Consider the following 129486-nt stretch of genomic DNA (forward strand, 5'->3'; position numbering starts at 1 on the left):
CTTGTTCCCTTCAATAACACTTACTAAGCAGCCATGGGAAACTCCATGGGGCCACACTGGAGCAAGGTGCAAGTCCCTGCCACAGGGGTACAAATGTTCTGCTAATGATGAAATGTTCTCCACTGCAGGAGCAACTGGCTGTTTTGAAAGACAGCGGGATGAGGGGATTGCTCCCCTTAAAAGACAGCTCTGATAGTATCCATGTAAGTGAGCAGAAACAAGTCCACTTTGTCTGCAAGGTGATCAATCATGCAAACAAAGGCTCAGCTATGGATCTGGGTCTGCCACAAAGGTTCAGTGTCCTCTCTGGGGTCTGGACACCCTGATGGCGGTGGATCCTCTTGGACACCTCCATTGCTGCTACCAGAGTCATGGAATCACAGAACTGCCTGCGCCAAAGAGACTAAAATGACAGCCAGGAGCACTGGTGCGCAGCTCCTGAGCTGAAGAGACTTCACCTACGCAGCTGCTGCTCACGAAGCTCCAGAACTGAACAAGGCCACAGGGCTGCTTGCTCACAGAACTGGGATTTAAACCTGGGTCTTCTAACCCCTAGTCAGGCTCTTGTGATGTGACACTGTCACTTCTGTCTTTGCCCCTTTGAGGCTAAAAGCCATATTTAGCCAGAGAAATCTAATGGGCCACACAACAAGTTAAGTCTTATAAATTTCAATGGAAAAGTGAACTGGTGGGAAGCATCTTAGAAAGCAGTATTTCTTCTGGCCCTCTTCTACACTTCCATAAGTCAGGTCAGCCTGCTAGTGAGAAAAATGATGGTTTGGGTGTCAGGCATCCCCAGTACTATAGCATTTGAGGGCCCAGGGTGGAATTCCGGTCCAAAAATGGTACTGTGACCTCCCATCACATACTGACCGCCTTCAAGGATCAGGATCTAGATGGCCTATAAGGCAGTCACTGCCGGCCCTATCTCACACAAGCTCTCCTGGGAGACTATCCCGGGTCCAGCCCACTGGGAACATAATAAGTCAAGTATATGAGAGTCAAGAGGCACTGTCAGATTGGCAAAGATGAAAGTTGAGGTCAAAAGACACCCCAGAAATTGCCCAGGCTCCAGCTGCTGGTGGTGGGCAATAAGCCAGTGTAGACAGCATTTCCATGTACACATATGCATTGAGCGCCTCTGTGTGAGGCACTGTGTTAGAAGTCGTAGGACCTCAAAGTGAGTAAGAAAGACCCAGTCCTGCCTCACTGATTCTAAGGGCTTTGGCTCTGCATGCTCCTGTGAAGTATGGGTCTGGGCAGCACCTGCTTTTCATGCACTGTCATCGGTCTTCCTTATGTGGTTGTATCACTAGGTCTCGGGTCTCCCAGCCAGTGGTCCCTCCTGGGCTTTTCATCAACCCACATGTAGGATGAGTTAGGGACTACAGGGTGGACAAGACACTTCTGCTTAAGGTGGTTTGGCCCAAGCACATCCATCCATCTCAGTCTCCCTAGCTGGTTCCTCCTAACATTCCAGCTCTAGAACAAGGAATCCTCAGGACATGACTTGGAAGCTTGCTGGGAAGAATGCCTTGAACCTCTATGTCATGACCTTAGCACCTGCATATGCAAAGCACACCACAGGATGTAAGCACCAGTAAATTTTTCTGCTTTTAAGTGACCATGGAGAAGTGATCCTTTGTCCCTGGATCTCATATATTTGGTTCATTTTTAAAGGGAAAAGACTGTGCTATTAGAAGTCCTCAACATCTCTTTCCAGTGCTCATAACCTGCATTACCTCATCACGGTCCTTGGGTAGATCTTGCCGACTGTAGAGAACGATAGCTCTTCTAAAGATGCCTTGGACAACACCACTTCCACCTCACTTGTCTTACTGCTTCTCGTATCTAGAAACAGAACTGAACATAGTACAATGAAACCCTTCTGGACCTTGATTTATATAGCGCCTTGGAAATCAAAATCAGGAGCACCCAGGACCCATGTCAAAGGGAAAAGGAGATGGTGCTTTATAACAGGTATGAAATGGCTCTGAGAAGAAGAGGAAAAGCCACCTCTTGTTGGGTGTAGAGGTCAAGAAGACATGGAAGAGCATAGAGAAACGGAGGAGGAACCCAGCAAGAAGCATGCTTGTGGGTCAATGAGTTTCAGTGGAGAGAACCAAGAAACAAGGCTGTATGCAGGTAAGTTTGGAGGCCTTACAGCAAGCAGAAGCAAGGAAAAGTTTCCAGCAGGGGATGGTTATGATGAAACTGAGTTTTACAACAATCTGGCAGCAGTGGGCAGGATGGAATGAAAGGGAGAGTCTGAGAGGAAGCACCTTAGTGCACATACAGGATCAAGTTCATACAGATTGCCTACAAAGAAAGTTCTGGATGCGGCTCTGGAAATGGGTCAGTGCGAGGGAGAAGACAGACTCCCAGCCTTGCAGAACTCACCTTCTACATGGGGAGATATGAGTTTTAAGCGATACATGACCCATTTTCTTCTAAACAGAACTGAGTAAATTTACAAAAACACATCCAATCTCAAATGGATAAGCACTTTTATCTCCTGTTTTGATGATACAGAAGTTTTTGACATCCTTTCTCAGATAAAACTGCTTCATGAGATGGACCTAGTAAGGTCACTTTGCGTCACACATACAAAAACAAACAGTTGCAGAAAGAGCACAAAGCATAAGCTCCACTGCTGGGACAGGAGAGGAATGTGGCTAGGAAGGGAAAGGGGAAGAGTACAATAAAAATACCAAGAGTAAAGCTGAGAGACTGGAGTTGGGGAGGGGCTCAGAGGACGCAGGCAGATGTCACGGGGAGTGATGGTGGGACATCTAAGTGGTGCGGTGCACTAGGCAGTAGGGGCTAGAGCTGGAGAGGAGAGAGTCAAAGATGGCATGGAGGAGGTGCCAGGAGAGAGCTCAGGCGGAGAGAGCGATGAGTCCCGAAAAGGACTATGAAGCACAGAGTCCATGTGCTTGGGCTGGAGAGATGATTGTGTTTGGGGCCTGGGAGCTTGAAAGAGGAGTAAGATCAGGGACAGGAAAATACAAAGAAATGCTGGGATAAATGGAAAAGCTTGTCACAAGAGCTACAGGACCTCAGATACAAGAAGGAGGACCTGGCTACTGGGCCCAATGCCATGGAGTGAAATCATGAAAGAATGCAGTGGAGCCTGGGATTTAGCTCAGTGGTTCTGCCCCCTGCCTCCCAAGCACAAGGTCCCAAGTTCGATCCCCAGTACCAAAAAAAAAGCCACGTAATCTCTTGGGCTGGAGATTTAGCTCAGTGGTTCCACCACCTGCCTTGCAAGTTCAAAGTCCCAAGTTTGATCCCTGGTACCAAAAAAAGAAGGAATGCAGTGGGGAAAAGGTACAGATGTGGGAGTAGAAAGTCATGCATCACCTCTGAGAGACGTGTGCCATTGTCATGCTGAGGCAGAAACCAGACCATAAAATGATATGGGTCAAAAGAAAAGGGAAGCAGTGAAAATACACATTATTTGGATAAAGCAAACAAGAAGTAACCTGCCGAGAAGAGGGGGAGAGGTCACAGATGTACATGGTATGATAAGAACAAAAAGTATGGTGAATGTCCACATTGAAAAATTACGATTACATACAGCAAAAGACACACTGCCATTAATCCCCTTTACAATCCTCCCCCTCGCTTCAAGCACAGTTATCCCATCAATCTAGGCACTTTATGAAGCAGTTCTGGAGTTCTCTTTCCTGAGTGTCTTCGGCTGTGCTGTCCTGGCTGGGTCAGTGTCCTGTCTTGCTTCAAAACGTATCCCTTTCATGGTCATTTTGGCTTTTGGAAGAGCCAGAAAGTGTATGGTGCCATTTCCGGTGAATAAGGTGGATGAGGACACATGTGTCGTATTTTTCACAGAAGTTGCCATAACAGTTGTTCGATGCAGTACGATTAGAAAACAGGGTGAATGTTTACATGTAAAATAACTTAAATAAAAGACATATTGCTGTTAATCCTTTTCAAAATGCTCCAAGTATTCCCCATTCTTACACACACTCATCCCACCATTCTTGGGATGTGTTTTGGAGTGTAATTTAAAAACAAAAATTGAAACATCCACTATAAGAGGCTGGTACTGCAGAAGCCAGTGAAGGAAACAAGCAGGAGGTGAGACGCATTAGTAAGAGTGGCTTGGGATGATCTTCAAGTGAGCACTTTTGGCTGCGTGCTTTGCATTAATCTCATCCACATGGAGGTATGGCATCAGGTTATCCTACAAGGTAATTGTGATGCGGAGCTGTAATACATGCAGAGCACTCTGTGGACTTTCCAGGGAGGTGGAACTGATGCCCTAGTCAACATGTCCTGTCTGTCTTCCTGCAACTAGCGATAGTATCCACACTGTTTGCACGGCTTCTAAAACGACAGCAACGACTGCTGTGACCTTTAAAACATAGCTTTTTGGAGATTCATGCCTTTTACTCACACACCAACTTCCCCATTCCTAACTCCTGTCATTGCTGTAACATCTCAACCATCCCTCCTTGTTCATCAAGGATGCTGGCAGTTGGTACAGTCCACTTCCTCTGAGCTCCATTTATCACTGGGCCCTGCCTCCCTTCTCCACAAACTCATCTTTTCCCCAGGTTTACCCTCCACTATGCCATCGTTAAATTGTGGTGTCCCTCCAGACACCCTTCTCAGGCTGTACACCTTCCTTGGGTAATGTCTTGCATTGCCCAAGGCTTCATTTCTACCCACCTGTCAATGACTCAGACTTGCACACTCCCTCATAGGCTGTGAATCCCGTAGCCTACTAGACATCACCATTCGGATGTTTTCACAGTTCTCTGCTCCAAACTTCCGGATGCTGAGGTTCTCACACACAAAACTGGCCTAGGTAGAGAAGGGCACCACCTTTCCTCCTGGTGCACAGTCTGGAAACTTAGCTGTCATCTTCAACGCTCTCCTCTCCCCTGTGTCAGGGATTTAAATCACGATCCCTCACATCACTTCAAACTCCAAAAGTCTCCTCACCTTTCCACCCATCTCTGTTTCCTCCTCTATCCACCGCCTGTGGCCTCAGCATCACCTCTCCTCTCTGCTGAACTATGGAGGTCTTCCCAACTCATCTCTTTTCACCCACTCCCACATGCACCAGCACCATCATATTCTTCCCATGGCAGTCACAGTGATTTCAACTTCCATAATGCAAATATCTGACCGACCTCTGCTTAACGCCATTCAGTGGCTTATCATTTCACTCAGGACAAATTCCGACATCGTTACTGTATCCCGTAAGTCTTTACCAAAGAGGCTCATCCCTCTGTCCCCAGTCCATGTATCCCACACAGTCACAGTCACCTGTTTTCTGAGTCTCGGGTCTCCAGCCATCTCTCTGCTCCGGACTGATATTTCTTTCAGCTCATCATCATCATGCCCACCAATCCCCTGCCCCACTCAGTATCATTCAGCAGCCCCTCACTGCCTGGGAAGAGCATTCTCCAGCCACAAGGCTTTCTCCCCCAACTGCAAGCTCTCACTCACTTGGAAAACCATTCTGTAAGGGCTGATACTTCCCTAAGACTGTGTCTGCTCCAGGTGGACAAAGTCACATCTGTCTTGCTTCTAGTGGAAGCCCTGAGTCAGCCTCCTGGGGGAAACCAAAGAAAAGAATGTAGCAGAGGAGAACCAAGGTAGCTGGGTTGCATTTCTCCAGAAACTGGGGTGTAAAAGAGGGACCACCCAGGAATGCTGGAGAGAAGGACAGCGTCTTACCCTGAGATTCAGGGTGCCTGCATCGTCTCTGTGTTAAACTACCAGGCCCATGCATTATGTAGGGAGCAGGAGGGTCTAGCCAGGAAACAGAGTACTTCTGGAAGGCCTTCTCCCTGCAGGGGCTGTACTAGGGTATCTGGGAGTCCCTACTACACTCTGTCCTTGGGACACATAGGCTGTGCTGCTCCCCTCAGGCTGTGCTGTGACCCTGACTGAGGACTCTGGGTGTAGGTATTGTATTTACTAACACTGAGCTGGGCAAGGCATTAAGTGAAGATGGATGCCCTAGGCCAGGCTGTCCAATCTCTCTGTGTCTCTGGGGTTTTTTTCACATGTAAAATGAGCATAATCTTTTGTAGCTCACAGGCTTGTGGTGAGGATGAAGGGCTTAATATCAGCAACTTCCCAGAACAATGTCTGATAGATAACAAATGTCTTGTAAGTGTTAGAAATATTCTCATGCTCTTGGGTCTTTACATGGTGCTCTCATGGAGGGTCTTCATGATATACTTTTGAGGGAGATAATGCGCCAGGCTTCTTAGTCCTATTAGACAGTTTAGACACATGCAGTCTGTTCTTTGCATGCTAGTGCAATGCTGTAAAAATGGCATATGCTGAAAGTGTGCAAAGCCGTCTTAAAACTAAGAGAAAATTACAACTGTTCCACTACTTTTAACATTTTCTGTTGAAACATCAGGGCTCTTTAACAAACACCTTATAAATATACAGGGAATCAAAATAGAAAAACAAATATTTTATGACACAGTAATTCACATTAGAAAGAGTAAGAACTTTAAGTGTTTTCTTTGTTAACTAAATGTTATCAAGAATAGTTAAACAGGACCGGGGATTTAGTTCAGTGGTTCCACTGCCTGCTTCGCAAGCGCAAGGTCTCAAGTTCAATCCCCAGTACCAAAAAAAAAAAGAATAAACACTGCTTTCTTCCATTTTGCATGTGCTCTCTCTCTCTCTCTCTCTCTCTCTCTCTCTCTCTCTCTCTCTCTCTCTCTCTTCTGGTATGGAGGATTGAACTCAGGACCTTGCACTTGCCAGGCAGGTGTGGCGCCAGTGAGCTAAATCCCCAGCCCTTCCTTCCACCTCTTTATGCTGAAGGAGCATCTCTTTCTCTGCCCTGGTGAACTGCCCTACTCCCTTTAAACTGGCACCAGCTCCCGGGATCTTTGCACATTTAATGCCCTGAAACATCGCTGGGAGTTCCTTTCTTGGGAAGTTTTCTGCTGGCATCACTTCCTCTGGGATACCTTCATCCTTTTTATTGGGATCACTTTCTGCATTTATGCTTTTAACAGCAGTCTCAAGTTTCACCCATATACATAGATATCTCAATGGTCCTGCCCATCATAGAATCATTTAGTGCCTACTCAGAACCATGTAAAAATTCTACTCAGGGACTTGAGAACCTAAAATACCCTAACCCTCAAACTGTCCAACCAGCTACTCATTCACAGAGGAAGCAGAAGAAAACAGTGCAATGCTGACTGTTCAGTCTCAGCAGCACAACAAAATGGCCCAACATAAGCATGCATTTTTAAAGCCTGGCACTTAAAAGCTAATGGTTATTTAAATGGTGGAATAATAGAATGAATAAACAAAATAAAGAAACAACTGAACCGATCCCAGGCTCCTAGGGCAGAGAAACTCAGCGGGTCCCAGCACCTGGAAGGAAGCTTCCCCGCTGCCATCCCAGGCTCCTAGGGCAGAGAAGGTGAGCTGTGTGGGCTCCAGAAGCACCCCACCCCATGGAAAATAGAAAACACATAAACAAGCCTCAAAAACAGAGTTCCAGATCACCTACAGGAACCCCAAAGGGAAATGAGATGGAACAATCTGATATTCAACCACCTGGACTCTCTGAACTAGCAACAAAAGAGGATCTGGGAAAAATGAAATCAGAAATAATTACTCAGATAACAGCAAAGATCTTGCTCATGGTGCAAGACATGATTAATAAATCTAGAGAGGACACAGATTAAAAAATAGAGGATCTGAGGAACATGATGGAACCCCAACATAGGAAACAAATAGAATCCATAAAACAGATACAAACAGATTTCCAAGAGATTAAAAACTCCATCGAAAGTCTGCGCAGCAGAATGAACCAATGTGAGGATAGAATTTCTCATACAGAAGATAAGATCGCAATTAGTGAGGAGGAAAAGAAAAATTGCTTTAAAATTGTAAGGGAACACGAGAAATCAATCCAGCAGCTGCTAGACAGTGCAAAGAAGAACATAAGACTGACTGGAGTCAATGAAGAAAGAGGAGAGAGTGCAGATGACATAAAAAAACTGTTCACAGAAATGATGGCAGAAGACTTCCCAAGGAGGGGAAAAGAACTTGACATACAGATAAGTGAGGCATATAGGACTCCAGCTAGCCTTAATAAAAAAAAATCTACACATAGGCATATAATAGTTAGGATTCCAGGAATCCAACAGAAGAACAAAATTCTACAAGCAGTGAGAGAAAAGAAACAAATCACATACAAAGGAAAGCCCATCAGAATCACAGCAGACTTCTCAATGCAAACCCTCAAGGCAAGAAGAGCTTAGAGTGGTGTATTTCAAGCCCTAAAGGAAAACAGCCTCCAGCCCAGATTGATGTACCCTGCAAAACTATCTTTCAAAATTGATGGAGAAATAAGATACTTTCATGATAAAGAGCACCTCAGGAACTTCATGAATACCAAACTGGCACTCCAAAAAATTTTAGATAATACCCTAGGAAAAGACAATGAGGATCACAACCCCAGGAAACCCAGCAGAATGAATCCATTGGGTGTGACAAATTAAATGCAAAGGGGGAGAATCCAACAAAAAGAAAAAGTCATGACAAGGCTTTTAAAACTTTGAACTTCATCTCCCTAATGAGTGTATAATTCAATTTTATTATTGTACTGATTAGTATTTTTCTGATTCTAGAGTTGCACATCATTCCTTGTACTATACTGGCTATTTATCATCTTCTTATGTCTACATTTTAATTGGGTTGTCTATTAATGAGCTGTAAGAGTTGTTTATATATTCTGGTCATAGGTTATATGCATTGTAAATATGGTCTGTTTAAGGACTACTTTTCATTTTAATGATGTCATTTAAAGTTCTAAATTTTGATGGAATCTCATTTATCAATTTTTTCTTTTATACATCATGTTTTTTGTATCCTAGGTAGTTCTTGCCTACCCTAAATTCATAAATATTTTCCCTTATAATTTCTTCTTAAAGTTTTATACTTTTAGGCTTTCTTATTTAGGTTCATAGATCCCTTCAAGTTATTTTTATGTATGGCAAAAAAGGGTTGAGGTTAATTTTTTATATACAGATACCAGGTGTTCTAGTGCCATTTGCTGAAAACACTATCTCTTCCTCGGCTCTTGAGTTGAGTTTATATTCTATAAAATGCTAATGTTAAATAATCTTTCAAAACTCAGTAGACCATATATGTGTAGTTCTATTTCTAGATTCTCTGTTTTATTCAAATGATCTATATGTCTTTCCTTACACCAACACTCCCTTGATTACTGTAGCTTTAGAAGAAGTCTTAAAATTAGGTTCTAAACATCTTCCAACACTGTTTTTGTTTTTATTTTTAACTCTTCTTGGTCCTTTGTACTCCTACATAACTTTTAAATTTCAATATCCAATTCTTCATTTATAGCAAGTATACACAGACCTGAATTTTTATATATACCTTGTGCTTTCTAATCCTGCTAAATTCAAGAATAAGTTCTAGGGGCTCCTAGAGATTTCTTAGTATTTTCTCTGTAGATGATCATTTCATCTACATATAAAGATTTTGTTTCTGTTGTGCCAATGCTATCCTAGTTGTGTCATTTTATTGCCAGACTATTTTGGTGGGGCCTAGGTTTCAAAGTTTAATGGACAGATAAAGAGTAAGCATATCTGCCCTTGTTCCCCACCTTAAGGAGAAAGCATTGTATCTTCTCCATTCATATAAGGCATTCTCACTGGAAGTATGAAGTACATGTCTTTAATCTGTTGAGAAGTTTCTGTTCTACTTCTAGGCTCCTGAGAGCTTTTACCATGAACAGCTGTAGAATTCGGTCCACTACTTTTTCTCCAACTAGTGACAGGATCATATGGCTTTTTCCTTTCCTCTGTTAAAATGATGACTTTTGGGGGTGGATCTTCCAATGCTGAACCAACACTGCCATCCCTATAACAAAACCACTTTCTATATCCTGCCAGATCTGACTTCTTTTTTTAAAAATTTTATTAAAAAAATTTTTTTTTGATTTTATTAAACGTTTTATTTAAAGATTTTTAACATGAAAAAGAAGGTACACAAATACACATTACATTATGATGACCAAGGCAGTATTCTACACGAAAAAAATCAAAACAAAACAAATTTATAAAGTAAATGTCCTGTCACTGAACAAGATGCTTGAAATTAATCCAGGCTTCATATGCATAAAATGATCCGACCACAGGCTTATGCAAAATAAATTTTTTCTGAGAACACCAAAATGCCAACCATTCTGTCTGTAAACTGCCTTACTCCTGGTGAATGTTTTGAAAGACCTACTATATAATATGAAAAGAACTAGCATGACACCTAAAGATGGCAAAAAACAAGAATATAGTTAAAAACATATTTGTAGTGCAGTTCTGTGTAAAATATGCAAGTCAATCTTACTACTTAAAAATCTATACTTTAAATTAAAAACAAAAGGGCTGGGGATTTAGCTCAGTGGTTCCGGCGCCTGCCTCGCAAGCTCAAGGTCCTGATTTCGATCCCTGGTACAAAAAAAAAAAAAAGAAAAAAAGAAAAAAAAAATTAAAAAAACATAAACATATTTCTTATATGTTACAATTCTCTATAATTTTATGTTGTGGATAATGCTTTTTGCTTTAAAACAAGTTCCAGACATTAAGAGAAATATATATGGCTCACAAATGAATAAGCAAATGTCTATAAACATTTTCCTTTATGTTTTTATTACTTTCAAACTTGAAAATTGAAGAAAAGGTAATAAATCTAAAAGCTTTGGAAAAGTTACATTTCTAATGAAATGGGGAACCTCAAAAAAGATAAAAAGGTAATTTATTATATGCCTACAAATTTTAAATCATTCTAAATTTAAACCTAGTGTACCTAAAATTAAATTTTGCTCAGATTGTATCATTATAACCTATTTAGAAAATGATGGTTACTTTTCAAGTCCTTTGCATAAATATAGGACTAGCACAGGAATGCTATAGATCTGGTAACTCTTTAAATAATAAATTACTGACCAGTAATTTCGATAAAAATATTTTGAAGAACTTTGCCCCTGAAATGAATTCTACTATGTATTTCATGTGTTATCCTACTAAATAAAAAAACTTAACTAAGGAGATAGAACTATAATATGTATGTGTTTTATGCAGATTAATTTAAAAGTGTTATAATTTTTTGGATTCCCTGAAGACTACATAAACTGGGGTCCAAAAGGTATAGGTAATATGGTTTGAGATCAACAAGCATAGGTAAGTCATTCTACTTAAAAGACAAATTATTTTCCTGTATAGTACGTAACTAGAAAAAGTATTATACTTTCTGTCTCCACTCAACAAATGGAATGTTTTCATTTATCAACAAAAGCATTCAATATTCCCTATTACAGACTGTAAGAATCAAGTATTAATCTAAATATAACTACAAAAAATAAATTAAAATTAGCTTCTAGACAATTATGAAATGGTTCATTGAATCCAGGCTGGTAACCGGTTTTTCCAAGCATTAAATAGTAATAAGCAGAATGCATAGTTGACAAATGAGGATCAGACCCACTCTTCTTCATACATTGAAAGATGACTGATATACTCAAAACCTGCAAATTTGTATCCTTCCATTTTGCTCAAGATGTCATTATCAACTGGGGTGAGCTGGACAGGTTCCTCAGTAAACTGAGAATCAAAGTTGTCCAACCTGAATCCCTCAGACATATTTGGTTTGAAGGGAGGCATTACTTGCTTTCGCTCCATCATGTTTCAGTCGACATTTTGAAAGAATGGATGCTCCTGAACATCAGCAAAGCCCCTCTGAGGATGGCAACCCTATCGTTCCTTTGGGTCCCTGCTCAGAAAACTCTTCAGGACACTTGCAGTTTCTACAGACAGACATGGAGGTATGCGAATTTCTCTTTCCAAAATGACTTGATAGAGATTATTGTTTGAGTTTTGCTCAGGGTTATCCGAGCTCTCATCAAGATGAAAAGGAGACTCTCCAATCAACATCTCATACATCAGTACTCTGAGAGTCCACTAGTCCACACTGAAACCATAATCTTCCCCCCTTACAATTTCTGGAGCCAGGTAATTAGGAGTGCCACAGAAAGTGCTGGTCACATCTCCAGGCTGTAAGCCTTCCTTACATATGCAATAGTCAGTGAGTCTAATGTGCCCTTCTGAGTCTAGTAGAATATTGTCCAATTTCAAATTTCTATACAGTATCCCTCGCTGATGAAGATGGTTGAAGGCTAAACTGATTTCTGCAGAGTAAAACCTGGTATGTTCTTCAGGAAAGATTCTTTGTTGCTGCAGATGAAACATCAGATCTCCACCATTTACACAGTTTAGTACAAAGAACAGTCTGCTTTCTGACTGGAAGCAAGAATGCAGTCCTACAAGAAAAGGATGATTAGTGGCCTGCTGTAAAACATGCTTTTCTGTCTGTACCCGATCAGTGTTGACAAGATCTTTTTTCACTGCTTTCATTGCATACACACGACCTGATTTTTTCAGTTGGACTAACAGTACTTTCCCATAACTCCCTCTGCCTATCACACGAAGCAAATCAAAGTCCTGAAGACCTAAACTAGGTGAAGCTTTGCCACTTTCCCTGTTGTTCCCTGCCTCATTCTCCTCATCAACTTGTTCTAAAGCCTCATGAGTTGCAAGGTTCTGTGGTGTCGCTGTCTGTGCAGGGTCTGAAGCCATGGATGATGGATCGACTGGCATCAGGGTGTCTGATGGTAAAGAATGCTGTCCACATTCAACTATGATAAGTGTGTGGCACTTCTTGTGAACCGAGAGTTTACATTTGGTGCACTTATATACCTGGCGGCCAAGTCCCCCTACATGGTCTGTGCAGACAGCACAGTGAGCCTGCCTGCTGAAGCGTTTGGCTTGAAAAGTGTGGCCATTAGCACAACACAGCTTTCTCCAGTGGCCTGCAGCTCTGTGGTGGATGGATTTCTCTTCTCCAGGACAAGGCATTTTAGGATGTTCTGGTATACAAGGCGGTACATGAACTAAGAGTTCATTTTGAGAACATGAGTTTTTTAGTCCAGAAAGCCTAAAGGCCTCTTCTAACCTCACCTGAGGTGACACAGTGTATGAGTCTCCTTCCTCATCTACCCAGTCTGTGGTGAAAAGCTGTTTATTGTCCAAACACCACATATCTCGATCTTTATCACAAAGGCCTGCAAGGGAGATGGAATTCTCAAAAGATGTTGTCAAGATACCTCTTCCCAAAATCAGGGCTGATTGGGTAGAGGTGTGGGTCATGGAGGTGCCCAGGAAGAAGGGACCACAGACGGGTTGGCTGCCCAGGAAAATGGGCAGGAAGGGCTCAGAGAATGAGTGCGGCCTGACTTCCTGCAGGTACCACAACTGGCCTGAACTCTGCAAGGCTCTCTGTGAAGTTGTTTCTGATAGTGGCAGCCAGGCCTGGGTGGATGTACATCGGGCTTCTCAGTGTCTCTTGGGGGGCCGCTGGCTGTGATTTCAGTCTCCCCCACTGGACTTTGACTCTCTAGGTTTTTTGTGCCTGGGTCTGGGAAGACCTGCCCAGAGCTACGGGGTGTTTCTGGGCCTAGTGATAGTTCCCCTGGGTTCTTTCCAGTTTCTGTGCCTTGGTATTTGGGCTTAGGGAGACTTCACAGAGGTACCTTGATTTTGATAGGTCACTGGTGGTCACTCCCCTGGACACCATCCCTGGGGTGTCTGTGACAGTCGTGTGGCTGCTGCAGTGTGGCCTGCAGCCTCTGGATGGAGTCAGCCATCTTCTCAATCTTTCACAGATACTTTCTCTGCCTGGAGTCCTGAGGCTGCAGCCTCACGAAGTGGAGAAGCAGCTCAGCATGTTCGCTGTTGACCGTCTCCGGCCAAGTGAGCTTGGGAGACGGTTGGTACTAAATTGTGGTGCCCATTAGAAGGGTTCCAAGTTCTGTTTGAAGATGTTGCCAAGGAAGTGAGGTCATGTTTTGGGGTTCCACAACTGAAGTTCCCCCGGTGATGTGAAAATCCTATGGCCCATCTTTTTCTTCACACTAAATAAATCAGTGCCTATTTATTTATTTATTTATTTATTTAAAAAGAATGGGGCTGATCACCACAAGGTCAGTTAGCCTTAGATTAGAAGTTTGAGACTTTCAGGGCCATCTCCGATCCCCTCACAGAGATTTTATAATTACACAAGGTGCACACTTACATGCAAAATAACAATTCACATTCTTAGGGTAAATGGTGTCATGAAAACAGCCTTCGGCGCTGTAGAAGGGTGTGAACACAGGAAGTGCACAGCTGCCTCCCTGCAGCCACTGACATAAGACTGCAGCCTCTCCTGCTTCTGAAGTTCTGGGTGATGTCGAGGCCTTCGGACTTAGTCTCACTCTTAGTGGAATGAATTCCGAGTCCATCTGCCAGGAGTGCTAGTGATGTGGCCCAGATAAGGGCAGCCAGCCAGGGGACTCAAGCCTCTTTCATTCTCCTTGTTTCTTTATTTTATGTTCTCTAAGTATGTTTTGATTTTTGATTCTTTTGCTCGTCTGTTTTTCATTACTATAAAAAATATCTGAGGTAAATCAACTCCTAAAGACAAAAGGGTTATTCTGACTTCCAATTTTGGAGGTTCCAGTCCCGGATGGATTCACCCATTGCTTTGAGCCCGTGGGTTCAGAGTGCACCATGGTGGAAGTCCGTACTTCCGTCATGGCAAGTGAGTGAAGAACTAGGTCCCACAGTCCCTTCCAGTGCCTGTCCCCAGTGATCCCAAGACTGTCCAGAGGCCTGCCCCTTAAAAGTGTCCACCTGGGGACTTGGCCTTTAACATGCAGGCCTTTGGAGGACATTCAGGATCCAAACTATCGCAGTCCTTACCGTCATGGCTCCTCACTCTTTGTTTTTTTTTTCCTTTGGGACATTCATCTTCCCTCATGATATCAATTACTATTTCTGTGCTGATTCCAAATCAGTCTAAGTTTGTTTCTTCCTCACAGTAACCTCATGTAGGGGGAGAAATTCATTCAAGTTCACCCAGGGTGGTATCATATTCAGTACCACAGTGTCATACTGAAAGTCCAGACCAGAAAAACTGGGAAGCTTGGTCACCACACCTGTGACACAGGTGCTGTTGGCCAAGGCAAGTTCATTATGAAAAGGATGTAGCTTGGCTGACAGGACTTCATTTGCATAGGCTTTTTTAAAGACTCTGAGAACAATTCTAATAATGTCTTCACATGGTTTATATGATTTAAGAAAACTTCACAAGTAAAATAATTTATGCACAATGACTTCTTAGAGTTTCTCTTGCCTTGGGTGGTGCTGGAGTGGCTCTAAACACATGTTTGCTTTGGAATACAATTTTCAGCATTTCAAAATATATCCTTTGTCATGATTTATTTTTTCATTTTAAATATTCACTTTTATACAAAAATTTTTATTGGTAATTTTATATTCTTTTCCTGAGGGATGTAAATTTCAAGACCTGCAAAACCTGGACCTATCTCTGACTATTAGTTTCCCCATTTTGCACTTGAGGAATTAAAGCAGGTCAGACAGCTAGTAAGCAATAGACCCCAGTTCAAATCCTGTTCTCAGAGCCTGCATATCTTAAACCATTACTCTATCTCAACCATTACATAATGGTTTTCTACCATTATGCTCTTAACATATTCTTAGCTACTGTATTATTATCTGTATCACCTACTATTAGTTGATACTACTCCAGTTGATATTATTCCAGTTAGTTGCTATTATGCCAGTTAAACTCAAGTCTAGAGGCATCAGAGCCTGACTTATGACCCAAACTAATATCTTAGAATGTGACTGTAATACACTTATGAATCACTCAAGAAGGCAAAATGAGAACTGCATCATTAAGTGTTTTTTGGTGTTGTATAAATGTTGCAAAGTGTATTTACACAAAGTACAATGGTTACAATGTCACTAGGCAATATAATCTCAAGGGGGTCACTGTTGTACACACAGGTAGCTGTTAACTGAAACTTCGTTTATGCAGTACATGTTTATACACAACATGTACTTGGTAATAGGGTCTTTAAAGAGGAAATGAAGTTAAAATAAGGCCCTCATGCAGTGTGATTAGTGTTCCTCTGAGAAGAGGAGATTAGGACACCAACATGTAAGATTAGATGACCTTTATGATTCCACTTAGCTCCAAGTCTCCTAAAGTCTAAATCCTATCTTTTCCAACCTGCTGTTCAATCTCAACCAAGGCTTATGCTGAACATGCTGGCCCACTGCTTGTCTTCTACATAGGTTACGCTCCCACTTACAGAAAGGCAAAAAGTAAAAGGCGCATAACCATTTAAAGAAAAACAGGTCTCCAGACTTCATGAAAAACTGAAACAATCTAATACGTGGTCCACTGCAAAGTACATATTTTACTTGGCAAGGGTAAAGCCAATCTGCTTAGCATGAAGTCTATCAAAGCATTTAAAAACACAAGATGCATATTCTTGGATCATGTGTACATCATCAAATACTGAAGGCACAGAGAAAAACCAAGGCCTAAATAAAGTTTGCAAATATTTAAAATCAGTAAGCTAGGAAAAAATAAGTAGACTATGAAACACCCTAGGAAGTTAGTGGTTTTCAAAGCAATAATAAAAACTTTATTTTAAAAGCTGACTGAAAAAAAAATCTTATCAATCAACAAAAGCACAAAAAGGAAGGCTGTGTTATGAGATTACCTGGATCTGTGCCCTATTTCCAGCTGTGATATTGGATATTGTCCAACATGCTTCCTTTTTGATAGATTCTTTAGGGCTACTCAGCAAATGCAATAAATTCTGAAGAGCCGAGCAATTCAAAATTACCTGTGTCTGAATATCATCCCCTGTGACAATGTTTCCCACAGCCCACAAAGCGGGAGAAACCACTTTATAATCATTATGCATCAGTAGCTCCACAAGTCTCCTACATATTCCTGCATCAATGACTGCTTGAATTTTATCACTGGGTCCATCTGATAGATAGGAGAGGGCCCAGCAGGCATCAGCCAATACATCAGTGTCATTGACAAAAAGCAACCAGGAAAGCACATTCAGACAAGGGGAAACCTTTGCAAATTCTGGAGGTGGACTTTTCCCTCTACAGAGATTAGACAAAGCCCATATTGCATTCTGGGTCATGGTCAGGCGGTTTTGTTTTGAAAATAACTGCAAAAGAGGAGGAAGGATATTGCAGTCCAGGACATAGTCCCTGCACATGGTACTATCTCCAGCAATGTTGCCCATAGCCCAGACTGCCTGTTCCTGGACATCTTCAAACTCTGAGCTGAGCAATTCTATGAAGATGGGCACTGCTCCTGCCTGAATCACAATCTGGATCTGAAGAGAATTTCCTGAAGCAATATTTGTCAGTACCCAAGCTGATTCAAACTGCAGTGTACAATTCTCTTTTCATTTGAGAAATGCCACAAACCTGGCCACAGCTCCTAGTGTGCTGATAACTTCATCAATAGGAGGGTTAGGTTATTTTGAAAGCAGTTTTCTGAATTTCTGTGTTGCAGAAAGTTGTTGCTCTGGGCTATTAGAAAATACCATCTCAATCATGTCAGAAGTAATAACACCACCTGGTGCCATCTCCATGTTATTGATCTGGGCCTCATGAAAGCCACCATCTGACATAACTTCTTTTTCTGTTTCTTCTTCTGCTGTAGCAAGATTTCTTCGCTTAAATAACTGCTCCTCTCTTTTCTGCTTTCATAGCTGTAATCCTTCTTCCTCCCTCCTTCTATGCGTCTCATCCGGATTTAGAGATTTGTTCTTGTAACTTTTCAGGCGAAAGTTCTCTTTTCCTGGGGTGGTCATGATTTCTTCTATGGTTTCAGTAACCCAGGATCAGCCAAGGTCCAAACGTATTAAATAGAAAATTCGGCTCCAGGCAACCGATCCCGGTGCCACTGCTAGGGTGAGGTGCTCGCTCGCTCACCAGCCCGCCGTACCTCTCCCGCTCACAACCTCCCTCTCTCTCCACCGCCGCACACCGAGCGCGAGACAAAGCTCAGCTGGCGTGTGCACTGCCGATCTGACTTCTAATAGTTTGTTTTGTTCAACAAATTTCTATCTATGTTCATACTTTTTTCTTCTATTATCTTTATCCAGTTTTAGGATTAGCACAATGTTGAGTTCCTAAAAAGAAGTGTTCCTTCTTTTTTCTGCTTTAATTGTTTGATATAATTTATCAGTTAAAATGTTTATGAGCCTGCTGTTGTCATATAGGTAGGTTTTCAAGCTAGGAATATACTTTCTTTAATAGGTGCTATTCAAATTTTATATTTCCTCCAGAGTTAGTTTCATTAATTTGTCTTCTAAGTTACTTCTTAGAAGTTGTCAAATTTATTTCAAAAAAGAGTTTTGTAATATGCTTTCTATATCCTTTTAAATTCTGTAAAATCTGTGGTAATGTTTCCTAGATCTTAATATTGTAATTTAAAAGATGTATAACTGATATTGTGTAACAGGATGAAAAGGTCTAAAAGACCAGGGTAGTTAGGACGGGTAGGGGAAGGGAAAAAAGGGAAAGGAAAAATATGAGAAGAGGAAAAAAATGGAAACAAGGTCTTTGCAAATAGGGAAGGGTGGAGGGGGTAAAGGGAGGGCAAGGGAAGGGGAAAAAAAATAAGAACCAAGAGACTCATGTAATGGTACAAGGTCCCAAAGATGAATGTAACTGTATTTTATACCTAAAATGTACCAATAAAGTTAATGGGGGTGGGGGGGGGAGAAAGAAACTGAAAAAAAAAAAAAAGAGAGCGAGAATCAGCTGTTTACTTCCTTAAATTAAAAAAAAAAAAAAGAAACAACTGAACCACTTCACCTATAATGTGAAGTCTGTTGCTATAAAAAATTGGTCTTTGGACATTAACAATCTCATGTAGATTGGAGAGATCTAATTACACACCCCTTAGTTATCTTATGATAGATATAGCCTCTCTCCCTTCAAAAGCGCAGGAACAGATACAACATTTTATGCAGCACTTCAAGGAATTTTCAGAGACCTGACATCCAATTAGAAGCCCTATGTATGAATATATAATTCTATTATTTGGTAAAACCCAGAGAAAGTCTGTTCAGAGTCATGGCAGTCTCCCATATTTTGGCACTTTCTAAGAAAAGGAAAACCTCCAAGCATGTCAGGTGCCCCTGGAAAACACATCGAATAGTGGTTCTTCACTATTTTACAAGTTTATTCAACATACGCTTCTATCATCCATGAAACTCTCTTCTAATAGTATAAATTTGTAAAACCTGGCGGAAAAGACAAGCACAACAGCACACTGTTGTGGAGAAACACAGTGCAACCAGCAAATCAAGCTGAACAGCAACTGTCCTGCAAAGGATGTTAGCTGATTTTGCAATGGGGCTGCTGAGTGGCACCTGATCCTGCTGTCAATGACATCCCCTGTCCACTCTATCTTCCTCTCTCTAGTTCCTTTTCTTTCTACCCTCTCTTTATTCTTTTCCTTTCTTTCTATTTTTTTTTTTTGGTACTGGGGATCGAACTCGGGTCCTTGTGCTTGCACAGCAGGCGATGAAACCACTGAGCTAAATCCCTGGCTCCCCTTCTTTTTATTTTGCTCCCTCTACTTCTGATGGTAACCTCCATGGAGACTGCTTAATCCAGCCCATTGTGAAGGAGATTATAGGTCCCTATAAAAGCCACTGGGGGGCGGGATTTAGTTCAGCGGCACAGCATCTGCCTTGCAAGCACAAGATCCAGAGTTCGACCCTCAGTACAAAAGAAAAAAGCCACTGGGGAAACACTGTCCTGTTCTCACTTTGAATTTCATAGACAACTCAGTGCTACACTCTGAGAACATCCAACAGTTTCAGAGAAGTATGCAGGAACTTAATATTGGGGAAGTACTTTTGACCAAGGAAAGTTATTTCTAATTTGCTGCTTTTGCTTTTTAATTGATTTGTCTTTTTAAAATTATTATTGGTACATTGGTACTTTTTTTTATTATTATTGGTATCTTTTATTGGTACATTGTAGGTATACAACACAATTACATTTCTCATTGGAAATTGTACCTTTACATAATGCATCTTGGTTCTTATTTTTTCCCCATTCCTAGCCCTCTCTTCACGCCCTCCACCCTTCCCTATTTACAAAGACTTTATTTCCATTTTTTCCATTTCTCATCATTTTTCCTTTCCCTTCTTTCCTTTCCCCTGCCCCTCCCACTACCCCTACCTCTTTGGACCTTTTCTTCCTATTTTGCATGATCGATTATTCATTCTAATCATTGGTACATTTTAGGTATACAATATAATGACATTCATCATTGGAAATTTGCACCTTTACATAGTCTCTCTTGGTTCTTATTTTTCACCCTTGCCCAGCCCTCCCTTCAACCCTTCCAGTCCTCCCTATTTACAAAGATTTTCTTCCTATTTTTCCATTTTCTGATATTAATCCTATTCCCTTCTATCCTTCCCCCTAGCCCTCCCACTTCCTTCCCCTTTGCCCCTTTTCTTCTTATTTCACATGACCTATTATACATTTAGTCTTTATTTACACTTTCAGTTTCTCACACCAGAGAAACTATTCGGTATTTATACATGTCTGTCCTATTTATTTCACTTAAGAGTATCTCCTCAATGTGCATCCACTTAGCTATAAATGTCTCTAATTTCTCATTTTTTATGGGTGAGTAGTACTCCATTTTATAAAAAAAAACACATTTTCTTTATCCAGTCTCCAGTTGATGGGCATTTGGGCTGTTTCCAACTTTTAGCTATCACAAACTGTGCTGTTATGAACATGGGCACACATATATCACTGTGGTATGATTCTTTTAATTCTTTGTGGAAGAACCCCAGCAGTGGAATAGCGGGGTCAAATGGGACTTCCAGTCCTAGTTCTTTGAGGTATCTCCATACTGATTTCCACAGTGCTTGCACCAGTCTACACTCCCACCAGCAGTGGAGCAGGGTTCCTCTTTCCCCACAGCCACACCAGCATTTGTTATTGGTTGATTTCATGATAGCAGCCATTCTTTCTGGAGTGAAGTGGAATCTCAGCGTTGTTTTCATTTGCATCTCTCGAATGACCAGTGATGTTGAACATTTTTTCATGTATTTATTTGCTATTTCTACTTCTTTGTCTGAGAAATGTCTGTTCATTTCAGATGCCCATTTTTGGATTGGGTCTTTAAATTTGGGAGGTCTGATCTTTTTAAGTTCTTTATCAATTCAAGATAGTAGACCTTTGTCTGAGGAAGAGCAGGTGAAGATATTTTCCCACATTGTGTGTTGTCTCTTCACACTGCTGGTGGTTTCTCTTGCTGTGCAGAAGCCTTTTAATAAGAAGAGATCCCACTTGTTGATTGTTTGTGCTAGTTCACGGGCAACTTAGGTTTTGTTTATAAAATCTTTTCCTACACCAATGTCTTCAAAGGGCTCTACGTAACCTCTGTTCCAACTGGTTCAGAGTTTCTATTTTAATATTTAGATCTTTAATCCATTTTGATTTTAGTTTAGTGCATGGTGAGAGATATAGGTCTAGTTTGAATCTTTGGCAAGTTGAAGCCCAATTTTTCCAGCATCATTTCTTAAAGAGGCTATCTTTCCTCCAGTGAGGGTGTTTGGCTCCTTTGTTGAAGATGAGATGGCTGAGTGTGTCTGGCATTGTTTCTGCATCTTCTAATCTGTTCCACTGGTCCTCAGGTCTGTTTCTTTGCCAGTACCATGCTGTTTTTATCACAGTAGCTTTGTAGTAGAGTTGCAGGTTGGGGATTGTGATATCCCCTGCTATGTCTCTGTTACCTAGAATGGCTTTTGCTATTCTGGGTCTCTTCTTGCTCCAAATGAATTTTTGGATTTTTTTCTCAAGGTCCATGAAGTATGCTGTTGGAATCTCAATTGGAATTGCATTAAATCTATATAGCAGTTTTGGAAGTATGGCCATTTTCACTATATTAATCCTTCCTACCCAGGAGCACGGGATGTCTGTCCATTTTCTGATATCATCTTCAATCTCTCTTTTCAGAGTGCCATAGTTTTCAGAGAAGAGGTCTTTGATTTCTTTCATTAGGTTGATTCCTAGGTATTTCAGTTTTTTGGATGCTATTGTGAAAGGAATTATTTGCCCTATTTCTCTCTCAGTGAGTCTGTCATTGGTGTAGAGGAAAGCTATTGATTTTTGTGTGTTGACCTTGTAACCAGCTACTTGACTGAATTTGGTTATTAAGTCTAGAAGACTTTTGGTGGAGTTCTTGGGCTCTTCTATATAGAGTATCATGTCATCTGCAAGTAATGACAATTTGACTTCTTCATTTCCTATCTTTATTCCTTTTATATCTTTCTCTTGTCTAATTGCTGTGGCTAATGTTTCCAGAACTATATTGAACAAGAGTGGTGATAGTGGACATCCTTGTCTTGTTCCTGATTTGAGTGTGAAGGATTTCAGTTTTTGACCATTTAGTATGATATTGGCTGTTGGTTTTTCATAGATGGCTTCTATCAGTTTGAGGTAGAGACCATCTATTCCAAGTTTTTGTAGGGTTTTTATCATAAATGCATGTTGGATTTTCTCAAATGCTTTTTCTGCGTCTATGGAGATAATCATGGTTTTTGTCCTTGGCTCTATTGATATAGTGTATTACATTGATTGATTTTCATGTATTGAACCATCCCTGCATCCCTGGGATGAATCCCACTTGATCAGGGTGTGTGATCTTCTTGATGATCTTCTGCATTCTGTTTGCCATTATCTTATTAAGGATTTTTGCATCTATGTTCATTAGTGAGAGTGGCCTATAGTTCTCCTTTTCAGTTGGGTCTGTCTCTGCTTTGGGGATCAAGGTGATGCTTGCTTCCAGGAATGAATTTGGGAGTATTGCTTCCCTTTCAATTTCACTGAAGAGTTTAAACAGTAGTGGCAGCAGTTCCTCTCTAAATGTCTTGTAGAATTCAGCAGTGAAGCCATCAGGGCCCGGGCTTTTCTTAGTTGATAAGTTTTTAATTACATTTTCAATTTCATTGGTTGATATTGGGTTGTTCAGAATTTTTAGGTCTTCTTTGTTCGACTTTGGTAATTCCTATGTATCTAGGAATCTGTCCATTTCTTCTGTGTTGTCCATCTTATTGGCGTATAGGTACTGGAAGTAGGTATTGATGATCCTCTGGATTTCTGCTGGGTCCATTGTAATTTCACCCTTTTCATTCCTAATTGCATGGATTTGGGCCTTTTCTTTCCTTTTGCTGATAAAGTTGGCTAAGGGTTTGTCAATTTTGTTGAATCTTTTGAAGAACCAACTCTTGGCTTCATTGATATTTTGTATCAGTCTCTTAGTCTCTATTGCATTGATTTCTCTTCTGATCTTTATAATTTCCTCCCTTGTATGAGCTCTGGGGTTGTCCTGTTCTTCTTTTTCTAGAAGCTTGAGGTTCAGCATCAGGTTGTTTAATTGGGCTCATTCTGTTTTCCTAATATGCCTATTAACTGTTATGAATTTCCCTCGTAAGACTGCTTTCATTGTGTCCCATAGATTCCAATAGGTTGTATTGTCATTGTGATTTAATTGAAGGAACTGTCTGATTTCTTCTTTAATTTCCTCTGTGACCCATTGGTTATTCAGAAGTGTGTTGTTCAATTTCCACGTGTTTATGAAATTTTTTGAGTTTCTTTTGCTATGGATCTCCAGTTTCATCGCACTATGGTCTGATAATATACAGGGGATAACTTCAATTCGTTTGCACTTACTTAAACATGTTCTATGTGTGAGTATGTGGTCTATTTTGCAGAATGACCCATGTGCATCTGAGAAGAATGTGTATTCTGATTTTGTGGGGTGGAAGACTCTGTAAACATCTGTTACGTTCATTTGTTCAAGAGTTCGATTGAGTTCTAGTATTTCATTACTTATTTTTAGTCTAGTTGTTCTATCTATTTGTGACTGTGGGGTGTTGAGGTCCCCCACTACAATTGTATTAGTGCATATATGACTTTTCATGTCCTTTAGTATTTGTTTATATAGTTGGGTGCACTAGTGTTTGGTGCATAGATATTTATGATTGTCATCTCTTCCTCTTGGATTCTTCCCTTTACAAGGATGTGGTGTCCTTCTTCATCTCTCTTAATCAGTGTTGGTTTGAAATCTACTTGATCTGCCAAGAGGATAGCTACTCCTGCTTTTTTGGGGGTTCCTGTGGCATGGAGTATTGTTTTCCACCCTTTAACTTTCAGTCTGTGAGTTTCCTTTTGAATGAAGCATGTTTCTTGTATGCAGCATATTGTCGGATTTTGCTTCTTGACCCATTCTGCCAGTCTATTTCTTTTGATTGGTGAATTGAGACCATTAACGTTGATGGTTATAACTGAAACATATTGACTTGTCATTGCCATGACTTTTTCTTTTTATTGGGTTCTCCCCCTTTACATTTAATTTCTTGTCATGCCAGATGGGTTCATTCTGCTTTGCTTCCTGGGGTTGTGATCCTCAATGTCCGTTCCTAAGCTATTGTGTGAAATTCTTTGGAGTGCTGGTTTGGTATTCATGAAGTTCCTAAGGTGCTCTTTGTCATGAAAGTATCTTATTTCTCCATCCATTTTGAAAGATAGTTTTGCAGGGTGCATCAATCTGGGTTGGAGGCTGTTTTCTTTTAGGGCTTGGAATATGTCACTCCAAGCTCTTCTTGCCTTGATGGTTTGTGTTGAGAAGTCTGCTGTGATTCTGATGGGCTTTCCTTTGTATGTGATTTGTTTCTTTTCTCTGACCGCTTGGAGAACTTTGTTCTTCTGTTGTGTTTCTGGAATCTTAACAATTATATGCCTATGTGTAGATTTTTTTTGATCAAGGCTATTTGGAGTCCTATATGCCTCCCTTATCTGTATTTCAAGCTCTTTCCCCCTGCTTGGGAAGTTTTCTGCCATTATTTCTGTGAAGAGATTTTTTTATGTCATCTGCACTCTCTCCTGTTTCTTCTTAGATTCCAATCAGTCTTATGTTATTCTTCTTTGCATCATCTAGCAGCTGCTGGATTGATTTCTCGTGTTCCCTTATAATTTTGAAGCAATTTTTCTTTTCCTGGTCACTAATTGCAATCTTATCTTCTATATCTGAAATTCTGTCCTCACATTGGCTCATTCTGCTGTGTAGACTTTCAATGGAGTTTTTCATGTCCTGGAAATCTATTTGCATGTGTTTCATGGATTCCATTTGTTTCTTATGTTGGGATTCCATCATGTTCCTGAGCTCCTCTCTAGATTTATTAATCATGTCTTGGACTAGGGGCACAATTTCTCCTGTTATCTGAGAAATTATTTCTGATTTCATTTTTTCCAGATCCCCTTTTGTTGCCAGTTCCATGGGTCCAGGTGGTTGAGCATCAGAGTGTTCTATCTCATTTCCCTTTGGGGTTGCTGTAGGTGATCTGGAAGTCTGGTTTTGAGAGTTATTTTCATGTTTTCTCATTTTGACTGGGTCGGGGGGACTGTTGGCGCCTACACGGATTACCTCCTTTGAGCTGGGAGAGGTGGGACAAGGGCCGGGAGCAGTGGTAGGGATGGTGGCCCAAAAGCCCTTTCCTGTGTGCTGGGAGCAGTGGGAGGGATGGTGGCCAGGAACCCCTTCCTCTGGTCCAGGAGCAGTGGGATGGCAGCTCAGAAGCCCCTTCCCTTGGGCCAGGAGCAGCGGGACAGAAGGTGGCCCAAAAGCCCTTTCCTCTGGGCTGGGAGCAGCAGGAGGGATGGTGGCTGGGAAGCCCCTTCCTGTGGACCAGGAGCAGTGGGATGGTGGCTCCGAAGCCCCTACCTCTGGGCTGTGAGTAGTGGAACTCAGTACCGTGGTCTGGTGGTCCTGTGTCCTCTGTGTCTTTGTAGTGTGGAACCAGGTGGCTGTACAGAGGAGCAGGGGTGCGGGTCCAGTGGATTATTGCTCGGGACCTCGGTAGGGCATGTGCAGACCTGCCTGTCTGCAGTGGGCTGATTTGGCCAATTTGTCTTCAAGTAAGAAGATTGCCTAAACAAAATCAGCTGGTAAAGTCACAAAATGATTTCTCCTCTGGAATGAGCTTCATTTTCTTTTCTTTTGGTAAGAGATTTTACTCCCAATGGCAAATGCATGTCACTCTATGCTCTCAAAGGCAAAATGAAAACGTTCTATAACACCATGTCTCTAAGAGAACCTGAGACTGACTACCAAGGTCAGAAATGCTGCACTTCAAGTCAAAAGATCTTTTGGGCTTGCTTGTTTTGAACTGTAAAAGCACATCAGTCTTGCCTGATCACATTATAAAGCAAAGTGTGATCACTCCAGCAGCATCCTCAGAAGCAACAGGAGCCACAGAGAAACCTGATAAGGGTTCTCTCACTTTTGTGCCTCTTGATTTCCACAGAACAGTAAACTACTGCCTCTGATGCCCAGCAGTGCAGCATGGTTTTGGAAATGCTGAACCAAATATACTGTAACGTCGCCAGCATGGTGCCCGAAGTCCTGCCTGTTGCTGCCATGCCAATCCTGCTGCTTGTGGTCTTTCTCCTCTTGATTTGGAACTGTGACAGCACAGCCTCAATTCCAGGTCAGTTGCTTGTTTATTTCTGTGTTTAAGGATGTTGTTTACATGGGCATTTGGTCGATGATGACAAGGAAAATTGGACAAAAGTACAAAAGCAAACCTGGTAAGATCTCTGAAAATCACAGCCACGATAGCAAAATGAGACTTAGGTTAAAAACCTGTCCCAATTATCTACACATTTTAAAGCATTTTAAAATGTCTGAGAAAACTGCTTCCTGTCTTTCCAGCACTTTGGTAGATTTAGCACAGCTTCAGTTGGGGTGAAGCAAGATAAAATTCTAGGGAATTAAAACTTTTGTAAAAGATTCAAACAGGCGGAAATGTCTTGGGATGTCTTCTATCCCACTGTGTTCTCCTCCCTCACTGCCTTGACCCGCTCTTCCGTTCTTGTATATATTCCTTCTCTTCATCTCACTCTTCATCTTCTCACAGCACCAGTGTGGCAACGGCAGGATCGTCACAGGGTCGAATGGGACCTGGGCAGTGGGAGAAGTGTGGGGGTCCCTTCCATTCCCTTGGGAAGTCACACCCCAAAGGAATCTTCAGCCAGCCCTGTGGGTCAGTCAAAAGTGGGGAATAACATAATGACACAGATTATTCCCTAACTTTCCACTCTTACAGCTGGAATTACTTGGTATCAGATTGGTTCTCAATTATGAGAAATTTCAGACTGTTCCTTTAGTTTTCGGTGTCCATCCCTCACGGCAATCACCTGTTCCCACTTCCATAAAATCCCATAAGCCTTGTTGCAAGAACATATTCATTAGACACGTCTATGTGTCTAGGATAGGGCGATTGGGTGTGGGAGCAGAGCCTGGTACAAAATGCTCTCTGGCAGGATTCTTCCAAGACATTTCAAGAACACTGCCTGTCTGCTGGACTCAGCCTGGAAGTATAGGTTCTTTGAATGCTTAGTGGAATGCACTATGTAGTAAATGACCTCCCTGGGGTCATCTCTGGAGAAGGAAGCACAGGTTTGAGAAAACTGTTCATCATCTTTGACTTGAACTCCTTTTCCCATTGCTCATGTTCCTCAATCAAGGTCTTCTCCCTGCAGTGGACTCTTCAGTCAGGGTCAATGAATGTCAGGGTAGAGAAGGGTGGAGGAGGTGGTAGAATGCTTCTTCCTTCTCTTTCCTATCACAGGCTCAGGTGCTAAAGTCCAATCTACCTGTATTATCAGAGGATCTCACAAGGAGATGGAAGTCAGCACTGCCCATAGGAGGAGTAAGCCAGAGGTTCTCAAACTTTTAGAATAAGAATCACCTTGCAGCTAGGGGCTGGTTATCCTGACTCCTGGGCTCTGCTCCAGAATTTTGAATCAGATGCTCCAGGCCCAGGAACGTCCGTTTTTGTTGTTGTTGTTTGTTCAAAGACCCACTCTCCCCATCCCCAGATGCTTATGCTGCAAGCTCTGGTGGCACTGCTCTGGAGCCCCGCGTGAGGAGTGGCTGGGATTGGGAGGGGAGGCCACCCCTCCCCTGTCCACCACTTCTGGGCAAGGACGTCATGCTGTCACATAGTGTCAACTAGATCACATACATATACTACAGTGGCGCTTGGCCATGTCTAAGAATCTGGAGTTCTTAGAAGGCCCCCAGGTCGATATTTAAAAAACTTTTCCCAGAGGGTTTTTCCTAGAAGACAGGGTTGGGAGCCACAGAGATGAGCCCACAACCTTCATCTGAGACACAGGGGAACAGACCCACGGAGGAGATCTGCTGTGACATGAGAAGGCTGGGGGTTCAGAGTGAGGGGTTCAAGTGCAGAGAAGAGAGATGCCTTGTCAGCACCCAAGCAGGAACGAGGACAAGAGCAAAGGGACCACCAGCTCGTCCTCAGGCCCAGGGTGATGAGCATTTTGCTGGCCAGGGAGTTTCTAGCTTCCTTTCACTTTGAAAATCTGGGGTCTGGCCAGCATCCTCTAGGGGCACAAACTAAGTCCCTGCAGTTCCTGGGTGGGGTGATAAGAGGAAAGTCGTTTTGGTAGGGTGGTTCTTGCTGTCTAGTCTTCTGAACTCCCACTATGTCCCTTGAATCACTGCTTCTTGGCTTCTGGGTTTTATCGGGATTATAGCTCAGGGTCATTAAAAGTCAAAGGGCACACAGAAGGGACAGCAATAAAAAGCCTGCACTTGCAGTTTGGAAGGCAGTTTCCTGCCTGTTTTCTCTGCTGAGGCCGGCGTGTGTGCCTGTTTTCTCATTGAAGAACCTGAGGCTCAATGGAGGCAGGGGCTGCACAACTAATCTGTAATAAAATGGGGACTCAGATGGAAGCTTGTTCACCCCTGTTTATCGGGCTGGAGAGTCTGGGGTGAGAGTGTCTCACTCGATGGGAAGGGGTGTTGTAGACTTCAGGTGGGAGAAATGCCCCAACTGCACTCATCTTTGTCCAGGACGCACATAACTGGGCACTTGGCAGCTCTCCCTCCCCTGAAGTCACACCCCCATCCCAACCTTGAACCTGGGTCCTCTGCCTCTGGATGCCACACTCGGGCCTGGCAGCACATCCCCACAGGGGGAACCCCGGAGGAGGACATGGCAACATGTTCCCCTTTTCCTACTAAGGAAGCATTTCACAGCAAAGTGCAGTGTGACGCCAGGTTTGCCACCATAATCCTGACCAAGAAACAGGATGTTAATAGCAGTCCTGGAGATGCTCCTTGTGCCTCTCAGGCTGCTCTCTCCCTCACCCCGAGATGTGAATCGCTTCCTGGATTTTGTGACAATCCCTCTGGCTTGGTTATTGGTTGGCCACCTAATTTCACATCTCCAGACAATATAGTTTAATTTGCCTCATTTAAAAGATTTCGGCAATCAAATCATGCATTGCTTATTCTTCTCTCTTGTTTCTTTTACTCAGTGTTGTGTTAGATTCATCCACACTGTGATTGTGGCATGCTGCTGTAGCTCATTTTCATTGTCATGCGGTCTTGATATTGTCATGTGGTCTTTCATGAACACCTACAGTTCTGTGCTGAGGGGCAACTCGGATGTGTCCAGCCTGTGTCCGGTCTATTTTGGACAGTGCTGCTGTGAACACATGTGGACTCAGGTTTCTGTGCGGTGGACACGGAGATGTGGAATGAACCAGCTTCTTGATTGGGACTGTAGGTGAGAGATCCCAGCAGTTGTCTTCAAGAAGGCTGTGTCTGCACAAAAATGCAGTGAAGGATTTACCTCTTTGGGTGTGAAAGAGGCTACGGTAATTGCTGCATGCCTAGATAAGCATTCCCAAATCTGAGAGGCAGAGAGCAGCTTAAGCTCAATGCAATGGGAATTATTTCTCTACTGTTGATCTCAAGTCCCTATCTTGGAGTCAGTGTCTATATCTAGTAGGGTCTTGACAAATGTTTGTTGGACAAAGGTGACTTACGATTGCTCACTAAGGACCCAAACCACGGTTCTCCTCTGTTAGAACATCCATGTTCTCAACCCAAGCCCACGGTTTATTGCAATCTCCACTCATACTTATTTTTTATTTTTATTTATATATTTATTGTTTTTGGTACCGGGGATCGAACTTGGGTCCTTGCGCTTGCACAGCAGGCGGCGAAACCACTGAGCTAAATCCCGGCCCTCATACTTTTTAAAAAGATTTTTACTTTTATAATTTTTATGTGTGCCAAGCTTTTTTTTTTTTTTAAGAGACTGATGTCAGAAGTTTGCCTGGGCTGGGCTCAATGCTCAGGACTCAAAGTTACCTCCTTCCCCCCAGCCTCCCAAGCTGGGACTAGAAGGCGGAATGTACCAGGACACCTGGTACACTGACACTGTTGCAGTCCGCCACTGGTTGTAACTAGCCATGCACTGAGCTAGAACTAGGTCTCTAGACTCAAACAGTAGTCCAGATACTTACTCAGTGCCTAATTCCTTAGCTTTATTTTGCCACTTGACCTTTAGGTGTTTGTTTTTAAGCTGAGTTCTGAGACAGAGACAGAGAGAGAGAGAGAGAGAGAGGCAGAGAGATTGATTCTCACATTGGACATTATCTTTGCAGACCTGCTTTCTCACAGTTAAACGGATAACTCCAAAGCAGCCCAGTTCTCATCCATTCATTCCATCAGCAGGGCATTTAAAGCAAAAGCACTCAAACAATTCTGTCAGTTTGACACTTTTCATGGTTTTCTCACTTGTTACCACACAGACCTAAGGACTTGTGTTTGAAATGCACTGACACTGTTTAACTTGGGAAGAAATGAGTACACATCCCCAGGTCACTGAGCCTGAAATGACTGAGAAAAGAGAGCTAGTGTGATGTGGCTACTGGACGCTTTTCACTTGTGGAGGGGTGAGGAGTCTCTTGTCAAGCTTGGTTTGTTCTCGTGTTTGTAAATCATTTTGTTACTGATTCACAGATAAACCGCAGAAGACGTAAAGAACATTTAGATGAAAAGAACAAGTATTTTTGGTGTTGCAGAGATGCTGATTATGTTTTCTGATGACTCTCCTAGGTCCTGGCTACTGTTTGGGAATTGGGCCCCTCATTTCCCATGGCAGATTCCTGTGGATGGGGATCGGCAGTGCCTGCAACTACTACAACCAGATGTATGGAGAATTCATGAGAGTTTGGATTAATGGAGAGGAAACACTCATTATCAGCAAGTAAGTGTGTTAATAATCAGAGAAATTGGGGCTGGGGTATAACTCACCGGTAGAGGATTGCTGACCATTTTCAAGGCTCTGGGTTCAATTCTCAGGTCTTAAAACAACAGCAGAGCACAGAAATACTTTTAAAATCAAGGCTAGGATTTTTCCCATTTAAAAAAAAGATTTTATTTTGAATCCTTGACATCTTTTAAGGCCATTTTTCACAGTTAAGTAAAAGTAAGCAATTCTGATGTAGAAATCTAACTCTGCAGATATATGGATTAATCTTCTCTTGAGTTGAATCCAAAGGTACAGAGATAAAGAGCTCTGAAAAACTGGGAAATTATTAAAACATCTCTTAATGTACAAACTTGGACTCCAGATGCTTTGATCTTGAGTCCCCTCCTTTAGGGAAAGGCATTATTTTTTGGCTTTTCTGAGAAGGACCTTATCTCTGTAAGTAAGTTTAAACAAACAAAAAGCCCCACAGAAAACAAAACCTGAGAAACAGGTATGTGACTAGTAATTTGCTAGTTTGTTTCTAATGGCAGGTTACTGAGTACCTCTGAGACAGAAGAGAGTAGAAAAAGAAGCGATTTGCTCGCCTATCTAGCACTGTTTGGGTGAATCAGCAATATTGCCTGTTTAAAAAACTGATGTTCTCTCTTCTGCATCACTATTTTCTGGATTGCTGAAGCAGATTGAATTCACTCTAGGGACACCCCAAAATGTATTGCATGAGAAGAACAGATGTTATGAAATACTAGTTTTCTTCTTTATTGAATTTAGCTCTTAGCAAAGCCATCTGCCAACACTGTCTCCCTAATAACCTTTCTAGCTACAATTCCTGACAGAACTTTACTCACAAACTAAGAGACCATGACTTGTTAAATTCCTTCATCCAGATAGCTAGACTTGCTCAGAGAAGCACTTCCAGAAGCTGAATGAATTTTCTCAGGGCAAATTACATACATCATTTCATCAAGTACTGTGGTGTTCTCCAAGTCCAGTGCTTTCAAGCAAATGTTAAAAAGAAGGGAGCAGAGGAGGAAAACGTGTCATACTTCCCAATGTTTCAGGCTATCCTGTAGCGTTGTTCTGAATTGATCCAATACCTCAAGTTTTGCCTGGTGCTTTCCTGTTTCATTAAGTTTCCTGTTGTTACACGTGAAAGAACGGCTGAGGATGACCACATTTCTATAACTACACATAAATGGCTACTGGTGGAAATGTCATTTCCTTGAGTTGCTCGTGAAACAGTCAAACACAGTGGTTCTCAGTCCTCCACTGTTCAGCAGCAGCAAACTCAAGAACATGTTACAAATGCACACTCCCAGGATCCATCTGACCTAAATAAGAAAGCCTGGGGAAGGACCCCCCACCCCCGACCCCTGCCACAGCTGTGTTTTCACCAACACTGCAGGTGATTCTGATGCACGCTGGAGGTGAGACCCACTGCTCTAATCACTAGATCATCTTTACTCTTTGGTTTTACTTGTTCTGGTCTATTGAGCCCAGGCCAGCCACACTGAAGTGAAATGGACAAGTTCTCATTTTAAAAATCAGTAAATTGGTCACTTGTGCAACATACCCTACAATAGAGGAAACTTGGATTTAGAGGACTGGCACCTTGGCTGCTGACTGCTCATTCCCCAGCACAGCGAGCTGCCTTCCAGGCCTCCTCAATTCAGATCCCCCTTCCCCGTCTCCCTGTCCCTGGGCAAACAGTTGTATGGTCCTCAGGACCTTCATCCAAAAGGAGGTGTACCTGCATCTCAGACTCAGAGCAGTGGTTCTCGCCCTGTTTGCCCAGTAGAGTCCCTGTGGAGCTACCTGAAGCCCCAGTCTTCAGGCTCTGGAGGTCAGACTCCCTGTGAGTTCGACCCAGGCATCACTGGTGCTTTAGCTCCCCAGGAGATTCCAGTGGGCTACAGAGCTTGGAACTCTCCCACCGGGACAAAAGGAGCAGGAAGAAGGTTCTGGCAGGAGTGCCCTGTCCTGTGGACTATGGGGAACACATAAGCAGGGAGCATTAGTTGTGTCTCACTGCATTTCTCCTGCATCTAGCCACAGTGGTGGTGGTGAAGAATAGATCTGGGCTGAAGAGTGATGGATTTGAGAGCTAAGCACCAGGCAGGAATCCCTCTTAGACAGTAGATCCTTAGGCCATCAGCTGAATTCCCTGATGCCCAAAGACCATTCCTGAAGCAGGACACTTGTGAATGTCAGGCTGGCATCTGACCACTCTGCCCATCTCAACGGGGAAGGCCATGTGAGGGACTGACCAGCTCAGGCATGGACGCACACACCTGCTGCTGGGCCCCAGCCCTCCCAGTTCTTTTTTGTCCTGTTCTCCTCCTGTGCTCTCAGGTTTTTCGCTTGCTGGAGTCTTTGTGTTCTCCTTAATTGCCTCAGAGCAGCTCGATTTTGTTGTTAAGTGCTGAGTGGGACATGTTGGTTCCACCTCCTTTCCTTGCCTGCTCTCCAAGCTGCTTCCAGAACTGCCTGTACCTCTTGAAAAAAGACCCCATTGGGCCTCAGAAAGCTTTTGATTTGTATTTTAATAGTTTGCCAGATTTCTTTTTCTTTTGAAAAGTTTGAGGGCTGTACTCATTACAACTGTGCAGAGACCACAGTCCAACTTTCCCAACCAGTTTTGTCCTAAAGTGGGAGGGGCCACAGCACCTCAGGGGAGAAAGTCAGGCGTGAGGGCTGCTGGCCCACAGCCTGAACCACATACAGGCTTGGCTTGGAGTCATCTGTAGATAAAGCAGGCACAGTTGCCCCAGGCAGCTGCGCCCATAGCTATGCTCTAAATGAGAGCCTACAGATGATAGACATGACCGTATATGTCCACTATATGAGTATGTTTTTATATTTTTATCAAAGACACACAAAAATGAGTCCAATAACATCTATAGAGAGAAATTAGCAATGGACAGGTGAGCCAGGGTTATATTTACCCATCTGTCTTAATCATGAGTAAATCTACAAGGGTTTTTAGTGTTCTGTCAACATATATTAAAATTTATTGCACACTAAATAAGTACTCTGTGCTCCCAAGTCTCAATAGTTAACAGTGCCTCTACACTGACAAGTAAACATTTATTGAGTTCTTACCATGTACGCCATGTGTAGATCTAGACTCTGGGTATACAGTGGTATTTTATTTTGGCAATACAATTAGCTAAGCATTTCTACCCTCATGCAGCAATATATTGTTAGTATACCAACAATAAAGAAATGAAATATATAGTTCCGTCACTGATCACTTAACACTAGGGTACGTTCTGAGAAAGGTATCATAATGTGAACATTATAGAGCAGTTATGGTGACCTTTCTAGAGCTTTCAATGATACAAACATTGCGGCATGCATATCATGGCACCACTTCTGTGTTCTATATCTACACTAAGATGGTTTCCATTTCATGTGGCGATGAAATCTCATGCAGCACTGTCACATATGCAGTCCATCACTGATGAACAGGACATCATACCGCACCTACATCAAAAGGGTGACCAACTGTCTCTGTTTGCCTGACACTAGGGGCTTTCTGTGATGGGGGACTTTCTCTGCTCAAACTGGGAGTCTCTGGTAAACCAGAGTTCTTGGTCACGCTACTGTCAGGTGGACAGGAGCTACCTAGAAAAAAAGCAGGGAAGCGCTGGGCAGAGGACTACTTGTCCAAACAGCAGTGACCTCTCAGGAGGCAGTCTGAGGCAGGCCTCTCTGAGAAGACAGCATCTGAATAAAGACCTTAAAGAAGTGAGCCATGCAGAACTGCGTAAAAGCATTCTCAATAGAGAGAACGGCAAGTGCAAAGACTCTCGGGTGGGAGCCTGTCTGAAATGTTCAAGGAACAACTGTCTGCCAGAGTGGCTGAGGGGGAGCACCATGGAAGGGACTGTAGAGTAACAAGACACCAGACCATGTTGGGCCCTGCAGACTTCATGGCAAATCTGCCTTTACCCTGCATGACATGAGAGCCATTGAGGAGCTTGAGCAGAGGAGAGACATATCTGGATCACTCATGTTTCCCCCGACTCATAACGGCTGCTATGTTGAGAATCAGTGGAGAGGGGACAAAGGATGTGGGAAAAAGGAACACAGTTAGGAAGAGATGATGGTATCTGGCCCAAATGAGGGCAGTAGAGGAGGTAAGGTGGGATGAAACTGCAGTCACATGTTGAAGGTAGTTGCCACTGCCTTCAGAACACAACAGTTTGGACATTGGAAATGATAGAAAGAAGAGATAAATGTAGCCCCCCCTTTTTGCCTGAAAAGCTAGGAAAGAAGAGGACATTGGAGCAAAGGTGGAGTGGGGAGATATCAGAATTAAGATCATGACATTGGACTTGCCATGCCCAGGGGACACCTGAGTGGGATGTTGAGTGGGAGCAACTCAGCCTGGGTCCCTCCAGGGTAAGCAGTCAGAAGCTAGGGAAGGAGACTGAGAAGGGACAGGGAGACTGGGCAGGGGTGCAGAAGGGTGTGGCAGTCTGACAGCTAGCTCAGGAATGCATTCAGAGAAGGGAATTGACAGGCCAGCTGAATGGATGGAGGTTTGAGTGTCACTTTTAGAGACATGGTGGGTGACCCTGAAAGAACTGCATCAATGGACTGCTCGGGGCAAGGTTTGCCCAGAGAAGGGAATGAGGCTCAGCAAGGTAGAGACAGCAAGTATAGGCAGCTCTTCCAGGAGTTTGCTATACAGGAGGCAGAAGCGGGGATGTGATGCAGGGCGCACGCAGTCAAAGGAGTTCTCATGCTCATAACAGGAGAAACCACTGCATGTGGGTTGTGGAGGTACAACTACAGAGGGAAACTTTGGATGGGTGAAGAAGGCTGAGCTACGTGAGATGTGAAGGGGTCACAGAGCAAGTGGAGGAGGTGGCCTTGAATAGGATGTGGGACTTCATCATCCTAACAGGAGAGAAGGCTGTGAGTCACAGATCCTGGTGGATGGAGCTTCATGAGGTTTTCTTTTAGTTGCTTCTGTTTTCTCTGGAAAATCAGAAATAAAATCGGCTGAGAATGAGGGGACAGAGGATAATCGTCATAACAGAAGAGCAGAGTGAATGCAAAAGGGAGATCGTGCCAGCTACACTGAGGGTCCACTTGAATTTAACTGAGACCTGTCAGCAGGGGTCAGAATATGCGTGTGTGTGCCTGTGTGCATGCGTGCACCTGAATCCCACTGTGCCAGCAGCGCAAACTAAAGTTGGCTTTAGCCAAATTTCATCACTGGGTTGGAGTGGTGATAGCTGGAGCTTTCTGTTGTAAAGATTGTTTTCCTCTTGTAGTGAGCCTAGACTTTCAGCTGGGTAAATGTCAGAAGGGCAAAGGCATTTGGAAAGGTGATATGAATGAGGGGACCTGAGCTGGGACACAGGACAGGTCTATGAGAGGCAGTTTCTGTAGTTTTAAGTGTTTGTCTCCAGTAATGTCATCAACTGCCTCTTCTTTGTAGAACTCATCTCAGCTGGCCTGGCCATGGGTTTGTGAGTCGCATAAACTCAGAACTGACGGGCTTCTTCCTTGCCCCCTCGGAGCTTACTTCCTGGCTGCTCCTCAGTTTGAAGGGATGACAGTTTGCTCTTTTGCACACATCTTTTGACTTCAGTTTAAAGAAGAAGAATGCCCCCAAGTGACCAGACACCTTCCACTGCCTGCTGTCCCTTCTGAGCTTGGGGACTCAGTGCTGAGAAATCCTCACTCTCCACCAGCGGGACAAGTGTCTCAGCCTGTGCTGCTGGCCGACCCACGCAGGGTCTGGTCTGTCTCATGCCCAGGAGTTCTTTGCTTAGAGAAATCCAGCCCCACTTCCAATTGCCCTCTGCGGCCAGGACCTCATCACTGGCTGTGCCACTTCTGCCTAATTGGCTTTCTCTCTTGCCCAGTCTGAGAATAACTGGGATCTTGGCGCCCCCTAACGGACACATGGGTTTTAAAATCTAGCTCCTCATCAACTAAGAAATATTTAGTTTCGTTTGTTTCACATTGGAGGTTTCTTTTTCTGTTCACATTTTGATTAGCAGTTCCTCAAAGAAACCGATGGGACAATCTGATTAATGCAGTGTACAAAAGTTCTAGCGGCCAAAGCACACAGTATTCTCTTTGTACTCTTAAGTGTTTATATTTTTAGATTAATTTTTGTGAGCAAAGAATGTAAACATTAATTTTGTTTTACTATAGAATGAGAAAGGAGGAAGTAAGAAAAGATATTTCAAGTATTTTTAATTAGTAATAATTTAAGTCCTATTTCATGGCTTTTCCATAAGGAACAAATTTGAATTGTTCATCAAATTAATCTGCTGGAATACAAATGGAAGTATGTAGATTATCTCTTTTGGAGTTTATTGTTAGGAAGAGGAAAACTTGTCTAAAACTAAAAGTTCACTTGCTGAATATTATCTGTGGTCAAATGAAAAGAATATTTAGTTTAACAATCTCTTCATTAAAAATTTTTTCTGAAATAAATATGAAGCAGTTAGTTATTTATATAACAATTATAACTTTATTTTCATTCCTTAGCACTGTATTTTTTCAGGAGCATTCTTTTAAACTTTGTATAAGAGTGTAAAACTCATCACAAATGTGGGAGTTTCACTACCATGAAGCCCACAGTCTAACCTATCCAGCCAGAGAGATCTTTGACTTAGCGTTTTCTATGGGAATGTATTCTGGCAAGCATTACTTGAACAACCTTGCTGAAGCAAAGTCATCCTTTTGTAGTTCTTTTTGGTGTGTTTTTAAATTTTAAGTTTTTATTAGTATATGTCTACCATACCTCACGATTACATTCATCCTGGGGAGTGGTTCAGGTACATAACACATCCTAAGTTCCATTTTTCATTCCCTTTCTCTACTCTCCCTCCTCATTCCCTCCCTCTTGGTCCCCTTCCCTTTTCCAAATGATCTGTCTCTCTGTTTCCTACTCAAAGTCATCCTTTTAGGAGCTAAGTGTCAACAGTAAGAGGAAGAAGCAAGTGTTAAGACAGCTTCTCCGATGCAGCCTGACCATCAGGTCCATATACTCTAGTAGCCACTGCCAATTTTTGAGGGTTATATATTCTGAACAGCTTCACAGTAGGAAGATTTGCTGCTGAAACATACACAGCCTGCTGTATTCTGCTAGAGAAGAGAGGAAAGAGAAGGAAGTAGCAGTGAATACATGAAAACATGCATAAACATACAGTTCACTAAATTAAAAGGTAACAACATATGAAATAAAGATAACACCCATGCTATTTAATGCATCTTGAATGTGCACTGTTGAGCACCATGTAAACTCCACTCTCTAATGGCTCACCAGCTCCTGCAGCACCGGAGAACACTGCAACCCCAGAGACCTTGATATGTCATGATGGAATACAGTGCAGAGGCCACAGATAAGTTCTCCTACCAGCACAGTGAGCCTCCAGGCCAGCGCACCCAGGCCCTGGACAGTCAAGGGGTAGAAGTGAAACCCCACTAGAGGGACCCAGACTGACTTTAGGGCAGTGGGAACTTCTACATAGAACTGCCGGATCAAAACTAACAAATCAAGACTTTTCAGTAACTCTAGCAACCCCCAAATCTGTGGCTCACTCTTGCAGGAGGAGGAACTCTTTGGAGTAGTGGGATGGTGCCTGGAAGGCTGCGGGCTCTCCTTAACTCTGCTTTTCCATTGGATTCAGTTCCATAACAGACTTGTAGCTCTGACCCGGGGGTGGGTTGCTTGTGACTTGAGTTTAGCAAAGTCAGGGCAATAAGGAATGGTGTGAGCACGTTTTCTATCTTTTGTGATGAGAAGATCACCAAGGTTTGCTCTCTTTTCAGGTCCTCAAGTATGTTCCATGTAATGAAGCACAGTCACTACAGCTCCCGATTTGGCAGCAAGCCCGGTTTGCAATGCATCGGGATGTATGAGAATGGCATCATATTTAACAATAACCCAGATATCTGGAAAGCAGTTCGACCGTTCTTTATGAAAGGTAAGCAGGAGTCGCTACATCCTTGCCTTTGGTTTATGAATATGCCAGTTTAAAACCATATTTAAAATTTTGCTGTTTTACTGGTTTCAAATGCTACTGATAGAAGGACTGTATGCATCTACCATATATTAGATGTTGTGCTAAGCACCTGAAGTTTCAATCCCACAGCAACCTCCTGTGGGAACTACTCTGACCACCTGCTATGGCAGATGAGGAAACTCGGGCATAAATAGGTCCTGTAACTTGCCCCAAATCCCACCATTATACATAGGGGCCCCTGGGTTCAACCCAGAGCCTACATTTATAGCCCCAGCATGGAGGTACACAGCACTTTCATGAGCGGGAAGAAGAGAGACCTGTGCCCTTATGGTCCATTCCAACCAAGCATTTCCTATGTTACCCACGTTCATCAATGTGTTTTCTGAATCACTGACTGACAGTGCAGACATTTTGAGAGAAAACAATTTGTGAATGAAATTGATGAATTTTAACGCATGGAAAGGGATGTATGTGTGGCCATCCAGACCCTGAGTTTTATACTTGAGGAAATAATGTGCTACGGAGGTTGTGACTTTCACTCAGGCAGCACAGCAAATAACAGCGTAGCAGACCTAACTCCAGGCCTCCTTATCTAGGGATTTTCAGCCTTTTCTGTATCACACTGGAGATGCTGAGGTGGGGAACAAACATGGTCAAGCTCTGAGGTTAAAGTCAAGCATCTAGAAAGATCGTCATGGCCTGGAAGCCCCGTCAGCGATGCAATGTGGAGCTAGCAGGCTTTGGGCTGACCCTGTCCCATCAGTTTTCTTTCCCCACCGCCTCCACAGTGAGCCCAGATGCCTCCTGCATGGCTGCTCACACAGGGGGAAGCCGTGCCTCTGTGTGCCTGCCCCACAGGACTCAGCCCCACTCTGCTTCAGACCCCAGTGTCTTCATTCCCTTTGGCTGTGGTAACAAACGGCCACAACTAAGCAGCTACAAGTGACACATTTGCTCTCTTGCACTTCTGCAGGTCAGAAGTCAGCCATGGGTCAGACAGGCCCACGTCAAGGTGCTCACGAGGCTCTTCTGCAGGCTTTGCTGGGAAGCTTTCTCCTGGCTGCTCCCAGCTTCCAGAAGCCACCTCCATTCTGTGGGTGTGGCGTGGCCAGGGCCTGCCCATGTCACATCTCTCTGGCGCTCCCTCGGTTATGCCGTCACATCTCTCTCTGTCCTTGACCTCAGTGAAGTTGTGTGTCCGTTCTGGTGAGGACTTCCAGGATTCGTTCTAGCCCACCCTGAGAATCCACACTGATCTCATTATCTCAAGGGCCTTCACCTTAATCACCTCTGCCAAGTCCTTGATTACACACAATGTATGCATAGCTTGAGAATCAGGACCCAGAGAACTCTGGAGACCAATTTGTCTGCCTACGACTGATGTGGGGGCAGATCAATCTCCCCACTCCTTAGGAACTGCAGAATGGATTAGTGAAAAAAGTACATGAATCAGGCTTCCAGGTTGTGGGATCAAATCCCAGTACTGCCCCGAACTAGATGTGCAACCTGGGGGCCACTCACTTAAGCTCTTTTCACGTTAGTTACTTCCTCAGGAGTTGATAAATATCACAGGACCTGCACTGTATTGTTATGCGAACAACAAATGATATGATGCTGTAAGACCCCATTGAATGTAAATTTTGACATTTGACCCTGGTTTATTTGGAATACGTGAACTAGCATTTAGGAGTAGTTAACTTCCACATCCACATATACCCTCTACCCAAGCTACTGTGGCCATCATCCAAACAGGTGCCAAGAATACAGTGACAAAGAAGACACGGCCCCTGGGAGGTTCAGGCCTGTACATCACCAAATGCTGGCCTAGGCACAGTAATGCTGGTGAGGTGCACAGAGCTGCACGGCAAAGACAAATGGGCCATGTAAAGTCACTGAGGCATCAGGGAAACTTTAAGGAAGACACGCTAGAGGTATAGCATAGGTGATTCAAAAGCAGAGGACAGACCAGCATCACTGGTCAGGGACCTGTACCAACCCACACAGGCGGAGCGCCAAGGTGAGGGCAGAGCCATGTCACCAAAGACTCTGTCTGCTAAGGCGAGGAGTTGAGCTTATTCAAGAGCTATGAGGTCTTGCTCAAGATTTTCAGCAGAGTGACATGAACCGTGTGTCTCAGGAAATCTCCCTCTTACCTGAGTGCATGGCCTAGTGCACGGCAGCTGAGGGCTTGGTGGGTGGGAAGAAACCGTGACTGTGAGTGGTGAGGAGCCACGAGCTCCTGCAGTGATTCGGGGTGGAGGGAGGGAGGAGGCCTTGGTTGTAAGAAATGTTAAAAGAGCTGGGCCTGCAGTGCTTGGATTAATCAAAACATCTTTGTGAACTGTTTAGATTAACTCTATATATGCTACACCACATTTTCTAATAAAAATGTTGCAGAACTGGACTCAAATTAAATACCAACCGTAGAAGGCTGATGGCTTACTGAATGTTCACTCCATGCCTGATAAGTTTATAATCAATGAGAAGTCTAAATATTTCTTGATGAATCTCCCTTTGAAGTCAGATTGCTCAATGGGTATATCATGATATGGTAGAAATAGTGGGAAAGGTTTTGGCCTTTCAACCGGGAGCAGCAGGAAAGTACTGACTCACTGGGAGTGTGCGTAGTGAAACAGGTAAGTGCAACTTCGAGGATGGCTCATCCTCAGAGGTGGGGAGTGGGGTGCAGCAGTGTGGAAACATAGTATGTGCTTCTTGACTATTTGAAGCTACTTGTCTATACTGATGGAACACTGAGAGATTATTCCTAATGCAAGCTTAAAGAAATTTAGAGCAAATACAGAACTGGGGACTGTAGGAATTAAACTCTCATGATAGAGCACAGGACTCGCTAGCCACTGTCCAGGTGGTCCAGAACAGAACAAGTGGGAGGTCGGACCGGTTCACTAACCTACCTGATTTGTTCATTCATTCTTCTACTTTGCATTCCACTACTTTGTATTGAGGGGCCCTGTGTTTGACTGATTTGATGTACAGTGCTAAGAGGCAATTTTCACTGTCCTTAAAGAGCACTCAGTTCACTGGGGAAGACTGTAGAGCCATCAACAAATTGCTTAGCATGCCACTGTTTGAGTACAAGAAATCTGGAAGTAAGTTGAAGAGAAATTAAAATTAAAAGAAGAATATCTTAGCTCCTTTGTAAGACTAGTTTTTTATACCTTTAGTAGACAAAGCTGGAGCACCTTAATTCAAATAAAAAGAACCAATGTCAATAGTTATGTGATAATATATTGCCACCTGTGGAAACATAGAATAAATATGATGCTAGCCAAATCCAAACTGTCTTTAAAGGAAATGCATACAATAAATATCAAAAATCACTCATCTCTGACTATGATCACAAGTATCAAATATTTCATCCAGAACCTCACAAATGATTTGCCAGAGCATAAAGAAAAGCTTAAATTTGAAACAGTGCCTTTAAAATAATCTTCGTTCATTGACTCATATATTTTTAACCATAAAGGTAAGGATGTATTAGAAGAAAATTGGGAAAAGAACTATAGAATATAAAAAATTCCACGCTTTTCTTTAAAGCAAAATTGTGAGCAATTAAATTCCAAACAAAAAAAAGCCTAAACGGTCTGGTGGTGTGTGCCCTGGAGCTGGTCGTGGCTGATGCTCGTGTGTGTCCTTCAGCTCTAACAGGCCCTGGCCTCGTTCGCATGGTGGCAGTCTGTGCTGAGTCCATCGTGAGGCACCTAGACAGCTTGGAGGAGGTCACCAACACGTCAGGCAACGTGGACGTGCTGACCCTCATGAGATGCATCATGCTGGACACCTCTAACGTGGTCTTCCTAGGGATCCCTTTGGATGGTATACGTGTTTTCATTCTTATGACTTGACATCCTGCCCTTTATTAAACAAAGCAATGAGTGCAACAGCCAGCTAAAGGGGACACACACTGTTATACTGCTCTGGACTAAACATTTTTAATTGTCCTGAAGGTATTTCCCCTAGTGTGTTTGCCCTGTTCTTTTATAGGATGTAAACGTCTAGAACGTAGGGTTGTACTTCTTTTGTCTCTCTCTTCATTGCTCTGGGAAACTGGCTTTTCTCCCAGCCAAACCCTATTGGTCTAGCTGGTCATAAAGATATCTTATCACAAGAACACAGACACATTTAACTCACTCATGTGCAACCTGTGGCCCACCAATTTTTGTCCTACTTTTCTCTGAGTAAAGAGGAATTGTCTTGGGCTACAAATAAAATAAATAATACAGTTAAAGTGTATATGTAACAAAATTTCCTTTAAAAATCATTTTAACGCTTTTAAAAAGAGAGCCGAAAGGAAAAAGAGACTGACACGATTTCCCACTGTTCCCAATGGCGTGACATATACATTCCTACACATATTTATATGTGCACACACATCCTTCCCCAGAGCTACTACATATGAAAACTTGATTTTATCTGTACGTTAAAAATGCTGGTGGTGGTAGTGATGTTGCTTCTGCGGATATAAATGATGATGACAGCTGCCATTACTTTCGTACCCACTGTGTAAAAATAGTTTGAAAATTTGCTTTATGCACGCTTGTCATTTAATATTTGAAACAGCGTGGAAAAGATGTTTCACTTTCTTCACTATGTTCCAGAAATGATTATTAAAACATATGCATGCAACTCCATAAACACCAAAAGTGAACAATCATTAGATGAATTCCAGTCTGCTCTGGAAATCAAATATATCCAGGTTAATGTGCTTTTTCCTGAATTAGTTTATAACAGTGTTCACTGATTCATACATTTATTCAACAGATGCTTACTGGTTGCCTACTTCCTGCTAGGCACTGTTCTAAGTTCTAGGGACAGAGCAGTAAGAAGACAACTAACATCTTTACTTGCAAGGAGCTTACATTCTAGTGAGGATATGGACAGCAAAACAAGTCAATGTTAAAAAAAACTATATATTAGGCAACACTAAGTGCCTTGAAGTAAAACACAAAACAGGGTAGGAGGACAGAAAGCAAGGGGGAACAACAGGAGCGGGTCTGTCTATTGCAGAGTGGGAGGTCAGGCAAGGCCTCTGTGGACAGGACATTTGCACGCCGCCTGAATGAAGTGAGGCCCTGAGCCATGTGCAGACCCGAAGGGAGAACATTCCAGGCAGAAGAACACTGCACAGATTTTAACTCTTGTCAAGCCAGCTGAGCCCTAACGCACTCTGTCTGATTCACCACATTTAGATAAACAGATGCACCACAAGCCCTTCCTTTCTCATGCCTAACGCCCTGCCTTGTCTCCACTACTCTGACCAGTCCTTACAGGCGCTGTAAACAAACTGCACCTGACTGGCTTTTTGATAAAAGCCCCCATTTACTCTGAACATTTTCAGTCACACCCTCTCACCTGATCTCCTTCTAACCTGTTCTACATATACCTCTGCTCAAGCAGGCAGAAACATGACATCACGGCCTCACCCCTTGGTTCACACAAGCCTCTATCATTAGGAAGGATCACGTGAAAACACTGCACCTCTCTCTGTTACCCTGTGGGTTCAGACTCTGACGCCAGAGAACCTGCTATAAGCCCTATGGGGTTCTTCATTTCCCTTTATGCTGAGTACTTGTTAAACTCTTGCCTATGGGATTCAATACAACAAAGGAAGGACATTGCCCCGAGATCAGACAGAACTGGGCTCCAGTCTGACAGCCTACCTGACACACTCGCTGTACAGTGAAGCTCATGTTTCTTAACCTCAATGAATTGCAGTTTCTTCGCCTGCAAAGTGATGAAGACACCACCACTTCCTTGGTAAGATTATAAAGACTAAATTTAAAATCTCTTTTGTAAAATACCCAGCACAGTTAAAGTTCAAAACAAATGTTGGTTCCTTCCCATTTGTATAAATGTGATATAATTTTTTAAATAGCAAAGGTTTTCTTTTCTCTAATATTCAATTTAATTGAAAAGAAATCACTTAGTACTGAACATGTATGAAGCTCTGGAAAAGGTACTGAAGAAATTAAGATGAATTCTAAAATCTTCACAAATATACATAAATATGAAAGCTATGTGATAAGGGCTATGAGACAATGTGTAAAGGACTCTGAAGTGATAATATAATTAGGAGTTACTAATGAGGTGTATAATCCCAGGGAATTGTCCACTTAATATTGGCTCTGCTTACCCAACATCAAATGCAGTGACTGTTTTCAGCGTGACAAGCTCAGCTTTTTGCTCTCCCAGTTTCTAGAATCATGGCCACAGCAGCATTAATTACTAGTACCCTCTGTCCATAAAAACAGGAGAAAGCTGGAGGTTCAAAGGAAGAATGAAACATTTTAGGCTATCTCAAACACAAATTTGAAAAGTCAGAACTCCCTGGTTATCTTGGCCCAATTAGATGTGGAGGGAATAAGTGAGTGCTCGGAATGTCTATTGGCATTCAGGTGCACAAATCACCAATGATGATGGAACTGTGTGTTCTCAGCTTAGAAGCCCACACTGGTCAGTCGGAGAACCTACAGGGTATGTTCGAGCCTCACAGCGCTCTTCTCAGGCTTGCATTTTATTCACTCACTCTGTTTTTGGTTCTGTTTTCTAGAAACTGCCATCGTCAGGAAAATCCAGGGTTATTTTGATGCATGGCAAACTCTCATTATCAAGCCAAACATCTTCTTTAAGATTTCTTGGCTCTACAAAAAGTATGAGAAGCCTGTGTAAGTAGCACACATCTGAACAGTTCACGAGTGCACTCGGACTGGGTTTTGTGTGTCTTTGCTGTGTTGGCCTCTGGTAAGGTTTATGTTCTCCAGAGTCCACAGGACTCTAATGCTTAAGTTTCTGATGAAACACTTAGACCCATGTGGTGGCTTCTGGCCAGACAGCTTCTCACCATGGAGCCCAGTGTGTGGTCTGACAGCTCATCTCTAGAATGAGGTCACTGCTGTTTATTTTAAGCGGAAGAAAAGTGTTGCCTGATGCTATCATTAATGTTTATCAGAGCTTTCTTAGCCTATCTAGAAAACTGGAAGAATATAATCAATTTATAGTTGTGTTGCTTTAATTAATTTACCGAATTTGAATAACTGACAGTTGCAAATTATATTCATAGTTCCATTATATTCATAATGAATATAATGAACTTCAATAAAAAATGTGGGGATGTTTGTTATATATCTTGTGATTTGGGGGCCCTGAAGCTACCATTAAATAGCTCTGTTTAGTCTTAGACTAGTCCAGTAGAAAATGGGACAAATGACCAATAGCCTACAGAATAGCTAGAAGGTTTTTAAGAGTGTAAGTAGCCACTACACACTGCCCTCTACTCATCAGTGGAAAGCTCCGGGGATCCAGAGGCAGAACATTGTGGTTTGCTTCTTAAATTCTTCACTCAAAAACAAATGGCTTTGGGAAGTCATTTCAAGTAAAAGATAACCTACCTTCCAGAGTAAGGGTATAGATTAAGAAGATCATGTACGCAGGTCAAGTACCCCACAGAGTAACGTACAGTGGCCACTAAATATCATAGTTTCCCCTGTCCCTGTGTTCATATCTTCATGCTGAGTCCCTTGATCATCTTAAACTTTCCACCTCTAAAAGGTCACAAAGTTATATGAAATCCCCACTTTATCCTTTTCATGGATTTGAAATTCAATACTTAATCTCTAGGAAGGAATCCAACTTCACATTGCTTTGCACAGTCTGTGATTGGTATTAGGTAGACAATCTGGAGACCAGTTCTTTATACACTTACTGTTGTTTCCACAGGGCCTGTTTTGACTTGAATCATTTAGATAAAAGGGTTCTCTTTCATTTGGTTAGATTTGGTGGTGGTGGTACTGGTGATCTGAAGAGTCAAATTATGTATTTCTTGGTCATTAGGTTAGCTTTGATCTTAGGGACTGGGCCCACCCAAACTTATAACACAAGACTGTTAACATTTCTCTTCTATTTGTAGAAATCAGCTCAGCAACTTTCGGTCTATATGTGACATTTGCCAATGGTTAGGGTACTCATTTATATCTCCTATGCCCCAGACTAGTAAAAACCGAGAGAAACCTTTTAATCCCACCCCACTATTCCCTTTTAAAATAATGCCAATACTTTTAAAAAAATATACTTTGAACAGGATACTTGGACACCTGCCTTCATCTCTACTCAATTTTATAGTATTTTGCCGCTTTCAATTCCAAATATAGCAATATCATATTCTTTTTCTTTTAGCAAGCTGAAGACTTTTCAGCCACACAAACCTTAAATAGGTGTTTGTAGAATAAGCTGGTCTGCCAGCCATAATTATCTTAGGGGAAAATGTATTCAGAATTTTAAAAATCCAACTCAAATGCATCCTGTAATAGGTGCTTAGAGCTCAAAGGCTTCCTATTCCCTGAAAACCGCCAGTGATTGAATTCTCCCAGTTTTGAAGAGCATATGAATACAGAGCATGCATCTATGTAGGGGCAACTTTTTACCTGAACAAGAGCATTCACAGGCCACTGCTGCAAAATCTTGGATGATAGCTCAGGGAGGAAGGATCTGCTCAGTAGCGGCTCCAGTTCCATGAAAGAACTTTATGGATTCAGAGTCTAAGGCGATTGTAACACCTCCTGGGCCATTCTGGGGCCAATACTCAGGTAGAAATGCTATCAACACTCCAAGCCTGTGGGAAAGGCGGAACATATCCCAGCAACTGAGTGAATATCTGTCCTTTGTATGTTCAAATTGCTCAAAAAACATGTGCTGAATACCTGAATGGATAGATGAATGAGTGAATGTGAATACATTTTTTGTTAATATCTGGAGGTTTGTGTGTGTGTGTGTGTGTGTGTGTGTGTGTGTGTGTTTTGGCACACTCAGAGAGATACACAATACATGTATCCTTGTTTAGCGAAACATAATTGCTATATAGCCTGAAAAATATCTCTCAAAATGTTTAACTACCTTCCTTATGATGCCCTAAGAAACTTTAAAACTGAAGTGGAACAGTTGGGACACTTCTTGAATATTCTTCCCTTACTTCTCCTACTAGCTGCAGTGAGCATTAAGACTATTTGTATCAACAACATCCACAGATTATTTAAGTGTATAGGTGACAATGCAAACAGGGATGTGAAAGAAAGATTTAGTATACATTTATTGTAATTCAGAGTATTTTCTCCTGGGAACATACACACTTAAGGACAGAAAGAAGAATAGCAATTTAGATCTCATGATGGTGCCACTGTCTGTTGAGTCTGATCATTTCACTTGGCAAGAGGCACAGTGCTCCCAGGCCTAACGAAGGTTACACAGAAGAGAAGGACCTGAGCTAGAACCATACCTTCTGTCCAAGGGGCTCTGCCTGAGATTGCACTGTGCAAATGCTTACTATCTTTGTACAGGCAAGCTCTGTCTCAACAAATACCTTGTACAGAGGTCATATGAGACTAAATGTCAATACCATCAAGGACATTCATTTCACCAAAATTCATTGTCTACAACAGGAATCTCAAACTTGACTGTGTGCCCTGTGCATACCTGTAATCCCTGCTACTCAGGAGGCTGAGGCAAGAGAATTGCAAGTCCAAGGCCAGCCCGGGCAGCTTAGTGAGACTCCGTCTGAAAAGAAAAAATTAAAAGGACTGGAGATGTAGCTCAGTTGTAAAATGCCCTTGGTTTCAATCCCAATCACTGAATAAACACACACACACAAACACACACCCTCAATCTCAATAGCCTTCAGGGCCAGGCAGATCAACTTTTGCTGCTGTATGGCTATAAGAAAACAGGAGATGGAAGTGTTTGTGGTAAACAGAAAAGCATATGCAACCACTCAAAACATCTGGATTTTTAAATGAAAGACTGCACCTGTCAAATCAGAAGTTGCAAGACATGGTTGGATTTAGCCTTTCGTATGAGATGTATGTGACAGGAAGGTTTTAGATTTTATTTAAATCCCCTCAATTTCTTTTTTTAAATTTTATTGGTACATTTTAGGTATTCAATATAATGACATTCATCATTGGAAATTTGCACCTTTACATAATCTCTCTTGGTTCTTAATTTTTCCCCATTCTCCTGCCCTTCATCAACACTTTCATCCCTCCCTATTTTCAAGACTTTGTTTCCATTTTTCATTTTCTCATATTAATTCCATTCCCTTCTTTCCTTTCCCTGACCCCTCCCACTTCCCCTTCCACTTTGCCTCTTTTCTTTTTATTTCACATTATCTATTATACCTTTTAGTCCTTATTTACACTTTCAGTTTCTCATACTAAAGAAACTATTCAGTATTTACACATGTCCTATTTATTTCACTTAAGAGAATCGCCTCAATGTGCATCCATTTAGCTATGTCTCTAATTTCTTGTTTTTTATGGCTGAGTAGTACTCCATTTTATAAAAAACCAACATTTTCTTTTTTCTATTTTTTTTTGGTACCAGGGATTGAACTTGGGTCCTTCTGGTTGCACAGCAGGTGGTGAAAACACAGAGCTAAATCCCTGGCCCAACAACATTTTCTTTATCCAGTCTGCAGTTGATAGGCAATTGGGCTGCTTCCAAGTTTTAGCTATTACACATTGTGCTCCTATGAGCATGGGTGCACATATATCAGTGTGGTATAATTCTTTTAATTCTTTGGGGAAGATACCCAGCAGGGGAATAGCTCAGTCAAATGGGACTTCCAGTCCTAGTTCTCTGAGGTATCTCCATACTGAGTTCCGAAGTGGTTGCAGCAGTCTGCACTCCCACCAGCAGTGGAGCAGAGTTCCTCTTTCCCCACAGCCCCGCCAGCACTTGTTATTGGTTGATTTCATGATAGCAGCCATTCTTTCTGCGGTGAGGTGGAATCTCAGTGTTGTTTTCATTTGCATCTCTCGAATGACCAGTGATGTTGAACATTTTTTCATATGTTTATTTGCTCTTTCTATCTCTTTGTTTGAGAAATGTCTGTTCATTTCAGATGCCCATTTTTGCATTGGGTCTTTAAATTTGGGAGCTCTGATTTTTTTAAGTTCTTTATAGACTCTAGAGGAACAGCAGGTGAAAATTTTTTCCAGATTGTGGGTTGTCTCTTCACACTGTTGGTGGTTTCTCTTACTGTGGAGAAGCTTTTTAATAAGATGAGGTCCCACTTGTTGGTTGATTGTGCCAGTTCACGGGAAACTGAGGTTTTGTTCTTAAAATCTTTTCCTACACCAATATCTTCAAGAGTTCTACCTAACCTCTGTTCTAACCAGTTCAGTGTTTATATTTTGAGATTTAGACCTTTAATCCATTTTGATGTTAGTTTAGTGTATGGTGAGAAATGTTGGTCTAGTTTTAATCTTTGACAAATTGAAACCCTATTTTTCCAGCACCATTTATTAAAGAGGCTATCTTTCCTCCAGTGAGGGTGTTTGGCTCCTTTGTCAAAGATGAGGTGCCTGAGTGTGTCTGGAGTTGTTTCTACATCTTCTAATCTGTTCCACTGGTCCTCAGGTCTGTTTTCTTGCCAGTACCGTGCGGTTTTTATCACAGTAGATTTGTAGTATAGATTCAAATTGGGGATTGTGATACCCCCTGCCATGTCTCTGTTGCCTAGAGTTGCTTTTGCTATTCTAGGTCTCTTCTTGTTCCAAATGAATTTTTGGATTGTTTTCTCAAGGTCTATGAAGTATGCTGTGGGAATTTCAACTGGGATTGCATTAAATCTATATAGTAGTTTTGGAAGTATGACCATTTTCACTATGTTGATTCTTCCTACCCAGGAGGAAGTGATGTCTTTCCATTTTCTGATATCATCTTTAATCTCTCTTTCAGAGTGCTGTAGTTTTCACAGAAGAGGTCTTTGATTCCTTTTGTTAGGTTGATTCCTAGGTATTTCAGTTTTTTGGATGCTATTGTGAAAGGAATTGTGTGCCCTATTTCTGTCTCAGTGAGTCTGTTGTTCGTGTAGAAGAAAGCTATTGATGTTTGTGTGTTGACCTTGTATCCAGCTACTTTCTTCAATTTGGTTATTAAGTGTAGAAGACTTTTGGTGGAGTTCTTGGGGTCTTCTATGTAGACTATCATGTCATCTCCAAATAATGACAATTTGACTTCTTCATTTCCTATCTTTATTCCTTTAATTTCCTTCTCTTGTCTAATTGCTGTGGCTAATGTTTCCAAAACTATATTGAACAGGAGTGGGGATAGTGGACATTCTTGTCTTGTTCCTGATTTTAGTGTGAAGGATTTCCGTTTTTGACCATTCAGTATGATACTGGCTGTTGGTTTTACATAGATGGCTTTTATCAGATTGAGGTAGAAACCGTCGATTCCAATTTTTGTAGGGATTTTATCATAAATGCATGTTGGGCTTTGTCAAATGCATTTTCTGCATCTATTGAGATGATCATTTGGTTTTTGTCCTTGGGTTGATTAATATAGTGTATTACATTTATTGATTTGCATATGTTGAACCGTCCCTGCATCCCTGGGATGAATCCCATTTGGTCAGGGTTATGATCTTCTTGATAATCTTCTTCATTCCATTTACCAGTATCTTATTAAGGATTTTTGCATCTATGTTCATTAGTGAGATAGGCCATAGTGAGATAGTTCTTTTTTGGTTGAGTCTTTCTCTGCTTTGGGGATCAAGGCGATGCTAGCTTCCAGGAATGAATTCAGGAGTATTGCTGCCCTTTCAATTTCATTGAAGAGTTTAAACAGTAGTGGCAGTAGTTCCTCTCTAAATGTCTTGTAGAATTTGGCAGTGAAGCATCAGGACCTGGGCTTTTCTCAGTTGGTAAGTTTTGAATTACATTTTCAATTTAATTGATTGATATTGGGTTGTTTAGAATTTCTAGATCTTCTTGAACTTTAGTAATTGATACATATCTAGGAATCTGTCCATTTCTTCTCTGTTTTCCATCTTATTGGCCTATAGGTTCTCAAAGTAGGTATAGATGATCCTCTGGATTTCTGCTGGGTCCACTGTAATGTCATCCTTTTCATTCCTAATTCCATGAATTTGGGCCTTTTCTTTCCTTTTTCTGATAAGGTTGGCTAGGGGTTTGTCAATTTTGTTTTGGGGCCGGGGATTTAGCTCAGTGGTTTCGCCTCCTGCTGCGCAAGCGCAAGGACCCAAGTTCGATCCCCGGTACCAAAAAAAAAAAAAATATCTGAAATTTTGTTTATTCTTTCAAAGAACCACCTCTTGACTTAATTGATTTTTTGTATCGTTCTCTTAGTCTCCATTGCATTGATTTCTGCTCTGATCTTTATAATTTCCTCCCTTGTATGAGCTTTGAGTTTGTCCTGCTCTTCTTTTTGTAGAAGCTTGAGGTTCAGCATCAGGTTGTTTAGTTGGGGTCGCTCTGTTTTTCTAATATGAGTATTCACTGTTTGCTATTAATTTCCCTCGTAAGACTGTTTTCATTGTGTCCCATAGATTCTGATATATTGTATAGGTATTGTCATTGAATTGTAGGAACTGTCTGATTTCTTCTTTAATTTCTTTGTGATCCACTGGTTGTTCAGAAGTATACTGTTCACTTTACATGTGTTTATGAAATTCTTGTGGTTTCTTTTGTTATTGATCTCCAATTTCATTGCACTATGGTCTGATAATATACAGGGGATAACTTCAGTTCCTTTGCACTTAAACATGTTCTATGAGCAAGTATGTGGTCTCTTTTGGAGAATGACCAGTGTGCAGCTGAAAAGAATGTGTATTCTGATTTCGTGGGGTGGAACACTCTGCAAACATCTGTTAAGTTCCTTTGTTCAAGAGTTTGATTGAGCTCTAGTATTTTGTTGCTTATTTTTTGCCTAGTTGATCTATCTATTTGTGACAGTGGGGTATTGAGGTCCCCCACTACTATTGTATTACTACTTATTTGATTTTTCATGTATGTTAGTATTTGTTTTATATAATTGGGCGCACTAGTGTTTGGTGCATATATGTTCCTGATTGTCATCTCTTTCTCTTGGATTGTTCCCTTTACAAGAATGTAGTGTCCTTCTTTGCCTCTCTTAATCAGTGTTGGTGTGAAACCCACTTGGTCTGCAAAGAGGATACCTACTACTGCTTTTTTTTTGATTCCTGTCACATGGAGTACTGTTTTCCACCCTTTAACTTTCAGTGTATGAGTTTCTTTTTGAATTAAGTGTGTTTCTTTTATGCAACATATTGTTGGATCTTGCTTCTTGACCCATTCTGGCAGTCTATTTTCTTTGATTGGTGAATTCAGATCATCAACATTCATGGTTATAACTGATAAATATTGACTTATACTTGTCATAACTTTTACTTTTTGTTGGATTCTCCCACTTTGTGTTTAATTTCTTGTCCTGCGCAATGGATTCATTCTGCGGGGCTTCCTGGGGTTATGATCCTCGTCTTTTCCTAGGATATTGTCTAACATTTTTCAGAGTGCTGGTTTGGTATCCATGAAGTCCCTAAGGTGCTCTTTGTCATGAAAGTATCTTATTTCTCCATCCATTTTGAAAGACAGTTTTGCAGGGTACATCAGTCTGGGTTGGAGGTTGTTTTCCTTTAGGCCTTGAAATACATCACTCCAAGCTCTTCTTACTTTGAGGGTTTCTGTTGAGAAGTCCACTATGATTCTGATAGGCTTTCCTTTGTATGTGATTTATTCCTTTTCTCTAACTGCCTGTAGAATTTTGTTCTTCTGTTGGGTTTCTGGAATCTTAACTATTATATGCCTATGTGTAGGTTTTCTTGATCAAGGCTAATTTGGGTCCTACATGCCTCACTTATGTGTATGTCAAGTTCTTTTTCCCTGCTTGGGAAGTTTTCTGCCATCACTTCTTTGAACAGTTTTTTTATACCGTCTGTAGTCTCCTGTTTCTTCACTGACTCCAATCAGTCATTTTATTCTTCTTTGCACTGTCTAGCAGCTGCTGGATTGATTTCTCATGGTCCTTTACTATTTTAAAGAAATTTTTCTTTTCCTGGTCACTAATTGCAATCTTATTTTCTATATCTGAAAGTCTGTCCTCACATTGGTTCATTCTGCTTCATAAACTTTCAGTGGAGTTTTTCATCTCCTGGAAATCTGTTTGCATCTGTTTTATGGATTCCATTTGTTTCCTATGTTGGGATTCCATCATGTTCCTCAGCTCCTCTATTTTTTTATCTGTGTCCTCTGCAGATTTATTAATTATGTCTTGTACTATGGGCACAATCTCTGCTGTTATCTGAGAAATTATTTCTGATTCCATTTTTTCCACATCATCTTTTGTTGCCAGTTCAGGGGGTCCAGGTGGTTGAGTATCAGAGTGTTCCATCTCGTTTCCCTTTGGGGTTGGTTTAGGTGATCTGGAAGTCTGGTTTTGAGACTTGTCTACGTGTCTTCTTATTTCAAAGGGGGAGGGAATGTGTGTTGCTTGCACAGTTCACCTGCCTGGCACTGGGAGCAGTGGTATGGCGGACCAGAAGGTTTGGTATGAGTTTTTAACTGTAAAGGCACAGCTCTGACTTTGCTACCAGTACCTGGAAATCTTACTTAACTCTGGTACCTTAATATGAAGTATGGTATAAGCATATGTAATTTAAGGATACTTGCGAAGGCATGAAATACAAATTCATCTACCTGTGAGCACTCATGGCTTCAATTATAGCAGAACGCTTCATTCAATAAAGACCAAATGAGTCTGTTTTGCTATCTATCTAAACTGAGTGTAAGATCGTGTTTTGACTTTTTTTTCTAGGAAGGATTTAAAAGATGCCATCAATAATTTGGTAGAAGAAAAAAGACACAAGGTTTGCACAGCAGAGAAACTGGAAGAGTGTATCGATTTTTCCACAGAGTTGATTTTTGCTGAGGTACTAACTAGAACTAACCAGTTCCCCAACCAACATATTATGGTCATCTGTGGATAGGGGAGCACAATCTCCTGTTAAAATAGCTGCATACTTCTCTTTTCAAGTATTTTCTTTAGCAGTCTTATACAAATAGCAGTAAAAATTCTAGTAAGACTGAATTGAAAGAGTGAATCTTCAGTATCATGATACAAAATAGGAGAGCAGGAAATAGAGAGACCAAAGATACTAAGCACTGTCATCTCTCAATATCCACAGGGCCTTGGCTCCAGAACTCTCCCCAGAAACTAAAATGCAAGGATGCTCAAGTCCCTTGCACAAAGTGGTACCATGTATGATGTAACCTGTGCATGTCCTCAGCATACTTTAATCTTAGCAAATGTAAAATGTTGCTTTAGTATACTGTGTAGGTAAAAATGGTGAGCAAAAGAGTTATACATGTTCAGTATACCCAGTTTTAAAAAAGTATTTTCCATGTCCAGTTGGTTCAGTCCATAGATGTGGAACCCAAGGACATGAAGGACCCACTGCATGTAGATAACTGGCTAAATCCTGCATATTTCAGCTGAAGACTGTCCTGTCAAGTGTTCACAGTCAGTGAGACAGACATAATTTCATGTTGTTGATCTCTGAGTGTCACTACTCTTTACTGTGGAAATTTTAACTCAGTTGTCCAAATGTTTCCCCTCTTTCAATTTCTCAGAAACGTGGAGAACTCACAAGAGAGAATGTGAACCAGTGCATACTGGAGATGCTCATTGCGGCACCTGACACCATGTCTGTCACGGTGTACTTCATGCTGTTTCTCATTGCAGAGCACCCTGAAGTTGAAGAAGCAATCATGAAGGAAATCCAGACTATTATTGGTAAGATTTTATCAGCTCAACAGCAGAGCTTAAGAATAACTCTGAATGTCACCTCCTTTGTCCTCAGAATCTGATGTCAAATACAGAATCGTTCATTATTCACTTAGAGAAAAACAGAGCAAATTGTTGTCACACTTTGACTATGCCACATAGGTTGAGTGATAGTTCTGTGTTTATTTTACTTATAAAAATAAGCCTTGCTCATTGAAAACCTTCAAATATCAAGAGACGTACAAAGCAGAGTGACATTCCCCAGTGCTTTCTACTGTCCTTCCAGCCTCAGTCCCACCACAGGGGTAACCACTGCTCAATGTGTGCTGTGGATTCCACAGGATCATCTCCTTTGTGCACACAAACACAGATGTGTGGGTTTGTCTGTCTTATAAGAAGGTGGGATCATGTACAATGCTCTGCCGGCATCATCAGTCACAACTGGCTTTTGTGCATGCACCAGGAAAACATTTGTCATTTATAGTAGTGCTTCCAGGTTAGAAGCAGCCAGATCACAAATTAACTTCCAGGTGGTGGCAGCAGGAGGGGAAAAGGGTAACAGCAAAAACAGGTGAGGGATGGTTTTCCTTCTTTGCCCCACCAGGGATGCTGCCCCCTCATCTGCTGGGGAGTCAGCCTCTCATCTTCCATGTCCCCCTCCTTACAGCCCTCTGTGTCACCCCATGCCAACTCCTCAAAGAAACATGGCCCCAGTCATCAGATATCAGAATTGCCTTCGGGGAGAATGCAGAAGTCCTTTTAAGTGCTTTTTGTTTTTGTTTTTGCTTTGCACGGCTCAAGCTTAAATCAAAGATCATCATACAAGCTGGACTCCAGCTCTTTTTCGCTTTTCATTGAAGACAGGGTCTCGCTAAGTCACTAAGTTACCTGCACAGGGTTTGAACTTGTGAACCTCCTGCCTCAGCCTCCCAGAGTGCAGGGATTACAGTCCAGGCTTGTGCTACATTGTTTGTGCTTCTTGATGTTTCCAAGACCCTTCAGCACACCCCTGAAGGACGGAGAAACAGCACAACATTTGCACATGTCCTTGCTCCCTCCTGTGCTCAGCAGACAGATGAGGTCCCTGCACTTTAGCAAGTGCCTTTGGTCACTTTGATCCTTTTCCCTTCTGCCTCCCACCCCACTTAGCCACTCTCACTAGATCCTTGGTGCAAGAGCACCACATGGGGGGCAAGTCGGTTCCAATTCTGCAAAATCAGTGGCCCACTGAGAGTCCTCTGCAGCTCTGCCATGGTTGGTACTAATCCAATCCTCCTGACTGGCATCAACCCAGGCTTAAGAAGAGATGCCCATCAATACCAACCACCTCCCCAGACCTGTTGTGCAGCACCTATTTTGCGCTAGTGTGGGTGGATTCTTGTCACTCCACTGTAACTGGCTGCTCTTGATGAAACACAGAGGCACCATTGGTGACTTGTGTGGGCAATGACTGCACAGATCACCAGAGGAGAAAATTTTGCTGAAATGGACTAAACTGACCATGCTTCTCTGACTGCAGCAGCAGCCTGCCCCTGCTTCTCTGGGATGACTGTGGTACTGCTTTTCTCATGAGTCGAGAGAGGACATGAACATTCCTCAGATTTTTACAGCAGAAGACCAAAACTCACAGCCCTCAGAGCAGACAGATAAGGCGACTGTGTGGAGCACACTGTGTGTGTTTGACATGGATCGGTAGAGTGGTCGTCCCTCTTGAGGGGTGAGCGAACCCTCAGCATCAGCCTTTTGCTGCATGTGGGTCAGTGCTACCATATTTTCTGATTTTTTGTGAAATTTCAGCTTATCTGTGAAACTCCCCAGGTTTGAAGATTAACTGATTTCATAAGTGAATTTTAATAAAAATCCATGTGGCTCAAATATAGCATACTGGATTGTGGTTGCCAGGATGCACTGGAAGTATTGACATGATTTTCTTTTTTCAACCAAGAAAACTGTTCTGTGAAAGAAATAGGAGCCTTAAGGCCCACCAGATATCGAAACTAGCATTACCTTCCTTTTCCTTTTTAACTGTGTCCCCAGGTGAAAGAGACATAGAGATTGATGATATGCAGAAATTAAAAGTGGTGGAAAACTTCATCTATGAGAGCATGCGATACCAGCCTGTGGTGGCCTTGGTCATGCGCAAGGCCTTAGAAGATGATGTCATTGACGGCTACCCAGTGAAGAAAGGAACCAACATTATCCTGAATATTGGAAGAATGCATAGACTGGAGTTTTTCCCCAAGCCCAATGAATTTAGTCTTGAAAACTTTGAGAAGAATGTAAGAGTCCTTCCTTAAGATCCATTGTACTACTCCTGACAATGTCTGGTGTTAAATCCTTTCTCGTTCGGTGTGTTTGTACCTTGCACACTTTAAGCCTTTTACTGTTTCCCTTCTGCTGACTCCTGCTCCTTTCCCTAATTTGGAACATGGCACCATATTTGGCCTTGCAGACAGGATGATGGGTCTCCAGCTCTTGGAAATATCTAAATGGTGGCAATTGACTGGGTAAAAAGTGAAAAATCCAGGCCCTTTTTGGCCATGAGGTGTTTCATTGAACCTAGGTAATTTGCTTTTCCTTTAAGAAATCTCTTTGTCATCCTCATATGTAGCTGGAAGACCATCTCAGTAGAGGAAATCCTCTAGGCTGTAAGTGGGAATCAAGTGAGACCAAAAGATTGACTTTGTACACTCTGCCTTTGGTTCATGAAATGTCTCCATGTACAGTATGTCTCTTTCTAAATCGGACTAATAATTACAAGACATTCAGCTTTTTCTTTGTTTTTTTTATACTTTGAATTTTTATCTTTTCATTTTTATCTTTATTAGTTCATGCTTGTAGTACATAATAATCACATTCCTTGTAGCATGTTGGTACATGTTCATAACACTTATTAATTGTATTTACCTCCTCTTCTTCTCTCCTCCCTCCCCGCTTCATCTCACTTGCAAGCATTCTATCTCCCTGTTTGCTATTATCTTTTATTTTGTTCTTTATCTGTTGATTTCTCATGTAAGAAATCATGTGATTTTTATGCTTGTATCACTGAATTCACTTAAAATTATAGTTCCAGGTGCATCTATTTTCCTACAAATAACTCAAATGTATCTTTTTTTTATAATAGAGTAGTACTCCATTGTGTATAAGGACCACATTTTCTTTATCCATTCCTCTGTAGATGGGTGGCTTCCAAGATTTAGCTATTATGATTTGCGCTGCTATAAACATGGATGCATGTATCACTGCAATATGATGTTTTTAACTCTTTCAGGAAGATACCTGGAAATAGTTCAGCTGAACAGAATTTGTATTTTTATTTCTTAGAGGAATTTTCATACTGATTTCTGTAGTGGTTGTAGTAGTTTGCGTTCCCTCCAACAATGTATAGTATTTCCTCGAAAATAAGACTTATTATAGTTTTTTGCTCCTAAAGATACAATTAGGGTTATTTTCAGGGGATTTTGTATTTGCTCATTTTCAACAATCTACATTTATTCATGTACAAAATTCTATGTTTGTTCATATACCAAAATCTACATTTATTCAAAAAGAGTCATGCCATCTTCCAGAACATGGTCATAACTCTCCAATTCCTGAATTCCAGCCTGAATTTCTTGTGACTCCATTTTGTATAGAACACTGGTCCCAATCTCTTATGTCGACAATGCAGCTCTCCTTAAACAAACACTTTTTGTCCATGTAGCCTGCTTGTAGCACACTGGCAACACAGCTGTAAGTGATTTTATCCCAGGAATTCTGCACCCAAGTTATGACCTCTTGCAGGCTGAGCTTCACAGTTTCCATTAAATCCAGTGTTAATTGAAGACTTTAAGATTTACAGGAAAAATGATGACAGTTCAGAATGATGCTCCACACAAAAGCACACAAACAAAAATTGCAGGCATCAAAATTCAGAAAACTTTTCTTTTCTTTTTTTGTATATCCTTTTATTGGTACATTTTAGGTGTACAATATAATGAGATTCATCATTGGAGATATGCACCTTTACATACTCTCTTGGTTTTTGTTTTTCCCCCTTCCTCTGCCCTCCCTTCAACCCCTCCATGCCTCCCTATTAACAAAGTCTTTGTTTCCTTTTTCAGAAAATTTTTCTTTATGTCATACAAGGGCATGAAGTACACCATTACAACACATAGTGTATTAAATTATGAATATTCATATTAATCACAACCACATCCATTCATTATCAAGTTTGCACATGTTATTTGTTGATTGTGTCTGTACCCCAGTTGATCATTCAGCAGTAAGTCTTGAGTTCACCTGTTTACATAGGGGTTTACCTCTTGTCCAAAGGTGTCTGCTTGGATGCTCACAAATATTTAATTATAATTTATATTATCATTTATTTGAAGTATTAATGTCAATAATTTATTATTCAATTTATTTGTCATGTGTTGCAAATGACGTACTAAATATATCCGTCTGGCTGACATTTTAACTGAGGCTTATTTTGGGGGTAGAGCTTACATTATGAGATTTCTGAAAAACAATGCTATGGCATAATTTTCAGTTAGGTCTTATTTTGGGGAAAATATGGTAGAAGTGCCCCCTTAGCCTTGCCAGCATTTATTATTTGATTTCTTGACAATAACCATTCTTTCTAGAGTAAGATGGAATCTCAGTGTTATTTTAATTTACATTTCTGTAAAGGACAGACATGTTGACCATTTTTCATGCATTTATTGATCATTTGTATTTCTCTTAAAAAGTAACTATTTGTTACAGGTGCTCACTTTTTGATTGGGTCTTTTATTTTGGGGGGCCCATTTTTTGAGTTATTCATATAGTCTAGATATTAGTCCTCACTGGTAGAAACAGCTAGTAAAATTTTTTCCACTTCTGTAGCTTATTTCTTCACTCTGTTGGTTGTTTCCTTTGCTGTCCAGAAGATTTTTAATTTGATATGATCCTATTTGTTGATTCCTGCTGTTATTTCTTATGCAATTGGAGTTCTGTTCAGAAAGTCTTTGCCTACACCCATGACCTCAAGAGTTTTGAGAACCTGCCTTCCAGTAGGTTCATTGTTTCTGTTTTAATATTTATATCTTTGATCCAGCTTGATTTTAGTTTAGTACATGATGAAACATATGGGTCTAGATTCAATCTTCTATATGTGTATAGCCAGTTTTTCCAGCACCATTTGTCAAAAAGGCTATCTTTCCTCCAACATATCTTTCTGACACTTTGTCAAAGATCAGATGGTTGAATGTGCCTGAGTTTGTTTCTGCATCCTCTATTCTGTTCTACTGATTTATATCTGTTTCTATGCCAGTACAATGATGTATTAGGGTTTTCATCATGAATGGATGTTTGATTTTGTCAAAAGCTTTTCCTGCATCTATTGAGATGATCATGTGATTTTTGTCCTTGCTTCTGTTTATGTGCTGTATTACATTTATTAATTTATGTATGTGGAACCATTTGCATCCCTAGGATGAGCCTACTTGAACATGATGTATGATCTTTTCAGGATTTATTTTTTTTCCCGTTGTCCAATTATAAGTTTATTGGTACATTTTCGGTATAAAATAGTTACATTCGTCATTGGGATCTTGTACCTTTACATGAGTATCTTGGTTCTTATTTGTTTCCTCTTCCCTTGCCCTCCCTTTACCCCCTCCACCCCTCCCTATTTGCAAAGACCTTGTTTCCATTTTTTTTTCCTCTTCTCATATTTTTTTCCTTTCCCTTTTTTCCCTTCCCCTACCCCTCACAATTCCCCTGCTCTTTTAGACCTTTTCTTCCTGTTACACAATATCAGTTATACATTTTTAAATTACAATATTAAGATCTAGGAGACATTATCACAGATTTTACAGAATTTAAAAGGATATAGAAAGCATATTACTAAACTCTTTTTTGAAATAAATTTGACAACTTCTAAGAAGTACCTTGGAAGACAAATTAATGAAACTAACTCTGGAGGAAATATAAAATTTGAATAGCACCTATTAAAGAAAGTATATTACTAGCTTGAAAAACCTACCTATATGACAACAGTAGGCTCATATACATTTTAACTGATAAATTATATCAAACAAAGCAGAAAAAAGAGGGAACACTTCTCCCCTCATTTTAGGAACTCAACATTGTGCTAATCCTAAAATTGGATAAAGATAATAGAAGAAAAAAGTATGAACATAGATAGAAATTTGTTTAACAAAACAAACTATTGGAAGTCAGATCTAGCAGGATGTAGAAAGTGGTTTTGTTATAGGGATGGCAGTGTTGGTTCAGCATTGGAAGATCCACCCCCAAAAGTCATCATTTTAACAGAGGAAAGGAAAAAGCCATATGATCCTGTCACTAGTTGGAGAAAAAGTAGTGGACTAAATTCTACAGCTGTTCATGGTAAAAGCTATCAGGAGACTAGAAGTAGAACAGAAACTTCTCAACAGATTAAAGACATGTACTCCATACTTCCAGTGAGAATGCCTTATATGAATGGAGAAGATACAATGCTTTCTCCTTAAGGTGGGGAACAAGGGCAGATATGCTTACTCTTTATCTGTCCATTAAACTTTGAAACCTAGGCCCTACCAAAATAGTCTGGCAATAAAATGACACAACTAGGATAGCACTGGCATGGCAGAAGCAAAATCTTTATATGTAGATGAAATGATCATCTACAGAGAAAATACTAAGAAATCTCTAGGAGCCCCTAGAACTTGTACTTGAATTTAGCAGGATTAGAAAACACAAGGTATATATAAAAATTCAGGTCTGTGTATACTTGCTATAAATGAAGAATTGGATATTGAAATTTAAAAGTTATGTAGGAGTACAAAGGACCCAGAAAAGTTAAAAACAAAAACAAAAACAGTGTTGGAAGATGTTTAGAACCTAATTTTAAGACTTCTTCTAAAGCTACAGTAATCAAGGGAGTGTTGGTGTAAGGAAAGACATATAGATCATTTGAATAGAACAGAGAATCTAGAAATAGAACCACACATATATGGCCTACTGAGTTTTGAAAGATTATTTAACATTAGCATTTTATAGAATATAAACTCAACTCAAGAGCCGAGGAAGAGATAGTGTTTTCAGCAAATGGCACTAGAACACCTGGTATCTGTATATAAAAAATTAACCTCAACCCTTTTTTGCCATACATGAAAGTAACTTGAAGGGATCTATGAACCTAAATAAGAAAGCCTAAAAGTATAAAACTTTAAGAAGAAATTATAAGGGAAAATATTTATGAATTCAGGGTAGGCAAGAACTACCTAGGATACAAAAAACATGATGTATAAAAGAAAAAAATTGATAAATGAGATTCCATCAAAATTTAGAACTTTAAATGACATCATTAAAATGAAAAGTAGTCCTTAAACAGACCATATTTACAATGCATATAACCTATGACCAGAATATATAAACAACTCTTACAGCTCATTAATAGACAACCCAATTAAAATGTAGACATAAGAAGATGATAAATAGCCAGTATAGCAGAAGGAATGGTGTGGAACTCTAGAATCAGAAAAATACTAATCAATACAATAATAAGATTGAATTATACACTCATTAGGGAGATGAAGTCAAAAGTTTTAAAAGTCTTGTCATGACTTTTTCTTTTTGTTGGATTCTCCCCCTTTGCATTTAATTTGTCACGCCCAATGGATTCATTCTGCTGGGTTTCCTGGGGTTGTGATCCTCATTGCCTTTTCCTAGGGTATTGTCTAAAATTTTTTGGAGTGCCAGTTTGGTATTCATGAAGTTCCTGAGGTGCTCTTTATCATGAAAGTCTTATTTCTCCATCAATTTTGAAAGATAGTTTTGCAGGGTACATGAATGTGGGTTGGAGGCTGTTTTCCTTTAGGGCTTGAAATACACCACTCTAAGCTCTTCTTGCCTTGAGGGTTTGCATTGAGAAGTCTGCTGTGATTCTGATGGGCTTTCCTTTGTATGTGATTTGTTTCTTTTCTCTCACTGCTTGTAAAATTTTGTTCTTCTGTTGGATTCCTGGAATCCTAACTATTATATGCCTATGTGTAGATTTTTTTTGATTAAGGTTAGCTGGAGTCCTATATGCCTCACTTATCTGTATGTCAAGTTCTTTTCCCTTCCTTGAGAAGTTTTCTGCCATCACTTCTGTGAAGAGTTTTTTTTATGTCATCTGCACTCTCTCCTCTTTCTTCATTGACTCCAATCAGTCTTATGTTATTCTTCTTTGCATCGTCTAGCAGCTGCTGGATTGATTTCTTGTGTTTCCTTACAATTTTAAAGCAATTTTTCTTTTCCTCCTCACTAACTGCAGTCTTATCTTCTATATGTGAAATTCTATTCTCACATTGGTTCATTTTGCTGTGCAGACTTTTGATGGAGTTTTTAATCTCTTGGAAATCTGTTTGTATCTGTTTTATGGATTCTATTTGTTTCCTATGTTGGGATTCCATCATGTTCCTCAGATCCTCTATTTTTTAATGTGTCCTCTCTAGATTTATTAATCATGTCTTGCACCATGAGCAAAATCTTTGCTGTTATCTGAGTAATTATTTCTGATTTCATTTTTCCCAGATCCTCTTCTGTTGCTAGTTCAGAGAGTCCAGGTGATTGAGTATCAGATTGTTCCATCTCATTTCCCTTTGGGGTTGCTCTAGGTGATCCAGAAGTCTGTTTTTGAGACTTGTTTACGTGTCTTCTCATTTCCATGGGAGGGGGTGCTTCTGGAGCCCACGTGGCTCAGCTTCTCTGCCCTAGGAGCTTGGGATGGCAGCGGGGGAGCTTCCTTCTGGTTCTGAGACCAGCTCAGCTTCTCTGCCCTAGGAGCCTGTGATGGAGGCGGGGAGCTTCCTTCTGGGTGCTGGGACCGGCTGAGCTTCTCTGCCCTAGGAGCCTGGGATAGAGGCCTGTATGATCTTTTCAATGATTTGTTGTATTCTTGTTTTCAGTTATCTATTTGAGAACTTGTCCATCTATGATTAGTAAGGAGATTGGCCTGTGGCTTTCTTTTTCAGTTGAGCCTATGTCTGGTTTTTGGAATCAAGATAATGAATGCTAGCTTCCAAGAATAAATTGGTCAGTATGCCTTCCCTTTCCATTTCATTGAAGATTTTGAGAAAAAGTGGCATTAGATTTTCCCTGAAGTTCTTATAGAATCAGTTGTGAATCCATTCAATTCTGAGCTTTTCTTACTTGGTAGGTTTTTTTTTCATTACTGCCTCAATTTCATTGCCTTCTAGTGGATTATTCAAGCTTTTCATATCTTCTTTGCTTCATTTTGGTAATTTACAGGTATCTAGGAATCTATTTCTTCTGTATTCTTCAATATATTGGAGTACAGGTTTTTTTTGAAGTAGTGAATTATAAGCTTCTGAATCTTGGTGGTGTTCTTTGTAATTTCACCTTTTTCATTTCTTATTGCACTGATATAGGTATTTTCTTTCCCTTTTTTGGGGGGTAAGACTCGTTAAGAGTCTGTCAATTTTGATTATTCTTTGAAAGAACCAGCTCTTTGATTCAATGATTCTTTGTATCTTTTGTAGTCTTGATTTCATTAATCTCTGCTCTGATCTTTACAATTTCTGTCCTTGTACTAGCATTGGATTTGGATTTTTGTTTATCTAGGACTTTGGGCATACATCATTCAGTTATTTGGGCTTGCTCTGTTTTTCTGATGTGGGTATTTATAGTATAAACTTTCCTATTAGGCCTTTTTCAATTGTATCCAATAGGTACTCATATGTTGCACTGGAATTATCCTTTGAGTCTAGGAATTGTCTAAATTCTTCCTTGGTTTCTTCTGGGATCCATTGATTATTTAAAAGTATATTGCTGAACCTTCATGTGTCTGCATAGCTTCTATGGTTTCTTTTGCCACTGTAATCTAGTTTCTTTGAGCTTTGATCTGAAAATGTACATGGAATAATTTTGATTGTTTTGTATTTATTGAAGCCTGCTTCATGTGCTAGTGTGTGGTCTATTTTGGAGAATATTTGGTTCTCTGCTACTGAGAAGAATGTGTACTCTCTTGTTGGGTAGAATGCTCTGTAGATATTAAATCCATTGTTGGAAGGTATGGTTCAACACTGATATTTCTTTGTTGAGATCCTAATTGATATGTCTATTTGTGATAGTGGGGTACTGAGGTTCCTCACTATAACTGTATTGATGCTTATCTGATCTTTTAGATCCAGCAGAATTTTTTATGAAGTTGCATGCTCTGGTGTTTGGTGTATATATGTTTATGACAGTTGTCTCTTCCTGTTGAATTGTTCCTTAACCAATATGTGGTGTCCTTTGCCTCTTCTGAACAGTTTTGGCTTGAAGACCACTTTGCAATAGGATATCTACTCCTGCTTATTTTCAGGCTCACATTACATGGAATATTGTCCATTCTTTGATTTTTAGTCTTCAAATTTCTTTTTGGATTAAATGTGTTTCTTGTATATAACATAACATTCAGTTTCACATTTTCATCCAGTCTACCATTCTGTGTCTTTTGATTATGAAGTGGAGTTCATTCACAATGAGAGTTATTACTGGAAGGTATTGACTTATTCTTGTCATTGCATTATTTTCCTCTAGCTAATTCCTTCCCCCCCCCCCTCTTCTGCTTAACAACTTACCCTAACACATTCACTTTGCTGTATTTTTGGACATGGTTCACTCTACTGTCTCTTTCTAGAATATCCCTGACTATTTTTTGGAGTGCTGTTCTGGTGGTCTTGAATTTTCAACTTTTTTCTAACATTGATGAATATTGGAGATTGTGCCTCCATTATGTCAAGATTTAGGTGACAGTATTTTTAAGCCTAAGTGTCCTGTTTTTCTCTTCACCTCATTGTATGTTCAGACTAGAAACACAATATTAATCTGCTATGCTAATTTAGCCTGTTTCTACAGAGGCAATCCAGATAATGCCATGTATACCAACAAAAATATATGAGCAACTACTATATTCCAGGGATACTGTGAACATGACAAAAAGATGTGATACTCATTAATTTTCAGGATAACTAAAAATACTGTGGCACTGACAAGCCCACGTCTTGCCTGCATTTGTCCATTTTCATCAGGTTATTTAGCATGATATAAAAATAAACTTTGTCTTGGTGACTTCAAAGATGTCATACAACTGGCTGTTCTAAGAGCTGGCCTCGCTTCCTAACATTATTTGTAATAAGCTGATTTGCATCCCTTTACTGCAGCTCACCAAGAAACACAAAAGTGGAGCCTCTGAGGTTGGGGTCTGTATCACCAGAGGTTAATCTCTGGATGAGAAAAGTGCATATTTTGTCTGACTCCTTCATCTCAGTGAAGAGGTAGCATGGGTAGCTAAGACCTCAAAACTAACTGTTGTGGCTGACCAATGTCTTCAGAGTGAATCAGACACTGTATTGCGAGACTCTGGCCTTCCCCAGTGTGGTAATTCTTTCATCATTTTTCTAGGTTCCTTACAGGTATTTTCAGCCATTTGGCTTTGGGCCCCGTAGCTGTGCAGGAAAATACATAGCCATGGTGATGATGAAAGTCGTCCTGGTGACACTTCTGAGACGATTCCATGTGAAGACATCACAAGAAGGGTGTGTGGAAAGCATACAGAAAACAAATGACCTGGCCACACACCCAAATGAGATGGATGACCTGCCGAAAATGATTTTTACCCCAAGAAATTCAGAGAAGTGACTCAAACCCTAAAGAAGGCTGGTCAGTACCTAATCCGGAGCATGTCTCATCAGTTCACATAGGAACCATCATTGTTCAGGTGGTATCAACCTCACAGTGAACACTCTAGACCCAAGATGTTACATATGCCTACCACCTATGGCACGTCAGCATGACGATAACCTTCCTTCAACCTTCTACCCTTGTCCAAACCAGAGAACCCAGGTGCAAGAGAAAGGAGTTTGTGGGAGAAACGGTCAGTGAAAACAATGCAGCACTAAACGATAATCTCCACATGTGCTTAGGGAAGAAGAGGACATCAGCAAAACCTATGTGTTTCCTGCTGGATCTCCATTGCCCTCACCAATGTCTGAGCACTTGGGGCTAACATGCCTCCTGGGGTGGATGAAGGAGCTTCCATTTGTTTTTTGGTGGCCAGGATGGCAACATTCATATCCTCTGATTACTCAGAAATTCAGCATTTGACTTTTCCCAAGAGTTATGTCCAGTCACCTCATACGTGTCCACATGTGATCTTTCTGTGATAAAAGTCAAGTCCCTTTAGTCTCTCAATTCATGCCTCAAACGCTCGCCACTGCAAAAGTAGGTATAGATTTGGGTAACACAAGCAAACTTAGTGACAGCCAGAAAAAAACAAGACTAGGACTCTATATGCATTAGGGGAAAACAAAACACAATGTACTTCAAATTCAACAAAAATCCTTTTTGTGTTTGCACTGTTGCTTAGCTGCATTAGTGTGGCTAAGACATGGCTTTCGAGAGTGACATCACTCTTACATGGCCTCAGTGGTTTCAGGAGGCAAAGTCATGTAAATCCGTGTCTGCAGCTACAGCCCAGTATATTCTGCCTTCTAAGGAGTGCTGCTCTCTCTTGTTATCCTTCTCCCTTGACACTGTCTCCTACCCTTTCTTTCCATGGCCCCAAAAGTTATGGTCAAAAGATCAGTAGAACCCCTGCACATCATTTCTTAAATCCTACCTCTGATTTTTACAGATTTAACAAGTATTCAATCTATTCAATCATTGTATGTAGCCATGGATAAAATGGACACCTTGGAATTAGCTCTCTAGAAGGAAATCAATAAATGGGTTAATTTTCAAAAACCATTTTGCTTGTCTTATTTAGTCATTCTGAGTGCATTTACTGTATGTTACTTGAAGTTGAAAAACGCAACTCATTTAAAATGTTTAAATGTTTCCATTGAAACCCTGGGCATTGCATCCCCTCTGAACACTCTCCTCAGCCTGCTTCTTAGCAATAAGACAACAACTGAGCATAAAATGAGTTAAGCATTCTAAAACCTGAGCTTCTCTCTTTTCCAATTCATCTCCATCCTCATCTCTGCATGCTGCCTCTTTATAGTTACTGTCAAGATCAGTTGCAAATATACAGTCTTGCTTATAGACACTCTCAACTGATCCAGAAATCAAGTAAAAAACATGCAAGTGTTATTCAACTTCAAGGATGAGCACTGAGAAATAGGAAATAATGAATTATTTAATTATGTATACGATCTAGAGATACACAGAATATGCTGTGTACCTGAAGAGGTCTATAGTGAAGTCTAGAGAATCTTCTAAGTAATTTATACCCCTGAGAGAAAGGCCTGGATTTGAGAGGTAATGACTCCAAGCTAACTCACTTGAATATTATTAATGCACCATTTATATTGCCTTTGGCTGGAGCTGCATGATAAAGGAAAAGAGAATTTGCATCAGTTTCCTTCTGTAGACAAGGCCTATGTGTATACAGTGAAATGATGGGTCTAGGTAAATGTGTACACATAATGCAGACAAAAAAATCATATTGGTGGAAAACTGGGAGTTAGGTGGTAGGGGACATGGAGAGGACAGGAGGAAGACAAATGCTCCTTTGAATGGTCCAGCAAACTTTTCTAGAATCTATTCATCTGGGTAACTGTTGAAATTTTTACTCTTCTTGGCCTGTGTAGACAAATTTCAAGTTCCTTACACTTGCCCTAAAGATTTGAATTTCCTTTGGCTTTTCAGTAAGCTCATGAATGAATATTTGAAAATCAGAGTTTTGCATCCCTGTTAAGTACTTCACTATCATCTTTTGGCTTTTAAGTTCATGAAAGAATATTTGAAAATCAGAATTTTGCCTCACCATTAAGTACTTCACTATCATTCTAGAATGCACTGGAGATCATATTTTCATCAGTTCTCAAAGAAATGGGATAAGAAAATTGCTGGACCTTCCTCTGCTCCTGTATGTTTTGGGCTCTGGAGCACTCTCTGTGACCTGAACTTGTAAAGAAACTTGCTAAATTGACCTTGGTAATGAGTCAAATGCAATTTGTGACACTTACACAATCATTTCATTTAACTCTCCAAACAAGACTATTTCCCCACTTTATAGAATTACAAATTTTTCAAATATTTTTATTCCTTCTATCTACTAAGTAGTTTCCCTCTCCTACCTACACATACTCCAACATATGGAGCCAATATCTTAGATTCTGCTGTCAAACTCCTCCCTCAATTTTTTTTTTTAATCTAACCAGGAGTGGTGGTACACCCCTATAAGACTAGCACTCTGGCAGGCTAAGGCAGGAAGATCAAAACATCAAGGCTAGCTTGGACAGCTTAGCAAGAACCTGCTCAAAATGAATTTTTAAAACTTATAAAAAGACTGGGGATGTAACTCGGTGCAAAGACCCTGGATTCAACTCCTAATACTGCTAAGTATATTAAGAAATTTAATCTGCTAAATTTATATGCCTAAATTATACACCACAGCAAAGGTTCAAAATGTTGTTTTCCCCTCCAATGGACATTTTTTATTTTCTAGGGAACTGAACAAAAGAAATATAGGCATCAGAAAGCTAACTAGTGAAAAGGAAGAAGGATGGAAAGAGGATGGTACCTGTCAGGCTTTTTTTGTTTGTTTGTTTTGGTACCAGGGATCGAACTCGGGACCTTACACTTGTGAGGCAGGCGGCAGCACCACTGAGCTAGATTTTGCCAGGTATTCCTAAAATGATACTTCCCACATCACACACATGTGAAGCTGGGTGTACCTATGCAGAGGTGTTTAGGTGACAAGTGTTCCCAAAAGAGAATATCCAGTGGGATGATCAGGCTGGCTGTAAGTGGAATCTGTGGGAGAAAAAGAGAATGACACACCTACAGGCATTTAAGTTCAACATTCTGAAAACACAGTGCCAGGTACACCACCAAGGTCCTTGACTTGAACTGAGCTTGTGCTTTACAGGCTCTCCTATCAATCTATTTTGGACCCAATGCTCTGTTTGTACCTCAACCCACTCACCCAGTGCTGAAAGCAGACAAGTTCCCACTGTGGTGATACAGAAACTGAAGCACAAAGAGGCTGAGCATTTTGTCTAAAGTGGGAGGCACAGCACTTCCCCAGAAAGCCAAGACCAGGAGCTGCTTCATTTCACCTGACTTTGGTTCTCTTCATAACTCTGCATATCCTCAAGATTATTTAGATGCCCTTTCACCAATCCAAATCTCAGGAGACTCATCTGTAAGTATGGACTGCACCACAGGACCTCGATGGTCATTTCCAATGCATTCATTAAAGTACCATTTTGACTCACAAGCATAACACTACTTTCTATCTAAGCCCTAATAGCAAATTTAGTGTACATGATACTATAACTGTTAGGTCAAAATGTAACTTGGTCACTGAAGGGTCACTTAGGCATCCATTGCACACCAACTGGTACAGGACAAGCTCCCAAACACAACTGTCTATAGCCCTAACTTATTGATGGAGAATAAGGATGTTCATGGAACACATTTCTCTTACACTATTTTATTCCCTAATTGTACTTTATTCCCTATTTTTTCTGATGAGATAATCAGTGTAGTTGCAAACTACCTTTTCTTTTTTTGAGTGATTCCACACTCTATTCAATTGAATCACCAAGAGCTCAATAGTACCTCCTTTAACTGCTGAAATTAGCACTTTTTCTAGGAAAAGCAATCCATCTGCCATGATCTTTCTCAAATGCAGCTGGTACTTTTACTACTCATGTAGCTTTAGAAACTACCATAGACAGGCAAAGAAAATGAACCCTCACTTTGGAGAAATCCCTGCGTCAGGCCATGTAGGGATGCGTGAAAAACATTTGCATATGATGTTTGAGGGAGGTCATGAGGAGAGAATTCTTGTAAATCATTAAGAAGGTACATTGATTACCTCATTTAAACCTCCAGCATCGTGCAAAGTACTGCTCATCCCCCATTTTGCAGGTATAAAACTCACTGCCAAAATGTAACTTGCCCACACTCACTTAGGTAGAAATATGAATTCCCTTGGTGTTTCCAATGATCAAAAAAGCTATGCTTTTTGCTGTAAGCTACACTAAACCTGGGATTCAGTGCTTTGTAAAGTCAACTATAGTAGAGGAAGGAATGTCTGCAATTTGCAGGAGACAGGGGAATAGTGGCAGCCTGCACTCACAAGTCCAAACCAATAGAACACACTGACATTCACTCCATGGAGGCAGTGGACATCTGCCCTAGTGGTCAGCGTGAGCCCTAGAGAATGGCATCTGTGACATGGGAGAGCTGAATTCATGAGATTGGGTGAAACACTCCAGCGCCTGGCTCATAGGAGAAGGAGCCACCCAGCTGAGTGGATGGAGGATGTGACTACCAGCCAGCAGTGAGCACAATCAGCCAGGCAGAGGGCAGCACCAGAAAGGGAAAGGACAGGCTGTGGGAAACAAAGGCAGTTGAATTCTGTGGCAAGAAAAGAGCTCAGGTGCATGAAGTTTTGCCTTGGAGAGGGTCTTATTTGGGGCTCTATTGCAGGGACCACTAGAAGGAAGTCTGGGTGCCCAAGGCTGCTAATCCCAACAGCAACCCAGCTAGCAACCCCTTGGCTCTGCTGGGAGGCATTCAGAGGAAATGGGTCATTTTGCAACACTGGCAGCCAAGTCTCCAAGGGCGGGGTCTGGTCATCTAAGGAGCTTTGGCCCTCAGTTCTAACCTACCCAAAGCCTAAGCGAAGGAGAGATTTGGTGGACTGCCTGGTTGTTCCCAGCACCCACAGTCCTAGGTACTCAGGAGACTGAGTGGCAGGTGTGGGCCAGTACACCCAGTGGTGGACCTCCCCAAGTGTTCATCTGCTACCAGAGTGGCAGAGCTCAGCCTCCACACTGACCTCACTGTTTTTTTCCTCCTTGGACAGAGGCACAGAAGGAAAACACTGTAGTTAAAAATATCAAGAAGAGGGCCAGGGATTTAGTTCAGCGGTTCCACCGCCTGCCTCTCAAACAAAAGGACCTGAGTTTGATCCTTGGTACCAAAAAAAACTATGAGAAGAAAAGATTTTCATATCCCTCTTTAATCAGGCAATGTCCAGCAACGAAAGTCTTGGAAGAATACTTTTCCCCATTATAAACACTCTGCAAGTAGGAATATGGACCAAGTATTTATGGTTTTACTTTCTTTTTGTATGTGCATGGGAGTGGGGGAGATAAGTATATATGTAAGTACATACAAGTGTAAGTTACGGCTTTGCTTCTATAGTGTCTGTTTTGTTCTGTTCTCCCACAGCAAGAATTGTTGCATAGTTTTCTAACTTTGTGTTTCTACTAGTTCATTAATGGGGTTCAATCTCTACCATATCTTTTCTTATTTTCTATTCATATTCCCTTCCCTTCCTTCATTCCTTTCCCCCTCATACCCTCTCAAATCTCCCATCTATTCCTCTTTTCATTCATATGTAAAATATATATCATTTTTAATACTTTTTCTCACTTTTCTTAGCCTTATACTATTACTCTTCCTTCATTTTTCTAGGTTACCGAAACATTACAGGATATATTCCAGTACCTGGGATTGAACCCGGAGAGGGCTTTCACACTGAGATAAATCTACAAACCTTTTAAAATTTGAAACAAGGCCTCACTAAGTCACCAAGTGTCCAGACAGGGCTTGAACTCCAGATCTTTCTGCCACAGCCTCCCATAATGATGGTATTACAGGCATATGCCACCATACTTTGGTATTTTAAAATAAATTTTAAATTATATGTTCCAATAAGGTGATTCTTTGAATATTTGTGTTACTGGTACTTAGTCTCTCTTAGAAAACAATGGTAGAGATTTAGCCTATTACTTTTAATAGATTGAGTGTGGGCTTTCACAATGAAAAGGATATCCTGCCAAGAGGATATCGCAAAAAGAAAGCCACTGACTAAAAAGCTTTCCACACAACAGTGGTAGAGACATCCATCCCACTGATCTGCAAACTTCAACACAAAAACACAAGCATCCTGAGAACATGAAGAAACAAAATACCTGCAAAAACTCATAACTCCCTAAAACTGATCTCACTGGTGTTGATATGGAAGAAATTCCAGGCAAACAATTAAAAAACTAATACTTAAAATGTCCAATGAGATCTAAAAAGATACAAATAACCAGCTGAATGAATAAATTATTAAAATTATCAGTGAGCTCAAAACAGATATAGACACAAGAATGCATTAAGGATGACAATATAGTACATAAAACACTTCAGTAAATAGATCTGAAAAAGAGCTGAAATGAAATCTTCAACTAGTCAAATGGAAAACTCAACTGAAAGCCATGGTAGCAGACAAGATGAATCAGAAGAAACAGGATCTGTGCTTGAACACAAGGTGGATGTACCAGAACAATCATGTAGTAGTAAAGAAAAAAAATACTAGTAACTGAAATTACTCAGAAGATAGAAAGGCCACTATTTTTTGGAAAAGGAAATCATTTGCCAAGAAGAGATAACAATTTTAAATATTCATGTAATGAACATTGGCACAATTTTTTTTTTTGGCACAAACCAAAATGTTTTTATAAACCAAATACTCTTCAAGAGAAAGCATCAGAGGCTCCAATACAATCATACAATCATAGGGGATGACTTCAATACCATACTAACTAAAATAAATAGATCAACTATTAAAAAATCAACAAAAGATTATCAGAGTTAAACTTCACTATCAATGAAATGGATTTAACAGACATCTACGAAGGGTTGGATCCAGTAACAGCAGAATATACTTTCTTTTTAGCACTCCATGGAATTTTCTCCAAATATACCATATTTTAGGCCATAAAACAAGCTTTAATAAATACAAAAAATTTGAAATACACTCATGTATCCTATCAGATCAAAATGGAATGAAGCTAGAAATGAACAAAAGAAACTACAAAAACCACACAAACACATGGGGATTAAATAATACACTTTTGAATAATCAGTAATCATCAAAGAGATTAAGAGAGAAGTTTAAAAATTTCTATAATCAAATAATAATAAAAACAAATCACCAGAATCTATGGACACAATGAAAGCCATTCTGACAGTGAAATGTATAGTTATGAGTGCCTCTATCTGAAAAAGAGTAATCACAAATAAATACCCTAAAATGCATCTTGGGTCCTAGAAAAACAAGGAAAAAGAAACCCAAACATAGAAGAAAATCAGTAATAAAGATTATAGCAGGAGTTAATGAAATATAGGTAAAAGAACAATACAAAGCACCAATAAGTAGAAGAATTAATCTTTGAAAAGATAAACAAGAATAACAAACCTTTAATCAAATTTATCAAATGAAAGATCCAAACTAATAAAATGAGATGTAAAAAGGTGAAATTACAACAGACAGCATGAAATTTAGAGGATTATTAGAAACTATTTTGAACAATTATATTTGAATAAAATGAAAAATCTAAAAGAAATGGATAAATTCCATATTGTTCACCTTTCCCACTGCTGGGACAAAATACCCACAATTTAAAAGAGGAGAGGTTCATTACATTTCACAGGTTTCATTGCATGATCAACTGGCTTCAAATTAGTAACACTGTGATGGCATGGCTTGGCAGAGGAATGCTGCTCACTTCCTGACAGTTGGGAAGTTAAGTGGGTTGGAAAGAGCGCTAGATAGGAAAGGGCCAGAAACTGGCCTATTTGTTTTATTATTAATACTTCATTACTCTTACCCTTAAACTTTATAACTTTTTAGCCTTTTAGATTACTCTATATTGCTATTGTTGCTTTCTTTTCTTTTGTTAATGGTGGTATAGCTGTTGCTTTTCATTGGTTTCTACTGCATTTCAGTATCTTCTATGTTACTGTATCATTGTTGTTACTGTGGTTTGTTTTCTCTACTTTGAGTAGTACTGGAGAGAGAACCCTCCAAAAAACGCAGACTAATAAGAAGATTCTAACTTAAATATGGAAGAAACATCCATCCCATCAGATGCACAAAAAGCAAAGCAGATAAACAGAAAGTATAAAAAAAGAAGGTATTGTTACTCATCCAAAGGTCCAAATAATATCAGCAACTGAATGTACATATTTCAAAGTGGATAAAATGGTGGACAGAGAATGCAAAGGAGTAATTTTTTAAAATGATCAATGACTGCAAAGAGAATACAAAAACAGTTCAATGAATAAAGGAAGACAATGTAGGATATCAAAAACCAATTCAACAAAGATATAGAGATTATAAGAAAGAATGAAACAAAAATCTAGGGGGAAAATTGCAATAAGTGAAATCAAAGACTCAGTGGAAAACTTCACCAATAGACTCAATCAAGTAGATGATCAAATTTCGGGGTTTGAATTCAATGTTGATAGATTATCACACACATACAGCAGTAAAGATGAAAATGTAAAAGAAGGGGCTGGGGATTTAGCTCAGTGGTTCCAGCACCTTCCTTGCAAGTGCAAGGTCCCAAGTTCGATCCCCAGTACCCCCCCCCAAATAAATGTAAAAGAAATCATGAATAAAACATACAAAAACTCTGAGACTTAGTAAAAAGGCCAAACATATGAATTCATGGTGTAAAAGACTGCACTGAGTACAGACTAAGAGTAGAGGAAATCTATTCAGTAAAATAATAGCAGAAAACTTCTGAAATCTTAAGAAAAATATAGACATCTGGGTATAGAAGGGATTTAGAAGCCCAAAGAGGCAGGATAAAAAGAATCTCCCCACATCATATCATACTTACAATGCCAACAGTATAGAATATGAGAAATTGAAAGATTTGAGAGGCTAATTCCAACACTTGTAAAGATAAACTCATCAGGATAACACTAGATTTCTCTACTGAGTATAAAGGCCAGGAGGGCATGGAGCAATCTATTTCAAACCCTGAAAGAAAATATCAGCAAATATAGATTACTATATCTGGCAAAGCTATCTTTGAGAATTGAAGGAAAAGATAAAGAATTTCAAATGATAAGCATAAACTAAAAAAATTCATGATTATTAAGCCAGGATTGCATAAGATACACAGAGGAATCCTACACACACCAGAGGAAGAGCAGATAAGCTAATGAGAATGAGGAATGAATTAAACATTAAAAATTCAACAAAGTAACAGGATCATTACGGATCTTTTAATACAATACTGAAGATAGATGGTTTAATTATTCAATTTAAAAATACAATCTGTCACTGGATTAAAACATAAGACCCAAGGTCGCACAGTACATGCCGAATGCGCCCGCTGCAGACAGGCAGGTCTGCCCATGCCCTACCAAGGTCCCGAGTCACACAGAACATGCTGAATCAGCCCCCTGCACACAGGCAGGTCTGTGCACGACCTACTGAGATAATGAGTTGTGCGGAAGACACCCAATCACCCTGCTGCAGACAAGCAGCCACCTGGTTCCACACTACAAAGACGCAGAGGACACCAGACCACCAGACCAAGGTACCGAGTCCTGCTGTTCCCGGCCCAGAGGTAGGGGCTTCTGAGCCGTCATCCCACTGCTCCTGATCCAGAGGAAGGGGCTTCAAGGCTACCAGCCCTCCCTCTGCTCCCAGCCCACAGGAAAGGGCTTTTGGGTCACCATCCCTACCGCTGCTCCTGGCCCCTGTCCCACCTCACACAGCCCAGAGGCCCCTGTCCCACCTCACCCAGCTCAGAGGAGGTAATCTGTGCAGGTGCTAACAGCCCCCTGCCCCAGTCAAAATGAGAAAACACATAAGTAAGTCTCAAAACCAGACTTCCAGATCACCTACAGCAACCCCAAAGGGAAATGAGATGGAACACTCTGATACTCAAACACCTGGACCCACTGAACTGGCAACAAAAGGGGATCTGGAAAAAATGAAATCAGAAATAATTTCTCAGATAACAGGAGAAATTGTGGCCCTAGTCCAAGACATGATTAATAAATCTAGAGAGGAGCTCAGGAACATGATGGAATCCCAACATAAGAAACAAATGGAATCCATAAAACACATGCAAATAGATTTCCAGGACATGAAAAACTCCATTGAAAGTCTACACAGCAGAATGAGCCAGTGTGAGGACAGAATTTCAGATATAGAAGATAAGATTGCAATTAGTGACCAGGAAAAGAAAAATTGCTTCAAAATTATAAGGGAACATGAGAAATCAATCCAGCAGCTGCTAGATGATGCAAAGAAGAATAACATAAGACTGATTGCACTCAATGAAGAAACAGGAAAGAGTGGAGATGACATAAAAAATCTCTTCACAGAAATAATGGCAGAAAACTTCCCAAGCAGGGGAAAAGAACTTGACATACAAATAAGTGATGCATATAGGACTCCAAATAGCCTTGATCAAAAAAAATCCACACATAGGCATATAATTGTTAAGATTCCAGAAACTCAACAGAAGAACAAAGTTCTCCAAGCAGTTAGAGAAAAGAAACAAATCACATACAAAGGAAAGCCCATCAGAATCACAGCAGACTTCTCAACACAAACCATCAAGGCAAGAAGAGCTTGGAGTGACATATTCCAAGCCCTAAAAGAAAACAGCCTCCAACCCAGATTGATGTACCCTGCAAAACTATCTTTCAAAATGGATGGAGAAATAAGATACTTTCATGACAAAGAGCACCTTAGGAACTTCGTGAATACCAAACCAGCACTCCAAAGAATTTTACACAATAGCCTAGGAACAGACATTGAGGATCACAACCCCAGGAAGCAAAGCAGAATGAACCCATCTGGCATGACAAGAAATAAAGGGGGAGAACCCAACAAAAAGAAAAAGTCATGGCAATGACAAGTCAATAAGTTTCAGTTATAACCATCAACATTAATGGTCTCAATTCACTGATCAAAAGAAATAGACTGGCAGAATGGGTCAAGAAGCAAAATCCAACAATATGCTGAATACAAGAAACACACTTCATTCAAAAGGAAACTCATAGACTGAAAGTTAAAGGGTGGAAAACAATACTCCATGCCACAGGAACCCGAAAAAAAGCAGGAGTAGCTATCCTCTTGGCAGATCAAGTAGATTTCAAACCAACACTGATTAAGAGAGATGAAGAAGGACACTACATCCTTGTAAAGGGAAGAATCCAAGAGGAAGAGATGACAATCATAAATATCTATGCACCAAACACTAGTGTGCCCAGCTATATAAAACAAATATTAATGGACATGAAAAGTCATATATGCACTAATACAATTTTAGTGGGGGACCTCAACACCCCACTGTCACAAATAGGTAGATCAACTAGACAAAAAATAAGTAATGAAATACTAGAACTCAATCGAACTCTTGAACAAATGAACTTAACAGATGTTTACAGAGTCTTCCACCCCACAAAATCAGAATACACATTCTTCTCAGCTGCACATGGGTCATTCTCCAAATTAGACCACATACTCACACATAGAACATGTTTAAGTAAGTGCAAAGGAATCGAAGTTATCCCCTGTATATTATCAGACCATAGTGCAATGAAATTGGAGATCCATAGCAAAAGAAACTCAAAAAATTTCATAAACATGTGGAAATTGAACAACACACTTCTGAATAACCAATGGGTCACAGGGGAAATTAAAGAAGAAATCAGACAGTTCCTTCAATTAAATGACAATGACAGTACAACCTATTGGAATCTATGGGACACAATGAAAGCAGTCTTACGAGGGAAATTCATAGCAGTGAATACACATATTAGGAAAACAGAATGAGCCCAATTAAACAACCTGATGCTAAACCTCAAGCTTCTAGAAAAAGAAGAGCAGGACAACCCCAGAGCTCATACAAGGGAGGAAATTATAAAGATCAGAGGAGAAATCAATGCAATGGAGACTAAGAGATTGATACAAAATATCAATGAAGCCAAGAGTTGGTTCTTCAAAAGAATCAACAAAATTGACAAACCCTTAGCCAACTTTATCAGCAAAAGGAAAGAAAAGGCCCAAATCCATGCAATTAGGAATGAAAAGGGTGAAATTACAACAGACCCAGCAGAAATCCAGAGGATCATCAATACCTACTTCCAGAACCTAGACACCAATAAGATGGACAACACAGAAGAAATGGACAGATTCCTAGATACATATGAATTACCAAAGTTGAACAAAGAAGACCTAAAAATTCTGAACAACCCAATATCAACCAATGAAACTGAAAATGTAATTAAAAACTTATCAACTAAGAAAAGCCCAGGCCCTGATGGTTTCACTGCTGAATTCTACAAGACATTTAGAGAGGAAATGCTGCCACTACTGTTTAAACTCTTCAATGAAATTGAAAGGGAAGCAATACTCCCAAATTCATTCCTGGAAGCAAGCATCACCTTGATCCCCAAAGCAGAGAAAGACCCAACTGAAAAAGAGAACTATAGGCCAATCTCACTAATGAACATAGATGCAAAAATCGTTAATAAGATACTGGCAAATAGAATGCAGAAGATCATCAAGAAGATCATACACCCTGATCAAGTGGGATTCATCCCAGGGATGCAGGGATGGTTCAATATATGAAAATCAATCAATGTAATACACTATATCAATAGAGCCAAGGACAAAAACCATATGATTATCTCCATAGACGCAGAAAAAGCATTTGACAAAATCCAACATGCATTTATGATAAAAACCCTACAAAAAATTGGAATAGATGGTCTCTACCTCAAACTGATAGAAGCCATCTATGAAAAACCAACAGCCAATATCATACTAAATGGTCAAAAACTGAAATCCTTCACACTCAAATCAGGAACAAGACAAGGATGTCCACTATCACCACTCTTGTTCAATATAGTTCTGGAAACATTAGCCACAGCAATTAGACAAGAGAAAGAAATAAAAGGAATAAAGATAGGTAATGAAGAAGTCAAATTGTCATTATTTGCAGATGACATGATACTCTATATAGAAGAGCCCAAGAACTCCACCAAAAGTCTTCTAGACTTAATAACCAAATTCAGTCAAGTAGCTGGTTACAAGGTCAACACACAAAAATCAATAGCTTTCCTCTACACCAATGACAGACTCACTGAGAGAGAAATAGGGCAAACAATTCCTTTCACAATAGCATCCAAAAAACTGAAATACCTAGGAATCAACCTAATGAAAGAAATCAAAGACCTCTTCTCTGAAAACTATGGCACTCTGAAAAGAGAGATTGAAGATGATATCAGAAAATGGACAGACATCCCCTGCTCCTGGGTAGGAAGGATTAATATAGTGAAAATGCCCATACTTCCAAAACTGCTATATAGATTTAATGCAATTCCAATTGAGATCCCAGCAGCATACTTCAAGGACCTCGAGAAAACAATCCAAAAATTCATTTGGAACAAGAAGAGACCTAGAATAGCAAAAGCCATTCTAGGTAACAGAGACATGGCAGGGGGTATCACAATCCCCACCCTGCAACTGTACTACAAAGCTACTGTGATAAAAACAGCATGGTACTGGCAAAGAAACAGACTTGAGGACCAGTGGAACAGATTAGAAGATGCAGAAACAATGCCAGACACACTCAGCCATCTCATCTTCAATAAAGGAGCCAAACACCCTCACTGGAGGAAAGATAGCCTCTTTAATAAATGGTGCTGGAAAAATTGGACTTCAACTTGCCAAAGATTAAAAGTAGACCTGTATCTCTCACCATGCACTAAACTAAAATCAAAATGGATTAAAGATCTAAATATTAAAATAGAAACTCTGAACCAGTTGGAACAGAGGTTATGTAGAACCCTTGAAGATATTGGTGTAGGGAAAGATTTTATGAACAAAACCTCAGTTGCCCGTGAACTAGCACAAACAATCAACAAGTGGGATCTCTTCTCTTATTAAAAAGCTTCTTCACAGCAAGAGAAACCACCAGCAGTGTGAAGGCACAACCCACAATGTGGGAAAAAATCTTCACCTGCTCTTCCTCAGACAAAGGTCTACTATCTCATATCTATAAAGAACTTAAAAAGATCAGACCTCCCAAATTTAAAGACCCAATCCAAAAATGGGCATCTGAAATGAACAGACATTTCTCAGACAAAGAAGTAGAAATAGCAAATAAATACATGAAAAAATGTTCAACATCACTGGTCATTTGAGAGATGCAAATGAAAACAACACTGAGATTCCACCTCACTCCAGAAAGAATGGCTGCTACCATGAAATCAACCAATAACAAATGCTGGCAGGGTTGTGGGGAAAGAGGAACCCTGCTCCACTGCTGCTGGGAGTGTAGACTGGTGCAAGCACTGTGGAAATCAGTATGGAGATACCTCAAAGAACTAGGACTGGAAGTCCCATTTGACCCAGCTATTCCACTGCTGGGGATCTTCCACAAAGAATTAAAAGAATCATACCACAGTGATATATGTGTGCCCATGTTCATAGCAGCACAGTTTGTAATAGCTAAAACTTGGAAACAGCCCAAATGTCCATCAACTGGAGAGTGGATAAAGAAAATGTGATTTTTTAATAAAATGGAGTACTACTCAGCCATAAAAAATGAGAAATTAGAGACATTTATAGCTAAGTGGATGCACATTGAGGTGATACTCTTAAGTGAAATAAATAGGACAGACATGTGTAAATACTGAATAGTTTCTCTGGTGTGAGAAACTGAAAGTGTAAATAAGGACTAGGTCATGTGAAATAGGAAGTAAAGGGGCAAAGGGGAAGGAAGTGGGAGGGCTAGGGGAAAGGATAGAAGGGAATGGGATTAATATGAGAAAATGGAAAAATAGGAACAAAATCTTTGTAAATAGGGAGGACTGGAGGGGTTGAAGGGAGGGCTGGGGAAGGGTGCAAAATAAGAACCAAGAGAGACTGTGTAAAGGTGCAAATTTCCAATGATGAATGTCATTATATTGTATACCTAAAATGTACCAATGATTAGAATGAATAATCGATAATGCAAAATAGGAAGAAAAGGTCCAAAGAGGTAGGGGTAGTGGGAGGGGCAGGGGAAAGGAAAGAAGGGAAAGGAAAAATGATGAGAAATGGAAAAAATGGAAATAAAGTCTTTGTAAATAGGGAAGGGTGGAGGGCGTGAAGGGAGGGCTAGGAATGGGGAAAAAATAAGAACCAAGGTTCATTATGTAAAGGTACAATTTCTAATGAGAAATGTAATTGTGTTGTATACCTACAATGTACCAATAAAAGAATTTAATAAAAAAAAAAAGAAAAATTCATAGCTCTGTCCAAAGTGCTGAATCTGTGAGTTAAGATCGCTTAATCTCTGATTAAAGAGTAGGTGGTATGGAAATGTGTTCATTCGGATGGAAGGTTTGAATGTATTTAAAAACCCAGAAATAGCTATACAAGGGATAAGAATACAAGTACTGGCAGATATAAAACAACAGCTTAGTGCCCCCCACAAATAAAAACAAATAATAAATTGGTAGAGCTAAGCTCTCAACCTAACTATGCAAAGGACACTTACTTGTGATATGTGCATTCATTCAGCACACATATTTTGAGTGTCCAGTGTGTAATAGATATTGTTTTATGACACTGAATTACATAAATTGTAAGCTTTGGTTTCTATGAGGTCACAATCAGTGCTTGCTCAAGCACTGACCAGCTGTTGATCTTTCAAGCCTCAGATTTCTCATTTAAAAATTTGTGATAATAAGGTGATTGTGTAGATCTAATAAGATAGTGCTTTATACAGAATTTAATATAATGTAAGCTTTCAATAAATCTTATACTTTAGCTCTAAAAAAAAAAAAAAAACAAAAAATCAAAAACAAAAAAATAAGACCCAAGTCCTTGCTGTATCCACGAAACACGTCTCCAACAAGACAGACTGAAAATGAAAAGATGGAAAGAACACTGCACACAAATGGAATTTGAAGGCAAGCAGTAGTAGGTATACTCAAATCTAGCAGAGCAGACTTCAGAACAAAATTAGAAGAGACAAAGATGGCCACTACATATTGGTAAAGGAAAAAATCCACAAAAAGATATAACAATTGTAAGTATATATGCACCAAACATCAGTGTACACAGTTTCATAAAACAATCAGTACTGAACATAAAGGGACACATAAATACTGATATAATAATAGTTTGTAATTTCAATACTCTTACTAAGTGGTAAGTTATTCAGACAAAAATCAATTACAACAAAAACTCACTGTTAAACTGCCCCATAGATCAAATGGAGTTTCCAGATATTTACCATCCAACCATTGTAGAAATCAGCTTCCTTTTAGCAGCTCATGGGATAATCTCCAAAACAGTTGATAGTTTTGTCCATTAAGGCAAATCTTAACAAATGCAAAAAATAAATAATTTCTTGCATCTTACTCAAACATAAGGAATAAAACTAGATATCAACTGCAAGAGAAGCTGAAAAATTATACAAACACATGAAGACTGAACAATTCACTTTTGAATGATCAGTGGTTCATTGAAGAAATTAAGGAGAAAACCTTTGAATTCATAGAATCAAATGAAAATGGGAACATAACATATCATAATCCCCAGGATTTAGTGAAGGAAGTTCTAAGAGGTAACCTTCTATCTGCAAATGCCTACATCAAGCAACAAGAGATTACAAATAAATGATCTAATGATACATATCAAAGTCTTAAAAAAAGAAAAATCCAAAGCCAAATGCAACAGACTAAAAGAAATAATAAAGACCAGAGCTGAAATTAATCAGACAAAAAGTACAACACATAAGATCAAGAAAATGGAGTTGGTTCTTTGAAAAGACAAAAAAAATTGTTAAACTCTTAGTCAAACTAACCAAAAGATAAAGAGAAGATCCAAATCAATATATTAGAGATAAAAAGGAGGATGTTACAACAGACACTACTGAAATTCAGAGAATCATGATGGACTATTTTGAAAACCTATATTCCAATAAATTGTAAGATCCAGAAGAAATGATCAATTGCTAGAGACATATGACCTACCAAAGTTGAACCAAAAGGATATAAGATACCTAAAGAGAAAAAAAAGCAATGAGATAAAACAGTGATTAAAAATCTTCCAACAAAGAAAACCCCAAGTCCAGACAGGTTCTCTAAATTTCACCAGATCATTAAAGAATAACACCAGTGCTCCTCATTCTACCACAAGAAATATAAAGGAAAGGAACTCTTCCAACTTCATTCTACAAGGTCAAAAGTATTCTCATACCAAAACTGAATAAGGAAACAACACAAAAAGAAAAATACAAGCAAAATTTTTTGACAGTTCTAAATGCAAAGCTTCTCAAGAACATACTTGCCAACTGGATTCAGCAATACATTAAAAAGATAATACTCTGGGCAGGAAATTTAGCTCAGTGGCTCCACCGCCTGCCCTGCAAGTGCAAGGACCCAAGTTCGATCCCCAGTACCAAAAAAAAAAAAGGATAATACACTAATGGCTGGGGATTTAGTTCAGTAGTGCCACTGCCTGCCTTGCAAGTCCAAGGTCCTGAGTTCAATCCTCAGTAGCAAAAAAAAAAAAAAGACTGTCTCAAAAAAATATGGATTAAGAAGCAAAATCGAACAATATGCTATATGTAAGAAACGCACCTAGTTCAAAAAGAAATTCACAGGCTGAAAGTAAAAGGATGGAAAACAGTTCTCCATGTGATAGGAACCAGGAAAAAAGCAGGGGTAGCAATCTTATTTTCAGACAAAGTAAATTTCAAAGCAAAACTAATTAAGAGAGACAAAGAAGGTCACTATATCCTTGTAAAGGGAACAATCCAAGAGGAAGAGATGACAATCATAAATATATGCACCAAATACAAATGCCCCTACTATACAAAACAAATATTAATGGACATGAAAAACCAAATGAGCACTAATACAATTGTAGTGGGGGACCTCAATACCCCACTGTCACAAATAGATCATCTAGACAAAACATCAACAACGAAATAATAGAACTGAACCAAGATTTTGAACAAATGGATTTAATAGACATCTACAGAGTGTTTCACCCCACAAAATCAGAATATACTTTTTTTTTTTGGTACCGGGGATTGAACTCTGGCCCTTGCACTTGAGGGGCAGGGGGCGGAACCACTGAGCTAAATCCCCAGCCCCAGAATATACATTCTTTTCAGTTGCATACAGGTTATTCTCCAAAACAGACTAACTCATAGAACTCACACAACAGGTTTAAGTAAATGCAAAGGAATTGAAGTTATCCCCTGTATATTATCAGACCAGAGTGCAATTAAACTGGAGATCAATAGCATAAGAAATCACAAGATGGCTGAGGATTTAGCTCAGTGGTTCCAGTGCCTGCCTCACAAGCTCAAGGTCCTGAGTTCGATCCCCAGTACCAAAAAAAAAGAAACTGTAAGAACTCCACAAACACATGGAAATTGAATAACACTCTCCTGAACAACCAATGGGTCACAGAGGAAATTAAAGAAGAAATTAGACAGTTTCTACAAGTAAATGATAATGGCAATAGAACATACAGGAATCTATGGGACACAATGAAAGCAGTTCTATGAGGGAAATTCACAGCAGTGAATGCCTATACTAGGAAAACAGAGTGAGTGCAAATAAACAACCTAATGCTGAACCTTAAGCTCCTAGAAAAAGAAGAGCAAGACAAACCCAAAGCTCATACAAAGGAGGAAATTAAGAAGATCAGAGCAGAAATCAATGCAATAGAGACTAAGAAAATGATACAAAAAAAGTAACAAATCGAAGAGTTGGTTTTTCAAAAGAATAAATAAAATCAATAAACCCTTAGTCAACCTTATCAAAAAAAGGAAAGAAAAGTTTCCATACAATTAGGAGCAAAAAGGTGAAGTTACAACAGATCCAGCAGAAATCCAGAGGATCATCAATACCTACTTCAAGAACTTATACTCTAACAAAATGGAAAACAGAAGAAAGGGACAGATTCCTAGATACATATGAATTAAAAGTTGAATGAAGAAGATATAAAAATTCTAAACCGCCCAATTACAATCAGGGAAATTGAAAATGTAATTAAAAATTTACCAACAAAGAACAGCCCAGGTCCTGATGGCTTCACTGCTGAATTCTACAAGACATTTAGAGAATTACTGCCACTACTCTTTAAACTTTTCAGTGAAATTGAAAGGAAAGCAATACTTCCAAATTCATTCCCAAAAGCAAGCATCACCTTGATCCCAATGCAGAGAAAGAGCCAAACAAAAAAGAGAACTACAGGCCAATCTCCCTAATGAACATAGATGCAAATATCTTCAATAAGACACTGGAAAACAGAATACAGAGGGTAATCAAGAAGATCATACACCCTGACCAAGTAGGATTTATCCCAGGGATGCAAGGATGGTTCAACATATGTAAATCAATAAATGTAATACACTATATTAACAGAGTCAAGGACAAAAACCATAGGATCATCTCAATAGATGCAGAAAAAGCATTCGACAAAATTCAACACTCATTCATGATAAAAACCCTTCAGAAAATTGGAATAGATGGTCTTTATCTGAACTTGATAAAGGCTATCTATGAAAAACCAACAGCCGACATCATACTAAATGGTCAAAAACTGAAAACCTTCATGCTAAAATCAGGAACAAGACAAGGATGCCCACTATCACCACTCCTGTTCAATATAGTTCTGGAAACATTAGCCTCAGCTATTAGAGAAGAGGAAGAAATAAAAAGAATAAAGATAGAAAGGAAGAAGTTAAGCTGTCATTATTTGCTAATCATATGATATTCTACATATAAGACCCCAAAATCTCCACCACAAGACTTTTAGAATTGACAGATTCAGCAGGGTAGCTGGATACAAGGTCAACACTCAAAAATCAATAGCCTTCTTGTACACAAATAACGGACTCACTGAGAGAGAAATTAGGGAAACAATTCCTTTTACAATAGCATCCAAAAAAAAGAAATATCTAGGAATTAGTCTAACAAAGGAAGCAAAAGGCCTCTACACTGAAAACTACAGCACTCTGAAAAAAGAGATCAAAGAGGATGTAAGTGAAAATGGCCATACTTCCAAAACTGCTATATAGATTTAATGCAATGCCAATTGAAATTCCAAAAATATATTTCACAGAACTAAAGAAAACAGTTCAAAAATTCATTTGGAACCGGAAGAGACCTAGAATAGCAAAAGCAATTCTAGGCAACAGAGACATGACAGGGGGTATCACAATCCCCAACTTGAAACTATACTACAAAGCCACTGTGATAAAAACAGCACGGTACTGGCAAAGAAACAGACCTGAGGACCAGTGGAACAGATTAGAAGATGCAGAAACAACTCCAAACACACTCAGCCACCTCATCTTCGACAAAGGAGCCAACCATCCTCATTGGAGGAAAGATAGCTTTTTAAATAAATGGTGTTGGAAAAACTGGATTACAACCTGCCAAAGATTAAAACTAGACCCATGTCTATTACCATGCACTAAACTAAGATTGAAGTGGATTAAAGATCTAAATATTAAAACAGAAACACTAAACTTGCTGGAAGATAAGTTAGGTAGAACTCTTGAAGACATTGGCATAGGAAAAGACTTTATGAATGAAAAGATAATACACTAAAAACACACTGATCTCTTTTTATGGATGCAAGGATGGTTCAACATAAGCAAATAATAAATGTAATACATCATATAAATCTAATCAATGCAACAAAATCATATGATCATCTTAAGGGATGCAGAGAAAGCCTTCAAAAAATTCAATATCTTTTCCTTATAAAAGCCCTGATGAAAAAGAGTATAGAAGGATGCAACATAGATGAGTATAGGAGGAGTTATGTCAGATAACTCAGAGCAGATTCATGGAGACAGAAAGGTATTCTGAAGTGAGGGAGGAGCTTTTACCCAGAAATACATAATTAATAGGAAAGATGATATGTAGAACAAACCAAATGTATACCTGAAATGTGGAAGTGAGTGTTGCCCTGGCTTGTCTGCAGGGCCCCACTCACCCCATCTCCTCTGAAAGTGTGGCAAATAATCTGAGGGATCAAACCAGAGCTACAGAGACAAGATTCCTGGGACAGACTTTGTGTACACTACTTCTTCCCCATATCAACTCCCTGTAATCACTGGGGACAGCCATAGTCCTGCATTGTCTCCAGTGCTTACCACTGGCATGGGAGGACCAGCCCCCCAATTCAGTCCAGCGAGAAGACAAATAGGCAAATGATACCCTCAGTGCGCGCACACATGCGTGCGCGTGCACACACACACACACACACACACACACACAAACAACATTGCACAACAAGGAAACAAAATTTTCCCTAGGTCTCTGAACTCTCCCCAGGCAGAACTAGGGGCACCGCTAGTGGACAGGAAAGCAAACACCATATGGCAGAGCCTTGTGAATTGATGAAAAAAAAGATAAAGAAATTTGGTTTGTTCAAATTGGAAATGACCCAAAAGTTAATGAAATTATCACACAACGTGACCAACGTGGATATGGGAGAAACATTTAAAAATTTGAAGAGTTGATCAAAATCATTCACAGCACGAATGACAAATTCACCAAAGATATAAAAACTACAAAAAGGTATCACATATAAAAAAACTGTATAGAATTCATAAATTGCAGATATGATGAATGTGAAGGCAAGGCTTCTAAAATGGAGGACAAAATGGTAAATTATGACAAATTACTAAGAGAAGCCTTAAAAATAATTAGAGAATAAGAAGTATTCATCCAATAGTTACTAGACCACATTACCAACCTTAGGCTAACTGTATAGTTAGCGAGAAACTAGAAGGTAGCACACAAGGAGTAACATATTTGTTCACAGAAATCATAATAGAAAACTTCCCAAGCATGGGAAAAGTCTTCAACATACAAGAGAGGCTTATAGAACACCAACCAACTATGATGAAAAAAGAAGTTACCCACTACACATTGTAATTAAAGTACCAGATGACAAACAAAAAACCCAGAAATTTAGAAGCTGTCACAGAAAAGCAAAATATCGCATATAAAGGGAAACCCATTAGAATTACAGCAAACTTCTGAACACAAATTCTAAAGGTCAGAAGACATTGGAGTGAAGCATTGAAGCGCTAAAAGCAAACAACTTCCAATCCAGATTAACATAGCCAGCTAAACCGCACTTCGAAAATAAATGGAGGAAAAATCAGTAAAGAAATACCAGCGCTAAACCACACACTTGAACACATGAACTTAGATATCTACAGAGTGTTCCATCCTACTACAACAAAGTATACATTTTTCTCTGCAGCACACAGTACTTTCCCCAAAATAGGCCTCATACCAGTCCACAGAGGTTTGCTAAAAAAACATGAAAGAATTGAATGTTCATGATCAGATCATAGTGCAATGAAAGTAGAAATCAATCACAGAAGAAACCACAGAAAATTTAGAAACACCTGGAAACTTAAAAACACACTCATGAATATCCAATGGGTCACAGAAGAAATCAAGGAACAAATGTAGCAATTTCTGGAAGCAAATGACAATACTAATACAACACACCAGAACCTGTGGAATATCATGAAAACAATCCTAAGAGGGAAGCTTATTGCAATCAATGCTCATATTAGAAAAACACAACAAACTCAAATAAATAACCTAATGAGGTACTTCAAGATACTAGAAAAATAACAACAATGCAAGCCCAGACTGAAGTTGAGGAGGGGAATCATAAAAATCAGAGTGGAAATTAATGAAAATGAGACAAAAAATCAAAGAGCTGATTCTTTGAAAGAAAAACAAAATAGGTAAACTCTTAGTCAAACTTACCAAAAGAGAGAAAAGATTAAGACCTATTTAGAACTGAAAAAGGCAAAATCACAATGAACACACCTGAAACCCAGAAGACTGTAACTAATATGAAAAATTGTATCCCAAATAATTGGAAAGAAAAATTGAAGAAATGGACAGATTTCTAGATGCATATGAATTACCAAAACTAAAGTAAGAAAACATACAAATTTTGAACAAGACAACAAGAAGCAACGAAATTGAGTCCTACCAACAAAAAAAGTCTACCGACGGCTGAATTTTACAAAACTTTTAAGAAGGATATATCAACAATACTCATCAAACTCTTTAATGTAATTGAAAGGGAAAGAGTGCTTCCAAACTTACTTCTGGAAGCCAGCATCACTCTGATCTCAAAACCAAAGACCCTGAAAAAGAAAACTACAGGTCAATTTCTGTAATGAACATAAATGAAAAAACTCTCAACAAGATATTGGTAAATAGAATGCAACAAGTAATGAAAAGGATCATACATCATGACCACGTAGGTTTCATCTCAGGGTTGCAAGGATGGTTCAACATATGTAAATCAATAAGTGTAACACCACATAAACAGAAGGACAAAAACCACACAATCATATCAACAGGTGCAGAAAAAGCTTTTGACAAAATCCAACACCCCTTCATGATAAAAACCCTGAAGAAAGCAGGTATAGACAGACTTTACCTGAATCTGATAAAAGCCATTCACGACAAACCAATGGCCAGCATCATATTAAATGGGGAATAACTGAAAGTTTCTAAAATCAGGTACAACACAAAGATGTCCACTATTACCACTGCTGTTCAACACAGCTCTCGGAACATTAGCCAGAGCAATCAGGCAAAAGAAAGAAATAAAAGGGATATGTATAGGAAAGGAAGAAGTCAAATTATCATTATTTACAGATGACATGATACTCCAAATAAAAGCTCCAAAGAATTCTACCATAAAACTCTTATAATTAATAACCAATTCAATCACTGTAGAAAGGAACAAAATCAACACACAAAAATCAAGAGCATTCTTGTATACCAACAATGAACTCAATGAGAAGAAAATTAGGACAACAATACTGTTCACATTAGCATCAAGACAAATTGAATACTTACAAAATAACCTGAGGATTGAAAGACTGCTACAACAAAACTACAGTACAGTGTATAGGCACTCTTGTTTAATGACTGAGTTCTGTTCCTACAACTATATCATTAAGTAAATTGGTCGCTAAATGAGGAATTATATATAGTATGTACATTACAACATTCAGAAGTGGTCAAAGGAAACTTCAACTTGATGAGTTTGGTTTTATTTGCATAATTGTTACATGCAGTACTGTAACATATAACATAAAAATACAAGACCGTACTGTGCTGTACAGTGCAATGAGAAAAAATTATAGTGCATGTTTTAGTTACTTTTCTCATTGCTGAGACAAAATACCTGACACCCAAAGTTAAGGAGGAAAATTTTATTTAGCTCACTGTTCATAGAGGTTTCAGTCCATAATCAGCTGGCTCCAAGGCAGGGTCACACATGTCAAAAGAGCAACAGTTCATGGCGGATTGAAGGAGCAGAACAAAGCAAAGAAGGGGCCTTAGTAGAGTCTTTCTGCCCCTTTTATACTCTATCTATGCTACCAGGATTAGTGTGGTGCAAAACCAATCAGTGGATTGATTTAGTAATAACACATCCTTAATCCCAGCATTACACACTCTAGATTCACCCACCTCTGAAAAAGGCCACCTACAACTGCATGAAGTGGAATAAAAAAGAATCATGTTATGTACATGTACCTACTCCCTAAGATGAATGTAAACTTCATGTTCTGCAAACATGTACTAATAAAATGAAAAGAGGTATAAAACTATCATAGTTGAATATGATTATGGCTATATATGACACAGCCATGGCCAATATAATATTAAAAGGTAAATAACTGAAAACATGTCCTCTGAAATAAAAAATGAGACAATAATGTCTGCTCTCACAACTTCTCTTCAATTATACTTGAAATTTTAGTTGGATCAATTAAGCAAGAGAAAGAAATAAGAAAAATAGAAATGGAAGAGAAAGAAGTCAAATTATCCTTATTTGCAGAACGTATAATGCTAGTCTTAAAAGACACTAAAGATTCCACACAAAAGCTTTGAGATCTATCCAGATCCTACACCTAAATATAAGTTTAGAAAAGTGGCACAATACAAATACAAAATCAATATTAAAAAATCAAGAGCTTTTCTATATACCAATAATGAGCTGGCTGAAAAATAAAGAAATCGGGAAAACAACTTCACTCACAAAAGTTTATATAAAATAAAATAAAACACCTAGGGATTAACCTAACCAAAGAAGTAAAAGACCTCTACAATGAAAACCACAGGAAAAAAAAAAAAAGAAAATCACAGAACATTAAAGAAGGAAATTGAAAAAGAACAGCCACAAGGAAATGGCAAATCAAAACTACAATGAAATTCTAACTCACCCCCTATTGCAAGAATATTTAAAAAATGCAATGAATGCTGCTGACGGTGCAGGAAAAAAGGAATTCTTCTACACTGCTGGGGGTAATGTAAATTACTACAGCCACTATGGAAGTTGGTATGAAAGTTCTTTAAAAAACTAAAAGCAGAACTATGATATGACCCAGTTATACCACTTCTTGGTATACACACAAGGGAGTTAAAGTCGATCTGACTAGAGATACCTGAATATCTATGTTAAATACAGCACCATTCAAAAGAGCCAAGATATGGAACCAGCCTGGGTGCCCACAATCGAATGAATATAGAAAAAATGTAGTGCACATACTCAATAGAGGATTGTTAAACCTTATTTACAGAAAAACAAAATTATGTCACTCAGAGGAAAATAAATGGAACTGGAGATCGTCGAGTTAAATAAAATAAGCAGACTCAGAAGGACAAATATCACATGTTTTCCCTAACATATGTGATCTAAAACAAACGCCATGAATGTGGAAGGGAGACTACTACTAGATGAGAAGGGAATGGGGGAGGGGAAGGGAAAACAAAAAAGTGTAATATGGCAAATGGTAACATTATGGGGATGTATGCAAAATGCTATTTTGAAGCCCAATATTTCATAAAATTAAAATGCACTAATAAAAATATTTTAAATCATCACAATAGGCAAAGGTTAGTTACTTCAGACTCCATCTTCGTGCTGAACAAGATCCCATCTAAGATGTTGATTTCTGTTTCTTCTCGCTTTCTACATCCTGAGTTTGGTCTTGCTAGTGGACAAGTAGAAGCTGCCCACAACCATAAGAAGTGAAGCCTCATTTACTTTCTGAACCAAGATTCTCATTCTCAACTAATGTATCTGTGGTTCCAAGAGAAAGGGAGATGGGGGTGGGGGTTATAGGCAATAGAGCCAGGTACTTGGAGCGCAGGATTGAAGAGGAGGCTTGAGGTGAGAAGGTGAAATCCTACAAGAAGACCTGAATGGGGTAAATAGTTAAAGAAATTGCAGATGGATATTTGGGACTCAAGGGCCATTAGACATTTTATAATCTAACACCTCACTTTGCAAATGAGGGACCAAGTGAAGAAAGAATATCTGTCACTGGAATAGGTGATCTTGCTGAAACTAGAACCCAAGCCTGCTAAATTTTGTCCCAATCCCTTAAAATACGACCTCTGGCTGCCTACACTCTGCCTCCATCCTACACTGAGTGACTACACAGACTAGAATTGCCAGGACAACAACCAATTTCACACCCAGCCTACATTAAGGCACTCCTGTTAGTCACAGTTTGCACTGGGGCAACACCGCACTCCCCTAACACCACAGAAGGGCCAGGCAGTGGCCCCAGCCTCACTCCCTCATTTGAGACCTCCTGCAACAAGCTGGGAGAGTCCTGAATGCTCACATCGCCCAGTAGGGGGCAGACATGGACAAAGTTTGCCAGAGGGGACTCCAGGCAACTGCAGAAAGGAGCCCAGCTTGCCTTGGTTTCCAGCACAGCCTCTTGCTGACTGTGCTGTCAGCTAGGAGCTGGTAGTGGAACCAGCCTGGTCGGCATTACTGACTGGCAAATGAGGATACCACTAAATGCCCCTTTGCCCTATCATTTCAGATTCCTTAGTGGCTGGCTCCAATCAGGGCACTGGGCTCAACCTTCTGGAGACTGGATTAGAGGTTACCCCTTAACAATACATAAAAACTCTGTATCTCTCTCCTCACCCGTGACCTCCAAAGGGTTCAATCCCAACCTGGCCATTGAAGAGCTGTGGCTTCAGGAACCTTATTTTCTGTGCTTTGGTTTTCACATTTGAAGGTGCAAGATAGCACAATCTCCAATTATTGAGGTTGTTGAGCAACACAAATTGAAAATCACCTCTGCATGGTAAGTACTCAGTGTATATTAGCCAGCTGTAATACTGACTTGACTTTATGAACTTTACTTTTAAATACATATTTCCTGAGGACTTTCTATGTCTAAGACCCTATACAAGGTGTTCAAGAGATAGAACAATGAAAACACCCTCTCAAAAATATTACAATTTTCGGCCAGGGATTTAGCTCAGTAATTCCACCACCTGCCCGAAAATGCAAGGACCCAAGTTTGATCCCCGATACCAAAAAAAAAAAAAAAAAGCACGATTCTTATTTCTTACCTTTATCTGTCATTCTTTTTGTTCTCAGTAACACCAGAAACTCCTTTATTTCTGATATCACCCCTCTTTTGATTCTTGCTTGGTTTTTTTGATTTTGGTTTTTTTGTGTATGTGATGGGAAGTGAACCCAGGGCTCACACACGCTAGGCAAATACTCTGCCAATGAGCTATACCCCCATCCCCCATCACTTTTTGAGACAAATTGTCCAAGCTGTTCTCGACTTGCAATCCTCCTGCTTCAGCCCCTGAATCAACTAGGATTATAGGAGTATGCCGTGTCTGGCTTTTTTATTGATGTCATTATGAATAAGCTTACACAGAAGAATAGGCTGATCCATGAAATAAGTAACAGATGATGGATGTTAAATTTTCATGGTTTAGTAAAAAGGTAAAGGGATGGGCCCAAAGGCGAAATAAAAATCACTTGACACGGTAGGAGATCCAATCAAGAAATATCTCAGAATGTGGTACAAAGAGAAAGCAGAAGAGAAATGAGGAAAGTGAGCAAAAACATAAACGATGGATTCATGAGATCCAGTATTTATGTAATTCATACTTTAGGAAGTAGAAATACTGAGGATGGAAAGGAAGCATTACAGAAAGAAATACTGACCGAGAATTTCCCAAAAAAGAAGAGGACTACCTGAATTCTTAGAAGTAAACAAATGTCACACACTAATAGCGCCAGAACTAATTTATCACCCACTGAAGAAGGATTTCATTTGGAAACAATAAAAGGTCATTTGACTGCAAGTATGGTATAATACCTGGATGTTTTCACTCAGTTCTTTTAAATTACATGCAATTAAAAGATTTTTTTTTTTGTAAGGCTCTAAAGAAGCCTGTTGCCACTATTAGGACCCACAGGCAGTTTAGCCAGTACAATCTCCTGTTTTCTCAAGACGTTTTCTCATTTTCTTGTAGTACAGCATGGGGGTGCATGAGCAAATCAGAAGCCTGGGACCCACCCAGTAAGCAGTGCCTCTCCTGCATCCCCCGCTTCATGCACCCCTACTTACAGGTCCAGCACAGATATTCATGCTTCCTAACAGGAATCCAGCTGCTTGAGCCCCATTATCCCCAACCACTTCACTCCTTCCTTCTGCCTGCCATTTGCAATGTCCTCTCCTGACTCACATGAGACCCCAGCCACATTTCAAGAGGCCCAGAACAAGTGCCGCCTCTTACCTGAAACCTTCGCTGGCCACACTTCTTTGTACTTGTCCATACTACTGTGCTTGCCAGTTTCTCTCTCCTACCAGACTGCAGGCTGCCCTAGAGCTGTGAGAGCACCAGACCTTGCTTCTGTGCCCTCCCAGGACCTTCCATGGACACCTGTTACGGAAATATCTCCAGGAGGGAGAACAAGCTGAAGTGCTAGCCCCTGGATGTTAATTATTTTGTGGGGCGGTTTCCTCTGACCAGGGAGAGGAAAGTGGGTAGGTAGAAAATGCCGGGAAGTTACACAGAGCAGGCGCCATCTGGAGACAGATGCACACTTCTGGTCAGGTGACCTCAGTGTCTCTCATATGTCCTCAACAGGTCAGTGACAAGAGGCCACAGAAACAGAAACGGAGGGGCTGGGGAATTACCCTACTCTGCAGGACCCTCTGGGTACCCAAGAGAGAGGCATGGGCTGTCCTCCAGCCCACAAACCTCTAGTGACCCCAAGGGCCCAGATCCAGTCCAGAGGCTCTGTTCCTTCTGGCTATGCAAGAACTGCCCATTATTACCTTGCAGAGTGAAGACTAATAACGGCTTCTATTCAGCTCTTACTATGTGCCACCCACCCCCGTAAGACTCCAATGGCTTTCAATCTAATTTCCTCTCAGAGTGACCATATTAAGAAAAAGTATTATTTGCCCCCATTGCTCCGTGAAGAAACTGAGGCAGAGCTGAACACTGAACACAGTGTAGCTCTGAACACAGTACAGATGGCCCACCTGAACCCAGGAAAGGAAATGGCACTGGGGGTGGAGGAGAGGCATTGAATTTCTCCTGTCAATTCTTCTCTCGTGGTCCCAGCCTCCAGTGTCCTTCCCCCAAGTCGATACCTTGCAAAAGAATGCTCTTCAAGGCCTGTGCATGAAGCTGTTCCAGTCTTCCAGGCAGTGAGTCACTCTGTCCTCTCATCCCATGGTTGTTTGGCCCTCCCACTGAAATGCTGCAATCAGACTTTTTTTTTTTTTTTGGTACTGGGGATCGAACTCGGGACCTTGCGCTTGCGAGGCAGGCGGCAGAACCACTGAGCTAAATCCCCGGCCCTGCAATCAGACTTTTATTTCAGTGTTGCCCCAAATTAACTCCTTGTGAAGGACCTCGTTTTTCCACATCCCTAATGAACTGAAATAGGGACCAGGCCGCGCTAGATTCACTGACAGCTCCAGATGGAAGAAGGCTCCTCAACATGCTTGTGCATCGAGATGGGACCTGCTGAGGCCGGAGGCCAGGACAACGTGAGCCAACACTACTGGGGGTAACACTGGAGCAGCCCTGGGAAGGGCCAGGCTGAGACGGGCCACAGATGGGACAGGCTATGAAAACTGACCCCCTTTACATTTTTTTCAGTGGTTCCATGGATCACTAAATCTACTACTTACTGTCAATAGCCCAAGAGAAATTTCTTTTGCGTACAGTCTGGAAGCAAGGCTCTATTGGTCAGTGAAGGCAGTTTTGCTCTGAAAACACCTCTGGGACACTGGGCACCTGAGGCAGAAGGTGGAGCAAGGAAATAGATGGAGGAGCTGTCCACTCTTAATGGGCCTCAGGAGGTTGGGGACCCAGCATCTTACTCAAAGAATGGCATGTGGATTTCTGGATTGTATCTCCAGAGTGATGTTACACCTTCCATTAGATTCTGAGAATAGGCCTGGGGTTCCAAAGAGAAGAAAAGTGGAGGTTGGTGGACAAAGCTGGCTATCTGCAGCCCAGCCTCCCTGACCTCCCAGTTTGGCTCAGAAGGAGTAGGGAGGACCAGGCAAAGGTGAAGGATGCTGAGCATCACAATCAGCTACAAGGGGTCATGAGGCTGAACCATCTGTTCTGTAGATAAGAAAATCAACATCAACAGGGTAAGGTAACCCTGATGCCTTTGAGTCAGCCAGTGGCTCCCTGGCCAGAGCGTGACCCTCTGCTAGGACATCTCTGTGACCTCATAGTTTGTAAATTAAACACAGGATAAGGAAAAGCCAGTACTGTGGCTGGTATCTGACTGTTTGGGTGATAGCTATGGGTCACCGCACTGCTGAAACTTGGCGTTTGGAATCACAGATTGGAGAAGAAAAACATTCCTCTGGGCATATGTGAAATGCATCATTGTTTTAGGATGTCAGGCCTAAAAAGCTTAATGTGTTAAGTTAAGCACCTCAGTAACTTGTTCCCTTCAATAACACTTACTAAGCAGCCATGGGAAACTCCATGGGGCCACACTGGAGCAAGGTGCAAGTCCCTGCCACGGGGGTACAAATGTTCTGCTAATGATGAAATGTTCTCCACTGCAGGAGCAACTGGCTGTTTTGAAAGACAGCGGGATGAGGGGATTCCTCCCCTTAAAAGACAGCTCTGATAATATCCATGTAAGTGAGCAGAAACAAGTCCACTTTGTCTGCAAGGTGATCAATCATGCAAACAAAGGCTCAGCTATGGATCTGGGTCTGCCACAAAGGTTCAGTGTCCTCTCTGGGGTCTGGACACCCTGATGGCGGTGGATCCCCTTGGACACCTCCATTGCTGCTACCAGAGTCATGGAATCACAGAACTGCCTGTGCCAAAGAGACTAAAATGACAGCCAGGAGCACTGGTGCGCAGCTCCTGAGCTAAAGAGACTTCACCTACGCAGCTGCTGCTCACAAAGCTCCAGAACTGAACAAGGCCACAGGGCTGCTTGCTCACAGAACTGGGATTTAAACCTGGGTCTTCTAACCCCTAGTCAGGCTCTTGTGATGTGACACTGTCACTTCTGCCTTTGCCCCTTTGAGGCTAAAAGCCATATTTAGCCAGAGAAATCTAATGGGCCACACAACAAGTTAAGTCTTATAAATTTCAATGGAAAAGTGAACTGGTGGGAAGCATCTTAGAAAGCAGTATTTCTTCTGGCCCTCTTCTACACTTCCATAAGTCAGGTCAGCCTGCTAGTGAGAAAAATGATGGTTTGGGTGTCAGGCATCCCCAGTACTATAGCATTTGAAGGCCCAGGGTGGAATTCCGGTCCAAAAATGGTACTCTGACCTCCCATCACATACTGACCACCTTCAAGGATCAGGATCTAGATGGCCTATAAGGCAGTCACTGCTGGCCCTGTCTCACACAAGCTCTCCTGGGAGACTATCCCGGGTCCAGCCCACTGGGAACATAATAAGTCAAGTATATGAGAGTCAAGAGGCACTGTCAGATTGGCAAAGATGAAAGTTGAGGTCAAAAGACACCCCAGAAATTGCCCAGGCTCCAGCTGCTGGTGGTGGCCAATAAGCCAGTGTAGACAGCATTTCCATGCACACATATGCATTGAGCGCCTCTGTGTGAGGCACTGTGTTAGAAGTCGTAGGACCTCAAAGTGAGTAAGAAAGACCCAGTCCTGCCTCACTGATTCTAAGGGCTTTGGCTCTGCATGCTCCTGTGAAGTATGGGTCTGGGCAGCACCTGCTTTTCATGCACTGTCATCGGTCTTCCTTATGTGGTTGTATCACTAGGTCTCGGGTCTCCCAGCCAGTGGTCCCTCCTGGACTTTTCATCAACCCACATGTAGGATGAGTTAGGGACTACAGGGTGGACAAGACACTTCTGCTTAAGGTGGTTTGGCCCAAGCACATCCATCCATCTCAGTCTCCCTAGCTGGTTCCTCCTAACATTCCAGCTCTAGAACAAGGAATCCTCAGGACATGACTTGGAAGCTTGCTGGGAAGAATGCCTTGAACCTCTATGTCATGACCTTAGCACCTGCATATGGAAAGCACACCACAGGATGTAAGCACCAGTAAATTTTTCTGCTTTTAAGTGACCATGGAGAAGTGATCCTATGTCCCTGGATCTCATATATTTGGTTCATTTTTAAAGGGAAAAGACTGTGCTATTAGAAGACCTCAACATCTCTTTCCAGTGCTCATAACTTGCAATACCTCATCACGGTCCTTGGGTAGATCTTGCCGACTGTAGAGAACGATAGCTCTTCTAAAGATGCCTTGGACAACACCACTTCCACCTCACTTGTCTTACTGCTTCTCGTATCTAGAAACAGAACTGAACATAGTACAATGAAACCCTTCTGGACCTTGATTTATATAGCACCTTGGAAATCAAAATCAGGAGCACCCAGGACCCATGTCAAAGGGAAAAGGAGATGGTGCTTTATAACAGGTATGAAATGGCTCTGAGAAGAAGAGGAAAAGCCACCTCTTGTTGGGTGTAGAGGTCAAGAAGACATGGAAGAGCATAGAGAAACGGAGGAGGAACCCAGCAAGAAGCATGCTTGTGGGTCAATGAGTTTCAGTGGAGAGAACCAAGAAACAAGGCTGTATGCAGGTAAGTTTGGAGGCCTTACAGCAAGCAGAAGCAAGGAAAAGTTTCCAGCAGGGGATGGTTATGATGAAACTGAGTTTTACAACAATCTGGCAGCAGTGGGCAGGATGGAATGAAAGGGAGAGTCTGAGAGGAAGCACCTTAGTGCACATACAGGATCAAGTTCATACAGATTGCCTACAAAGAAAGTTCTGGATGCGGCTCTGGAAATGGGTCAGTGCGAGGGAGAAGACAGACTCCCAGCCTTGCAGAACTCACCTTCTACATAGGGAGATATGAGTTTTAAGCGATACATGACCCATTTTCTTCTAAACAGAACTGAGTAAATTTACAAAAACACATCCAATCTCAAATGGATAAGCACTTTTATCTCCTGTTTTGATGATACAGAAGTTTTTGACATCCTTTCTCAGATAAAACTGCTTCATGAGATGGACCTAGTAAGGTCACTTTGCGTCACACATACAAAAACAAACAGTTGCAGAAAGAGCACAAAGCATAAGCTCCACTGCTGGGACAGGAGAGGAATGTGGCTAGGAAGGGAAAGGGGAAGAGTACAATAAAAATACCAAGAGTAAAGCTGAGAGACTGGAGTTGGGGAGGGGCTCAGAGGACGCAGGCAGATGTCACGGGGAGTGATGGTGGGACATCTAAGTGGTGCGGTGCACTAGGCAGTAGGGGCTAGAGCTGGAGAGGAGAGAGTCAAAGATGGCATGGAGGAGGTGCCAAGGGAGAGCTCAGGCGGAGAGAGCGATGAGTCCCGAAAAGGACTATGAAGCACAGAGTCCATGTGCTTGGGCTGGGGAGATGATTGTGTTTGGGGCCTGGGAGCTTGAAAGAGGAGTAAGATCAGGGACAGGAAAATACAAAGAAATGCTGGGATAAATGGAAAAGCTTGTCACAAGAGCTACGGGACCTCAGATACAAGAAGGAGGACCTGGCTACTGGGCCCAATGCCATGGAGTGAAATCATGAAAGAATGCAGTGGAGCCTGGGATTTAGCTCAGTGGTTCTGCCCCCTGCCTCCCAAGCACAAGGTCCCAAGTTCGATCCCCAGTACCAAAAAAAAAGCCATGTAATCTCTTGGGCTGGAGATTTAGCTCAGTGGTTCCACCACCTGCCTTGCAAGTTCAAAGTCCCGAGTTTGATCCCTGGTACCAAAAAAAGAAGGAATGCAGTGGGGAAAAGGTACAGATGTGGGAGTAGAAAGTCATGCATCACCTCTGAGAGACGTGTGCCATTGTCATGCTGAGGCAGAAACCAGACCATAAAATGATATGGGTCAAAAGAAAAGGGAAGCAGTGAAAATACACATTATTTGGATAAAGCAAACAAGAAGTAACCTGACGAGAAGAGGGGGAGAGGTCACAGATGTACATGGTATGATAAGAACAAAAAGTATGGTGAATGTCCACATTGAAAAATTACGATTACATACAGCAAAAGACACACTGCCATTAATCCCCTTTACAATCCTCCCCCTCGCTTCAAGCACACTTATCCCATCAATCTAGGCACTTTATGAAGCAGTTCTGGAGTTCTCTTTCCTGAGTGTCTTCGGCTGTGCTGTCCTGGCTGGGTCAGTGTCCTGTCTTGCTTCAAAACGTATCCCTTTCATGGTCATTTTGGCTTTTGGAAGAGCCAGAAAGTGTATGGTGCCATTTCCAGTGAATAAGGTGGATGAGGACACATGTGTCATATTTTTCACAGAAGTTGCCATAACAGTTGTTCGATGCAGTACGATTAGAAAACAGGGTGAATGTTTACATGTAAAATAACTTAAATAAAAGACATATTGCTGTTAATCCTTTTCAAAATGCTCCAAGTATTCCCCATTCTTACACACACTCATCCCACCATTCTTGGGATGTGTTTTGGAGTGTAATTTAAAAACAAAAATTGAAACATCCACTATAAGAGGCTGGTACTGCAGAAGCCAGTGAAGGAAACAAGCAGGAGGTGAGACGCATTAGTAAGAGTGGCTTGGGATGATCTTCAAGTGAGCACTTTTGGCTGCGTGCTTTGCATTAATCTCATCCACATGGAGGTATGGCATCAGGTTATCCTACAAGGTAATTGTGATGCGGAGCTGTAATACATGCAGAGCACTCTGTGGACTTTCCAGGGAGGTGGAACTGATGCCCTAGTCAACATGTCCTGCCTGTCTTCCTGCAACTAGCGATAGTATCCACACTGTTTGCACGGCTTCTAAAACGACAGCAACGACTGCTGTGACCTTTAAAACATAGCTTTTTGGAGATTCATGCCTTTTACTCACACACCAACTTCCCCATTCCTAACTCCTGTCATTGCTGTAACATCTCAACCATCCCTCCTTGTTCATCAAGGATGCTGGCAGTTGGTACAGTCCACTTCCTCTGAGCTCCATTTATCACTGGGCCCTGCCTCCCTTCTCCACAAACTCATCTTTTCCCCAGGTTTACCCTCCACTATGCCATCGTTAAATTGTGGTGTCCCTCCAGACACCCTTCTCAGGCTGTACACCTTCCTTGGGTAATGTCTTGCATTGCCCAAGGCTTCATTTCTACCCACCTGTCAATGACTCAGACTTGCACACTCCCTCATAGGCTGTGAATCCCGTAGCCTACTAGACATCACCATTCGGATGTTTTCACAGTTCTCTGCTCCAAACTTCCGGATGCTGAGGTTCTCACACACAAAACTGGCCTAGGTAGAGAAGGGCACCACCTTTCCTCCTGGTGCACAGTCTGGAAACTTAGCTGTCATCTTCAACGCTCTCCTCTCCCCTGTGTCAGGGATTTAAATCACGATCCCTCACATCACTTCAAACTCCAAAAGTCTCCTCACCTTTCCACCCATCTCTGTTTCCTCCTCTATCCACCGCCTGTGGCCTCAGCATCACCTCTCCTCTCTGCTGAACTATGGAGGTCTTCCCAACTCATCTCTTTTCACCCACTCCCACATGCACCAGCACCATCATATTCTTCCCATGGCAGTCACAGTGATTTCAACTTCCATAATGCAAATATCTGACCGACCTCTGCTTAATGCCATTCAGTGGCTTATCATTTCACTCAGGACAAATTCCGACATCGTTACTGTATCCCGTAAGTCTTTACCAAAGAGGCTCATCCCTCTGTCCCCAGTCCATGTATCCCACACAGTCACAGTCACCTGTTTTCTGAGTCTCGGGTCTCCAGCCATCTCTCTGCTCCGGACTGATATTTCTTTCAGCTCATCATCATCATGCCCACCAATCCCCTGCCCCACTCAGTATCATTCAGCAGCCCCTCACTGCCTGGGAAGAGCATTCTCCAGCCACAAGGCTTTCTCCCCCAACTGCAAGCTCTCACTCACTTGGAAAACCATTCTGTAAGGGCTGATACTTCCCTAAGACTGTGTCTGCTCCAGGTGGACAAAGTTACATCTGTCTTGCTTCTAGTGGAAGCCCTGAGTCAGCCTCCTGGGGGAAACCAAAGAAAAGAATGTAGCAGAGGAGAACCAAGGTAGCTGGGTTGCATTTCTCCAGAAACTGGGGTGTAAAAGAGGGACCACCCAGGAATGCTGGAGAGAAGGACAGCGTCTTACCCTGAGATTCAGGGTGCCTGCATCGTCTCTGTGTTAAACTACCAGGCCCATGCATTATGTAGGGAGCAGGAGGGTCTAGCCAGGAAACAGAGTACTTCTGGAAGGCCTTCTCCCTGCAGGGGCTGTACTAGGGTATCTGGGAGTCCCTACTACACTCTGTCCTTGGGACACATAGGCTGTGCTGCTCCCCTCAGGCTGTGCTGTGACCCTGACTGAGGACTCTGGGTGTAGGTATTGTATTTACTAACACTGAGCTGGGCAAGGCATTAAGTGAAGATGGATGCCCTAGGCCAGGCTGTCCAATCTCTCTGTGTCTCTGGGGTTTTTTTCACATGTAAAATGAGCATAATCTTTTGTGGCTCACAGGCTCGTGGTGAGGATGAAGGGCTTAATATCAGCAATTTCCCAGTACAATGTCTGACAGATAACAAATGTCTTGTAGGTGTTAGAAATAATCTCATGCTCTTGGGTCTTTACATGGTACTCTCATGGAGGGTCTTCATGATATACTTTTGAGGGAGATAATGCGCCAGGCTTCTTAGTCCTATTAGACAGTTTAGACACATGCAGTCTGCTCTTTGCATGCTAGTGCAATGCTGTAAAAATGGCATATGCTGAAAGTGTGCAAAGCCATCTTAAAACCAAGAGAAAATTACAACTGTTCCACTACTTTTAACATTTTCTGTCAAAACATCAGGACTCTTTAACAAACACTTTATAAATATACAGGGAATCAAAATAGAAAAACAAATATTTTATGACACAGTAATTCACATTAGAAAGAGTGAGAAACTTTAAGTGTTTTCTTTGTTAACTAAAAGTTATCAAGAATAGTTCAACAGGATCGGGGTTCTACTGCCTGCCTTACAAGTGCAAGGTCTCAAGTTCGACCCCCGGTACCAAAAAAAAAAAAAGAATAGTTAAACTCTTCTTTCTTCCATTTCTCTCTCTCTCTCTCTCTCTCTCTCTCTCTCTCTCTCTCTCTCTCTCTCGGTATTGGGGATTGAACTCAGGACCTTGCGCTTGCCAGGCAGGTGCAGCGACACTGAGCTACATCCCCAGTCCTTCCTTCCATCTCTTTATGCTGAAGGAGCATCTCTTTCTCTGCCCTGGTGAACTGCCCTACTGCCTTTAAACTGGCATCAGCTCCTGGGATCTTTGCACTTTTAATGCCCTGAAACATGGCTGGGAGCTCCTTTCTTGGGAAGTTTTCTGCTGGCATCACTTCCTCTGGGATACCTTCATCCTTTTTATTGGGATCACTTTCTGCACTTAACAGGGGTCTCAAGTTTCACCCATATACATAGAAATCTCAATGGTCCTGCCCATCACAGAATCACATAGTGCTTACTCAGAACCATGTAAAAATTACACTCAGGGACTTGAAAATCTGAAATACCATCAGGATTTTCAAGAAGATTGCAAGGTGATGAGCAGCAATAAATGAACTCCAAGATTTGGGGTCCTGATGCTGGAGTATAGCAACTTGGATAAGAGAAGAAGGAGGAAAGTGAATCCCCAAGACCCAGAAAAAATCTGAAGAGAGAATTGGACCCCATATAGCGAGCAAACAGACAGAATTCAATGCAGAAGAGACAGGGGCAAAGTTCACTTTCTCTCTGACTCCCAGCACTTGGCATGAGAGAGGAGGCTGGAATTTACAGAGGCACAGTGATGGCTGGTGACTTCACAGGCCTCCAGGGAGAAATGCACCAGTGGAACAGAGCAGTGGATGCTGTGGGTTGCAGCGGCTTGTTAGTGACTCCAGTCCAAATGTTTGCAGGAGAGCGTGATTGGCTGGATGGTATTTTGGGAAGGGGCCAATTTAACACAAGATGTGGAGCAGCTGTGAGTTGTCTTCATCTTGTGGCTCCCACTGTCTGGGTGAGGAACAGTTCTGGATCAGGAAGCTGAGGCCAATCTGGCAAGTGACACCCACAGTATTGTGGGATGAACAACTCAGGTCCTAGCCCCACAGCCAGAGACCAAGATCAGACTGAACTTCTACGGCATTTGAAGGAACCAGAATTGGCACCCCATCCTATTCTCACTTCAGGCTTGCTGGGATTGTCCAGTACCCCTCCTTAATCCTACTGGAGAATTGTTGGGATGATCCAGCATGGATCTGGGCTCTGCCTCCTTTGTCTACTAGTGACAACAGAGACACACCCTGAAGTGAACACTACTATAAACTGTAGACCTCAGAAGCTAACTACAGAATTGAAATCACGGAGAAATCCTCCCTCCTTTTTTTTCTTCTTGATTTTCTGTTCTCATTGATTCATGAGTGAGAACATTATTTTTAGTTTTTTTGTTTTGTTTAATTTGTTTTTGTTTCTACCTTCTTTCTTTCCCTTCTGTATTCTTTACCAGTTTCCAAAATCTTAAGTAATCTTCCTTTGTCCTTCAGCTTTCCTTCTATTCTCTTTCTCTCCTTCTCTTTCTCTATTTTTTCTTCTTATACCTTTTAAATTTTCTCCCCTGAGGGTGAAATTGCTCTACTAAAGGGATATTTACTATTTATAATTTTCTGGTTTGTTTTAGATTTTGTCATTAACTAAATATCGTTCCTATGGTTAAAGGTAGCAAATTAATAGTTACTACAGTTTGTCATTTTCCATGCTATGCTTGATGCTAATGTGATGACTGCTTGTATTATTTTAGCCAAGGTGACACAGTTGTGATCAATTGTGCTTTCTTGTATGCCAATACTGAGATTGTCCAAGTGTCATAAACAATACCATGGACCAGTACCAAAGAACTGAGTGCTAGGCTAAATAGGCAGCAACTTCTCATCTCCAGTAAATTGAAGTGGTAGGATCTTTGGACAGATTCAAAATCCAGAAGCCAACCACACCTAGAAGACATCTCTGAAAAGTAGTCATTTCTTAAGGAGGTTTCAATAGTAGCAATAAAGCTACTTACATAAGTAGTTTACAAGTATCAATGCAGAAAAAAATTTTAAATAGAAAATGAGGACCATAGAAGCAAGATGCAACCCCAGACCTTCCGCTCACCCAAGGCAAATCCAAGGAGCAGTGAGGTGGAAGAAATCAAACATCACCCACCTAGACTTTCTGAAATGGTAACAGCAGAAGTAACAAAGCAGATCAATGTGGCTTTAGAAAAAAAACAAATCAGAAATAATTTATCAGATAAATATGAAATGATGACCATAATGAAGGACATGGTTAGTGAATCTACAGTAGATACAGATAAAAAAAATAGAGAAGCATAGAAAAATAATGGAAACCATGAATGCCCAACATAGGAAATAAATTAATTCCATGAAACAGTCAAACTGATCCAGGAGAGTAAAAATTCTATTCAAAGTATATGTAGCCGAATCAACCAATATAAGGACAGAATATCAGAGCTAGAAGAGAGGTTTGTAGTTAGTGATCATCAAAAGAAAGACTTCTGAAAAAAAAAAAGAGAAAGACTTCTTAAAAACAGCAAAGGACAACAAAAAAATCAACTCAACAGTTGCTAGATGATGCAAAGAAGAATAACATAAGATTCATCTGAGTCAATGAGAAAGCAGGAGATAGCGCAAATGATATAAAAAAACCGTTCACAAAAGTAATGGCAGAAAACTTCCCAAGCATGGAAAAAGAATTTGACACACAGATTAGTGAGGCAAACACAACACCAATTAGCCATGGTCAGAAAAAAATTCATATCACAGCATATAATAGTCAAGATTACAGATTTCAACACAAGAACAAAATGTTAAAAGCTGTTAGAGAAAAGAAATAAATCACCTATAAAGGAAAGCTCATCAGAATTAGAGCAGACTTCTCAAAACAAACTCTTAAGTCAAGGAGAGCTTGGAGTGCAATATTTCAAGCTCTAAAAGAAAACAACCTTCAACCCAGATTGAAGTACCCTGAAAAACTATCTTTCAAAATTGAGGGAGTGGGGGCGGGGATTTAGCTCAGTGGTTCCACTGCCCGCCTCGCAAACCCAAGGACCCAAGTTCGATCCCCAGTACCAATAAATAAATAAATAAATTTGAGGGAGAAATAAGACACTTCCATGATAAAGAACACTTAAAGAAACTCATGACCACCGAACCAGCACTCTAAAAATTTCTGAAGCATATTCTAGAAGACAAGGAAGGATAAAATTCCATGAACCCCAATAGAATGAATCCACGAATAAAGCAAGTAATTAAACATAGGGGAAAGAAAGGGGGCCAATAGCAGGGAAATAACATGACAAGGACAAGTAAATATATACCAGTTATAGCCATCAATGGAAATGGTCTTAAGTCATCAATCAAAAGAAAGAGATTGGAAGAATGGATCAAGAAACAAGACCTAACAATATGTTGCATACAAAAAACACATTTAACTCAAAAAGAAATTAATCAGGCCAGGGATTTAGCTCAGTGGTTCTGCTGCCTGCCTTGCAAGCACAAGGACCCAAGTTCAATCCCCGGTACCAAAAAAAAAAAAAAAAAAAAAGAAAAGAAATTCATAGACTGAAAGTCAAAGAATAGAAAACAATATTCCATGCAACAGGAACTTGGAAAAAGCAGGGGTAGCTAATCTATTCACAGACAAAGTGAATTTCAAGCCAAGAATGATCAAGAGAGACAAAGAAAGTCACTATATACTTATTAAGAGAACAATCCAAGAGGAAGAGATATCATAATATATATATATATGCACCAAATACAATCATATATATATTTGCACAATCATTATATGTGTATATATATTATATATATATATATATATGCACCAAATACCAGCACACCCAACTACATAAAACAAATAATGGACATGAAAAGTCAAATAAACATTAATATAATTGAAATGGTAGACCTCAATACCCCACTGTCACAAATAGATCAACCAGACAAAAAAATCAACAAAGAAAGATTTAGTACATATCTACAGAGTGTTCTACCCCAGAACAACAGAATACATATTCTTCTCAGCTGCATATAGGACTTTCTCAAAAATAGAACATATACTAGCTCACAGAACATATTTAAGTAAAGGCAAAGGAACTGAAATTATCCCATGCATATTATCACATCATAGTGGAATGAAATTGGAAATTAATGGCAAAAGAAATCACAAAACTACATAAACACATGGAAATTAAATAATGCCTGCCTGAACAACCAATGACTCACAGATGAAATTAAAGGAGAAATTAGACAGTTTCTACAATTAAATGATAATGCAAATACAACATATTCAAACTTATGGGACACAATGAAAGTAGTCCTAAAAGGAAAATTTATACTGGTGAATCCCCACATCAGAAAAACAGAAAGAGAAAATAAATAATCTAAGGTTGAACCTCAATCTTCTAGAAAAAGAAGACCAAGCTAAACCCAAACACATGCAAGGGAGGAAATTATAAAGATTAGAGTAGAAATTAATGCAATTGAGGCTGTGAAAACAATACAAAGAATCAATGAATTGAAGAGTTGTTTCTTTGAAAGATTAAATAAAATAGACAAAACTTTACACAACATTATCAAAAAAAACTGAAAGAAAAGACTCAAATTCATGCAGTTAGGAATGAAAATGGTGATCACAACAAAATGAAAAGGGTGATCACAACAGATCATGCATAAATCCAGAAAATCATCAATACCTACTTCAATAACCTGTATGATAGAAAACAGAAGAAATGGACAGATTCATAGATGCATATGTTTACCAAAGCTGAATCAAGAAGATATAAAGATTCCAAATAACTCAGTATCGCTGTATTTGAAGATGTAATTAAAAAACCACCAACAAAGAAAAGCCCAACTCCTGATGGATTCACTGCTGAATTCTACAGGAAATGTAAAGAGTTAATGCTATTATTCCTAAAACTGTTTAATGAAAAAGTCGAATTGAAAGGGAAGCAATACTCCCAAACTCATTCCTAGAAGCAAGCATTACCACGATACCAAAACCAGAGAAGGATCCAACCACAAAAGCAAACTATAGGCCAATCCTCCTAATGAATACAGATGCAAAAATTCTCAATAAGATATTGGCAACCAGAATGCACCAAATCAAGAAGATTATACATCATGACCAAGCAGGATTCATCCTAGGCATGCAGGGATGGTTCAACATATGCAATCAATGAATGTAATATACCATATTAACAGATCCAAGGACAAAAACCACATGATCATCTCAATAGATGCAGAAAAAGCATTTGACAAAGTCCAACACCCTACAGAAACCCTACTCAAATTCCACAGAAAATTGGAATAGATGAACTGTATCTCAATCTGATAAAAGCTATCTATGACAAAACAACTGCCAACATCATATTAAATGGACAAAAACTGAAAGTTTTCACTCTAAAATCAGGAACAAGACAGGAATGTCCACTATCACCACTCCTATTTAATATAGTTCTGGAAATATTAGCCAGTGCAACTAGACAAGAAAAGAAAAGGAATAAGGATAAAAAAGAAAGAAGTTGGGCCAGGGATTTAGCTCAGTGATTCCATCACCTACCTCACAAGCACAAGGTCCTGAGTTGGATCCCTGGTACCAAGGAACAAGTTAAATTATCATTATTTACAGATGACATAATATGCTACATAGAAGATCCCAAAAACTCTACCAAAAGACTTTGAGATTTAATAACCAAATTTAGTAGCATTGATGGATACAATGTCAACTCTTAAAATTAAGAGTATTCCTGTTAAAAAAATAACAAAATCATTGAGAGAAATTAGGGACACAACACTTTTCACAGTAGCATCAAGAAAAATGAAATACTTAGGAATCAATCTAACAAAGAAAGTAAAAAAACCTTTACATTGAAAACTATAGTACTCTGAAAAAGGAGACTGAAGAGGATATCCAAAAATGGAAAAATATCCCTTGTTCTTGGGTAAGCAGAATCAATAATGAAAATGGTCATACTTCCAAGATTGTTGTACAGATTTAATCCAATCTCAATCAAAATACCAATAGCACACTTCAAAAAACTAGAGAAAACAATCCTACAACTCATTTGGAACCAGAGAAGATCTAAAATAGCAAAAATAATTTTGGACAAAAACAACAAAGCAGGGGCATCACAACCCCTTACGTGAAATTATACTACAAAGCTGCCATGATAAAAACAGCATAATACTGCCAAAAAACAAACAAAACACACACACACACACACACACACACACGTGGAACAAGGAAAGAGAATAGAAGATGGCAAAACAACTCCAAATACACTCAGCTACCCTATCTTTGACAAAGGGGCCAAACACCTTCACTGGAAGAAAGATAGCCTCTTTAATAAATGGTGCTGGGAAAACTGGCTTTCCACATGCTGAAGATGAAACTTAGACCCATATCTTTCACCATGCACTAATTAAAATTGAAATGGATCAAAGATGTAAATATTAACACAGAAACGCTGTATCTGTTGGAAGACAGAATAGGTAAAACTCTTGAAGACATATGTATAGGCAAAGATTTTATGAACAACATATGGTCACAAAGGAACTATTATAAAGAATCAACAACTGGGATCTCCTCATATTGAAAAGCTTTTGAAAGAAACCACCAACAGAGTGAAGAGACAATCCACAGAATGAGGAAAATTTTTATCACCTATTCGTCAAAGCATTAATATCTAGACTATATAAAGAACTCAAAAAAATCAGACCCCCCAACTTTAAAGACCCAATGGACATCTGAAATCAATAGACACTTCTCAGATGAAGAAGTACAAACAGCAAACAAATATATAAAAAATGTTCAACATCACTGGACATTCGAGAAATGCAAATGAAAACAACAGAGATTCCATTTCACTCAAGAAAGAATGGCTATTACCAAGAAGTCAACCAATAACAAATGGTGGTGAGGCTGTGGGAAAAAGGAACTCTTCTCCACTGTTGGTGGGAGTGAAAATTGGTGCACTACTATAGAAATCAGGGTGGAGATTCATCAAAAAGCTAAAACTAGAGGTTCCATTTGACTCAGCTATTCCCCTTCTTGTTATCTTCCCAACACAGTTAAAAGCATCATACACAGTGATATATGTACATCCATGGTTTTTTTTCCCTTAAATTCTTTTATTGGTACCTTTTAGGTACACAATACATTTACGTTTATCATTGGGAACTTGTACCTTTACATGATGTATCTTGGTTCTTATTTTTTCCCCATTCCCCTGCCCTCCCTTCACTCCCTCCACCTTTCCCTATTTACAGTCTTTGTTTCCATTTTTTCCTTTTCTCATATTTTTCCCTTTCCCTTCTTTCCTTTCCCCTACCCCTCCCACTTCCCCTACCCCTTTAGACCTTTTCTTCCTATTTCCATTATCAATTACTCATTTTAATCTTTATTTACACTTTTACTTTCTATCACCAAAGAAAATATTCAGTATTTACACGTTTGTTCTATTTATTTCACTTAAGAGTATGGCCTCAGTGTGCATCCATTTAGCTATAAAGGTCTCTAGTTTCTTGTTCTTTATGGATGACTAGTACTCCATTTTATTAAAAAAAAAAAACCTCACATCTTCTTTATCCAGTCTCCAGTTCATGGGCACTTGGGCTGTTTCCAAGCTTTAGCTATTACAAACTGTGCCACTATAAACATGGGTGTGCATGTTTCACTGTGGTATGATTCTTTTAATTCTTTTTTGGGATGATACCCTGCAGAAGAATAGCTGGGTCAAATGGGACCTCTACTCCTAGTTTTTTGAGGTATCTCCATACTGATTTCCACAGTGGTTACACCAGTCTACACTCCCACCAACAATGGAGAAGGTTTCCTTTCTCCCCACAACCCTGCCAACATTTGTTATTGGTTGATTTCTTGATAGCAGCCATTCTTTCTGGGGTGAGGTGGAATCTCAGTGTTGTTTTCATCTGCATCTCTTGAATAACTAGAGTGATGTTGAACATTTTTTCATATGTTTATTTCCTGCTTTTACTTCTTTGTCTGAGAAATGTCAGTTCATTTGGGATGCCCATTTTTGAATTGGGCCTTTAAATATGGAAGGTCTGATTTTTTAAAGTTCTTTATAGAATACTAGACAGTAGTCCTCTGTCTGAGGTACAGCTGCTAAAAATTTTTTCCCACATTGTAGGTTGTCTCTTAGCTCTGTTGGTGGTTTCTCTGGCAGTGCAGAAGTTTTTTAATAAGATGAGATCCCAGTTGCTGATTCTTTGTGCTAGTTCCCATGCTACTGAGGATTTGTTCATAAAGATTTTCCTAGGCCAATGTCTTCCAGAGTTCTACCTAACTTATCTTCCAGCAAGTTTAGTGTTTCTGTTTTAATATTTAATCTTTAATCCACTTCAATCTTACTTTACTGCATGATGATAGACATGGGTCTAGTTTTAATCTTTGGCAGGTTGTAATCCAGTTTTTCCAACACCATTTATTTAAAAAGCTATCTTTCCTCCAATGAGGATGGTTGGCTCCTTTGTCGAAGATGAGGTGGCTGAGTGTGTCTGGCATTGTTTCTGCATCTTCTAATCTGTTCCACTGGTCCTCAGGTCTGTTTCTTTGCCAGTACCATGCTGTTTTTATCACAGTGGCTTTGCAGTATAGTTTCAAGTTGGGGATTGTGATACCCCCTGTCATGTCTCTGTTGCCTAGAATTGCTTTTGCTATTCTAGGTCTCTTCCGGTTCCAAATGAATTTTTGGATTGTTTTCCCTAGCTAGGTGAAATATACTGTTGGGATTTCAATAGGGATTGCATTGAATCTGTATAGCAGTTTTGGAAGTATGGCTATTTTCATTATATTGGTTCTTCCTACCCAGGAACAAGGGATGTCTTTCCATTTTCTTATATTCTCTTCAATCTCTTTTTTCAGAGTGCTATAGTTTTCAGTGTAGAGGTCTTTTGCTTCCTTTGTTAGATTGATTCCTAGATATTTCATTTTTTTGGATGCTATTGTAAAAGGAATTGTTTCCCTAATTTCTCTCTCAGTGAGTCCGTTATTTGTGTACAAGAAGGCTATTGATTTTTGAGTGTTGACCTTGTATCCAGTTACTCTACTGAATCTGTCAATTCTAGAAGTCTTGTGGTGGAGATTTTGGGGTCTTATATGTAGAATATCATATGATTAGCAAATAATGACAGCTTAACTTCTTCCTTTCTATCTTTATTCTTTTTATTTCTTCCTCTTCTCTAATAGCTGAGGCTAATGTTTCCAGAACTATATTGAACAGGAGTGGTGATAGTGGACATCCTTGTCTTGTTCCTGATTTTAGCGTGAAGGTTTTCAGTTTTTGACCATTTAGTATGATGTCAGCTGCTGGTTTTTCATAGATAGCCTTTATCAATTCAGATAAAGACCATCTATTCCAATTTTCTGAAGGGTTTTTATCATGAATGAGTGTTGAATTTTGTCGAATGCTTTTTCTGCATCTATTGAGATGATCCTATGGTTTTTGTCCTTGACTCTGTTAATACAGTGTATTACATTTATTGATTTACATATGTTGAACCATCCTTGCATCCCTGGGATAAATCCAACTTGGTCAGGACATATGATCTTCTTGATGACCCTCTCTATTGTGTTTGCTAGTATCTTGTTGGGGATTTTGCATCTATGTTCATTAGGGAGATTGGCCTGTAGTTCTCTTTTTTGGTTGGGTCTTACCCTGATGTTCGAGTCAAAATAACACTTGCTTTCAGGAATGAATTTGGAAGTATTACTTCCCTTTAAATTTCATTGAAGAGTGTAAAGAGTAGTGGTGATAGTACTTCTCTAAATGTTTTGTAGAATTCAGCAGTGAAGCCATCAGGACCTGGGTTTTTCCTTGTTGGTAAATTTTTAATTACATTTTCAATTTCCCTGATTGTAATTGGGCTGTTTAGAATTTTTATATCTTCTTCATCTAACTTGGGAAATTTGTATGTATCTAGGAATCTGTCCATTTCTTCTGTATTTTCTATTTTATTAGAGTACAGGTTCTTAAAGCAGGTACTGATGATCCTCTGGATTTCTGCTGCATGTGTTGTGATTTCACCTTTTTTGTTCTTAATTGCATGGATTTGAGCCTTTCTGATAAGGTTGGCTAAGGGTTTGTCAATTTTGTTTATTCTTTCGAAGAACCAACTCTTGGCTTCACTGATTTTTTTGTATCGTTCTCTTAGTTTCCATTGCATTGATTTCTGCTCTGATCTTTTTTTTTTTTTTTTTTTTTTTTTGGTACCGGGGATCAAACTCGGGTCCTTGTGCTTGCGAGGCAGGTGCCAGAACCACTGAGCTAAATCCCCGGCCCCTGCTCTGATCTTTATAATGTCCTCTCTTGTATGAGCTTTGGGTTTGTCCTGCTTTTCTTTTTCTAGGAGCTTAAGGTTCAGCATTAGGTTATTTGAGGTCACTCTGTTTTCCTAATATGGGCATTCACTGCTATGAATTTCCCTCGTGGTACTGCTTCATTGTGTCCCATAGATTCCTGTGTGTTGTACTGGCATTATCATTTAATTGTAGAAACTGTCTAAATTCTTCTTTAATTTTCTCTGTTACCCATTGGTTGTTCTGGACAGTGTTATTCAATTTCCATGTGTTTGTGGGAGTTTTGTGGTTTCTTATGCTATTGATCTCCACTTTTATTGCACTATGGTCTGATAATATACAGAAGGTAACTTCAATTCCTTTGCATTTACTTGAACATGTCCTATGAGCTAGGATGTGGTATATTTTGGAGAATGACCCATGTGCAGCCAAAAAGAATGTATATTCTGATTTTATGGGGTGGAACACTCTATAGACAACTATTAAATCCATTTGTTCAAAAGCTTGGTTCAGTTCTAGTATTTCGTTGTTGATTTTTTGTCTAGATAGTCTGTCTATTTGTCACAGTGGGGTATTGAGGTCCCCCACTACAATTGTATTAGTCCTTATTTGGTTTTCCATGTCCATTAATATTTGTTTTGTATGGTTGGGGGCATTCATATTTGGTGCATATATATTTGATTGTCTTCTCTTCCTCTTTGATTGTTCCCTTCACAAGGATGCAGTGACCTTCTTTTTCTCTCTTAGTTTTGGTTTAAAATCTACTTTGTCTGCAAATAAAATTGCTACCCCTGCTTTTTTCGGGGTTCCTGTCACATACAAAATTGTTTTCCATCCTTTACTTTCAATTTATGAATTTCTTTTTGAATTAGGTATGTTGCTTATCTACAGCATATTGTTGGGTTTCGGTTTTTAAATTTGCTATAATGCCATTTGTTGATTCTTTTTTTTCCATTAAGTTTATTGGTACATTTTAGGTATAAAATACAGTTACATTCATCATTGGGATCTTGTACCTTTATATTGTGTATCTTGGTTCTTATTTTTTCCCCTTCCCCTGCCCTCCCTTCACCCTCTCCACCCTTGCCTATTTGCAAAGACATTTCCATTTTTTTCTTTTCTCATATTTTTTCTTTTCCCTTCTTTCCTTTCCTCTACCCATGCCACTTCCCCTACTCCTTTGGACCTTTTCTTCTTATTACATAATATCAATTATACATTTTTAAAATCACAACATCAAAATTTAGAGGACATTACCAAAGACTTTACAGAATTTAAAAGGATGTAAAAAGCATATTACAAAAATCTTTTTTGAAATAAATTTGACAACTTCTAAGAAGTACCTTGAAAGACAAATTAATAAAACTAACTCTGGAGGAAATATAAAATGTGAATAGCTCCTATTAAAGAAAGTATATTCCTAGCTTGAAAACCTACCTATATGACAACAACAGGCTCATATACATTTTAAATGATAAATTATACCAAATCAAAGCAGAAGAAAGAAGGAACACTTCTCCTCTCATTTTAGGAAATCAACATTGTGCTAATACTAAAACTAGATAAAGATAATAGAAGAAAAAAGTATGAACAGAGATAGAAATTTGTTTAACAAAACAAACTATTAGAAGTCAGATCTGGCAGTATGTAGAAAGTGGTTTTATCATAGGGAAGGCAGTGTTGGTTCAGCATTGGAAGATCCACCCCCATAAGTCATCATTTTAACAGAGGAAAGGGAAAAGCCCTATGATCCTATCAGTACTTGCAGAAAAAGTATTGGACTAAATTCTACAGCTGTTCATGGTAAAAGCTATCAGAAGACTAGAAGTAGAACAGAACCTTCTCAACAGATAAGCCATGTACTCCACACTTCCAGCAAAAATGTCTTATACGAATGGAAAAGATACAATGCTTTCTCCCTAAGGTGGGGAACAAGGGCAGATATGCCTACTCTTCATCTTTCCATTAAACTTTGAAACATGGGCCTAAACCAAAATAGTCTGGCAATAAAAAGACATAATTAGCATACAATTGGCAAGGTAGAAGTAAAATCTTTATATGTAGATGAAATGATCATCTACAGAGAAAATACTAAGGAATCTCTAGGAGCCCCTAGAACTTGTATTTGAATTTAGCAGGATTAGAAAATACAAGGTAGAGCCCGCTGCAGACAGGCAGGTCTGTGCATGCCCTACCGAGGTCCTGAGTCATGTGGAAGGCACCTAATCACCCCACTGCAGACAGGCAGGTCTGTCCACGAGCTACCGAGGTCTTGAGTCTCATAGAACACGTGGAATCAGCCCGCTGCACACAGGAAGGTCTGTGCATACCCTACCGAGGTCCTGAGTTGTGCGGAAGACACCGAATCACCCCGCTGCAGACAGGCAGCCACCTGGTTCCACTCTACAAAGACGCAGAGGACACCAGACCACCAGAACAGGGTACTGAGTCTTGCTGTTCCCGGCCCAGAGGTAGGGGCTTCTGAGCCGTCGTCCCACTGCTCCTGGACCAGAGGAAGGGGCTTCCAGGCCGCCATCTCTCCCCCTGCTCCCAGCTCACAGGAAAGGGCTGTTGGGTCACCATCCCTACCGCTGCTCCCCGCCCCTTCTCACCCAGCTCAGAGGAGGTAATCTGTGCAGGTGCTAACAGCCCCCCCCGCCCCAGTCAAAATGAGAAAACATGAAAATAAGTCTCAAAACAAGACTTCCAGATCACCTACAGCAACCCCAAAGGGAAATGAGATGGACCATTCTGATACTCAATCACCTGGACCCACTGAACTGGCAACAAAAGGGGATCTGGAAAAAATGAAATCAGAAATAATTTCTCAGATAACAGGAGAAAGTGTGCCCCTAGTGCAAGACATGATTAATAAATCTAGAGAGGAGCTCAGGAACATGATGGAATCCCAACATAAGAAACAAATGGAATCCATGAAACACATGCAAATAGATTTCCAGGACATGAAAAACTCCATTGAAAGTCTACACAGCAGAATGAGCCAGTGTGAGGACAGAATTTCAGATATAGAAGATAAGATTGCAATTAGTGACCAGGAAAAGAAAAATTGCTTCAAAATTATAAGGGAACATGAGAAATCAATCCAGCAGCTGCTAGATGATGCAAAGAAGAATAACATAAGACTGATTGGAATCTAAGAAGAAACAGGAGAGAGTGCAGATGACATAAAAAAAATCTCTTCACAGAAATAATGGCAGAAAACTTCCCAGGCAGGGGGAAAGAGCTTGACATACAGATAAGTGAGGCATATAGGACTCCAAATAGCCTTGATCAAAAAAAAATCTACACATAGGCATATAATTGTTAAGATTCCAGAAACACAACAGAAGAACAAAGTTCTCCAAGCAGTCAGAGAAAAGAAACAAATCACATACAAAGGAAAGCCCATCAGAATCACAGCAGACTTCTCAACACAAACCATCAAGGCAAGAAGAGTTTGGAGTGACATATTCCAAGCCCTAAAAGAAAACAGCCTCCAACCCAGATTGATGCACCCTGCATAACTATCTTTCAAAATGGATGGAGAAATAAGATACTTTCATGACAAAGAGCACCTTAGGAACTTCGTGAATACCAAACCAGCACTCCAAAGAATTTTACACAATAGCCTAGGAACAGACATTGAGGATCACAACCCCAGGAAGCAAAGCAGAATGAACCCATCTGGCATGACAAGAAATTGGCATGACAAGAAATAAAGGGGGAGAACCCAACAAAAAGAAAAAGTCATGGCAATGACAAGTCAATATGTTTCAGTTATAACCATCAATGTTAATGGTCTCAATTCACCAATCAAAAGAAATAGACTGGCAGAATGGGTCAAGAAGCAAAATCCAACAATATGCTGCATACAAGAAACATGCTTCATTCAAAAGGAAACTCACAGACTGAAAGTTAAAGGGTGGAAAACAATACTCCATGCCACAGGAACCCAAAAAAAAGCAGGAGTAGCTATCCTCTTGGCAGATCAAGTAGATTTCAAACCAACACTGATTAAGAGAGATGAAGAAGGACACCACATCCTTGTAAAGGGAAGAATCCAAGAGGAAGAGATGACAATCATAAATATCTATGCACCAAACACTAGTGCACCCAACTATATAAACAAATACTAAAGGACATGAAAAGTCATATATGCACTAATACAATTGTAGTGGGGGACCTCAACACCCCACAGTCACAAATAGATAGATCAACTAGACTAAAAATAAGTAATGAAATACTAGAACTCAATCAAACTCTTGAACAAATGAACTTAACAGATGTTTACGGAGTCTTCCAACCCACAAAATCAGAATACACATTCTTCTCAGCTGCACATGGGTCATTCTCCAAAACAGACCATATACTCACACATAGAACATGTTTAAGTAAGTGCAAAGGAACTGAAGTTATCCCCTGTATATTATCAGACCATAGTGTGATGAAATTGGAGATCCATAGCAAAAGAAACTCAAAAAATTTCATAAACATGTGGAAATTGAACAACACACTTCTGAATAACCAATGGGTCACAGAGGAAATTAAAGAAGAAATCAGACAGTTCCTTCAATTAAATGACAATGACAATACAACATATTGGAATCTATGGGACACAATGAAAGCAGTCTTATGAGGGAAATTCATAGCAGTGAATACACATATTAGGAAAACAGAATGAGCCCAATTAAACAACCTGATGCTGAACCTCAAGCTTCTAGAAAAAGAAGAACAGGACAACCCCAGAGCTCATACAAGGGAGGAAATTATAAAGATCAGAGGAGAAATCAATGCAATGGAGACTAAGAGAACAATACAAAAAATCAATGAAGCCAAGAGTTGGTTCTTCGAAAGAATCAACAAAATTGACAAACCTTTAGCCAACCTTGTCAGAAAAAGGAAAGAAAAGGCCCAAATCCATGCAATTAGGAATGAAAAGGGTGAAATTACAACAGACCCAGCAGAAACCCAGAGGATCATCAATACCTACTTCCAGAACCTAGACACCAATAAGATGGACAACACAGAAGAAATGGACAGATTCCTAGATACATATCAATTACCAAAGTTGAACAAAGAAGACCTAAAAATTCTGAACAACCCAATACCAACCAATGAAATTGAAAATGTAATTAAAAACTTATCAACTAAGAAAAGCCCGGGCCCTGATGGCTTCACTGCTGAATTCTACAAGACATTTAGAGAGGAACTGCTGTCACTACTGTTTAAACTCTTCAGTGAAATTGAAAGGGAAGCAATACTCCCAAATTCATTCCTGGAAGCAAGCATCGCCTTGATCCCCAAAGCAGAGACAGACCCAACTGAAAAGAGAACTATAGGCCACTCTCACTAATGAACATAGATGCAAAAATCCTTAATAAGATAATGGCAAACAGAATGCAGAAGACCATCAAGAAGATCATACACCCTGATCAAGTGGGATTCATCCCAGGGATGCAGGGATGGTTCAATATATGAAAATCAATCAATGTAATACACTATATCAATAGAGCCAAGGACAAAAACCATATGATTATCTCCATAGATGCAGAAAAAGCATTTGACAAAATCCAACATGCATTTATGATTAAATCCCTACAAAAATTGGAATAGATGGTCTCTCCTCAAACTAATAAAAGCCATCTATGAAAAACCAACAGCCAATATCATACTAAATGATCAAAAACTGAAATCCTTCACACTCAAATCAGGAACAAGACAAGGATGTCCACTATCACCACTCTTGTTCAATATAGTTCTGGAAACATTAGCCACAGCAATTAGACAAGAGAAAGAAATAAAAGGAATAAAGATAAGTAATGAAGAAGTCAAATTGTCATTATTTGCAGATGACATGATACTCTATATAGAAGACCCCAAGAACTCCACCAAAAGTCTTCTAGACTTAATAACCAAATTCAGTCAAGTAGATGGTTACAAGGTCAACACACAAAAATCAATAGCTTTCCTCTACACCAATGACAGACTCACTGAGAGAGAAATAGGGCAAACAATTCCTTTCACAATAGCATCCAAAAAACTGAAATACCTAGGAATCAACCTAATGAAAGAAATCAAAGACCTCTTCTCTGAAAACTATGGCACTCTGAAAAGAGAGATTGAAGATGATATCAGAAAATGGACAGACATCCCCTGCTCCTGGGTAGGAAGGATTAATATAGTGAAAATGGCCATACTTCCAAAACTACTATATAGATTTAATGCAATTCCTATTGTGATCCCAGCAGCATACTTCATGGACCTCAAGAAAAAAATCCAAAAATTCATTTGGAGCAAGAAGAGACCCAGAATAGCAAAAGCAATTCTAGGTAACAGAGACATGGCGGAGGTATCACAATCCCCAACTTGAAACTATACTACAAAGCTACTGTGATAAAAACAGCATGGTACTGGCAAAGAAACAGACTTGAGGACCAGTGGAACAGATTAGAAGACGCAGAAACAATGCCAGACACACTCAGCCATCTCATCTTCAATAAAGGAGCCAAACACCCTCACTGGAGGAAAGATAGCCTCTTTAATAAATGGTGCTGGAAAAATTGGGCTTCAACTTGCCAAAGATTAAAATTAGACCTATATCTCTCACCATGCACTAAACTAAAATCAAAATGGATTAAAGATCTAAATATTAAAATAGAAACTCTGAACCAGTTGGAACAGAGGTTACATAGAACCCTTGAAGACATCGGTGTAGGAAAAGATTTTATGAACAAAACCTCAGTTGCCCGTGAACTAGCACAAACAATCAACAAATGGGATCTCTTCTTATTAAAAGGCTTCTTCACAGCAAGAGAAACCACCAGCAGTGTGAAGAGATAACCCACAATGCGGGAAAAAATCTTCACTTGCTCTTCCTCAGACAAAGGTCTACTATCTCAAATCTATAAAGAACTTAAAAAGATCAGACCTCTCAAATTTAAAGACCCAATCCAAAAATGGGCATCTGAAATGAACAGACATTTCTCAGACAAAGAAGTAGAAATAGCAAATAAATACATGAAAAAATGTTCAGCATCACTGGTCATTCGAGAGATGCAAATGAAAACAATGCTGAGATTCCACCTCACTCCAGAAAGAATGGCTGCTATCATGAAATCAACCAATAACAAATGCTGGCAGGGCTGTGGGGAAAGAGAAACCCTGCTCCACTGCTGCTGGGAGTGTAGACTGGTGCAAGCACTGTGGGAATCAGTATGGAGATACCTCAAAGAACTAGGACTGGAAGTCCCATTTGACCCAGCTATTCCACTGCTGGGGATCTTCCACAAAGAATTAAAAGAATCATACCACAGTGATATATGTGCACCCATGTTCACAGCAGCACAGTTTGTGATAGCTAAAACTTGGAAACAGCCCAAATGCCCATCAACTGGAGACTGGATAAAGAAAATGTGGTTTTTTAATAAAATGGAATACTACTCAGCCATAAAAAATGAGAAATTAGAGACATTTATAGCTAAGTGGATGCACATTGAGGTGATACTCTTAAGTGAAATAAATAGGACAGACATGTGTAAATACCAAATAGTTTCTCTGGTGTGAGAAACTGAAAGTGTAAATAAGGACTAAATGTATAATAGGTCATGTGAAATAGGAAGAAAAGGGGCAAAGGGGAAGGAAGTGGGAGGGCTAGGGGAAAGGATAGAAGGGAATGGGATTAATATGAGAAAATGGAAAAATAGGAAGAAAATCTTTGTAAATAGGAGGGACTGGAGGGGTTGAAGGGAGGGCTGGGCAAGGGTGAAAAATAAGAACCAAGAGAGACTATGTAAAGGTGCAAATTTCCAATGATGAATGTCATTATATTGTATACCTAAAATGTACCAATGATTAGAATGAATAATCAATAATGTAAAATAGGAAGAAAAGGTCCAAAGGGGTAGGAGTAGTGGGAGGGGCTGGGGAAAGGAAAGAAGGGAAAGGAAAAACGATGAGAAATGGAAAAAATGGAAATAAAGTCTTTGTAAATAGGGAAGGGTGGAGGGCTTGAAGAGGGGGCTAGGAATGGGGTAAAAATAAGAACCAAGATGCATTATGTAAAGTTACAATTCCCAATGAGAAAGGTAATTGTGTTGTATACCTACAATGTACCAATAAAAGAATTTAATACATTTAAAAAATAAAAATAAAAAAATAAAGTAAATTTTAAAAAAAAGAAAATACAAGGTCTATATAAAAATTCAGGTCCAAGTATACTTGCTATAAATGAAGAATTGGATATTGAAATTTAAAAGTTATGTAAGAGTACAAAGGACCCAGAGAAGTAAAAAGAAAAAAAAAAAACAGTGTTGGAAGACATTTAGTACCTAATTTTAAGACTTCCTCTAAAACTACAGAAATCAAGGCAGTGCTGGTGTAAGGAAAGACATATAGATCAATGGAATAAAACAGAGAACCTAGAACTAGAACCACACATATATGGTCCACTGAGTTTTGAAAGACTATTTAATATTAACATTTTATAGAACAAAAACTCAATTCAAGAGCAGAGGAAAAGATAGTGTTTTCAACAAATGGTACTAGAACACCTGTTATCCGTGTGCAAAAAATTAACCTCAACCCTTTATTTCCATACATAAAAGTATCTTGAAAGGATCTATGAACCTAAATATGAAAGACCAAAACTATAAAACTTTAAGAAGAAATTATAAGGGAAAATGTTCATGAATTTAGGATAGGCAAGAATTTCCTAGGATACAAAAAACATGATGTATAAAAGAAAGAAATTGAAAAATGAGATTCCATCAAAATTTAGAACTTTAACTGACATCATTAAGAAAATGAAAAGTAGTCCTTAAAGAGACCATATTTATAATACATACAACGTATGACCAGAATATATAAAGAACACTTACATCTCATTAATAGACAACCCAATTAAAAAGTAGACACAAGAAGATGATAAATAGCCAGTTCAGCACACGGATAGGTGTGCAACACTAGAATCAGAAAAATACTGATCAGTACAATAACAAGATCATATTATACACTCATCAGGGAGATGAAGTTAAAAGTTTTACAAAAACAAATGTCAGCTTAGGTGTGAATCAGTTAGAACTGTCTAATACTGCTAATGTGAATGTAAAATGACAAAACCATTTTGGAAAACAATATAGAAATGTCTTGTATTACTGTTAAGAACCAGCAGTTCTGTTCTTAAGTTTTTATTTAAGAGGAATGAAAACACAAGTTCACAATAGATTTGTATATACAAGTTGAGTATCACTTATCTGAAATACTTGGGGACAGAAGTGTTTCAGATTTTGGTTTCAAATCCACTTGATCTACAAAGAGGATAGCTACTCTTGCTTTTTTTCGGGTTCCTGTCCCATGGAGTATTGTTTTCCACCCTTTAACTTTCAGTGTATGAGTTTCTTTTCGAATTAAATGTGTTTCTTGTATGCAGCATATTGTTGGATCTTCCTTCCCAACCTGTTGTGCCAGTCTATCTCTTTTGATTGGTGAGTTGAGACCATTAACATTGATGGTTAAAACTGATACATATTGACTTATCATTGTCACGACTTTTTCTTTTTGCTGAGTTCTCCTCCTTTGCATTTAATTTCTTGTTGCATCCAACAGGTTCATTCTGCTGGGCTTCCTGAGGTTGTGATTCTCATCTTTTCTAGGATACTGTCTAAAATTTTTTGGAGTGCTGGTTTGGTATTCATGAAGTTCCTAAGGTGCTCTTTGTCATGAAAGTATCTTATCTCTCCATCAATTTTGAAAGATAGCTTTGCAGGGTACATCAATTTGGGTTGGAGGCTGTTTTCCTTTAGGGCTTGAAGTACATCACTCCAAGCTCTTCTTGCCTTGATGGTTTGTGTTGAGAAGTCTGCTGTGATTCTGATGGGTTTTCCTTTGTATGTGATTTGATCCTTTTCTCTAACTGTTTGTAGAATTTTGTTCCTCTGTTGGGTTTCTGGAATCTTAACTATTATATGCTTATGTGTAGATGTTTTTCTTATCTAGGCTATTTGGAGTCCTATATGCCTCACTTATGTGTATGTCAAGTTCTTTTCCCCTGCTTGGGAAGTTTTCTGCCATCACTTCTGTGAACAGTTTTTATTTTTATGTCATCTGCACTCTCTTCTGTTTCTTCATTAACTCCAATCAGTCTTGTTATTCTTCTTTGCATCGTCTAGCAGCTGCTGGATTGATTTCTTGTGGTCCTTTACTATTTTAAAGAAATTTTTCTTTTCCTGGTTACTAACTGCAATCTTATCTTCTACATCTGAGATTCTGTCCTCACTCTGGCTCATTCTGCTGCATAAACTTTCAATGGAGTTTTTAATCTCCCGGAAATGTTTGCATCTATTTAATAGATTCCATTTGCTTCCTATGTTGGGATTCCATCATGTCCCTCAGCTCCTCTGTTTTTTTTTTTAATCTGTGTCCTTTCTAGATTTATTAATCATGTCTTGCTCTATGGGCACAATCTCTGCTGTTCTCTGAGAACTTATTTCTGATTTCATTTTTTCCAAATCTTTTGTTGCCAGTTCAGGGAGTCCAGGTGGTTGAGTATCAGTGTTCCATCTCATTTCCCTTTGGGGTTCCTTTAGGTGATCTGGAAGTCTGGTTTTGAGACTTGTTTACGTGTCTTCTCATTTCAACGGGGGCAGGGGATGCTGCCTGCACCGGCGTACCTCACCTGATGTGCACTGGGGGGATGGGATACAGCGGCCAGGAAGCCTCCTCCTGGGCCCTGGGAGCAGCTCACCTCCTCTACTGGGTTTTGCTTCTTAATCTATTCTGCCAATCTATTTCTTTTGATTGGTGAATTGATGCCATTAACATTGATGGTTATAATTGATAGATACTGACTCATTCTTGTCATGATGTTTTACTGTTGTGGGCTCTTTTATTTTTTATTTTTCTCCCTTTCCCTTAAGATTCTTGCCTTGCCTGGTGGCTTTGCACTGTTGGGCCTCATGGAGTGACCTTCATTGTCTTTTTCTAGAATATTGTTTAGAATTGTCTGGAGTGCTGGTTTGGTGTTCATGAAATTTCTCAGGTGTTCTTTTTCATGAAAGTATCTAATTTCCCCATTGATCTTGAAATATAATTTTGCAGGACACAACAGTCTAGCTTGGAAGTTATTTTCTTTTAGGGCTTGAAATACTTCACTCCAGGCTCTCCTTGACTTGAGGGTTTGTGTTGAGAAGTCTGCTGTGATTCTGATGGGCTTTCCTTTGTATATGAAAGCTCTATTCATGGTCACTAACTGAAATCCTGTCTTCTATATTTGATATTCCATCTTCACATTCGCTCAATCTGCTCTGAATACTTTCGATGGAGTTTTTAATCTCCTGGATATCTTTTTGAAGCTGTTTCATGGATTCCATTTCTTTCCTATGTTTGGCGTTCATGCTTTCCCTTTCTTTCCTATACTGGGCATTCATGGCTTCCAGCATGGTCCTGAGCTCATCTAGTTTTTCTCTGTTTCTGTTCTAGAGTCTCTAATCATGTCTTTCATTCTGCACACCATCTCTGTAGTTATCTGGGAAATTATTTCTGTTTTGAATTTTTCTAGAGCCTCATTCATCTGTTTTGTTATTTCCTGTGCTATCAGTTCAGGGTGTCCAGGTGGTTGATTATCATGTTTTTCCACTTCATTTCTCCTAGAATTTGTCCTTGGTGAGCTGGAAGTCTGGGTTTGTGTCTTGCTAAGGTGTCTTCTCATTTTTAATTTTGTTGTTGGTGCTGTTTTTTAGTTTACTTCCTGGGCTTAGAGTTTAAGTGTTTAGAGCCCTTATGGATCAATTGCTTCTTAGAGATATCTTCCAGGTATAGCTGGACTTTTTAGGTTTTGAGTCTTTAATGACTCTTAGGCAATCTTGTTTTCAGTATACCAGGGAGGACAACTGATCAGATCAATCATGACACCTTAGCCCAATTGACACAATCAGCATCAACAATAGCATGAAACGCAGCTTAGAAAATGACAATTTGTGGTAGCAGTTAATCGGTCACCTTTAACGGAATGAGCTAGATCAAAATCTAGGGTCAGCCCAAAATATCTTTGTAGTAAATAAACCCTTCAATATGGCAAATTTACACTTCAGGATAAGGATTTAGAAGGGGTTGAGGAGGGAGGGATAAAGAGGAGAAGGAAAGGTTAGAGGTGAGGCTAGAGGACACAGGAAGATCATGCAAATTGTGGGAATCTGTTGAAGACAGGAGGAAAAGACCAAGTGAAAGAACAGGGACAAGTGCAGAACAAACTGACAACAACAGGGAAGCTAGAAATTGTATTCACATTCCTATAACAGTGACAGTCGAGAGTACAGAAAGAGAGAGAAACAATTCAAAATGGGACAGGAACAGGAACAAAGAGGGAGAGAAATACAGAGCTAGAAGGGAGAGAAAGAGAGAGAGTGTAAAAGAAAAGAAAAAAATATTTATAAAAAAGGTCTCCCTCAGGATATGTCTCTGTGGTCCTGGTAGACAATGTGGGTAGCAGTGCACAGGTCTACATCAATTAGTCTCAGCAAGCCAGCTGTAGTCTATTGAGATTCAGGCTGATTTCTGGCTGCAAGGCCCAAGTTGAGTTTCCTGACCTCCTGCAGGATTAAACTCTGCAAGGTTCCAGCTGTCCTCCCACCTAAGCGAGTCCAGGTTTCTATGAGAGTTGTTGATCCCACCAACTTACCAACCACAATGGTCCAGTGTGCTTTTATTGAAGAGATTTTCTTCACTTTCCCAGTGGGCTTCAATTTTCATTGAGGAGCCTCAGAGAGGCCCTCTCTGTTGTTCACTTCTGCTCTATCTTCTGGGGCTCATAACCATGGGTTTTATGGTGCTCCCCCGTGGCACCCCTGCTGTGAGGACTCAGATACTGGAAGGCCCTCAAGGTGTGGTCCAGTGGGGCTGCTGCTTGAGTCCACGCAACAAGTTCTGGGTCCAGCAGGGCCACTGGTGCCTGCACATCCATGTTTACAGAAACACAATTTCTGATAGCTAAATTTTGGAAGCAGCCCAAATGCCTGTCAACAGATGAATGGATAAAGATATGGTTTTTATATACAATGGAGTACTACTCTGTCATTAAGAATGAACTTGAGATATTTCTAGGCAAATGGATGCACCCCGAGAGTATGCTTTTAAGTGAAAGAAATCAGCACATGTTTAAATATCACAGTGTTTCTCTTGTATGAAGAACCAAAAGGGTAAATAGAGACCAAAATGGATAATGAATATTGGAAAGTAGGAAGAAAATGTTCAAATGTGAAGAGGAACAAAGGATGAAACAACAAGGAAACAAAGGAGGAAAGAGGAAAGGAAAAGAAAAAAAGGAGAATTTAAAAAAAATGGAAACAAAACAGTAATAATTAAGGAGGGGAAGAAGAGTTGAAGGGAAAGGGAAAAATGAATCACGATATATTATGTACAGGCAGAAATTTTCTGCAATAAATGTGATTATTATGTATATCAAAAGTATACCAATATAATTAAAAAATAAAAAGCCATAAACATTTTGTAAAAACTCTAAAACACTCTGAACCTCTCCAAAGTAGCTACTCATTAACAGCAAAGCCAGATGAGAACAGATTCAATGCTGACTGTTCAGTCTCAGCAGCACAACAAAACGGCCCACCATATGCACACACATTTCCAATGCCTGGCACTTAAAAGCTAATAGTTATTTAAATGGTGGAATAATAGAATGAATCAACAAAATGAAATAACTGACCAAATTCACCTATAATGTGAAGTTCCTGTAGCTACAAAAAAAGCCTAGTCTTTGGACACTGTTAATCTCATATAGATCAGAGAGATATAATTACACGCTTCTTAGGAATGTGATAATAGTTCTAGCCTCTCTCCCCTCCAAAGTGCACCAGCATGAACGACATGTCAGGCAGCACTTCAGTGAATTCACAGAGACCTGACATCCAATTAGAAGCCCTATGTATGAATATATAATTCTATTATTTGGTAAAACCCAGCTAAATCCTGTTCAGAGTTATGGCAAGTCCCCCATATTTGGGCATGTTCTAAGAAAAGCCAAACCTCCAAGCATGTCAGGTGCCCTTGGAAAACACATTGAATAGTGGTTTTTCACTATTTTACAAGTTTATTCAACATACGCTTCTATCATCCATGAAACTCTCTTCTGATAGTATAAATTTGAAAAACCTCA

The 129486-nt window shown here is 40.1% G+C and overlaps 1 protein-coding gene and 1 pseudogene across 1 annotated transcript; one reads left to right on the forward strand and one right to left on the reverse strand.

The window, feature by feature from the left end:
- Positions 1 to 10651: 10651 nt before the first annotated feature.
- Positions 10652 to 14358, reverse strand: LOC147830541 (protein kinase C iota type pseudogene; annotated as a pseudogene).
- An 11929-nt stretch (positions 14359 to 26287) lies between these two features.
- On the forward strand, positions 26288 to 68486 carry LOC101709897 (aromatase-like). The gene is made up of 9 exons (XM_087180686.1): positions 26288 to 26515; positions 30967 to 31117; positions 38927 to 39081; positions 42781 to 42957; positions 45692 to 45806; positions 54769 to 54883; positions 55584 to 55746; positions 57775 to 58016; positions 67153 to 68486. The coding sequence occupies exons 1-9, from the start codon at positions 26371 to 26373 to the stop codon at positions 67387 to 67389; spliced, it is 1500 nt and encodes a 499-aa protein (XP_087036812.1). The 5' UTR covers positions 26288 to 26370; the 3' UTR covers positions 67390 to 68486.
- The last annotated feature ends 61000 nt before the right edge of the window (positions 68487 to 129486 follow it).

The sequence above is a fragment of the Heterocephalus glaber genome, unplaced genomic scaffold (assembly GCF_053883595.1).
Source record: "Heterocephalus glaber isolate CG9 unplaced genomic scaffold, H.glaber_assembly_v1.0 deba00000122, whole genome shotgun sequence".
Taxonomy (NCBI): domain Eukaryota; kingdom Metazoa; phylum Chordata; class Mammalia; order Rodentia; family Bathyergidae; genus Heterocephalus; species Heterocephalus glaber.

What these genes read in the sequence shown, in the direction of transcription:
- LOC101709897 (XM_087180686.1), top strand. Translation starts at nt 26,371, where the DNA reads ATGGTTTTGGAAATGCTGAACCAAATATACTGTAACGTCGCCAGCATG. An exon ending in AAAAAGTATGAGAAGCCTGT is followed by an intron (nt 45,807 to 54,768) that starts GTAAGTAGCACA and finishes TTTTTTTTCTAG; the next exon opens with GAAGGATTTAAAAGATGCCA. An exon ending in TTGAAAACTTTGAGAAGAAT is followed by an intron (nt 58,017 to 67,152) that starts GTAAGAGTCCTT and finishes TCATTTTTCTAG; the next exon opens with GTTCCTTACAGGTATTTTCA.